Source organism: Phodopus roborovskii, unplaced genomic scaffold (assembly GCF_943737965.1).
Source record: "Phodopus roborovskii unplaced genomic scaffold, PHOROB, whole genome shotgun sequence".
NCBI classification, from domain to species: Eukaryota; Metazoa; Chordata; class Mammalia; order Rodentia; family Cricetidae; genus Phodopus; species Phodopus roborovskii.
The window spans coordinates 1,124,550-1,265,032 of record NW_026126547.1 but is presented as its reverse complement, the minus strand read 5'-3'; the positions used below and the strand labels follow the sequence as shown (position 1 = coordinate 1,265,032).

The 140,483-nt window shown below is 47.9% G+C and overlaps 5 protein-coding genes, 1 long non-coding RNA gene, 3 other non-coding genes and 1 pseudogene across 17 annotated transcripts in view; 9 read left to right on the top strand and 1 right to left on the bottom strand.

The window, feature by feature from the left end:
• The first annotated feature begins 20,026 nt into the window (after positions 1–20,026).
• LOC127233885 (whey acidic protein) lies at positions 20,027–21,813 on the top strand. The gene is made up of 4 exons (XM_051200555.1): positions 20,027–20,114; positions 20,627–20,755; positions 21,068–21,229; positions 21,797–21,813. The coding sequence occupies exons 1-4, from the start codon at positions 20,027–20,029 to the stop codon at positions 21,811–21,813; spliced, it is 396 nt and encodes a 131-aa protein (XP_051056512.1).
• An 8,508-nt stretch (positions 21,814–30,321) lies between these two features.
• Tbrg4 (transforming growth factor beta regulator 4) lies at positions 30,322–39,682 on the top strand. 4 transcript variants are annotated; one of them, XM_051200502.1, is made up of 12 exons: positions 30,322–30,442; positions 31,050–31,110; positions 32,172–32,627; positions 34,853–35,176; positions 35,864–36,035; positions 36,293–36,450; positions 36,849–36,959; positions 37,501–37,645; positions 37,931–38,176; positions 38,361–38,472; positions 38,602–38,716; positions 39,432–39,682. In XM_051200502.1, exons 3-12 carry the CDS (start codon positions 32,223–32,225, stop codon positions 39,531–39,533), a joined length of 1,890 nt encoding a protein of 629 aa, XP_051056459.1. In that variant the 5' UTR covers positions 30,322–30,442; positions 31,050–31,110; positions 32,172–32,222; the 3' UTR covers positions 39,534–39,682. The 4 variants fall into 4 exon arrangements, with proteins under 4 accessions (XP_051056459.1, XP_051056460.1, XP_051056461.1 ...); XM_051200503.1 differs by having other exon boundaries at positions 30,335–30,482; XM_051200504.1 differs by lacking the exon at positions 30,322–30,442 and adding an exon at positions 30,584–30,687.
• LOC127233999 (small nucleolar RNA SNORA5) lies at positions 35,557–35,692 on the top strand. Its single transcript, XR_007835542.1, has one exon. It is a non-coding gene; the product is annotated as a small nucleolar RNA SNORA5 (small nucleolar RNA).
• Positions 36,067–36,197, top strand: LOC127233998 (small nucleolar RNA SNORA5). Its single transcript, XR_007835541.1, has one exon. It is a non-coding gene; the product is annotated as a small nucleolar RNA SNORA5 (small nucleolar RNA).
• A 7,525-nt stretch (positions 39,683–47,207) lies between the features above and the next one.
• Positions 47,208–54,979, top strand: Nacad (NAC alpha domain containing). 3 transcript variants are annotated; one of them, XR_007835532.1, is made up of 7 exons: positions 47,210–47,469; positions 49,982–53,659; positions 53,781–53,890; positions 53,972–54,043; positions 54,298–54,433; positions 54,551–54,688; positions 54,825–54,960. XR_007835532.1 is itself a non-coding variant. In XM_051200575.1 (7 exons), the coding sequence occupies exons 1-7, from the start codon at positions 47,403–47,405 to the stop codon at positions 54,960–54,962; spliced, it is 4,350 nt and encodes a 1,449-aa protein (XP_051056532.1). In that variant the 5' UTR covers positions 47,213–47,402; the 3' UTR covers positions 54,963–54,979. The 3 variants fall into 3 exon arrangements, 1 of the variants encoding a protein (XP_051056532.1); XM_051200575.1 differs by having other exon boundaries at positions 47,213–47,469; positions 54,298–54,444; positions 54,825–54,979; XR_007835533.1 differs by lacking the exons at positions 53,781–53,890; positions 54,551–54,688; positions 54,825–54,960 and having other exon boundaries at positions 47,208–47,469.
• Positions 54,980–56,331: 1,352 nt separating this feature from the next.
• Ccm2 (CCM2 scaffold protein) lies at positions 56,332–109,655 on the bottom strand. Of its 4 annotated transcripts, none has more exons than XM_051200673.1 (10): positions 109,488–109,655; positions 87,233–87,406; positions 70,727–70,810; positions 70,126–70,309; positions 65,861–65,997; positions 64,287–64,422; positions 59,852–59,909; positions 59,150–59,288; positions 58,522–58,660; positions 56,332–57,004 (listed from the first exon to the last, which is right to left on the bottom strand). In XM_051200673.1, the coding sequence occupies exons 1-10, from the start codon at positions 109,515–109,517 to the stop codon at positions 56,724–56,726; spliced, it is 1,362 nt and encodes a 453-aa protein (XP_051056630.1). In that variant the 5' UTR covers positions 109,518–109,655; the 3' UTR covers positions 56,332–56,723. The 4 variants fall into 4 exon arrangements, with proteins under 4 accessions (XP_051056630.1, XP_051056631.1, XP_051056632.1 ...); XM_051200674.1 differs by lacking the exon at positions 109,488–109,655 and adding an exon at positions 93,317–93,423; XM_051200675.1 differs by lacking the exon at positions 87,233–87,406 and having other exon boundaries at positions 109,488–109,643.
• A 596-nt stretch (positions 109,656–110,251) lies between these two features.
• On the top strand, positions 110,252–110,377 carry LOC127233997 (uncharacterized; annotated as a pseudogene).
• A 12,675-nt stretch (positions 110,378–123,052) lies between these two features.
• On the top strand, positions 123,053–125,637 carry LOC127233880 (uncharacterized). The gene is made up of 4 exons (XR_007835529.1): positions 123,053–123,144; positions 123,352–123,423; positions 124,450–124,536; positions 125,275–125,637. It is a non-coding gene; the product is annotated as an uncharacterized LOC127233880 (long non-coding RNA).
• On the top strand, positions 123,856–123,988 carry LOC127234001 (small nucleolar RNA SNORA9). The gene has a single exon (XR_007835543.1). It is a non-coding gene; the product is annotated as a small nucleolar RNA SNORA9 (small nucleolar RNA).
• A 4,081-nt stretch (positions 125,638–129,718) lies between the features above and the next one.
• Positions 129,719–140,483, top strand: part of Myo1g (myosin IG) — a 12,733-nt gene continuing 1,968 nt past the window's right edge. The window contains exons 1-18 of the mRNA XM_051200572.1: positions 129,719–129,917; positions 131,445–131,653; positions 131,793–131,886; positions 132,576–132,741; positions 132,948–133,001; positions 133,367–133,477; positions 133,734–133,850; positions 134,318–134,542; positions 134,628–134,773; positions 135,141–135,255; positions 135,445–135,615; positions 135,830–135,900; positions 136,701–136,775; positions 136,955–137,087; positions 137,572–137,738; positions 138,146–138,353; positions 138,836–139,059; positions 139,535–139,679. Of these exons, the coding sequence (XP_051056529.1) occupies positions 129,823–129,917; positions 131,445–131,653; positions 131,793–131,886; positions 132,576–132,741; positions 132,948–133,001; positions 133,367–133,477; positions 133,734–133,850; positions 134,318–134,542; positions 134,628–134,773; positions 135,141–135,255; positions 135,445–135,615; positions 135,830–135,900; positions 136,701–136,775; positions 136,955–137,087; positions 137,572–137,738; positions 138,146–138,353; positions 138,836–139,059; positions 139,535–139,679 (2,526 nt within the window). The 5' untranslated portion in view covers positions 129,719–129,822. The remainder of the gene's footprint in view (positions 129,918–131,444; positions 131,654–131,792; positions 131,887–132,575; positions 132,742–132,947; positions 133,002–133,366; positions 133,478–133,733; positions 133,851–134,317; positions 134,543–134,627; positions 134,774–135,140; positions 135,256–135,444; positions 135,616–135,829; positions 135,901–136,700; positions 136,776–136,954; positions 137,088–137,571; positions 137,739–138,145; positions 138,354–138,835; positions 139,060–139,534; positions 139,680–140,483) is intronic.

Here is a 140,483-nt window from a genome sequence, read left to right as displayed (position 1 = left end):
GCAGTTTATCAGTCACTTTTCTCTGTGTCCTGCATACTGTCTCGCAGACTCTTCCATGAAGCAGGAACTCTGTAGCAATGTCCATCGTGAATCAGCAGTCACTTTTCTGTGGGCCCTGCATGTCCAGTTTATATAGCACAAAGTCAAACAGTCCAGACAAGAGCAGTATTTTGTCCAAATGGCTAGTCTTGCCATATTGGAAGTAAACTCCATAACGTGTTTCTTTAATGTCCATCTTCCTTTTTGAGCAGGTGGTGTTACCAGGAGCAATTATGTCTCATTGTCAAGTAAAACCCTAAACCATTTTAAATGCCATATTCTGTAGGTCTTTGAAAGGTTTGAAGAATTCCTATCTATCTTAAATACATCTCTGTGTATCTTGAAAACCCTAACTAAACTCTAAGCTTTGACTATCATAGGTAATTATCTATAATCTGTACTATATTATACATTACATTTCTAAATGAGCTATACAAACAAGAGGAGAAATATACATATGACAAAATTGACCTTAAATTGTATCAATAAATGAAAATCCATTCCAAAACAAAGTAATCATATCAATACCATAATTCCCTTTTTACCTTTAAAAATAATTGCTGCGATCATTACCCATTTATAACCAAGTCCATTTAAATGAAACCAAACATTTATAAACAATATTTGGGAATTTGGGCGTCGTTCTTTCCAACTACTTCCTGCTGATAGGGGGCGCTGTCATGGGGATCCTAAGAAGATGCAGAAATCCTGGCTGTAGTCTGCAAGTCTGCCTTGTTCAAGCTGTTTTGAATGTTGGATCATCAGGAACTCTGTTTCAGGCGGTCTGGCTTGCTCAAACCACATTAGTCTGGAAGGAATCCACAGCTTTTTATTTTCTGTGGAAACAAAAATAGAAATCCTTTTCCCCAGTAACTTGTCCTTGAACTTAAATGTTGGAGTCAAAGCATTTTTAAAATATATAAATTGAATTAATCCAGCAACATTTCCTTTATCAGTTGTTATTTTCTCAGCAGTCAAACAATGCAGAGACAACACAATAGCATACAGTAACCAGATTCTCTCTGAGCTTTTCATCTTTACGTGGCTTTATTATTATTCTATTTTACTTTTATTTTTTTATTTTTTGACATAGGGTTTCACTGTGTAACTCTTATCTGTCCTGGAATTTACTCTGCATACTAGGTTTACTTTGCAAATCACAGAGATCTGCTTGCCTCTGTCTCCTGAGTGCTGGGATTAAAGGCGTGTGCTACAACACCCAGTTCCTCTTTGTCTCTTTAAAACCATTTTTTTTAATGTCTACGTATATTTTAAAACACAGTGTAAACCTTTAGAGGTTTTTCTTAATATGAATCTGTCTTTACTGTAAATCTTTATCTTTGTCTAGCCACAAGTCTTTTATCTGGTAAACAAAAACATTGCTAAAATGAAAGTCATAGCTGTGTCAGCCGCGGTTTACCAAAGATGGTGGCGGGTACTTTTACCGCCAGCACGGAAAGCTGTGCTCACCGCCTTGGTCTGCGCTGCTACCAAGAAACCTTGCTTGTCTGTGTTGTTTTGTTTCTAACACCGCGTTTTTAAGCTTTTTTTTTTTTTTTTTTAACTTAAGTGTAAATTCTTATTAGCCACGTTGGGCGCCATTGTTTTTCCGCCTGCCGCCGCTGGTCTTGTCCTGCTGCCGCGCCAGCCCCAAATAACACTCAGAGACTCTGTATTTGATACAATGCTGTTGGCCCGGTTACTTGTTTCTTATCGGCTAGCTCTGCCTTAATTATTAACCCATTTCTGCTGATCTATGTATTTTCACATGGCCTTCTCTTACCGGGGAGCCAGCGGCATACTGCTTTCTCCAGACTCTCCATCTTGACTCCTCCTTCCTACTTCCTATTTCCTCCTTGTCTCCTAGTCCCTCCTATCTTCCTTTCCTATTGGCCAACAGTGCTTTATTATTAACCAGTATGAGAAACATATACAGAATGACATCTCCCATCAGGTGTGGCTGAACAAAGTGTCCAACAGGGACAACACCTATCTAGAGAAAGCAGGGTGAAGAACTGAGGCTCAGGATTTGGCCTTGACCTAGGAAGGATGAAAGAAAGCCCAGCTCTACCTTTGCTGAGGCTGGAGATTAGAGCTGAAAGAGGGACCTGAAGCTGTTACTGATAAAGCAGCGGCAGTAACTCATATGGGCCAGTAGAGGGAGCGGTTGGCCGTGTATGAAATTTCACTCCCCCCTCTCCCCCCTTTCTTTCTTTTTTTAAATTTTGTTTGTTTTTCTAAACTGCTCAGCGGCTTTTCCTGAGGTCCATGCACAAAAGAGGAACGAAGGCATGGCTTTGAGATGTCAGGGCCACTAGTCTTTCTCAGCCAAGGAAATGCCTGGCTGGCAAGGACTACTCAGAGTTGGTACCACTAGCAATAAGTTGGCCATGTGGGTGGTGTGAGCTCATGTGTCTTCCTTCCCTGCTCTACCTGGCCTGCCCAACAAGGAGGCAGGAAGCAGCAGCTCTCCTCCAGGGAGGCGAGGTGAAGATGCCCACAGAACATCTCCGTTCAGGTTCCTCTCTCCCTAATCTGGCCATTGATTTGGCTTCTAGACTGGTTCCCAAAGAGGAGACTGATCCTAATTGACTGTCTTCTGAGTTTCTAGAACCCAGGGAGAGCCTGAACATCATACAGGCCATGTCGTGCCTAAGAAGGGGACTCTGACCCAGGCCATCCCAGGCTCTGTAAGCCAGACTTACAGGAAGCCAGACCATCATATCACAATGATCACTAAGCTGAACAACCCTGTGAACATTGGGCCCAAATAACTAGAACTTGACTAGCAACTGACAGCCTTCTGATTCTCTAGTCCTGCTTCCAACCTGGGCCCAATCAGAGGAAACCATCTCCCCAGGCAGCTTCCCCTGGGCCCCTCCTTCCTTCTGGAACTGCCATTTCCCCTGGCTGCCTGGGACTCTGCGGCCTAAGGAGGGGTGGCTGGCCCTTTGTGGTAGCCCCTCTCTCAACCAACAGCCTTTCTTCATTTGGAAAGTCTTTGTTGATTCTCATAAAAGAAAGCTAGAGTTTAAAGGTGTTTTTATTTTAAAGTGTGTGCGTGTGTGTGTGTGTGTGTGTGTGTGTGTGTGTGTGTGTACGTGAGTGCAGCACCCATGGAGGCCAGAAGAGGGTGTCAGTGAGCTGGAGTTGCACGTGTTTCTGAGCTGTGCGATGAGAGTGCCAGGAAGGGAACTCAGTTCTTCTGGAGGAACCGGAAGCTCTCTTAACCAGCCTAGGAAGCTGGGGTTTAATGAGTTGTCTCCCAGTTCTTTTAGTATCAGCAAAGAAAAGTAAGTTTTTTTTTTTTAAACTTGCTTGTTGATCACTAAATTATGCAAAGAAAATATATGCAATCAGACTCTCACGTTACTAGGCAGCAGCATAACTGGTCTTGTAGAAATAAAGATATTCTAAAGAATAATTGTGTCTCTCAGCCTGAGTAGCAGACTACTGGAATAGGAATCTCATGCTGAGAGGAGGAAGTGAAGAAATTACACACAATTCTTTATTTTTTTTAACTTTTTTATACTTTTCTTTATTTAATTTAGAAACAATCTTATTTTACATATCAATCTCAGTTCCCTCTCCCATCCTCCCATGCCTCCCACCAAACCCCCCCCCATCCACTGCCCAGGGAGGGTGAGGACTTCCATGAGGGGTCATCAAAGTCTGTCATGTCATTTGGGGGAGGACCTAGGCCCTCCTCCATGTATCTGGGCTGAGACAATATCTCTCCATAGGGAATAGACTCCCAAAGGGATAAATACTGATCCACTACCAGAGGCCTCATACGCTGCCCAGACCTCCTAACTGAGACTACATTCAGAGGGCTTGGTTCAGTCCAGTGCTGGTTCCCCAACCTTACCATTGGGGTCTCTGTGCTCTCACTTGTTCAGGTCAGCTGTTTTCGTGGGTTTCTCCAGCACAGTCTTGACCCCTTTGCTCATCACTTCTTCCCTCTCTACAATTGGATTCCAGAAGTTTGGCTCAGTGCTTAACCGTGGGTGTCTGCTTCTGCTTCCATCAGCTGCTAGATGAGGGCTCTAGGATGGCATATAAGGAAGGCATCAATCTCATTATCAGGAAGGGCATTTAAGGCAGCCTCTCCACTATTGCTTAGATTCTTAGTTGGGGTCATCCCTGTAGGTCTCTGGACATTTCCCTAGTGCCAGGTTTCTCTTTGAACCTATAATAGCTCCTCCCTATCTCCTTTCTTGTTCTCTATTCTTCCCCCAACTCAATCTTCCTGGTCCCTCATGCTCTCCTCCCCTCTCCTCTCCTCCCTTCTCTTTCTCCTCCCTCCCACCCCACCCTCACCCTCACCCCTGTGCTCCCAATTTGCTCCGCCCCTTTCCCCTTCTCCTCCAGGGGACCATGTGTGTCTCTCTTAGGGCCCTCCTTGTCTCCTAGCTTCTCTGGGGGCGGAAATCCCACACAGTTCTTACACCTGGGACTGTGGAAAACCCACCTCTTTGTCACCTGCTATTCTCCACAGACCCTGATCTGAGTCACAAAGACCCCTGGTGGAGGGGGCAGATTTCTGAAGGAGGGAGTAGCAGTTTGGACTCCTCCCACCAGAGGACAGCCCGGCACCCTCCTTCTCACCAAAAAGGGCTCCCTCCCCCATACCTTCTCGGCAGCCCTGCCGTCTCACTTAAACATGGTGAGCCTGCGTGCTGTGTCTGCAGCTCTCCCTCCCTGGCCTCTGCACCCCCATACCCCTCCTGTCCTGGGGCAGTTAGCTGGCTTAGTCATTTTAATTTTTATCTCTGTATTTATTTGCATGTATGCACGCTCAGGTGCCGTAGTGGGAGGGGGTCCGAGGAGAGCCATGCTCCCGCCATGTTGGGTCATGAAGATCAAACTCAGGTCCCCAGGCAAGTGCCTATACCTGCTTGTTCAGAGGCCTGGGGGCCTCGTGGGAGGAGGAAGTACAGTGGGAGCACTCTGGAGGCCGCACCCAACACACTTGTGTTCCCAACACAGACAAGTGCCAGCTAATGAGCCCCAAAGGAACAAGCTGATGCCACAGAGTCCAGCACAGCAGCCCTGCGCTGCCATCTCCTTGCCATTGCCCAGGGCAGCCAGTGCTAGCTGGGGTTTCTAACACACTCACCCTTGGTGCTGCTGAGCAGGGGACAGGACAAGGAGCCTCGGAGAAGGAGAGACACCACCTTATGTGTGGATACGAAGGGTGTGTGGGGGTGGGAAGAGAGCCTCAGAAAGGGCAGGTGAGTGCTATGACTAGGATCTGCACACAGGCGCAGTGACCCCAGAAACAAGGATGGCCCCCAACATACAGTCAGGACTCCATTGATAAGGGAGAGACCTTCACTTTAGAGCACCTTGACCGGGGATGATGGCAGGATGTACACCCAGGAGCCATAACAATCACTACAAGAGAGGAGCAAGCTTGTGGACCAGCCCTGCCTCCTCTACCCTGGCTCATGCTCAAAGTTTCAGAGGAAAATACAGCCCAACTGACCCCAAAGGACAAAGAGAGCAGAGCATGTACTACCAACAACCTGGAGTCGTTTTCCCGTCCTGGGCATGCAGAGCCCATGAGGCATGAAAGAGCCTACACATGGTCTTAATGTTGGCAAGCCAAGAGCCAGTGAACACCCCAGGGCACAAGAACGCCATGTCCCTTGCCGCTGGGCCTGGTGAATTCAGAGTAATGTCCTCATTCCTAGAACCTTCTGGCTTCCCTACCTTGCTTGCCTTAAGGCTCTGAAGGTATTTGTACACCTCCTGAGCTCCTTGTCCAGCCAGCACCTCTCTGTCCTTACAATCCCCAACCATACAGAAACACATGTCCTCTCTTGACCAGTGTCACCCAGGATCCCAAGACCAGTTTCTTTCGAGTAGTTAAAGCAGACTTCTGCCTTCCCCTCTGTCCACATCCAGAGAGGAGAGGTTCTGGTCAATATCCCATAGTAGTACCCTAAAACTGATGTGATATGTGTGTTTAGGATACAGCCTGTCTTAAAGAGAGCCAAGAAAAAATAAACAGGTAAAAGAAACTATTCAAAAACTGAAACTCAAAATAGAAGCAACAAAGAAAATACAAATTGAGGAAATTCTGGAAATGTAAAATATAGGTAAGCAAACAGGAACTATAGATGCAAACATCACCAACAGAAAGCAAGAGATGGAAAAGAAAATCTCAGGCACTGAAGATATGACAGAAGATATAGATTCATCAGTCAAAGAAAATGTTAGATCTAAAACACTCATAACACAAAACATCCAGGAAATCTGGGACACTAAGAAAAGGCTAAACCTAAGAATAATAGGAATAACCCTGGCAGTGGTGGCACACACCTTTAATTCCAGCACTCAGAAGGCAGAGGCAGGTGGATCTCTGTGAGTTCATAGCCATCCCGATCTACAGAGCAAGTTCCAGAACAGCCAACACTATGCAGAAAAAACTTGTCTCAAAACAAACGAAGAATAATAGGAATAGAAGGAGAAAAAAATCCCAGCTCACAAACCCAGAGAACATATTTAACAAAATTATAGATGAAAATTTCCTAACCTAAAGAAGGTCGTGCCTATAAATATACAAAAAGCTTACAGAACACCAAATAGACTGGATTAAAAAAGAAAGCCTCTTTGCCACATAATAATCAAAACACTAAACATACTGAACAAAGAAAAAATTTTAAAAGCTGCAAGGGGGAAAAGTCAAGTAACATAAAGGCAGACCTATTAGAATTATACTCAATTTCTCAATGGAGATTCTAAAATCCAAAAGAGCTGGACAGATGTCTTACAGACTCTAAGAGACCACAGATGCCAGCCCAGACTACTATACCCAGCAAAACTTCCAGTCACCATAAAAAACAAGCTATTTCATGACAAAGTCAAATTTAAAGAATATCTATCCACTAATCCATTCCTACAGAAAGTACTAGAAGGAAAACTCCAACCCAAGGAAGTTAACTACACCATGAAAACACAGGCAGTAGATAATCTCACACCAGCAAAAACCCAAAGAAGGGACACACACTCACACACACCACCACCACCACCACCACCAACAACAACAACAACAAAATAATGGGGATTAACAATCATTGTTCATTAATATCAATGGACTCAATTGCCCAATTAAAAGACACAGGCTAACAGAATGGATAAAAAACAGAATCCATCCTCTACTGCACACAAGAAACACACCTCAACATCAGAGACAGACATTACCTCAGAGTAAAGGGTTGGAAGAGATTTTCCAATCAAATGAACCTAAGAAGCAATCTGGTGTAGTTATCCTAATATCTAACAAAATAGTCTTCAAACCAAAATTAGTCAAAAGAGGTAGGAAAAGACATTTCATACTCATCAAAGGAAAAATCCAACAAGATGATATTTCAATTCTTAACCTATTCCCCAAATGCAAGGGCACCCACATTTGTAAAAGGAACATCACTAAGGCTTAAATCACATATCAAACCCCACATATTAATAGTGGGAGATTTCAACAGCCCACTCTCACCAAAGGACAGGTCATCTAGACAGAGAAATACTGGCACTAACAGACATTATGAATCAAATTGACCTAACAGATATCAACAGAACATTTCACCCAAACACAAAAGAATATACATTCTTCTCAGCACCTCATGGAATATTCTCCAAAATTGACCACACACTTGATCACAAAGCAAATATCAACAGAACATGGAAACTAAACTAACACCCTGCATCCTATCAGACTAGCACAAATTAAAGCTGGATATCAGCAACAACAAAAACAGCAGAAAACCTACAAATTCATGGAAACTGAGTAACTCTCTATTTAATTACTGCTGGGTCAAGACACAAATAAAAAGAGAAATTAAAGATTTCTTAAAATTCAACGAAAATGAATGCACAACATACCCAAACTTATGCTACACAATGAAAGTGATGCTAAGTGGAAAGCTCATAGCCCTAGGTGCTGTTCTGAAGTATTATTTCAAGTGTGTAAAGATGTGTTACATTTGTCTCACCTTGCCTGCCTAAGGCACCTGACTGATCTAATAAAGAGCTGAATGGCCAACAGCTAGGCAGAGACAGGATGGGTGGGACGGGAACGGTGGGCAGAGAATAAACAGGAGTAGAAATCTGGTCTTGAGAGCAGGGATAAGGGAAGGGGGAGGAGCCAGCAGACATAAGACGCAGCGAAAGCAAGATACACAGAAGGAAATAAAAGTAAAAGTCCTGAGGCAAAACGTAGATAAAGAGAAATAGGTTCATTTTAGTTTAAAAAGCTGGAAATGAGCCTAAGTAAGGCCAAGCATTCAAAACTAATTCAAAGTCTGTCATGATCTGGGAGCTGGTTGGTAACCACCCCCCCCCCAAAGAAAAGAAAAGAAAACCTGGTACAAAATGCCTTCATAAAGAAATTGCAGTGATCGTACGCATACTAGCAACTTAACAGCACACCTGAAAGGTCTATAAGAAAAAGAAGCAAGAGGAACAGACAACAGGAAATGATCAAACTGAGGGCTAAAATCAATAAAATACAAACAATGAGAACAATACAAAGAATCAAAGAAACAAAGAGTTGATTCTTTGAGAAAATCAACAAAATAGACAAACCCTTATCCAAACTAACTAAAAGGCAGAGAGAGAATGTGCAAATTAACAAAAATCAGAAATGAAAAATCCAAGGAATCATTAGGTCATACTTCAAAAACCTATAGTCCACAAAATTGGAAAATCTAAAACAAATGGACACCTTTCTTGATAGATACTACTTACCAAAGTATATATCAGTTAAACAATTTACATAGACCCCCTAAGGAAATAAGGAAATAGAAGCAGTTATTGAAAGTCTCCAAAAAAAAAAAAAAAAAAAAAAAAAAAAAAAAGTCCAGGGCTAGACAGTTTAGTGCAGAATTCTATCAGACATTCAAAAAGAACTAATATCAATAATCCTCAAATTATTCCACAAAATAGAAACAGAAGGAACATTACCAAATTCATCTTATGAGGCCACAATCACCCTGGTACCTAAACCATACAGAGATTCAACAAAGAAAGAATTACAGACCAATTTCCCTCGGGAACATTGAAGCAAAAATACTCAACAAAATACTAGCAAACCAGATCCAAGAACACATCAGAAAAGTCATCAAGGATGGTTCAACATACAAAAATCTGTCAATGTAATCTACCATATAAAAACCTGAAAGGAAAAAAAAAAAAAAACACATGATCATCTCATCAGATGTTTAAAAAGCCTTTGAAAAACTCCAACACCCCTTCATGATAAAGGTCTTGGGGAGATCAAGAATACAAGGGACATACCTAAACGTAATAAAGGCAATTTACAGCACACCAAAAACCAACATCAAGCTGGGCAGTAGTGGCACACGCCTTTAATCCCAGAACTCAGGAGGCAGAGGCAGATCTCAGTGAGTGAGGCCAGCCTGGTCTACAAAGTGAATTCCAAGACAGCCAAGACTTTTTCACAGAGAAACCCTGTCTCAAAAAAAACAAACAACAACAAAAAAAAAAAACACAACAACATCAAGTTAAATGTAGAGAAACTCAAAATAATTTTACTAAAATCAGGAACTAGACAAGGCCACTCTCTCCATATCTATTCATGTAGTACTTGAAATTCTAGTTCGAGCAATAAGACAACTAAAGGCAATCAAGGGGCTACAGATTGGAAGGGAAGATGTTGTAGCTGATATGATAGAATACATATGTAACTGTAACACAAAAAATAAAAACTGGAATTTGAGGTTTTTGGGGCTTTTTAGATAGTACTTCTAAACTTCTAGCTTCCTGGGGTCATTGCAGAGTTAGGCTATATTTTCCATCCTTTTATTGCCCATCTCTTGCCAATAGTTCTAATCTTAGAACTAGGGAAATTAAGAGGCAGCCTCCTCTTGGCTCGGGAGGCTCCTGTACTGTTGTCTAAGTACCATAATCTGGACCACAGTTACTTGTTTTTTAACAGTAAGCAACAAGAGAGGACTACAAATGACTGCTGGAGCAGTTGTAAGAGCTCTTCCTGGGTCCTATAACCTGGAGTGGCATGAGGGTGGTTCCAGGGGAAGAGGAGGACATATTCTGGACCGGCCTCAAAGTGTGCCTTTCTATGAGTCTCAAGGTTTCCTGTGTGGTGACGTCTAATGTAGACCAAGTTCCCCACTTGGAAGTGATGTGGGACTTGCAAGTGTTCTTCCACCAGAGTAGGCTCCCTGGGTGGCTTCCATGCTCGCTGTCTCACCCACTTGAGCATCTTGAGCCTAGCAAACAGAGGCTGGGAGAGCAATGCATGAGCACTATGTACAGAAGCAATTTCCATCAGTGAAGGAGCCCCCGCCCCCAGAGCAATTCATAGGGGTCAGCCCAGATGGTTCAGGGGGTGTTTCTAACCCTGAAAAGCACAAAGGGTAGGAGGGCTATCTAATCATTAATGACAGTCTCTGCAGTCAATTTAGTGAGGGTCTCTTTAATGGTTCTATTCATCCTTTTTACCTGACCTGAGCTTTGGGGTCTGTTTACACCATATAATTTCCAATCAATCCCCAACATCTTGTCCAGTCCCTAACTTCCTAGGCAACAAAAGCTGGACAATTGCCTGATCCTAGTACCTTAGGTATTCCAAATCTTAGGAAAAATTTTTTCCAGTATCTTCTTAGCCACCACAGTTGAGGTCTCCTTCTTGGTAGAGTAAGCCTCTAACCATCCATCCTGAAAAAAATGTCTACAAGAACTAATAAGTACTTGTTATCATACTTGGCTGGCTTTACCTCCATGAAGTCCAAGGCAATGTAAAATGGCCAGTCTTTTTGGCAAATGTAAGGCATCCAGCAAGCTTAGAATTTTTTTCTTTGTTTTTGACTTCCTTCCCTGAAGTCAGCAGCCACCTTTGTTTATAGATAGCCCCGTGCCATGCACATGTGCAGTTGCAAAAGCATACCTGCTGTCCATGTAGATGTTTATGGATAGGCTTCCAGGGAGACTGAACAGGAACCAGGATGCCTTGCTGGATCAATCTCTACTCATGGGGTAATGTTTGGTTGCTATTGGTGTAGCACTAGCTTTCAGCTGAATAACCTGTTTCACCAGACCCATTCCGGATACTTCAGCCCAAGCTGAGGGAGTTTGGGCCAACCACCAGTCCATATTTGAAGCTCCAGTCTCATCTGAACAGTCTGGGTCAAGCCGGGGCTCCTCGTGGAGTTTGTACTCATCTTCTAGTCTAAGAGTGAGGACTTGCAATTGAGTTCCCTGTTTATCAGTTATTGGTGGCTGTTCAGAGTCAGAATGAATCTGGGCTCCTGCTTTTGACAGAATGTCTCTTCCTAACAGAGGGTAAGGGCATTCTGGGATAACCAGGATCGAGTGGGATACCCAGTCCATGCCAAGGTCCACTGCTCTTCAGGTAGTCCATGAATACTGCCGTTGCCCTGTGGCACCCATTACCCAAGATTTTTTGTCTTTTAATTTTCCTAATGGCTGTATCAGCACAGAATGCTCTGCTCTGTATCCACCAAAAGTTCGACTGGTTACCCCCCCCCCCACTTTCAAAGTTACTCTGGGCTCGGGAAGGGGGTCCGAACCCTGTCTCCCCTAATCTTCATCTTTCCCCAGGGCTAGGACCTTTGATCCCTTGTTTCTCTTCTTGGGGCAGCCTTTGCCTGGTGTCCTTTCTCTTTACAATGTGTACACTGGTCCTTGTCGAGTGGGGTCCTGTTGCCCAGGTTTCCTGGCTGTCTAGGGCCTGTTCTAAATTTCCTAACTTCTTTCTCTCTCTCTCTATTTTTCCCTTTAACCACTGCAGCCACGATTTTAGTCAAATTCTTTTCCTGTCTTCTGTCACGCTCTGCTCTCTCTCTCTCTCTCTCTCTCTCTCTCTCTCTCTCTCTCTCTCTCTCTCTCTGTCTCTCTGTCTCTCTTCTCTCTTTTCTCCCTGTTCCTTCTCTTTCTTCTTTGTCTCTCTCTCTCCTCTTTTCTCTGTCTTTTCTCTCCTTCTCGTCTCTGTCCCTTCAATACACTTTCTCTTTCTCTTTCTCTAAATCACATAACTCAACTTTCTGTAACCCTTCTAGTCTCTGGAGTTTCTTTCTAATATCCGGGGACCCAATTGCCCTAGGAAAGCCAGAGCCACTGAAGCTCTCTGGGCTTCTGAAGTAGGGTCAAAAGGAGTGCTCTCTTTACCTTAGCCAAATTGGTGGGCCCTCTCGCGGCACCTCGGAGACCCACCACCAGAGCCTGGCAATAGACTTCAAGCTCTCCCTACCTTCAGTGGTGTTGAAGTCCCAACTGGGGCAAGTCAAGGGGAATCCCAAGTCAATAGTATTCTCTCCTCGGTTGTGAAGAGCATCTGCAGCAGCTGTTGACAATCATCTCAAATAGGCTGGTGAGAGAACATAAGAGACTCTACCAACCCCATAAAGCATTGGAGATCCTCTGAGAAAGGGGGTGGTTAGTTTTCCAATTATAAAGATCTGAGGAAGAGAAGAGCCAGTTCTGGAGAGGATGCAATCTGGCCACCCACTAGGGAGCCAACTCCGGCGTGGCTCTTTCCGGCCGCAGGAGCCTGAGCTTCAGGGGGGCCAGAAGGTCCCCCTGGAGCACCCTGGTCTCTATCTCATCTATCAGGTGAAGGATCAGAACTGTATCAAAAATGGCTTTGAGGAAGGATAGCTGTAGCCTCTGGCCGATCACTTCATGGGGGCCAAGGCGGGGAAGGAGCCCGGAGTTCGCCTGCCATCCCACCCTTGGCCTCTCAGCTGCAGCTTGGCCCTGGCAGCCCCCCAGCGGCATGCTACTGGGGGTGGGGGTGGGGTCTGTGCGCTCACAGCCTCCCTGGATCTCCGGGCCCCAAAGATGGACCCGCACAAGTGCTCTCTGGCATCGGGTCGGGATGGGAGCCAGGTTCTGAAAAACAGTTGCCTTAACAACTTGGATAATCTCAGAATTAAACGCCATCCAACACCGAATGTCTGCCGCTCAGGCACAAAAAGCCTGCCAGAATCTCCCTAACCTCCACTGACAAATTATGGGCCCGAGACTTAACTTCAGTACAGTGGTCAAAAGTCAAACTAAGGGGAGTCGTCAGTCATCACCATCTGTCCTATGATAAAACTACAGACAAAGACACACGGAATGAAAATGCACAAAACAGAGACTAACACATCCAGACCCACATGACCCACCCACGTCTACCACAAGCATACAAAAGAATCGGATGGCTGTAGGGGAGGAAGCTTCCACTTCAACAACAGAGCTCGGTGACCAACAGAAGGAAACTACCCGGTGTCCCCGGGCCTCCTCACCCCCCCTGGGGCATCCCCCAGGGCAGCAGCCTGTGATCCCCCTAGCACATCTGCTGATCACAGTCCCCTGGTCCTTACAGCCCAAGAGGACAGCTGCAAACCAAAACCGAGAACGAATTCCAGAAAACAGATAATCGGAACAGAGAAGCCGGCCGACACACACACATACACACACATCAGAGGGACCCCCTTACCTCCAAGTGTGAGGGGTGGCTGAAGTTTCCCAGCCAATGCACCAAATGAAAGACCCACAGAGCGTGGACCTTCACGCTCTACGGGTTTTTCAAGTTCAGCTCCCTTAGGTCTCTACCACTGTTGGTCTAGAGTTCATGAGTTTCCACAAGCTTAGTTCAGCTGTCTCTGAAGACCTTGCTCATATATGCCCTTCTCCCTTTCTTCAGCTGGATTCCTGGGGCTAGGCCTGGTTTTTGGTTGTGCATCTCTGCATATGGTTCCATCAATTACTGGATGAGGGCTCTATAATGAAGTCGGGGTACTCACCAATCCGACTACAGGGGAAGGTCAGTTTGAGCATCCTCTCCACTACTGCTAGGAGTCTTAGCTGGGGTCATCCTTGTGGATTCTTGGGAATTATCCTAGCACCAAGTTTCTCCCTAACCCTATAATGGCTCTCTCTGTTAAGATATCTCTTTCATTGATCTTCTACTGCATCTCTGCCCCCTCGACCATCCCATTCCCTCATGTGGAATCTAAGGTCTTAAGAGAACCAACCTTAATATATCCAGTAACCTTACAAGAAATGTCAAATGATAGAGGTTCTCTAAAAGCTACTTGGAAGCCCGGGACAATGATACATTTAGAGAAATTCAAGGAAGCAATAGTCTCATATGGCATGCATTCACCATTTATGAAGCAGATGTTGAACATGTGGTCAGTTTGTAATAGAGTTATCCCTATAAACTGGATAGACTTGGTTAAAACTCTGTTAGAGCCTGGTACACAATTACAATGGGCTTCCCAGTTCAGAGAAGAGACTAAGAATATTGAACAACAGGCTAAAGCTAGAGGTATAGATATTTCCCAAGATCACATTCTTAGAGAAGGAAGGAGATATGCTGCTTTAGAAAGGAAACATCTATATGGTGATCACCTCTTGGGTTTATGTCATGCAGCAGCTTTGAATGCTTGGGACAGAATTGGAGAAGCAGGAAAGAAAATTGAATCATTTATAAAAGTTATACAGGGCCCAAAGGAAGCCTTCATAGATTTCTTACAAAGACTGATGTCAGCAGTAAATAGAATGATATCAGACACAGAAGCTAGAAAAATAATAGTTGAAACTATGACTTTTGAAAATGCTATTTCTCAATGCAAAAAGATAATTAGGCCTTTAAAAGCAAGCTCAGCACCCAAGAAACAATTAATACTGAACCTCATGACCATGATGATGCATGGATGGGAGAGGGGATTTCAAGAGGTTTAAAGAAAAATTGAAATGTCAAATGTTTTAATTGTGGCAAACAGTGTCACTTGAAAAGGGATGGTAAACATGGAGTTCCTAGAAACAATACTTTTTCTAAGCATAATCCAAACAGAATGCCCCTCCCTGCAGGAAGCATGACAAAGGCTGACACTGGACTAAAGATTGTAGGTCAACAAAAGACATTTTAGGTCATCTTTGCCTTCAGGAAATGCCTTAAGTGTCCTCTAGAAAGCCAAATTCAATTCAGTCATTTCCTGTCACCATGGAAACTCCTTCTCAGAGCAATTTTTAAAACCTGATACCTATTGTAAGAAAACATAGTGCTCTGGATGATAGAAGAGCTTTAGAAGCTAAAACAAAAATTTCAGGAGAAACCATAAATCAAAAATGATAAAGATTAGATTAGGGTTGGGGAAGGGTTTTGTTTTTGTCTTTGTAGGAAAATAAAAACAAACATCTTGAGGAATTTAAAGACTTTTGGACAAATAAACATCCAAAGAAGAAGAAAGAACTACCTGGAAAAAATTACCAAGAAAGGGAGTGGGGAGGAGAACATGAGGGATCAGGAAGGTCGAGTTGGGGGAAGAACAGAGAAGGAGAGCAAGAAAAGAGATACTTTAATAGAGGGAGTCATTATGGCCTTAATGAGAAATCTGGCAGTAGGAAAATCTCCAGGAATCCACAAGGATGACCCCAACTAAGAATCTTAGCAATAATGGAGAGGCTATCTTAAATGCCCTTCCCCTATAATGAAATTGATAATGCCATCATAGAGCCTTCATCCAGTAGCTGATGGAAGCAGAAGCAGAGATTCACACCTAAGCACTGAGTCAAACTCCTAGAAACCAGTTATAGAGAGGGAGGAGTGATGAGCAAAGGGGTCAAGACCATGCTGGGGAAACCTACAGAAACAGCTGACCTGAGCAAGTAGGAGCTCACATCAGCTGGGGAACTAGCATTAAGACTGAACCAGGCTCCCTAAATATGGGTGTCGGTTGGGGGGCTTGGGCAGTCTGTGGGGCCTCAGGCAGTGGAACCAGTATTTATCCTTTGTGCATGAATGGGCTTTGGGAGCCCATTACCTATGGAGGGATACTCTCTCAGTCTATATACACGGAAGAGGGACTAGGGCCTGCCCTAAATGATGTGACAGACTTTGATGATCCCCCATGGGAGGCCTCACCCTCCCTGAGGAGTGAATGGGGGGGACGGGGGAGGGTTGGTGGTGGGAATGGGAGGACAGGAGGGAGAGGGAACTGGGATTGGTATTTTAAAAAAAAAGGAAAGAAAATGTGGTACATTTACACAATGGAGTATTACTCAACTGTTAAAAACAAAGATATCAGGAAATTTACAGGCAAATGGATGGGACTTGAAAAAATCATCCAGAGTGAGGTAATCCAGACCCAAAAGGACAAACATGGTATGTACTCACTTATAAGTGGATACTAGCTGTAAAACAAAGAATAACCATGCTATATCCGCAGACCTAGAGAGGCTAAATAACAAGGAGGGCTCAAGGGGGCATGTTTGGATCTCCCTGGGAAGGGGAAATAGAAGAGATTTCATGGGGGGGGGTGATTGGGGGGGCAGGTTGGGTTGGGAACAAAAGGGGTTAAGTTGAATAGGGGAGTAAATACTGGGGGGAAACTGACTAGAATTGGAGGGGGTGCATTTCAGGGGTGAGGTGGAAACCTGGTTCGAAGGGAACTCCATGGAATCTACGAGAGGAACCCTAGCAAAGACTCCTAGTAATAGAGCACATAGAGCCTCTTCTGTAACCAGACAAGGCCTCAAGTGGAGGGATTAAGACACCAATCCAGACACAAAACATTTGGCCTACAGCTTGTTTTGCCTGCAGAGCCTAGCAGAATCCTCAGCCAAGAGACCAGACAAGACTTCATCTAGCACTTGGTGGGATCAGATGCAGCGTCCCACAGCCAAACATTAGGTAGACTTGGGGCAGATTAGGGGGAGGAAGGATCAGAGGAACCAGAGGAGTCAGGGACACCGTGAGAACATGGCCCACAGAATCCATTAACTGGGACTCATTGGGGCTCACAGAGATCAAGGAGCCTGTAGAGGGGCTGACCTAGATCCTCTGCATACATGTTCTGGTAGCTTGAGATTCTTGTGGGATCCCTAACAGTGGTAGTGGAGGTGGTTGCTGACTCTTTTGCCTAAGGATGGGACCCTTTTCCTCCTACTGGGTTGCCTCATCCAACCTTGATTTGATATTATGTGTGCCTGGCCTTTTTTTGTTTTGTTTTGTTTTTGTTTTTCAAGATAGGATTTCTCTGCATAGCCCTAGCTGTCTTGGAACTAGCTCTGTAGACCAGGCTGGCCTCCAACTAACAGAGATCTGCCTGCCTCTGCCTCTCGAGTGCTGGGATTAAAGGTTTGTACCGCCACTGCCGGCAGTATGTGTCTGGTCTTAAAGTAGCATGGTATGCTTGGTTGATGTCCCTAGAAAGCTTGTTCTTTTTTGAGGGGAGACAGAGGGAGGGTGATCTGGGGGAAAGGTAAGATAAGGGGAAGAGACTAGAGGGAGGGGAGGGAGGAGAAACTTTAGTTTGGATGTAATATATGAGAGAAGACTTAAAAAAAAATGCTGAGCCATGCATCCATGATTGAACACGTTTTGATTACCTCTAAAAAGGTAAGGAACAAACCTCCAGGAATGAGGGTTGGAATCCGAGGCCAGAGGCAGGACCACTTCCCTTCCATGTAGCCCAAATTTCCTCCTGACGTGTCTGTGGCTCTGAAGGAGGATAAGAGGAACTGGAGAGACCTGAACTTACACATACACACCATACCCACACTCACACACACAGGCCCACTCACCCACACGTACTTGTATACACTCGCTCACACACAACATTCATCAACTGAAGCAGGATCGTGGGGCTGAGGAACCTCTGGCCTTCTCTAGGTCACAGGGCAGGCTCACCATGGCTGCTGGCTCACTGTCCTCTCTGAAACTGGACTTCCTTTGCTGCTGTGACTAGGTCGGAGAAGCCAGTAGGTGCAGATCACGAAGATCCCCTGAGTGAAAGGGGGGTCACACAACAGAGACTCCAGTCACAGCCACTCATTACACACAGGAAACACCCAAAGATGTTCAAAGGCAGGTGAGGAATGAGAAGAAAGGGCTCAAACAAGGGCCTAGAGTTCCTAGAGGCTGAGGACCCAGGCACGAACCAGAAGGGTTCGAAGTACTTGGAGAAGCAGGGGGTATCAGTGGGACCTCGGCATCAGTGGGACCTCGGCATCAGTGGGACCTCGGCATCAGTGGGACCTCGGCATCAGTGGGACCTCGGCATCAGTGGGACCTCGGCATCAGTGGGAATCTCAGCATCAGACTTGAGCCTGAGAAGGAGGGCAGGAACAGAGAGGCAGTGAGGTCCACAGAACAATCAATAAAGAGCTGAGGGGGGATCTGGGGCCTGTTGGTTTCATGCCAGCAAGCCCTATAGTCACCTGAGCTTACAATTGCAATCATTACCTTGAAATTCTCAATGGCAGGGCTGGAGAGATGGCTCGGAAGAGCACTGGCTCCTCTTCCAGAGGTCCTGAGTTCAATTCCCAGCAACCACATGGTGGCTCACAACCATCTATAATGGGATCTGATGCCCTCTTCTGGTGTTCAGGCAAACATGCAGACATGTACACATAATAAGTAAAATAAATCTTTTAAAAAAAAAAAATTCTCAGTGGTTTCCCCTTTGAGCCTGTGTCTGTAAGTCCAGCAGGACAGTGGTACATAGGCAAGAATAACAGCCAGCATGCCTAGGTACATAGGCAAGAATAACAGCCAGCATGCCTAGGACACAGAGTGCATGTGTACAGAGCCCCAAGGGGATACAGATAGAACAGAGCTCTGGCTCCTAAGACACGAGGCCTTCTGGGAAACTCAAGAAGCCAAGAAACCCTAGCCAGCCCTTTCCTGGTGGCCCTCATTCTGTGCCAGCAAAGGCGGAAATTGGAATGGGAATAGAAACAGAGACCTGGCACAGCATAAGTGTGACTCAGACCTGAACAACACAAACATGGCAGTGGCCTGACAGTGGCCTAAATGTGAGAATGACTGTGGACAGATTCAACGGCAAAGTGTTTGTGTACCTGCCGTGGAACGCTGGCCCGCACCCAGGCCTGAAGCACTGGCAACTGCCACAAGGCAGATGAGCCTCAAAAGCAGGCTCAGTAATCAAAGTCGCATTCACCAGGCTGCATACTGTCACATCCCATTTACATGACATGGCCAGAACAGACAAATGCAGAAACAGAAAGCAGAGTGATGGTTGACAAGGTCTGAGGACTCAGGGGACTAGCGAGAGGCCATGTGTAGGCACAGGCTTTCCTTTGGGGCTGGTAGAAATGGCCTAGAATGAGAGCTTGAGGTTACAGCCTTAGAGAGCTTCCCCTGAGACCTTGCATTCAAAGCTGAGAGGCCACGGGCCACCAGTGATGAACTCCACAGGGGTATGACCTGCACCACGGGCTGGCAATGACAGACAGTAAGTACACAGTCACTCTGGGTCATTACACTTCCCTGCAGGAAAATCAAGGAAATGTCCCCAGAGCAATGGGGGCGCCATGCCCAGCAGGACATCCCATCCTGGCCCATGACACACTTGGCACAGTATGGGCCCTTCTGGGAAGTGGCCTTCCAATGTGCCTTGCACAGGCAGCGCCTTCTTGATGCCATGCCTTACAGTCTCTGCAAGGAGCAAGTGTCTTGTTCTTATAGGAAATTTTAGAAAACGCTAGGAAAGCACCAGGAGAAAAACAAGTCACCCTCTGAGGTAGCCCCAACCTTGCTAGACCCTGCCTGTACTGTTTCCTACGTGATTCTGTACAAGTTTGGAACTCAGAATTTCCTTTGTCTGTGAAGAGTTCCAACCCAACCATTCAAGGTGACTCTTTCACATTTGTTATGGACCCTATTTCTTCCTTCTCTGCTCCTTAAGTTTTCTTCATTTTCACAATAAACATGTATCACTTTTCAATTGGAGAAAGAATTGTCTCTCTTACAAAGGACATTTTAAAAACTGTGGCCTCCATTGTGGCACTTGCTCCTGGCAGCCTGGGCCTGCTCTGTTCGTGTGTCCAAGAAGGAAGTGTTTTAGTCCATCTAGGCCTATGCCAGCCTCCCCTCCACCCCTGCCCCCTGAAGTCTTCCTCCTGTGGGTTCTTTAAATGCATCCCAGGCACTCAGGCTGCCATCAGTCATCTGCCTGCCATCGTCACCATGCGCTGCTTTATCAGCCTCGCTCTTGGCCTGCTGGCCCTGGAGATGGCCCTTGCTCAGAATCCACTGGAACAAGTCATCAACTCAGGTAGGCCCCAGCTATTCACCTGACTGCTGGAAGTGACTTGGAGAGTCCCCCAGATTCATCCCAGCTCCCTGTGCCCAGGGTGATGAAGGGGCAAGGAAGAAAAGGGTTCTGCTTGGGGGAGAATCCAAGAATGGCAGAAAACCAGGGCCCTGTCCCACACGGCCCTGGGTGGAAAATGTCCAGGTTGAGAGATGGGTTGATGGGAGCTGCCCTCAGGCCCTGGTGGCTTCTAATCAGGTCCTTAATACTCTGCCTATGACTGTGAGCCTCTGACATGCTTCTTAATTCTCATAATTTTCACATCTGCCTTCTCATGCTCCGATCACCCAGGTCCTGAGCCTGTGGCATGCTCCTATCACCCTGGCCATAATTCTAGCAGATTTTCCACTGTTAAGCCTGCTCAGAGGCCAGGCTTCTTATAGTTTCCATCCACATCTCCAGGCTATCTGCCAAGAAGCTATAGAAGTAAGGGTGACAGCTAGACTCCTATTTACCTCCCCATTTTTGTGCAGTTTTGTGTGCTGAAGCCAGCTCCAGTGAGAAGACAGAGTGCAGCAACTGTCTCACCAATGCGGAGTGTGCCCAGAACACCTTGTGTTGTCCCAGCTCCTGTGGTGCTATCTGCAAAACTCCTGTCAACAGTAAGGCCCTTCCCTGCCCTGCTGGTGGGAGGAGCGAACAGGGTCTAGAGTCTGCCTGAAGAGGACCTTTGCACCCACACACCAGCTCTGTGAGACCCGCTTACCTGCCAGACTCCCTGCAGCCTCCTTGCCAATCTGGTCCCTGATGTCTCTGGGCCACCAAGGGTGCTGCCTGACACCAGGAGGAGGACCTCAGCAAATGTCCCATCCACAAAATGAAGTCTTTTCAGTCAGGGGTTCAGTAAGGTGGACTCGGCAAAGCTGGGGCCTGACAGGGCTTTGGGTGGTAAGAGAGTGACCATCTCTCCCCAGTTGATGCTCCAAAGGCTGGCCACTGCCCCTGGAATCCAGTCCACATGATCCCTGCTGGGCCATGTCGAGAGCAGAGCTCATGTTCCAGGGACAGTGAGTGTACTGGCAACATGAAATGCTGCAGGGAAGGCTGTGCCATGAAGTGCAAGAACCCACAAGCAGGTAAGCAGCCTTGAGACCCTGAAGCCCCATTTCTCCCTAGGCCTCCTGGGCCATCACCTTGTCCTTCATCAGGCCCGAGAACAGATACAATGTGAGAACAGCCCCAGGACTAGGTCCCAGAGTAGGAGGAGAATGTCTCGGCCAAGTCACATACACCACCTACAGGCTTTGGGTACTTGGTATGGCCGATCACAGTAGGAATGAGTGTCAATGAGCAGGGCCTGGGAAAACAGACCATTCTGCCACTCAAAGTTGGTCCTGGTGAGTTTATGGGCCAGACTGTACCTTTCGAACTTAACCTGAGGGGGCAGGGAAGTGTTCAAAATTAAGAACATGAGCAAGACACAGGCTCAACTCCAACTGCCCATGTCCACCTGTAACCTGGTGATGGTATCTCGCTCACCTGCCTATTGGTGATTAGGAGGGGGTCAGTGTAAAGAATTGTACATGCTCATCTGCAAAGCCCATAAAGGTGCCTGCCCTTCAGGTTCCTAGAATGATGGGTATGACTAGCTTAGAAGCAGAGGTAACCCCCTCTGTTTTCATCTCCACCCATATCCCCTACAGAGAAATTCTTCCAGTGAGCAGCCTGCCTTGAGATCCCTGCCTGCCAGGAGTAACCAGCCCAAGCTTGTTCAGCGAGAATCTTCACTCTTGGATCCAGAGAGAATATAATACCTTCTATCTGCTGCTAATAAAAAATCCATTTGGCTCTATGTCTCTCCGTGTCTGTCTGTCTGTCCTGAGCTCTTGAAGGAATGACAAAGCAAGCACAGGCCTGCCCTAGGATCTCCAGGGTGGTGAGGCATTCCCGAATGGTGATGAGCATTCATGGGAGGGTGGGATGCTGAGGGGCCTCACCCAGCCACAGCCAAACTCCGTCAAGACTGTGGTGCCATAGTGGCTCTCAGGACCAGGAAAGGCTTCCTCTCCTGGAGCCAGGGGTGTGAGAGAGGTCTTCTCATCTGAACTCTTCCAAGGTGTGACCAACCCCAGCCTCAGGACAGGGCAGAAGCTGAGCTTAGCTGGATGGCAGCATGGGGTAAGCAAGGAATAGTATTTGAGTGTGCAGGGTAAAGCTGACACAGCTCCAAGCCAGCACAGTGTGGACTCTAAGCAAAGTATGTGTATGCCCTACTCAGACACAAACAGCACAACTCACAGCTCGCACCATTCCTGACACACCAGACACCACCAGTTAGGGCTTCGGTTCCGACTTCAGATACCAGCTCCAAGTGTAGAGCCTCCCACACTCCTGATTCAGTCACTTTCACTGTCCCTTTGCAAGCATTTTGGCAGAAGCAGAGATGGTCAAAAGATATACTCGTGCCCGTCCCTTTGGCTGTCAGGCTACTGAGACAATGGATGCCAAGGACTGGAATTACTTAAGGAGTCTCACTCTGGAAATAGCTGAAGCTCTGATCAAGTCACAGGAGGAACCCGCCTCTTGCCCTCTGTAGTTGTTGTTTTGTTATTGTCTTGTTTTATTTTGTTTGAGGTCCCTAGAAAGAGGGACCTCATGTGAGATTCCCTCAGGTTGGCCTGCAGTAATTGATGTGGGAGGACCAAACTCACTATGGGTGGTACCATCCCTGGGGTGAATAAAAAAAAAACAGATGTGAGGTCATTCCTCCAAGGTCTCTGCTTCAGCCCCCGCCTTGACTTCCTGCCCTGACTTCCCTTCGAAATGGACTACAACTGTGAACTGAATAAGCCCTCCCGACCCCAAGTAGCTTTTGACTATGATCTTTATCACAGCAACACAACCTCACAAGAGGTGATTTCACATAGTGCAGACCATTTACCAGACCACCTTGCCTTGGGGTACATTTCAACAAAGACAAGGATGGGTCAGTGAGAGACAGCCCATGTCTTGATGGAGACTGCTCACCTGTGCATACCTCGTGCCCCCTATGTAAGCCCAAACCCCATTTCAGAACCTCAAAGATGGGCCTACGGAGTCAATGATCTTTATTTGTTCCTCTTCCCAGTGTGGCCACAATGAATAAATCTCCCTTCTCTATTTTTCACTACTAAATGGCTCTTTCATTGATGTTCAGGGGGCTAAGCCTAGCTCATTAGGGCTGCCAGAGCCCGGGCTTTGACACTAACTACTCCAGAAATAGCTTCAAGTTAAACAAGTCATTAGAATGACTCACAAAAACCACTACAAGCACCTAGGTTACAAATATGCATTTGTCATGAAGGACACAGTTCAGGAATAGCCAGATTGTCTTGGTCAATGTTCTATTGCTATGAATAGACACGACGACCATGACAACACTTATAAAGGAAAATATTTAACTGGGGTTGGCTTACAGTTTTAGAGGCTTAGTCCATTATCATGGTACAAAGCATAGTGGTACTCAGGCAGACATGGTGCTGGAGAGGTAGCTGGAAGCTCTAGATCCAGATCCACAGTCAGCAAGAAGAGAGAGTGACACTGGGCCTGGCTTGGGCTTTTGAAACCCCAAAGACCACCCCTAGTGACATACTTCCTCCAACAAGGCCATACCTCTAATTCCTGTTAAGTAGTGCCACTTCCTAATGACCAAGCATTCAAATCTATGAGCCTCTTGGGGGGGGAGGCATTCTTATTCAAACACCACATAGGGACATGGGATGGAGCCAAGAAGTGGAAGATATAGGAATGTCTGTCTCTATGGGACAGACACCCAACAAGCCCACCAAAAGTTCTCCTAGGCTTTCAGGAAGGTTTCATTGCATAATCATGATTGATTAAACCATTGATTATTGATGACTGAATTCAATCCTGAATTCAGCGCCAACCCCTTTCTCTTACCTGAAGATCATGAGAAGGTCTGGGAGGCTGAGCTCACTAATCCTATGCCTGGGCTTTGAGGTAACTAGCCCCATCTGAACCTACAGAAGCCCTATATGACTAGCTATGGAAACCACCATTTGAAGGCCCTACATTTCCAAAATAATCATCTTGATGCCACACAAAGGAATACATAAGAGAAGCAAAAGTAATTCAGCAAAGCAATTTCTTTTTGCAAAAAGAACTGTGTGTCACCACCCATGTGTGTCACCACCCAAATCAGGCTAAAGAGAACTCTTGGCCAAAATGGCCTCTATCTTTTATCTATGATGTAAGTGGTGATTGTGTTTTATCCCATTGGTGGGAGCTGGACATCACAATTGACTGGATTGCCATTCTGATGCAATTGGCTAGTGACTATAAAGAGGAAGGAGGGGACTCAAGAAATATGAGTCTTTGTAGGGCTAACTACCTCAGTGGGAAAACACACACACACACACACACACAAATGTTTCTCACATCCATCTGTACTGGCTGGTTTTGTGTGTCAACTTGACTCAAGCTAGAGTCATCAGAGAAGAAGCCTCAGTTGAAGAAATGCCTCCACAAGATCCAGCTGTAAGGCATTTTCTCATTTAGTGATTGTCTTAGGGTTTCTATTGCTCTATGTGTGTGTGTGGGGGGGGGGAGCCAGTTAATAGAAAGACTGGAAACCTCTTCCCACCAGAGCAGCTTATAACAAAGCCACAGGCTTGAGACAAAGCTGGGGAGATCTCTTGGTTGCTTTTATTCTTAGCACTGAGAAGGCAGAAGCAGGAGGATCTCTGAGTTAGAGGCCAGCCTGGTCTACAGAGCTAGTTCCAGGACAGGCTCCAAAGCAATACAGAGAAACCCTGTCTCAAAAAAAAAAAAAAAAAAAAAAAAAAAAAAAAAAAAAAAAAAAAAAAAAGAAAGAAAGAAAGAATCCAGCCCATGGGGTGCTCCAGGGCCAGCAGGGCAGCAACAAGGGCCTGAACCCCAAAGGACCTGGAATGAGAGATAGGAGACATGAGAAATGGGCAGCAAGACAGGCTTTCTGGTCAAGTTGCAAAATTTTATTTTTCTCAAGCATGTTATATAGTGGTTAAGTCGGGAAGCTAGGCAAGGTGGGGATTCAGAAGGGGGAGGTCATTGCCTGGTAACCGGACCACAGGACCATAGGTCATAGGTCACTGAAGGTGAGCAGGATATGGGCTAAGAGGAAATGCAGGTAGAGATAAGCAGGTTGTTAGCCGAAGAAGAGGTTGCAGGAGTTGCTAAATACCCTAACTGCATAAGGAGGGGCTACCAAGTAACCTACCTGCATTCCTGTAAGCCCTCAATTCTACTTGTCAGGAAGTTGGGGAGGGGGAGAAGGTTGATTGGGACTGCAGGTAGCAATCTTCTAACTCAATGGGCTATTCTAAAAGAAGGCTGGCAACCTCTAAGGCTGATGCCAAGATCGCTCCCGGCAATGGGGAACTCAGCTTTTGCATATTAGGCCTGTCCCAGCTCCTTAGCTCACTTCCAGTCTTAGAAGTATTACTCCTTTTTCAAAGATTTATTTATTATTTGTTATGTTTGTTTACATAAATTTACATGCACCGGGAGGTTAGTTCCCTTGGAACTGGACTTATGGGCAGTTGTGAGCTGCCACATGGATGCTTGGGAACTAAATTACTGTCCTCGACAAGGACATTAAGTGTCCTGGGGTTAAAGGAATGTGCCACCACTGCCCGGTTTGACACTGATCAAAGTCTATCTTAAACCCCCTATCTAATGTTTTGGGCTTCCTCGTCCTTTTCTTAAAGCTCTACTCCCCATCACAAGGTTGTCCATCATGGTGGCTGACCCACACACCCCTGTCTCAAGCTGTGTCTCTTACTCCCCACCACATGGATGCCTGCCACCAGGTGGCTGAGCTGCGCACTGCCCATCTCAAGTTGCAGGGCTCTTGTCCCTTTTCTTCTCCGTTCCCCTTCTCTCTTCCAGGCAACTTCACAATTTATGACTCACTTGTTTCTTTTTTTTTGAACTGTCCTCGGCTTCCATTTGTGTGTGTCCCTAAATTCTTTTATTAATGAGTAAGAATCCTAAGAAGAAACCCTGACCCCCACCAGGTGCCATGTGATGTCTTGGCTGGGACTCCCCAAGATTCTTACTAACACATCCTTCCTGTCTTTTTTCTTTCCTGCCTTTGAATTATTGAGTTGGCAGTGGAAAACGGGCCCACTCCTGCACCCCTAGCTGGCATCAGTTCTGCTGACCACCTGAGGCTACAAGGCTCAGGCACCTGGCCTGTCCCTGTGGCTCCAGGGAACTATGACTAGGTATGGGCACGAGATAAGGGTGGTACAGCAGCTTCAAGGAGCCTTGAGTGGAGGTGCTCTGTCTTTAGAGGCTCCAACCCCTTCACTGAACACATGGGACTCCGCTGTCAGCCCTCTCTCAAGGAGATGCCATGCTTATGAGCCTGTGCCTTCACGGATCAGAAGCCTGTCTGGCTTACCTGCTGTGGTGGTTTGAATAAGACTGGCCCCCATAGGCTCATAGATGTGAATACTTGGTGTGCAGCTGGATAAAGTGTTTGAGAAAAATTAGGACATGTGGCCTTACTGGAGGAGGGGCTTTGGGATTTTAAACATTCCACCATTCCCGGTTATCCTCTGGCTCTCTGCCTCTTGCTTGTGGAACAGATATGAGCTCTCAGCTATTGCTCCTGCCTGCCTGCCACCCGGCTCTCATGATGGGCAGGGGCTCAGCCTCTGAAACTGTGAGCAAACCTTCAACTAAATGCCCCCAAATAAATACTGTCTTTTATAAGTTTCCATGGTCATGGTGTTTTGACTAACAATAGAAAAGTAGCTAAGGCACCAAAGATAACTCCCAACACTGGACTGGCTAGGATGGTTGAACCCCAAGATATGGTTCACCTCCTTCTATCCTGCTCTGGGAAGGCCCTTCTCAGAACTTGCAAGGAAGGAAAACAGTGTAACTCATGGCGAGCCACACTTAAGGGACTCCACAGCCACCAAGCACCTACTTTCACAAGAAACCTGTAACCATAGGAAGTTTCCTAAGAAACCACCGTCTAACCAACAATAATAAAAACTTGTTTTCCCTTAAGAGCTTTATACCTTTATATCTCTGATCTATATGAGTTAAATTTTGTAATCAGCATGAGACTCTGAAGTAAAAACAACCCAGGTAAGCTAGTGTGGCTATAGAGCTACTGGAAAGACTAAAGCAAGAGAATCTTCCCTGGGTAATTCAGCAATCTTTTATGAAACAAGAACCAGATTTACACTTGATTTTAGCTGAGAGAGAGAGAGAGGCAATACACTTACAATACAGGAAGAAAAACTCATAAAGTACATTGTAGTAGTTTGAATGTAATTGACCTCCATAATCTCATAAGAATCGGCACTATTAGGAGGTGTTGGCTTCATTAGAATGGGTCAGACTTTGAGGTTTCTTATGCTCAGGATACTGCCTAGTGTCTCAGTTAACTTCCTGTTGCCTGCAAGATGTAGGATACTCGCTATTTCTCTAGCACCATGTCAGACTGCATGTTGCCACGTTCCTGGCCATCACAGCAACTCTTATAAAAGACAACATTTAATTGGGGGTGGATCACTTACAGTTTCAGAGGTTCAGTGTTGCTGTGATGGCCAGGTGGTCGTGGCACACACTTTCATTTCCAGCACTTGGGAGGAAAAGACAAGCAGACTTCAGTGAGTGTGAGGCCAGACAGCCTGGTATACAAAGCAAGTTCCAGGACAGCCAGGATTGTTACAAAAACCCTGTCTCAAAAGAACAACAACAACAAAGTATCTTAAGAGTTCCTGTGGTCATATTGTCTCTTCACAGCCATACAAACCCAAATTAAGATGGAAATTGGTACCAGGGCCTGGGGTAAGGCTGGGATAGGCCTGACCATGTTCTCAGTTGGAAAGTTGGGTTAGGAAAGCAGTGGGATGCTTTAAGCACTGCATCATGGGCCATGCTAGTAGGAGCATGGAAGCCAGTGGTGCTGACTATGCTTTGATGAACTGCGGGGAGCAAAAGGCTGCAGAAGAGAATGTTAGTATGTTGCCTAGGGATCATTCTTGTGATATTTTGGTGAAGAAAGTGGCTGCCTTTTGCCCTTCTCTGAAGAGTCTGCCTGAGGCTAAAGTGAAGAGTTTTGAATTAATTCTGTTGGCGTATTAAGATGTATAATAGAAAGGAGCAGGCTGAACACGGTAAGTTACAAAGTGTAAATTTTGAGGAGAAAAGGCGCACCAGACGTGGAATAGAGCTAAATTCCATATTCAAGGAGATAAACCGACTAAGAAATGGAATAAAAGGAGTGGTGAACTCAGGACAAGAGCCCACTCAGCTAAGTTTCCAAATGTGAAAAGGAATTAAAGAAACGCTTAGCGCCAGCACTGGGAAGACAGAGGCTGGCAGATCTGAGTTTGAGGCCAGCCTGGTCTACAGAGCAAGTTTCAGGAGACTCAAGCTTAGGCAGTGAAAAACAGAAGGCCGGTGAAGATGTAATTCAACAAGGGGGCCATGTTCCAGCCCCAGTAGGCAGAAGAACTTGGCAGCTTTGGCCATGTGGTTCTGACTTTAGAGTAAAGAACAGAAGAAACAGGTTGTGGAACCTTCCTCTACAACTAAAGAAAGTCGCTGAGGCCAGGCATGTGTCAGGGGTGTCCCTGAATGGAGACCTAATAGAGAGGCCATTTCATTAAGTGGTGAAGTGGAAAGCCTGGATTGCCTTGGAGACTGCAAGTATTAGAGATGCCAGAGCTGTAGGATACCTGCTGAGGAGAGCTGCTAACAGAATGGAACCAGTCCAAGAGAAAGAAGTGTGTTGCAGTCAACAAAGCTGTACAGACTAGAAGAGCTGAAGAGTCTTTAGACATCAGGCACAGAGATGCAGAGTTTGGAGTTTGGTTTTCGATCTTGCTTTGGTCCAGTATTTCCTAACTGTGTTCCCTTCCCTGCATTTTGAATCTGTAATGTATATCCTGTACTATTCTATGTTAGAAGTATGTGTTCTGCTTTTTTTGTTTTGATTCTTACAGGTGGTTATTGTCAAGACATTGCTATGCATCTCAGAAGAGACTTTGAATTTTGAACTTTAACACACTGTTGAGATTGTGACAGCCTATGGAGACTTCGGAAGTTGTACTAAAGGCATTTTGCATTATGATACTGTTACAAGCTTTTGGGAGCCAGAGAGTGGAATATGGACATCCAGACTTCAGCTGTGTACACATGAAAACTGAGGCCAATATCAGGTATCAATATCAGAAGCCATCTACCTTGTCTTTTAGACAATGTCTTTAGCCTGAGCTCCTGTAGGCTAGACTGGCTACCCAGCAAGTCCCAGAAATAGTCTCTGCTTCTCCCCAGCACTGGGATTACAAGGAAAGAAAGCTCACCACACCACCATCCTATGCAACTTTTTGTAGTTTTCTTTTGTTCTTAACATTCTGGGTGGTCAACTTAGGGCCTCATGCTTGCATAGCAAGTATTTTATGGGCAGGGCTATCTCCCCAGTGTCGCTGGGTTTGTTTTTGGTTTTGTTTGTGTTGGGCAGGGGAAGGGTGCTGAGACAGGGTCTATCTTTGTGGTCCTGTCTGTCATGGAACTACCTCTGTAGACCAGGCTGGCCTCAAACTCAGAGATCCTTCTCTGCCTCCTGAGTGCTGACATTAAAGGCGTGTACCCCGCCCCGCGCCGGGCTGTTCTGCTTCCGAATCAGCCTCAACAGTAGCACAGGCTAGCCTCAGACCCGTTTCTGCTTCTAGTACTGAAATTACAGGAACTTATACGTGTGCCATCGTATGTGGTCTGTATGTTCACTAGTTAATCTAGACAAACTGCTCACATTTCCAAAAGACCTTCAGCTGGAGCTACAACTGGCTTCTCTGTAACTAATCGTCGGATGGCAGCACCTTTCGGCCCCATACTACAAAGTCACCTCCACGGTCCGCTGCCTAACTCACGTCTCCTTCCTACAGGGCTTGTGAAAGGTCCAAGGGAATGGGGCGGCACGGACTGACATTAGAGTCGCCACCCGAAAGTCGCACACGTAGTAAGCTCCGACCAGACGAACCCTGCCTTCCAGAATTCCCTTCCTCCCCTTCCGTCTGAGTTTCCCATCATCCGCCTCCCAACACGCTTCCCAAGACCGACCCGAAGCCTGTACTCAATAAAGAGGGAGCTTGCGGGGGATGGGGAGGAAGGACAGGCGGAGGGCGTGGCTTCCGGCCCACAGTGCACTGCTGCATCGCTTCCGGCGGCGCGCAGGTGACGTAGTGAGCGCGCCGGGCCGCGTGGAGGCGGCTCGGCGGATGGAGGTCAGCGAGGGTGATCGCTGCACCAGTCTCGCGTCATGGAGAGACTGGGTTACTGACGTGGGTACCCGGGCCGGAAGAGTGGCTGGGAAGGGCAACGGTCAGTAGGGGCCAGCGCGGCTATTGTGTGTGCGGAGGAGCGGGGCTGTAAAGGGGCTTTTGACTCCGTGACCCAAGGGCGCTGGCTGGCCGATTGCAAATTCGGTTCCTGGCTGTCATTGCGCACGCGCTCATTGCCGGTGCTGGCCACGAGGCCTAGTCGGAAGCGCTCCGCTACCCTCAGTGACCCTTGGCGTCCCCTGACAGTAGGTTTTCGTGGTTCGGCATTTTAGGTTTTAGGGTTGATATTTACTTAAACGTAGATTTGATGTAGATTGCTCTTAGAGATGTCTTAAAAATTAATAAGGTTTGCCAGCGCTTCCTCACTGTCTGGGTTCAGCAAGTGGTGGATATTGGGCCTGGGCAAATTTCCGCTTTCCGGGCCATATTTTATTTCCTCGTAAGTATAAGTTAAGCCAATCGTTTTACAGCAGCAGCAATCTGCTCATGGGATCAAGTAAGCTGGTCATATACCCGATTCTCGGAAACAAAAAAAATTAAAGTGTTTTCTGCTTTGGTTGAAGCATAATTCAGTAATTTGTCTCACCTGGTTTCTGCCTCGCTGTAGGAAACAAGACTGGGCAGAATTGTTGAAAGAAACATGGATGTGTAGCATGTTCTCAATAAAGGTAAGGTTTTGCGGGACTTTGAAGAAGGGTAGTGGGTTTTGCCAAGGCCTCTGATTATCGAGGAAGGCAGTAGCATGTCTTGCATGTGAGATGAAAGTGCAGAGTGGAGCCTATACTGCCGGGATTAGATAAAAACTGGAAAGATGACTCTGGGAGATGTTAGGGGCTTTTGCTTTTAAGAGTTTTGGGGTGTGACTCAGTTGGAAGTGCTTGCCTAGTTAGTGCTCATAAAACCAGGAGTGGTAGGATGCCTGTAATCCTAACACTTGGGAGGTAGGACGAATAGAAGTTCAAGGTCATCTTCAGCTATGTAAAATAACTGTAGCCAGCCTGGGGTGTATAAGATTTTCTTTATTTGCATGTCTCTTGTGTGGTCGTGGACACACATGCAGTTGCCCACTGAGGCCCAGAGCGAGTTAGATTCCTGCAGCTGAAGTTACAGGCAGATGTGAGTCACTTAATGGGGGTGCTAGGCACTGAAATTTTGGTTATCTGCCAAGCCATCTCTCCAGTGACACCTCCCCCCACCCCAACACCTCCCAAAAAAGAGCCAAAAGTTAAGTGATGGTGGTGGCTTTTTTTCCAGGTTGATTAATGAGCCAGCCTGTCCATATTTAACACCTGTAACAGTGGTGTTTACAGACTTTCCTAGAAGTTTCAGGAACATGAGTTATATATCCTTGGTTTCCCAGAACCATTCTGACTTAGAATGTCCTGTCATGTTTCTTTAAGCCAATAATTTTTGATCCTGGATACTTCTGAAATTAAAAACAAAATAACCTATCTCTGTTTTGCCCAGATTTGTATCTAGAAACATTGAGTGGTACCTGGGGATTTGGGAGAGTTTTGCAGTGCAGCTGGGACTGCCGCTTCCCAGGCTGGAGTGCGGAGCTGTGGTGTCTCACAGAAATTTGGGACTTGTGCTTCAGAAAGTGCTGCTTCTTGTGTAATGGGTGTTCAGAACAGGGAAATATTGAAGCCAGCTGTATAGGATAACTGTATCTTCGTGTCATTGTCACAGTTTTCTTCTAAGTTTATGTAATGCTTCCCTCTCTTTTCAGGACTTTGGAATCACTTGTTAGGAGTCTTAGCTCCCTCCCTCTCCCACCATCATGGCGGTTCGCCTGATGAAGCGGTGTACATGCCTGTTGAGAGAAGCTACCCGCCTAGTCCCTACCATTGCCCCAGTTGACCGAGTGAGACTTGCTAGGGTGGCCTGTAAGACTTTGACCTCCTCAGTCAGTTCCCCCTCCTCGGGTTCCTTGACGGAGCTGTTGGGAAAAGAACAAGTGTTTACTCCCTACCCAGAGCGCCAAGAGGTGGACTGCCTCATTGAGAAAGCCACCAGGCCAGAGGAGCTGCTGGAACTACTGGGTGGCGATTATAGCCTGCACCACAATCATGCAGCCCTCATACTCATCCGGCTCTCTTATCTACTGTCTGAGAAGCCAAAGGAAAAGGCCTTGATTGTAGAGGATGCTCGCTTTCAGCAACTTGTGAGACGGGTTGACAGTCAGGTGAGCAATAACATGTTGTCTGGGGATTGTCAGTGAGGAGGAAATATATACTCTGTCCTTTCTCTTCAGGTCTCTGGATTCCTTGCAAGGAGACTTAGCTCCCTCCCTCCCCTCTGGTACCAGCTGTAGATAACGCTCCTGGTTTTCTTATTCTAGATTTCAAAGACCTGTGCTGTGCTTTTTTGTTGATCCTCCTAGGAGCCTGATAGGTAGATATTTGAGTACAAGACGGGCAACCCAACACATAGTACCAGAAGAGATGAGCGTGGTTCTTTTCAGTTTTTTGCTGCTTTCTCCTGAACAGCAGCCATGGCTTACATTCCTGCCCCCACCCCTCACTGTCTGGTTGCCCTCTTGACATCACCCTTGAAGTCAGGAGATGCAGTGGTGTGACTAACAGGTCCCTGAACCTGGGGCTATTTTCTAGCCACATTCAGATCCTCAGAGGATGAACATGAGGAAAAGAAAGGCCTGTTTGCATGGTTCTGTAGCAGCACTCAGTTACAGCCAAATTGTGCCCCTAATAAGGAAAGACTCCTACACACAGAGCTTACCTGGATTCCATCAACAAAAAGGAAGTACAAACCTGCCCTGGCTAAACTGGCCTTTACTCCTAGTTCAGTGATAAAGAAGGGTTGGGCTAAGTGCTTTAAAAGCTTCGGGTTTTTAAACCACTATTATAAAATTGTGCCTTTTGTTTTGTTTTTTCAAGATAGGGTTTCTCTGTGGAACCCTGGCTGTCCTGGAACTCGATCTGTAGATCTCAAACTTAGGTAGTATAGGAAGAACAACTACTCTTATAGTTACGCATGATGCTTAGCTTCACTGTGTGTATTCACGTCAGATTCAAGTGTTTCTTCCTGAATAGTGCATAAATAAGCTTAATAAGCCTCTTAGTCTGTGTAATTTTAATTCTAGTTGTAGGGGTTTTTTTGTTTGTTTGTTTGTTTGTTTGTTTGCTTTTTAAGTCTTAAGATACAAGGCTCAGTGTTGGAACAGAATAGTAAGGCAATAACAAGAGAAACAAAGAGGTTTATGTGGTCTTAAATGGTTATTTTGTTTGTGTCTATATGACGTGCATGTGGGATTCAGAACATACCTTACAGGGTTCAGTTCTCCATCAGGCTTGGCTTCAAGCACTTTATCCTTCAAATGACCTTCCCAACCCTGAAACTAAGTCTTCATAATGTAAATGACAGTGGGGTTTACTGCTTTCAAGGATTGAATGCTGCACCTCTAAACCCTGCCTGGGAAGACCCCACTTTGTGTCCACAGTATCTGAGTGGGCATCCTTGGTACATGGCATCTCCATGCTCCCCAAAGCACCAGCATCCTTTGAGGTTCTGTCACTGTCCCCCTGTGTATGTACAAAGGTGAGTTTTTCAGGAGGGTAAGGAGATGATGCAAGTATCCAGACCTTTCAGACAACAGCTTCTCCATTCCCAGCTCAGCTCCTTCCATTGTGCTTTCCATTCCCTTCCAGAGGCAGTGGCAGGTACAGAGAGAGACTGGGCACAAGTAATGACAGTCCTTGTCATTGCACTGTTTGCTGTCTTCCCTCTTGGTGGGCCCTCAGCCCAGTTGGCCTTTCCCATAGCTTCTAAGACCTGAATCACTATATGTACAGAAGAGTTGACTTCTTCAGAAAAGAGATGGTGGTGGCAGTAGGAGCTGGACTCGACTGTTACTGAGATTTGAGGACAACTCCATGTCACCAGATTAAAAGGTGGAAGGGTTGGAGCTTCTCAGATTCAAAACAATAATTATTTTCAAAAGAAAAGCCATGTGTGTTGTTGTTTTAGTACCTAAAAGCTCATCATTGTGAAAAAGAAAATAAGTTATAGCAAAACTGGCCAAAGAAAGCTGGTGCTGATAGAGACAGAGCCCATGGGCCTGTGTTCTCTGACCTACATTTGTGTGTTGTGCTTGCAGCTCTAATACGCACAGCACCTGGCTATGCCAGGACTGAATACTAGGAACTATGGTCTGTGTTCAGTCAGCCATATCAGCTTGAATCTGTCTGTGTTAAGAATCTTACCACTTAAAGCTGTTCCTCACAATTGCAAGCTACCTAGGCCAGGTCTAGTAGAAGCACTAGGTTCTTTGAAGGCTATAGGAGCAGGTGCAAGAAACAAGTCTGATGAGGCTGGGTGAGAGTAGCTGCTTGGTATGTTATATTACCCTCTGAAACTGACCTCATACTGTCTTTGTCCTTTTCTGTGCAGGTGACTTCAATCTGGCATGGGACCCTCGTGAAGCTGCTGAGGAGCATGTATGTACTAGGGCTTCCTCAGACCTCCAAAGAGCTGCAGTCCGTGGAACAGGAAGTGCGCTGGCGTCTACGGAGGTTCAAGTACAAGCACTTGGTCTTCCTGTTTGAGTCCTGTACCTCCTTCATGCGGGAGCAGCACTCCCAGGAGCTGCTGGCTGAGCTGCTGATGCACCTGGAGAGGCGCTGGACAGAGATCAATGACAGCCGGACAGTGGTGACCATGATGATGAAGGCAGGGCACCTCTCAGAGTCACTGATGAACCACCTGGAAGACAAGGTATTAGGCTGAGAGCAGACCTTTTGGGACTTTGGGCCTATCCCATGGGTGACAGTCTTCCACAGGAAGGGAGTGAGGTTGGAGCCCTGGAAGCCTCTCTGTAATCTCAGGCATAAATCTAACACCTAACCAGATGCTCTTAGGGTGTGAGGCACTGGGGAGGCAGAGAGAGGCAGGCAGATCTCTTGAGTTCGAGGCCAGCCTGTCTAGGACAGGCTCCAAAGCAATACAGAGAAACCAAAAAGTGGGTGTGGCAGGCAACTTACTCCTGGCATTAACGCCTGTTCTTATTAGACCTGAGCTAGCCCATGAACAGTTCAGCTTCTAGATAAGACTCCTAGAGGTGGCTCTGTCCTCTGCCCTTTCCACGTTGCTATCTCTGCAGTCAAGTCAAATTCAGCTCCTGTCTTGTCATGATGGGAGCTGGCCCAGATGGCTGCTATAGCAAGCTCTGCTGCTCATGGGCCCTGTGTCCCATGCCCTGGGACCTAGGGATAAATTTGGCTGCAGACATTATACTCCAGGCTCGGGCTCCTGGGGTGGGGAAAGGCTGATGCTGTGCAGCCAGGCCTGTGTTGAGTCAGCTCAGGCCCAGTTGCTATCTCACAGGGGCTGCACTGGATGGGACCCCTACCCCCAGCTCATCCCAACCACCTCAGCTGATCCCTGCGCGGCTGTGGTTGACAGTGCCTGGAGCTGGTGGAGCAGTTTGGCCCTGATGAGCTGCGGAAGGTGTTAGTGACGCTGGCAGCACAGAGCCGGCGGTCGGTGCCCCTGCTGCGGGCCATCTCCTACCACCTGGTACAGAAGCCCTTCCCACTGACGAAAGGCATGCTCCTGGACCTGGCCTATGCCTACGGTGAGAAGAGAGAGCCCTGGCCATGAACATCTGCAGCTATGTCAAATTCAGTGCCTGTCCCAATGATGACAAGCACTGGCCCAGAAGGCTGCCATAGAAACTGTGACTCCTGAGCCCTGTTCCCCATCCTTGGTTCTGGGATAAATTTAGTCACAAACACCAAGCCCCTAGGTGTTGGTCTGAGATGGGGTGGGGCAGTGGGTGTCGGGCACTGACCTTCCCCACAACTAATCTCTGGTGTCTGCTCCATTCCAAAGGTAAACTGAATTTCCACCAGACCCAGGTGTCCCAGCGCCTGGCTGCTGACCTCTTGCCCTTCATTCCCAGCATGACACTTGGCGAGGTGGCCCGCTGTGCCAAGTCCTTTGCCTTCCTCAAATGGCTGAACCTGCCCTTGTTTGAAGCCTTTACTCAGGTGAGTTAGGACCAGTTCTAGGACTCTGTGTAGAGGCTCTGCTGGCCTCAGTTGGGAATTGCTGCTTTAATTATGGAAGGAAGGCCAAGCTGAATACTCCTTTGTGGGACTTTCTTATTTGATGTGGAAGGCAATGTGTAATAGTGGGGGAAAAAATACTTGAGCAGTTGCTTGTTTCCTCCTGAGTGTCCCGTTTCCATTCACCTTGGGGCAGCTCTATGGGGGTGGAGGCATCTCTGTACTCCTGGCTACTGACCACTCTGAGTGGAATTGTATGAAAACATGGTGACTTTGTGCACTTGTCCCTAGAGCTGTCAGAGTGCCTAGAGCAGCTGTCAGGGAGTTAGACTCTGGGAAGCTGCTGTCGGGGCACTCACTCTGTCACTCTGATGGCCTAGCATCTCCTGAGCAGAGTCCAGGATGTCTCCCTGTCCCACCTGTGCAGCATTCTTCTCGCTTTCGCCCGTCTGAACTTTCGTCCTCAACAAGAAGATGAGTTCTTCAACTTGGTATGCACACTGAGCTAACTACTGCTTTGTGACCGCTAACTTGTGGCTCAAGCTCTGTCTAGGAGTGACAGGGGTGAGGGGCTGGGCACAATATTTGACATGGGAGCATGGGGAGCATTCTAGAGACCCTTGGAGAACAGGCAGACTGTTGGGACACTGCCTGGTATGGTTCTGAGAGCAGTCAGCCACGGGCAACAGCTATATCACCACCTAGGTGCCCTGGCCAAAAATTTTCCTTCATCACAGTGCCCACTGGGGAGCATCAAGGGATTTGAGGCCTTGGCTCCCTGCTGGTGGGTAGGATATGGGAAACCTAGCTAAATAGCACCAGGATACTGGACTCCAGGCACAGGGAAGGTCCCTTGCACATGAGCCTGGGGCTGGTGCAGGCCTTACAAAGTCAGGATGTTGGTCTTGCTCTCTAGTAGCTGCCTCTGGCTCCAGTATGATGGGTCAAGACCAGGGGTTGGCTGCAGGCTTTCCTGGGATGTTGCAGTCCCTGGGCTGAACCTGCTTTCTCCGCTGTTCTCTTCTTGCCTAGGTGCATGAGAAGCTGGACTCCATGCTAGGAAGCCTGGAGCCAACCCTGCAGGTGGACCTGGTGTGGGCACTGTGTGTGCTGCAGCAGGTTCGAGAAGCAGAGCTGCAAACAGTTCTCCATCCTGGACTTCACACACAATTTCTAGGTGAGTATTCTGCCCTGCACACAACATAAAGCATGCACATGGAAGCTTTCTGGTCTACTGTCCAGGGAACAAACTGGAGCAGAGACAGGAGAAGGCCAGAGCACACAAAGCACACCCCTATGACTTTTTCCAACAACTCCCTGCAGTTGACGCGCTGATCTTAACTCTGGAGCCCCAGCCTGAGACTGGGCAGGAGCCACTGCCTTTCCATGCAGTGTCCCCGTGATCCCCATTTCTGTTTCTGCTGCTGTACGTCAGCCTACATATATTTTTTCACTCCCCCAGGGAGCAAGTCTCCAAAGGACCAGAGTACTTTCCAGAAGTTGGTCCACATCAACACCACCGCCCTGCTGGAACACCCTGAATATAAAGGCCCCTTCCTGCCGGCCTCAGCTGTAACCCTCAGTCCCTCGTCCTCTAGCAAGCAGATGACACCTCTACAGAAGGAGCTGCGGGAGGCCCTGAAAGCAGTTATGGGGAGCACTGACCAGGGCGGCCTGGAGGTGGTCACCCAGTATGGCTGGGTGCTGGGTAAGGGCTCCCTTCTGCCAGGAAAGGCTGTAAACCCAACAGGCTCTTTGTAACCCCTGCATGGCTCAGCAAGGACCCAGAGAGCTGCAGGCATCTCCCCCACCCCATGCCTGTGGGGTGTACACTGTGGGTCTTTAAGGTAGCACCTGTAGGCTCTCATCCCATCCCTTCTCCCCACCCCCAGATGCAGAGGTGCTCCTGGATGCAGATGGCCACTTTCTGCCCCTGAGAGATTTTGTTGCTCCTCACCTTGCCCAGCCAGTAGGGAACCGGCCACTGCCCCCAGGAGCTAAAAGGTAGGTAGCCTGGAGTCCCTGGTCATGGTCCTGATAAGAGTACAATGGTACTGCTATTCTTGATTGTCTTTTAACTCCTCTGTCCTTAATTTGAGAGCATTCCTTGTAAACACCCTTGCCTCCTGCTAGGATCGCTTTCCTGCGCTGGGAGTTCCCTAACTTCAACAGCCGAAGCAAGGACTTGTTGGGCCGTTTTGTCCTGGCCCGTCGACATGTGCTGGCTGCAGGCTTCCTGGTAGTAGATGTAAGTGCCTGTTGGGCAAGGGACCACCACAGATGGAAGAGCCCGTACCTATTTAAAGAGTTAGGTTATAGGCTGGAAAGGTGGCTCAGAGGTTAAGAGCACTGGCTGCTCTTCCAGAGGTCCTGAGTTCAATTCTCAGCAACCACATGGTGGCTCACAACCATCTGTAATGAGATCTGGTACCCTCTTCTGGCAGGCATACATGCAGGCAGAACACTATGTACATAGTAAATAAATTTTAAAAGAAAAAAAAAGCTAGGCTATAGACGGGTGCCCAGCTCTAGGCCCTACACCAGGCGCTTCTCCCCACACTCCCGCCAGAGGCTTAGCTTGCCTCCTGTGGTGCCACTGAGTGCAGCACAGCCATGGGAGCCATTGCTGCCTTTGGAGCTGGGGCTCAGGCCTGACTGCTGCTCAGGGTCTCGTGCTCCCGTCACATGTGAAGTGCTGAGTTTCCTGCAGAGAAGGCTTGGAGCTTTCAGGGCTACATAGGGTTTCCGTCACATTTTCCGTCTGGTTTGCAGTCTCTTTGCCCCTGCCAGAGCCAGGAGCTCTGTCCATGTGCTTAGGCTCACGCCCTGTGCTCTTCCTGAGGACGAGGGCTGGTCATTTAAATCTGTCAAGCGCCAATACTAACAGTGGGAGGGGCTACTAGCCAAGTCAAGGCAGGAAAAGCCTCCACAGCCCATGTGACCATCTCCACTCCCTTCTTCAGGTCCCATATTATGAATGGCTGGATCTCAAGTCTGAATGGCAGAAAGGAGCCTACCTCAAGGACAAGATGCGAAAAGCAGTGGCTGAGGAGCTAGCCAAGTGACCTTTCCCATCAGTTCAGACTGCTTCCCGGAGACCTGACTGCTCAGTGAGCCAGCAGTGAGTGCTGGACACGCCAGAGTTGTAACCCTTAAGAGGGTGGACCATCCCTATAGAACCTTGGTCAGAGTAGTGAATGGCCAGCAGCTCTAAGGCACAGGTGGTCCTAATAAATTTGGTTTTGATGGATGCCAAGTATCCTCTTAGGTGCTGTGTTTATCTCCTATCCCCTGCCCCCCTCAATTTTGGACACACAGCCCCTATCTCCTTCCCTAGCTCTCCAGGATTCTACCCAGTGTACTCTCCTCCCCCGACTCCCCATTAGTGCCTGAGTGATGCATCACAGCAGAGGAGGCTGACCTGAGAGAGAGAAAACCTGGGGCCTGAATGGGTAGGATCATATATAGAGACACTTGGATTCTAGAAGTGAGGAGCTTGCCGGGAAACTGAGTAGATGTGGAGGGTACAGCAGAGCTCTAATTATGGTTGAGAGGTTCCCTCCCCTGCCCCTGTGACTAGAGAATATCTGAACGGTAACAGGTGGTGTGGGAGCATCGGGAAAAGAGGAGAGTCCACTTGGCTAATACCACAAGATCCATAGCCAGACTGTCACTCTCATGACTACCTTAACCATCGCCAACTCAGGAGCCGCCAGTTCAAGATGGAGGCCTGAGCCCTTGCTGCTGTGGAGAGAGAAACAGAGTGTCTGCAGGAGACTTCCATAGACAGGGCTTGCCCAAAGAGGATTTTTAAGACAAAGGTTCTTATGCTACTCTGAACATTGCTACCAAAACTGAGTTCTCTGTGGCTTGACAGTTCTGTTCTGCCCACGCCTGCTGGCTGTCAGAGGTGAAGGGGCGTGGAGCAGAAAAGTGGCTGGAACTGGCTTGAGGGAAGGAACAGCTGGCCACAGCTTGTCTGAGTTGAGGTGGGTCAGGCATAGAATGCTGACAAGCCAGCGGGGGTGGCTTGTTGGCATGTGAGGAAATAAAGGGTTGTGCTGCTTACCACATGGGACACTGGCTTTTCTTTGAGCTAATGTGGTCATCAGTTAATGCTCAGATGGCTTCCTCAATGGCAAAAGTCAGCTGGAGGATGTTCTTGTCACCACAGGATCCATTAGACACCTGCAGCCATCAGAATTCCATTGTTACTGTCTTCAGTCTTAAAATGTTACGTGGAGGAGTCAGGATGTAGACTTTGGGAACTGGATTTAGGGAAATGAATTTTCTAGGTTATCTCATTTTGTGACAACCTAACATCTTACTGGTGGTATTGCCGTTTCTGTTCTTAAGGTTTAAGTTTTGTGTGGGTATACACATGAGTGAAGGTTCCTGTGGAGACCAGAGGCATCAGATCCCCTGGAGTTGGTGTGGATGCTGAGAACTACAGTCAGGTCCTCTGGCAGAGCAGCTGCTCTGCTGAGCTCAGTAGCCTCTGCTGTCTTAGTTCTTGCAGCACCTTGTGATAAGGATTAGGGAGTCATGCCCCTGGTTACTGGTGATCTTTCTGAACACCTGAGCGTTTCCACTTGTCTGAGGTGGTCTTTATGGTAGAGTGTATTTGGCTGTTCACAGTGCTAGGGATCAAGCCCAGTGTCTGTGTGCTCAATAACTGCCCTGCTGCTGAGCTACACTTGAACCTCGTTTGTTTTATTGATCCTAGGTCTTAGTCCTTCATTGGCTACGCAATTTGCAAATATTTTCTCCCAATCAATAGTTTCTGGTTTTTTTAGTCCCTTTAACTGGGCTCTTTACAGAACATAAAAACTTTCCATTAGATTCAGCTAATAGATTCACTTTTATGTGTCAAGTGTTATAATTGTACCTAGGGAGCTAGAGAGAGCTTTTAAAAGCGCGCTCTTCCAGTGGAACTGGGTTCAATTCCCAGCACCCACATGACAGTTCACAACTGTCTATAACTCTAGGATCTGGTAACTTCACACAGATACATACATACTATTTAAAAAAACAATTAGTAATAAAAATAGCTGGGTGGTGGTGGCAATATACCTTTAAACCCAGCACTCAAGATGCAGAGACAGGTGGATTTCTGTGAGTTCAAGGCCAGCCTGGAACTCACAGAGATCCATCTCCTCTAGTGCTAGAATTAAAGTATACTGCTACACCAGGCCTACTTTTTTAAAGTTTCAGTTATGTACCAGGTGGTGGTGGAGTTCAGTGTTAGTGACAGGTGGCAGCAGCAGTGACAAGGTGCACGTGCAGACAAACTGCATCGCTTTCCCTTTGGCTAATGTGGGTACATCTGCTCCTTCCATGGTTTCTGCCTGGTCTTTGGCCTCTGGTAGCTGGTGAGTCATGGTGCACAACACCCATCTTAATGAATGGGGCTAGGAACTTCTCACCCTTGTCGGATATCCTCAGGTGTTTTAGGTATGGTTAATGATGAAGGCACAGTGATTGATTTGTGAATGATTCAGATCCTGAAGAGCTTGGATGCCAGGCTACCTATCACTTTAGTTGGGCACAGTTGGGGCATCGGTCTTTACCCACTCTGGAGGGGGTGTGCGGTCTTTCCCATCCCCAGAAATGTTTCACAGCCTTTCTAGGGTGTCTGTTGGTCTCAGATTCAACCAAGTTGACAACCAAGATTAATCATCCAAAGTAAACGTGTGTGTGTGTGTGTGTTTACAAACTAGACACACATCACTCAGATTCCTTGTTTCTGTGACTTACCACATGGCATTAGGTGGTATCTGTAAGTGCCTTCCTCGACTGCCCATTTTGTATTCACCCTCTGCAAGTACCTCAGCAAGTCTTGGTCCTTTCCTCCCTGAGAGCTTTAGACCCTTTGTCATCCTGCTTGGATTGGGTTGGAACTTAGTCATGGCACACCGAAGTCCCCCTGAAAGGACCGCCTGTACTCCAGACACCCTTACTTCCATTTTGGAGAAGCAGTCCAATTCCCCCTTGGTGGTCAGCATCAATCATACCTCCTAACACAAGAACTGCTTGCTTACCTTTATTTGGGATTGGGTTGGAGAAGGGGTGCTATTTTTGAGACCAGTCTTTTCTTACTGGATATCCTGGGACTATAAAGGCCAGACTAAACTCAAACTCAACAGAGATCCACTTGTCTCTACCTTTCGGGTGCATCCAGCTATAACTGCTTTTTTAACCTGGCCCAAAATGGCCAGGGAGAAGCCTTAGTTTACATCTCAGTGCAGTGCTTGTTGTGCCTCTGGGCAGAAGCACACCCTGTTCTGGTACAAAAATGTCTTGGCCTGCAGAGCACAATGTTTCAGGGTATGAAGCAATTTTTTTTGGAGTGGGTCAGTAGGAGTGACAATGGGTGGTACCACTTCTACCCTTGGGTTACTGGCCCCAGGAATCCTGGTAATAATGAGGAACAGTACCATATGTTGGATGGAGTTAAAGCACATACAGGCTTCTGGAGGGTCCTGTCTCAGCCCTTGAATTTTGGTTGCATTTACGTCCTATTTATTCTCTGGTATACATAAATAAGCATTGCCAACAAGCCCAGAGTAGCTGCTACCTTCAGCTCACTTGATCTAATCAGTGTGATGGGATGGATCAAAAACAGTTATGAGCTCTCCCCTGTGGGGCAGAGAACACACTGGGGATCTTGGAAGGCTTTTGAAGTCTCAAATCCTGTTCCAGGAAAGATTCAGATTGATTTTATCTGAAACAGTCCCCCCTTGAGAAATCCTGGTAAAAGATGTGAGAGCATAGCAGTCAGGGTATGAACCACTATAGAGACTGCTAGGTGGCTGGGAGGAGAGGAGGAAGTGGCTCAGGAGAAGGGTGTTTCAGAGAACCATTCCTCACATAGGCAGTGGATTTGACAAGACTTCAGGCTCCCACCAGACTCACACCAAACGAGGCAATGTGTTTGCTTTTTTGTTTTGGTTTGGGGTTTTGTTTGTCTTGGTTTATCAAGACAGGCTTTCTCTGTGTGGCTTTGGATCCTATCCTGGAACTTGCTCTATAGACCAGGTTGGTTACTTTTTTTTCCAAAAATTTATTTTTAGTGTATTTGTTGGGTTTGATGCCAAGTTGTTATCTGCCTTGTAAAACAAATTACAAAATATCTGTTTTTTTTCTGGGAGGAATTTAAACTTGTTAATATCACTTCAGAATTTTGGTAGAACTTTCCAATTTAGGTTTTTTGTTTTGGGTTTTGTTTTTGTTTTTTGTTTTTGTTTTTGGGGGGGGGGGTTTCGAGGCAGGGTTTCTCTGTGGTTTTGGAAGCTGTCCTGGAACTAGCTCTGTAGACCTGGCTGGACTCACAGAGATCCACCTGCCTCTACCTCCCGAGTGCTAGGCTTAAAGGCACCCACCACCACCGCCCTGCTAGTTTTTTTGTGGGTTTTGTTTTGTGTGTTCGGAGACAGGGTATCACTAGATAGCTCTGACTGCCCTGGCACTGGCTGTGTAGACTAGTATGGCCTCACACTTGGTATAACCGCTTGTGCAGGGTAAGCAGTCAATGTTTAACATCTAGAACTCACTGGTCTGAGCTCCTACAAGCCCAGCAGTCTGACATGAGCTCTGCGCTATATCAGTTTGTCTCCTAGACTCAGGCTCCACCCACTGCTGGGGTTTTTGTCTGGTTCTGGGGGGTTTTCTTGTTTGCTTGCTTTTGGGGTTTTCAAGACAGCCTTGGCTGTCCTACAACTAGCCCTGTCGACCAGGCTGGCCTTGAATTTACAGAAATCTGCCTGCCTCTGCCTCTTGTGCTGGAATCAAAGGTGTGTGCCACCACGCCCAGCCCAGCCCAGCCCCAATACTGTTCTTACTGGTCCCACAGACCTGGTGTATCTCCAATAAATACACTGTGTTCTCAGCTGCTCTCCATAGACCCTTCATGTCTTCAGTACCAGTAGAAAAATGTCAAAGCCAGGTGAGATGTTTTAACACATTCCTAAGCCTAGTTGCCAGACTGAAATTAAGCCTTGGCCCTGCTGGACTGTAGCTTCTGTATGCTGACTCTGAGAAAATACTGATATTTGCAAGATTTTGCCTCAGTGATGCTGGTCTCTTAATCACAGCTCATTTTCTTCCATCCCCAGCTAACCATTCACAATTGCCCCAGTAAAGCAAGTTTCACTTCAGTGTTGTCAGTCTCTTGTTAAAATCATGGCTGACTCCAGTCCCAGCTGACCAGAAATAACCCCAGTATTGGAACTTCCCAAGCCAGGCCGCCATCTTCTGTACCTCTCTCAACATTCCTGTCTCCCAAGCTCCTGTGTCAGCTCATTAAGTTTTGAGCATCCAATGGCCTTTTCTAGCCCAAAGGTCCAGATACTTCCACAATCCTCCCACAAAACAGGATGGTGAGTCCATCACAGCAGCAAACCCATTTTCTGGGGCCAGTTTTTTGATTAGTTTGCTTTCTGTTGCTGTGATAAACACCATAACCAAAAGTAACTTGGCTGGGCAGTGATGGCACACACCTTTAATTCCCAGCACTCAGGAAGCAGAGGCAAGTGGATGTCTAAATGTGAGGCCAGTCTGGTCTACAGGACAAGTTCCAGGACAGGGCTCTACAGAGAAACTCTGTCTAAAAAAGGAAGGAAGGAAGGAAGGAAGGAAGGAAGGAAGGAGGAAAGAAGGAAAAAGGCAGGCAACTTGGGGAAGAAAAGTGCTTGTTTAGCCTCCATGTCCTGATCACAGTTGATCAGGGCAAGAACCCAAGTATGAGCAGAGACAGAAATGGTGGGAAAAGCTACATCATACTGGCTTGCTTTCTTTTACCACCCAAGACGCCTGCCAAGGATGGCACTGCCCACAATGAGCTTGCCCTCCCACATCAATCACTGACCATGAAAACCCCCACAGGCTTGCCCATAAGTAATCTGATAGAGGTGGACTTTGAAGATTCACTCCTTCCAGATGACTAGCTTAGGTCAAGCTGACTTAAAAAGGAAACGAACAACTCAGCACAATCACTTTGCATGCCTGGCTTTTTGGCTTTCTTGCTTTTTGTTTTGTTTTTGAGGGGGCAGAATGAGACATAAGGTCCACACTGGTCTCAGATTCACTATGTAGCTGAGGCTAACCCTGAACTGCGATCCTTCATCCACTATGTCCTGAGTGTCTGGCTGTCTTTCCTGAGTGGCATTTTCTTTTGTTGCTAGTGTCCCATCCTCAGGACCTCTATAGAGCTGGGAATGGGGTGAATATGCTGTCCAGAAGGTCCTCTTGTCTTCCCAGCCTCTGTTGGTGTAGGTGGTCCTTGATTCTATATGGGGTGAAGAAGCCTAATATGGCCTTCCTGTTGGTAGGCTGGGGTAAACACCAGACCTGGCCTCCACCCTTTGGATGAGGCACTGCAGGATGCCTTCTTGCTATGGCATTCACCTGGTTCCTCACTTCCTCATGACTGCCTTCTCATCTTTGAGAGTTCTACTTTGGTTTTCTTCAGTTTATAGTTGACCTTAGGAAAAAAGAAAATCAACCAAACAAACAAAAAGTAAAGACAAGACCATACCATCTTTTCTGGGCTGGAAGCCTATAGACATCAGGTTTTACAGAAAAAAACTGGTTTCTGAAAAGTCTGTGGTGTTGACCACATGGTAAAGGAACAGTCAGAACAATGGCAATTGGGACAGAATTCAGCTTTAAAAACAAAAAAGGTCCACAGGAGGAAACAACTTAGATCCTTGGGAGAGGAAATAAGGGTCCTTAAGTGGAGTATAAAGGAAAGGGGGAAATCAAGTGGAAAGATGGATGGGTTGCCAACACCAGAGAGGGTTGGGGCAGTTCTGCAGGAGATGCTCAGCTATGTTTGGACATGGTGGGTAGGGTACCAGAGGTACATTGGTGTGCAATGTTGCACCTTGAGTCAGGTACAGGGGACTGGGGAACAGCAAATGGCCATCTTCCTGAGCTGATCTTAGACCCAGAAAATCCTATACACCGGGCACTTCCTCCCTGCTTGCCTTGATAACTGCTAATTTCCCCAACTCCAGTTCAAAGATGACAATATGTCATTCTTTCATCCCCTGGTGCCTGGTACTGGGGAGGGGGGGCGGGGAGGAGACAAACTGGGCAGTGCAACAGCCGGTGTGGAAGCAGTATAGCATTTCAGGATGGGAAATGGTAAACATCACGTCTGGCGGTGTTGCACAGGCCCTGCCGGGAATGGAGTAAGGTGCCTTTCTTCCCTGGTCTAGAGATCTGAAGCGGGAAGGAAAGGAAGCCAATTGCCAAGCTGGAACTCAAAAGATCAATCTCAGCCCAGGAGTTTGTCTGGAGCCGCTTTCCCTGGCACACTTAGCTCTATCTTCCGTTGCCACAGAGACAGGAGGTGGTTGCTATGGAGACTGACTGCTGCGACCAGCCAATCGCGAGCTGCTATTTCAGCTCATCCTAGGGCCTGGAGGTAATAACTCCTTCCCTTGACTCCATGCGTCCTCTGTCCAGACACTGAGCAATAGGTTGGGCCATCACTCATTAAAGTGGCCATGCCCACTCTGCAAAATACATAGCTATCTCCCCAGATTAACCCGCACTCCTGGTTCTGCCGACACTTTTGCCTTTTTGCAGGCAAGAGGCGATGTCACCTTGGGAGGAGCCCGGATTCCAAGTGACCCTTCGGGTACTACCGGAAAGGCGGGGCAGGGTGCAGCCTTCCGGCCCCAGACTCAACAGTGGGAGAAAGACGATGGAATGAACGTGAGGAACGAGCGAGCGCCCTCCCTCTTGCACTCTGCGGTGCCTGGCGCGCAGCGCACGCTCACTTGACTTCATAGGCGGGCGGGGCAGCGCTGACGTCATCCACGCCCTCCCCCCCCAGCAGAGGGGCGGTGGCCGAGCTGGCTACTCCAAGCGCATTGACGGACAGAGGGACAGAGAGACAGGGGGATCAGCAGGCACACGTCCAGGCCATGCCCGGGGAGGCTGTGCGCGCTGAGTTGCCGCTGCCTGAGGCAGGAGGGCCAGGATCCCGCACAGGTGAGACCGGGGTGGCTCCGCTTTCTGGCCCAATACCTTTCTCTGGCTTTCTCTCCATCTCTCAGCCTCCTAACAGTCCCCTCCCCTGTCTTTTCAGACCGGTTCTTCCCTCCACATTGCATCCTTCCCCCACCCCCAGCCCCAAACCCCAGGATTTCATGAAAGCCTGGAGGCCGCAGACAGCATCCTCCAAAACCTGGAACTATGAAAGGGCAGTGTTTTGGCCTTTCACTTTGGGCTGGGGAAGGGGGGGGGGGAGTTGTGCTCTTTGGACCAAGTCCCATTTGCTTAGGCCTCTGTACCACATCGCGTTTCTTTGTCCACAGAGAGCTGCAGGGCCCCAGGACCGACGGTGGGGTGACAGGTTTGGAAGCCAGAGGCCCAGAGGGTCCCTGCAGGCTCATCCTGTGACCACCAGAGGGTCTTTAGAGGTACTTTAGGCGCCCAGGGTAGCAAGCGGCTAGACTTAGAAAGGAGGCGTAGGATTGATGGGACTTGGGAACCCAGCCAGAGGACACTGGCAGAGCTGGGTCTGGGAGGTGCGGCCCTGGGGGTGTTGTGACCAGCAGTGGTCTTAATATTCAGACCTTGGAGAAGCAGCGGCATTAAATGTTGGTGGAAACCAGTCCACTTACAGACCTGAGAGTACTGGACAAAGCCAAGGGCACCTTGCTGTGTGCAAAAAGTCATCTGGGGACAGTATGGGCAAGAATAGGGATGGTGTCAATGCTGGGCCAGAAACCTGACTGAGAACCAACACGGATGCCACCCTACTCTTGTTGAAAACAGGCAGTCCATGCCGAGACTCCCCAGACCCAGAGTGATAAGCTGATTCCTTCCTGGCTTGCATGGTGACCTTGAGTCACAAAACAAACAAACAAACAAAAAGCCCCACAACTTGAGCCTTTTAGTTCCATTTTAACCTTGGCCCAATTCTGCGCTTCTGCCCTGAGGCCACACTAAGAAGTAGAGATGGCAAGAGCCTGACTTGGGGACACCCAGTGATGGCTACTAGCCACACCCACTTCCAGTGCCAGGTGTCCCTCAGGGGACCTGCAGGACCCCTGGTTGCCCTAGTAGTCAGTGTCAAAGAGCCCAGTGCCCTGGCCCTGCTGAGAGCAGATGTCAGGGGAGGTGGCTGTCCCCTCTCCAGCCTCCCTGTCATCCTGGGTGAGATCTGCTCAGTAGCTGAGAAAGACAAAGGCAAGGAGCAGGTCATGTTGCCCTGTCACTAGTGAATATGGTAGAGCCAGCAACATTGGCTGTGTGCCTGCCAGAGCGGCAGGCCCCTAGGCATTGCCCCTCCCCCTCTTGTGCAGGATTTGGCCTGGACTCTGGGGACAGTAGGAAGGCTTTAAGTGGATACTTCAAAGAGATATGTGTTTGGCTATGGTCCGGGGGGTGGGGGGTGGGGAGGAGCTGTTACAGAGTCATTAAAAATGAGGCTTAAAAAAAATGATGCCCTGAGAACTTGAATACACTTAAATGGTTGAGTTAAAAGCCATGGGACTCGAGCGAATATGCAGAGTGACCTTAGTGGGGACATGCAGGTCAGCGAGAGGCAGGACAGCATTAGCCAGAAAGATAGGAGGTAGTGTGGGAACTGCCTCCTGGAGAGGTTTGCTCCATACTTTCCGAAGTCCATAAGTACTTTCTTATCCACGGGGAATCAAGGCCCGGGGATGTGTTTGTGGTGTGGCATGTCAGCGGAGGGTGTGCCAGCCCATGAGCACCTATGCCTGAAGAGACCTAGAGAAGGACCCCAAGGCAGGCCAGCCCCCAGCATGGTGGAGGATCTGTTGCCATGAATGGCTGCCACCATGGAGAGGACATGGCCAGCCTTCCTCAGCTGTCCTATTCCCATGGGCACCTATCACCAAGTCCCATCACTGCCCTTTGAGCAGGGTGTTGCAACCCAGACTCTGTGGCACATGTCTGTCTCTGTCCTCCAGAAACTTAGCTGCATGCAGATAGCTATGGGGAACTTGAGGTTGGTCTCAAGTATAGGCAACAAGGTTAGGAGCAAGTTGGGCTAGAGACAAAACCTCCTGCTTTACAGTAGATCTGGAATGTCCCAGAGCTGTAGTGTACAGGACCACTCACTGCCCTTGTCACAAGAAGGAGCTGGCATTGTCCAGTGGATTCTCGTAGCCCTGTTCCTGCCAAGCCCTGTTGGACCAAGCTAAAGTAGCAAGCCCAATTCAGAACAGAGACAGTTGCTAGTTGTACCTTTGCTGAAGTGTCTCCAAAAAAGGCCTGGATTTCTAATACGCAACATTTCTCATGTTGCCCTTTCCCATAAAGCAGCCTGTCAGCAGCTGCCTGCTCTGCTGAAATGCCTGGAAACGCTTCAAGTCCAGTTAGCCTACACGTCATTCTCTCCTCCACTACATTCCCTGACCAGCCCTCCTCTGCAATTTTATCTGTGGAACCCTGCCCCTTCCCAATGTTCAACTCTTCACCTGCCCTGGCTCTCAGATCTGTCCAGATCTGTCTTTTTCTGTCTCCATAGATCTCTCATGTGATGCAGCCATTGCCACCACCATTCTGAAAGGGGACCAACGGGAGCCCCCTGCCCCAACCCCAGGGCCTAGCCCTCTGGCACTCACATTCCTGTCCAGCAAGCCAGGTGCACGGCCCCAGCCTGAGGGAGCCAGCTGGGATGCAGGGCCCCGTGGGGCTGCCTCAACCTGGGTTGACCCAGCAGAGGGCAGCCCGAGTCCAGGGGTCCTTCCTGAGGGCCTGCCTCTCCAGCCTTTGCCTACTGAAGTCCCTCTCCCCACCACCCTGGAGCCCCGCATCGTGATGGGTGAGGAGACATGCCAGGTCGTCCCTTCACCCAGGACAGCCTGGCCAGTGCTCAGGGACCGGGAGGGTGGGCACACCACCCTGCATCCACCTCCGGAGCTGTGTTCTCAGGGTGATCCTCCTGTGCCTTCCCCTCCCCCTGACCTCGATTCCTACTTCACACCACCCTCTACTCCTACCAAAACCACCTGTGCCCTGCTTCCTGACCATGGGCCACACAGTGATGCCTGGGACCTGGAGGCCGAGCTGCTGGATGAGTTACTGGATTCAACGCCAGCTTCACCCTCAGGCTCCTATATTACAGCAGATGGGGACAGCTGGGCCTCATCACCTTCCTGTTCCCTCAGCCTGCTGGCCCCAGCTGAAGGGCTGGACTTTCCCTCTGACTGGGGCCTCTCCCCGTCAGGATCTGTGGTAGACGAACTAGAGCCACACTCCACAGAACCTCCAGAGCCCCCATCCTCTGAGTCTAGCCTCTCAACCGACAGCAGCTCTTCCTGGAGCCAAGAGGGCCATTTCTTTGACCCGACCTTCTTGGCCAACGACCCGATGATCCCTGCCGCCCTACTACCCTTCCGGGGTAGCCTCATCTTCCAGGTGGAAGTTGTGGAGGTGACACCATTGCCCCAGGAGGAGGAAGAGGAGGAGGAGGAAGAGGAGGTAGCTGCTGGTGCTGCCACCCCGGATGGAGACCTGGCTGGAGAGGGTGAGGACGACAGCGCATCTGCCTCGTTCCTGCAGTCACTGTCTGATCTGTCCATCATCGAGGGCATGGATGAGGCCTTCGCCTTCCGGGATGATACTTCTGCAGCCTCCTCTGACTCAGACTCAGCTTCCTATGCAGGGGCAGATGACGACAGGCTGTACAGTGGGGAGCCCCATGCCCAGCCCAGTGCCCAGAATACAGAGCAGGAGCACAGAAGCAGGGTCACATTTCAGGGCACAGAGTTCATGCTTCAGATTTTGGAGCAAGAAGCCTGTCTTACCAATAGCCAGGAATCAACTGCAGAAATAGCAGAAGAGGCCCCAACTTTAGGCATAGAATCCGAAGCTACTATGACCCTTCCTGATCTGCAAGCAGCTCCAGGCCCCCAGGTGGAGGGAGTTACCACAGTCACCCCTAGGGAAGGGAACAAAGAAGTTGACTCAGTTGCTCAACTAGCACCCAGGGCACTGCCTGAGGCCTGCCACAAGGGGCTGAGCACTGCTCTAGGTTGTAATCCTGTCACCGTGGAATCCATTCTAGATCTGCAGGAAGAAGCAAGCCCCACCTTGTGTCCAAACCTTCCTGCTAACCTGAAGGAAGGAGGCCAGGACCTTCCCTCCACACTGGAGTCTGTGGCTGTGGCTTCAGTGAGGCCCCAGAAGGCTGAGAGAGGTGACATAATACCCCAGGACCTCCCTATGACACTACCCTCATTCTTGCAATGTGTACATCCCACCTCAGGCCCAGAGTCTGTGGCTGCAGTCACTCTGAGGCTGCAGCAGGACGAGGGATGTGTCATAGCCCTCCAGGAGGCCCCTGTGCCATCACCTCCACCCCTACAAAGTACAGATCCCATCTCAGGCCCAGAGTCTAGGGCTGCGGCTACATGTGGGTCCCAGCAGGCTAAGGAAGGTATCACAGCACAGCAGGACTCCCCCATGGCATCATCCCCACCCCCGAAAGGCTCAGATCCCACCTCAGACCCAGAACCTGAGGCTGTGGTCACACTGGGGTCCCAGCAGGCTAAGGAAGGTGTCATAGTACCCCAAGATTCCCCCATGGCATCATCCCCACCCCTGAAAGGCTCGGATCCCACCTCAGACCCAGAACCTGAGGCTGTGGTCACACTGGGGTCCCAGCAGGATGAAGGGATTGCCACAGCACTCAAGGACTCCCCTATGGCATGTCTATCCTGGCATGGCTCAGATCCAACTCCAGACCTAGAAGCTGAGTTTGCTGCCACCCTGGGACCACAGCAGGCCAAGGGGGGTGTCACCATACCCCAGTTCACCCCAGTAGCATCACCTCCACCCCTGCAAAGCTTAGATTCAATCTCAGACCTACATCCTGTGGCTAGAGCCGTACCAAGGTCCCAGCAGGCTAAAGACAGTGCCGCTGCACCCCAGGACACCCTTGTGATGGCACCTCGGTTCCTCCAAAGCATAGATTCCACCTCGGAGCCAGAGCTGATAGTCCAAGACACCTCTCTGGCACTGCAGAGAGGAACAGGCTACACCACAGAGACTAAGCCTTCAGCCTCTGAGACCCATCAGGAGTTAGGTGTGGCCTTAGGACCAAAGCCAGTGCCTGGTGAGCAGGATTCAAAACCCCCTCTAGACTCAGCATTCGTCAATTCAAACCAAGTCCAACAGAACGGCTCCGAGCCAGCCGTAAAAACTGACAAGTCTGGGGCTCCAGAAGAGGTATGTCCCACCTTGAGCACAAAGATCTCTGAGCCCACATCTTGTATGGGAGAGAAAGTAGCTGAGAGCATGCCTGCCCTCAGGCAAGGAGCATGCCTTGAAACCCACAATGCGGTCAAGACCCGCTCACCTCAAACAGAGGCCCCAGGGGCTAAGAACAAGCGGGGTAGAGGCCCCAAATCACCAGGGCAGGGAAATGGGTCCAAGTCAGCATCCCAAGGTGCAGGGGAGACTTCCAAGGCACAGTCAGCAGCATGCTCTGAGGTCAGCCAGACACAGTTGATGAGCTCAGCTGGAGAAGGGAGGGGCCTGAGCAGCAAGGACACCTTGGGCCCCAAGCTTCCTGTGGCTCTATCTGTACAAGCCAGGCTAAGTTCCTGCCCAGGCTCCCCAGCAAGGGCCGCATGCACACTGAGCAGAGTCCACTCTGAAGAGATTGCCAGCTCTGCACCATCCTTTGAACAGCAGGAGCCTGTGCTAGGCCTGGGTAGTAGAGAAGAGCCTCAGACGACCCCAGGTGCCCTTTACCCTTTCCCAGCAAACTCTGCCAGTGACCTGCCCACCACAACCCAGGGTAGGTCCCTGGATCCTGACCCTCCTGCTCCCAGTGCCCTGGACAGGGCATCCCAAACATCCCCAGGGCCCCCAGCCCCTTGCCTGGGCCCCAGTCCCCAGAAAGCCTCTGTGGAAGAGAAGATCCCAGCCTCTCGTGGTCTGATGCCTCGGCCAGGAGCCCAGGGAACTGCTGCCATTACCACCTCAGGATCCACAATGCCTCTGGGGGCCCGGCAGCGTGTCAGCCTCTCACCTCACTCCACCCTCAACCCCAAGGTGACCCCCACAGACACCAAAGACCTGGCTTGCATCATCTCAAGCCCCTGCCAAGTGCCTCCTGCCTCTGGGACCCAGAGCCCATCTGGCTCTCGAGGGTTCCCAGCCCCTGAACAAGAGGATGAGGACAGCCTAGAGGAAGGTAAGAGTATGTGGAGCTCAGGGTCTGGGCAGGCTAGACTCCTCTCAGGGAGGCACTAGAGGATGGAGCTGGAGGAACCTCAGCAGTGGCAAGAGGCCCTCACACCTCACCCCTTCCCCAGACTCACAGAGGGCCCCAGGCTCCGGCCAGCATTCGGATAGCCACGGGGAGTCGTCAGCTGAGCTGGATGAGCAAGATATCCCACCTGAGAAAGCGCAGTGCCCGGCACAGGTGCTGGCCCCAGAAGGTGGCGGGTCTCTGGGCATTAGCCCAGACCCCCCCACACAGATGCTTAACTTTACCTTCCTACAGGGCCCAGCGGGCAGCAATGAGGAGACCATTGCCAAAGCCAAGCAAAGCCGAAGCGAGAAGAAGGCTCGAAAGGTCAGCTGAGGGTTCCTCTGGAGGACCCTGGGAGAGGACATGTATACAGGGAGGCAATCTTACCAACACCCCTCATAGCCTATGGCCAGTGAAACCCTACCCACAAAAAGGGCTTTGAGTCAAATCTGGTGACCCCTACCCCTAAACACTGCAATGTCCTGAGGAAGCCCTTACAGAGGTCAGCCTGACATGGGAGGGACAAGCATCCCTCACAGACAGGGAAGGCGGCCTGAGCATCTCATCCTCCCCATCAGGCAATGTCCAAACTGGGCTTACGGCAGATTCAGGGAGTCACCAGGATCACCATCCAGAAGTCCAAGAACATCTTGTTTGTCATTGCCAAGCCAGATGTCTTCAAGAGCCCCGCCTCAGACACCTATGTGGTCTTTGGTGAGGCCAAGGTCTGTCATATTGTCTGTCAAGGCCAAGGCTATGGCAATGCTGTGGTTTGGGGGAAGGCCCACGGGGGTCGGTGAGCTCTGCTCACATAGATGTCCTATACTGCAGATCGAGGACCTGTCCCAGCAGGTACACAAGGCTGCGGCAGAGAAGTTCAAGGTGCCCTCAGAGCCCTCAGCCCTGGTCCCTGAGTTGGCACCTGGGCCCCGGGTGAGGCCAGAGTGCGAGGAGGAGGAAGATGAGGAGGTGATGTAAAGAGGCTCTGAACGCTTGACTGGGTGCGGGGTGAGGGTAGGATGGGATTCTATCCTACCTGAGCAGCACCCTGCTCAAGGGGCCTCAGGCAGCTTAAGTCACCCACCCCCTTATTCCCCTCCACCAGGTAGAGGAGGCTGGCCTAGAACTTCGTGACATCGAGCTGGTGATGGCCCAGGCCAATGTGTCCAGGGCAAAGGCCGTGCGGGCACTGAGGGACAACCACAGTGACATTGTCAATGCCATCATGGTGAGCAAGTATTAGCCCCTTCTGCAGCCCAGATGTCCCTAGGGAGGTCCTGCAGAAGACGCCCCTCCTAACCTGACTCTTCCTCTGCAGGAACTAACAATGTAGCTACTGTCGGGAAGCTCGGGACAGATGTTCTGCCTCCCCCAGCTCTGCTGCCCAATAAATCGGTGTCATATCATCACCCTCTGGAGTCCCCTCAGTTGTGTGGTAGACTCTCATCACCCTTGGGTGTCTCATCAGGGCCCTGGTGTCCTTCCCTACCCTCTAGTGTCCCCTCAGAACCTGGTGCTCATCCTTCACTGCCTTCTGTCACCTCACTGCTTCGATGCCATCGCCACGCCCCCGCCACCCTTTAGTGTTCCATCAATCTCTGCTGTTACCTAGTGGCCCTCTGGTGTCTCCCCAATGCCTGACACCCCCTCATCACCCTCCTTTGGTTCTGCCATCCCCAAAAGTTCCTTCACCCCTCTCTGGCTTTCTCTCAGATCCAGCTACAGCCGCACGGCCATGCACTCCTTGTCCCTTCCTCCTACAGTTTTGGTCACAGAAATGTGGCTGTCGTGGTCCTTTACTTGCACATACACCCTGCTGGTGTGCACTAGGGCATAACTGGGCACAGGGCAGACTGCGGTCTATCTTCAGTCTCCCACACTTCTAGGAGAGAACGAGCTGCGCGCGCATCAAGAGACCACCCCAACAGTCTCTCTTGGCTTGGGCTAGGCTCCCATGCCCAGTCCCAGGACAGCAGACGACAAGAAGATTCTGTCAAATACTGTCCTGAGGTCATGATACTGCTGAGGAAAGTATCCATGAGACCCCAGGGACACTCAAGCTTGCCCTGGAGACAACTGAGGTGTCTACAGAGCCCGAGGGGCTCAATCACAACTGTCCCAGTTCAGAGACAGCTGGGGTCTTCACACAGCCCTTCTGCTCAGGACACAGCTCTTCCTCCCTGAGTGTGGCACTGACAAGTACCCCAGCCCAGGAGTGTTATAGGGATGCCTGGCCCCAGGTCACTTTCCTTCTCTCTGTGGCTAGGAGAGTTTCAAGGGGTCTAGAGGGTCCAGAATGAAGTCACCAGGCTTAGGGGAAGGGGACAGAATGAGGGCCATGAGGCCCATGTCAACTTTTCAGAAGCCCCGATCCTCAATTCTGTAGGCTACACTCTTCCTGTATACTGCACTCCGGCTTACACAAAGGGCTACAACATGCTACTGCCCCCTGACATGGAAGAGAGGTTCCCCCAAATGCCTGCTCCTGTCATGTCCAGAGCCAAAGCAGAAGTACCAATCCTCTCTCCCACCTCTCCCTGGGTACTGTGGACAGTCATGATCCATCCACCCTGTGACATCACGGAACAGAAAAAATGCTTGACAACTGGAGATTAAATTATTCACATTGTAGTAAACAACTTTTTAAGGTCTCTGAGAGTTAGAAGAGGAAAATCATGTGCAAAATACCAGCTGTCCAGGGCCAGGCCGACAGGACTGGCTCTTCCTGCCAGCTGCAACTGGCCCTCCCGAGTGGGGACAGGCTACAGGCATTGCTGAGCCCCTGAGGAAGAGGCACAGAGCCTTTCGCCCTGTGCTGGGGCACATGTCCTGTGGCAGCTCTCCACTCCTTCACAGTAGAGGACCTGGCCACCAGAGCCACCTGTGTCTGCAGGCCCTCCCTAGCTCCTAGCCAGGAAGGGCTGACAGTCAGTCAGGTGCAGGCATCAACTCCCGGGAAGGCCTGGAGTGGCTGTGTGAGACAAGTGTACATTGTCACAACCCATCACGCCGAGTCCTGGTCCATGCTGCAGCCTAGCGCTTCAATATCACTACTGATGTCCAAGATCATGCGGTCCCACTCATCTCCCTCCGAAGGCGCTGACCGGTCATCAGGGCTGCCTGTGGTCCTGTTCCCGTTGGTGGCAGATGTGGAGGTGGTACTCAGGGCACGGCGATGCCTGCCAAAGCTGTCAGTGATAATGCCACGGCCGTCTTTCACGCCAATGGTCTCCAGAAAGTTTTCAAAGTGCTGACTGTCCTTCTCAGGGATGAAGGGCCTCAAACCTGCCAACATATGATCCCAGAATGAAACCTCAGCGGGGCTCAGGATACTCAGACCATGCAAGCTGTGCCCTGCAGCCAGGTTTAATTAGCTCTGGCTCTGACAAGGACCCCAGCTATGGATAGCTTGCTGTTTTGTCAATCTAACTCTTCAGCTTTGAGGCGTGGCCCGAGTCAGGGGCCTATGATCTTCAAAGCCCCTATCCTATAAGGACAGAAAGCCAAGGCCTCATGCCAAAGCCAGTAACCAAATCCAGGGTAACAGTCCCAACCAGGAAGCTGTCCCCTTCGAGAAGACAAGTGACAGAGTCCAGGAGCCAGAACCCTGATGTGGCTGGGCCCATCCTGATGGGATAAGGAGTTCATGTACACAACAGGTGAGTTTACAGACAACATTTGCCTGATGCGGGGCCTTCAGGTGAACCCCTGACATACCACTCACACCGTAATTGCAGAACACAGGAAGTTAAGAGATAAGGAGTTCAAAGTCATCCTCCCCTGCACAGGGAGTTTGAGGCCAGCCTGAGCTACATGAGACTGTATCATAAAGCCCAAATTAAATCAAACAAAACATATGGAAAAACACCCCAGACAACCTGCTTAGGTGGGGGCCGGGAGGTAGCAGAGAGGCCTAAAGGCTAGTACAGTTAACTGCCTGCCTGATGCAGGATTTTAAGCAGCAGATGCCCAGAGCATCAACTCCTTTCCAACCGGCTTTTTCTGAATTTGAACTTGCTATCTGGCTCAGTTTCCGGAGTCCTCAGTTTATGGCTGTGCCTTCACGCCTGGCTCTATACCACTGTGGCAAAGAGTCAGCTGAGACCAAAATGGGAAGGAGCTGGCTTAAGGCTTCTGAAGGCACATTCTGGGCTGAGTGCCAGGGACCTGAAACCTGAGCCTGCTGGGCACCTGATCCAGAAAACCTGCAGGGAGTGAGAACTCAGACTAGACTCTCTGGGTCTACTCCCGTCCTTCACCTCCCAGGCAGGCAGCCGATGCTCACTAGGCCTCCCTTGGTTTACTGAGAGTACAGGTTAGACCCTCAAGCTACTGCCAGCTCACTGTGTTCTGAGTGTTGGCAGAAAGGGAAACCACAGAGGTGCTACTGTCCCTTCCAGGTGTGGGGCTGATGTGGCAGGCCTGACCCCTAGACTGGTGGGGACACATGTGCTGGGCTCTTCAGGCGTCTTGGACAAAGGCTTGCAAATTCCTACACGCTCCCCAAAAGACACTGACAAAGTATCCCCTTAAAGAGTCCCTTGCCTCTTTCTAGCAGCATCCTGCAGACTTGATGGGTGTTGTTTAGACTCAAGTCTCAGGACCTTTCATGCTTCCTGGCAGAGCCCATCCAGTTCAGCTCAAGGCTCTAAGCAGAGTGAGAACACAGTAAGGGCCCTTCCTGTAACTACGTCAGTCTTACAGCTTAGCCCAGCTTTGACACAGATGCCTGACCGAGCTCCTCCCCTCTGAACCCTACACATTCCCAGAGGGGACCAGTGGGCCTCCCAAGGCCCACTCACCAAGCAGCAGGAACTTGCGGCTGTCCCCGTAGAGCTGTCGCAGGCTGATACAGAACTCATGGATGGAGGCTCCATTGCGGTATTCATGTAGCAGGGCTGCAAACTGCTGGATCTCCTGCGATGACAGCTTAGTACGTAACTGTGAAGGAAGAGAAGTGCAGAGTAGTGAGGGCTGGCACAGGCAGGTGTGTGAGTGTGTGTGGCACTATGGCAGCTGGACCCCACCCTTACCACAACCCCAGTGGCCAAGGCTCAATACTTGGGAGTCAGAATGCCCACCCTGCGTCTCTGTCATCAAGCCCAGCATAAAAAACACCCAGAGAACCAGGCAGTACACAGATCTGCTCTCTCAATATAAAAGGGTCCTCAGGAGGGCTGAAGGGAAGGAAGCAAGCTCTGCATGGAGCAACAGGGATCCATGACCTGGGGGCAAACAGGTCTAACAGGTTAACTTTTCAAATCTAAGACACAAGGAGGCATCATGCCCAGGCACTGATGGAGCTGCAGTTCCTAATTAGCACCAGCATGGTCCAGGCGAAACAACCCAGCACCAACTCGGGCCCACAGACTCCCACTCCCACAGGGCGACAGTAGCGAAACCAGGCCGGTGAGGTGGTCGGCTGCCTACCGTGAGCATGTAGTCCTGCAGCAGTTCCGTGGCGCTGCTGCTCAGCTCGCTCTCACTGACAGTCTTGCTGTGGGGCGATGCCTGCATGCAGAAGGACAAGGGCGGCAGCCCTCCCACATCCCCAGGGTCTGAGAAGCAGCTGCAAAGGCACAAGGTGGTTAGGCCCTGACTACTCAGCCCTTCGCTACACAAGCTCATGCGCCTGATTAGGGCTGGGGCCTGGCAGCCTGCTCACAAATACAATCACATAAGCAGACAACAGTGACTAAGAACTGGCTGGGTATGGCCACATGTGGTGGTGACCAAGAAGAACCCAGGAGTCAGCTCAACCTTACAATGGAGCTCAGACACAGACACAGACACACACACACACACACAGAGGAAGGCTTGGCTTGCTCAGGGAGTGTCCGGGCTGGGAGACAGTGAGGAGGAGCAGAAAGGCTGGGAGATTGCACAGGCTGAGCTAACAGGCTTCAGGAGGATGCAGGCCACCACCATGCAGTGTGCCTTTTCCAAGGGCACTTCTGGAGGCCACAGAAGATAAGGACAAGAGAGGACTGGCAAGGCTCTAGAGGTGGAAATCTGGGGCACCGGACTCTGGAACCGAAGAGAACTTGAGGGACCACCAAGACGGAGACTAGACACAGAAGACCATGCATGTGATGATCCTAAGCCCAGAGCTCAGTGCATGTATGTACTCACAAGGTGCTGGCTTCAGCATCATAAGTGTCCTTCATGTCCACTTTTGTGGAAGAGTCATCTGTGCAAAAGATAAAGACAACACGAGGACTTTCAAGTGCTGGGTAGGTGTTCCAGGCCCAGGGACCCCGCTGGTCCTAAAGTGAGCATTCACTACAGGTAACCCCAATGCCACATCTACAGGCAACCGCAGCTGCTGTTGGGAACTTCATCATGGAGCTTCCTATCCTGGCAAGTAGTGCCCAAGGCGAGGTTCACACACAGGGCTCACTGATGGCCAAGGTAATAATAGCTGCTTCTGGAGATGTCAATTATGTGCACAACTAAACTAGAGGGGTAATGCCACTTGTCCCAGATTGCTCGGCAGTAGCCAGAGCTAGGCAGTTGAACCTCAGAGTCTGGACATAGCTAAAGCTTAGAATTCCCGAGTTCCTCAGGGAGTCTGAGGATGAAGAGGATGAAGCCCACTGCAGCTGCCCACATAATGTCCAACAGATACCACTCTGTGTAGTTAAGACTGCACTTTGCTTCTCCAGCCCTGAGAAAAGCCACTCTACCACCAGGACGAGCAGTGAGTGGAGGCGCTCAGGGAGGCAGCGTCTTGAGAAAGACTAGCAGGGAGCAGGAGACTGCTGATGCAAGAGGGGCCAGGAATGTGCAATGGCATCTGAAGATGTCACAACTGCTCCTGGGACTGGGATGCAACAGTGCAAGAGTAATGACAGTTACTAATTAGTAGACCGTGAGGTGGGGAGATGACTCTGAGCTGTGTGGGGGGACTTAATGTGGTTACAAGCATTTTGCTGTGGTGTGGATATAGAGGTGTCCACCCAAAAGGCTTACGTACTAAAGGCCTTGTCCTAGCTGATGTCACTATTTTGCAAGTTCTGGCAACCTGAAGATGTGGGCCTAGCTGTGCGAGTGGGTTACTGGGGCTGTGTCCACTGGACCTATATCTTGTTCAAAACCCGTCTCTCTGCTTCCTGGCCACTAGGAAGTGACAGCTCTGTTCCTCCTGACCTCCCACCATGATGCTGTCTTACCATGGCCCTGGAACAGGGTCAGTCATGGACTGAAACCTCTGAAGCTATGAACAAGCAAAGTCTTCCCCCTTTTAAACTGTTCTTCTCAGTGTCTGTCACTGTGACAAAGCCTGACACGCTTTCATGTGTGTCAGCAGATGTGGCTATTGAGAAAGGCAGAGGCATACATGACTTGCATATGAAGATCAAGGTAGCCTTGACAACAGTGGCCCTCACCCTGTGGGTCATGACCCACACGTCTTATTTATATACACATTACAATTCGTAACAGTAGCAAAATTACAGTCGTGAATAGCAGCAAAAATAATTTTTTGGCTGGCAGGGGGTGGGGTGGGATGGGTGTGGTAGCAAATGCCTGTAATTCTAGCACACAGGGTTTTTTGTTTTTTTTTTTTGAAACTTGGCACCTAACCATATAATTTTATTTATTTATGTAGTTTTACAATTTTAGTCTTTATTTTTAACTAAAAATAGTACAATTTGGAAATATATAGTAGATACATTTTTCATTAAAATGACCAGTGTAATATTTCATATAAGTTATACTGTGAAAATAAACAAGATAAGTAACAAGATGGATAGGGTTTCTTTTGTAGAGAGGGAACTGGAATCGACATGTAAAATAAAATAAAAAAATAATAAAGTTAAAAAAAAACACACAGGATTTTTAAGACTCCTCTCAAAAAGGGGTGTGATGGTGGTGCATATCTTTAAGCTTCAATCCCAGCATTCAGGAGGCAGAGGCAGGTGGATCTCGGTGAGTTCAAGGCCAGCCTGTTCTACATAGCCAAGCTCCAGATCAGGCAAGACTACATAGTGAGACCCTATCTCAAAAGAAGGGAGGGAAGGAGGGAAAGAAAACAAAACTAAAAGAACACAAAACAAACAAACAAACAAAACAAAAAGAAAAAAGAAGACTCTGATAGGATTTTCAGTGAACAAAGGATCAAAACATCACAGGGACGCAGAGCAGCTCCAAGCTGTGTGTACCCTAGACCTCCAAGCCTCAACTTCCCCACCTGTGAGTCAGAGATAAAGGTGTGTTATAGCTTCACTGGGGTGTGGAAGACTCAATGGCCCCATATCTACCCAAGGATTCCTTTCAGCTCTGTAATTACACCTTACCAGTGAATTATCAGGAATAGGGTTAGAGGACAGGATAGTTCCTCCATAGAAACAAGCAGACAGAAAGCTGCTCCCAGCATCATGCCTCTGATTTACACAGGCCATTAATCCTCAATAAAAGGCAGTTAGCCTTGCTGTGTTTAGACTTATCTTCAGTGAGTGTGGCAGTTTGAAAAAAAATGGTCCCCAAAGGGAGGGTCACTGTTGGGAGGTTTGGCCTTGTTGAAGGAAGTGTGTCACTATGGAGCAGGCTTTGAGGTTTCATCAATGCTCAAGCTTCGCTGAGTATGATACTCAGTCCACTTCCTGTTGCCTCCTGAAGAAGATATAGCCAACACTATGTCTGCCTGCATGCCGTCACACTCTCTGCCATGTTGACAACAGACTAAACCTTTGAACTGTAAGTGAGCCACCACAATTAAATAATTTCTTTGTAAAAATTTCTGTGGTCGAGGACTGGAGAGATGGCTCAGGGGTTAAGAGCACTGATTGCTCTTCCAGAGGACCTGGGTTCAACTCCCAGCACTCACATGGTAGCTAACAATTGTTTGTAACTCCAAGATCTACACCTTCACACATACATTCTGGCAAAACCCCAAATGCAAATAAAACAAAAATAAATTTTTTAAAAAAGTTGCCATGGTCATGATGTCTCTTCACAGCAATAGAAACCCTTGGACAATGAGCTTGCCCACAATGACTGTGATGGTTAACTTCAGGAGCTAACTTGACTGGATCTGAGATCCATGTCTGTGAGAGTACTTCCTAGAAGGATCAACTGAGGGGAGGAAGATCCTTCCCAGAAGTGGTCATGGCCCAAACACAAACAAGTCTGAGGTAAGGCAGCTCCTCACCTGCCGTCTTTGCTCCTCTTTGTGAGTCTGACTACTCTGTTGCTGACACAGAGCCCAGCTTCCCTGGCTCTCCAGCATTACGCTGGGACTACTGAAGCATCCAGCCTCCAGGACCAAGCAGTACTGGGTTCAGCCTTTGCAGTGTGCAGACAATGACTGCTGGACTTACTGAGCCTGTACTGTGTAGGCCAATCCAATAAATCCCCTTTGTAATATGTATTCATTCTATGAGTTCTGTTCCCTAGAGAACACTAAGAGAATACAGTATCAAGAATGGGCCTTTGCAGAAATAAACCTGACCATGCGGTTCTTAGGCCTTTGAAACTGGTTTGTAGGAGGACTGTGGAAGAGTAGTCTAGAACTTAGGACTTAATGGGCCACTCTGGTAGGATTTGGAAAGCCAGAATGGTGAAAAAAAATGCACGTGGTGAAAATTATGCTCATGAAGTTTCAGACATGAAATAGGCTCTATTATGAACTAGAACAGGGGTTGGAAAGATGACTCAGCAGCTAAGAGCATTGGCTGCTCTTCCAGAGGTCCTGAGTTCAATTCCCAGCAACCACAATTATCTATAATGAGATCTGGTGCCCTCTTCTGTCATGCAGGTAAAACACACACACACACACAAAAAAAGAACTATGGATGTAAGCAGCCTTCAGAGTTTTGTGCTTGCCACCACACCCTCCCCTCCAGCTACTATGCTTTTTCCACCACAAAGGGAAGATAATGAACCTTTCCTCCCTTGTTAGGTATTTGATTACAGCAATGAGAAAAATAGCTCATATAAGAAGTGTGATTTTTTTTTTGGGGGAGGGGGGTTCAAGACAGAGTTTCTCTGTATTGCTTTGGAGGCTGTCCTGGAACCAGCTCTGTAGACCAGGGTGGCCTCGAACTCACAGAAATCCCCCTGCCTCTGCCTCCACAGTGCTGGGACTAAAGGCGTGTGTCCCCAACACCCGGTGAAGTGTGCTATTTTGAAACAGGTTCTGGTTATGTAGCCCACACTGGCCTCAAACTTGGAGGGATCCTGTTGTTATCTCCTGGATTCTTGGACTACAGGTTTATGTCACCACACTCAGCTAGAAGAGTCTGTGGACTAACAAGATGTCTGCACAGCACTATAGCCAGCTTTCACAGGTGGTGTAGATGCCTGGCCCTCCAGCTGCCTCTGGTCCTGCTGCTGCTGGTTCTTCCTGCCCCTCCCTAATTTCCTGGTCTCCGTCCCTCACAAAGCCAGAGCAACCTCAGGCAATCTGGCTGTGATTTTGTAAGGGGCTACACATTGAGAGTAGCCCAGGTATACCAAAAGGGAGGCTCCCCAAATCATGTTCAACCTCCCCAGTTCTACAGCATCCCTTCCTGGGAACCTGTTTCCAGATGAAGTGCTCATGACACCCGGCTCTCACTCAACTTACCGCTGTGCAGCGACAGGTGGTGGGTGGGTGTGGAGGCCCCATCAAATATTGCCCGGTCCAGAAAGTCGATGGTAGACTCTGTGTAAACAATCTGGAAGACCTGACTGAGCAGGGAACACAGCTCTTCTGCGGCGACCTACAGTGATTGGAGAGCGGCAGCTGTCCTCAGTGGCTAAAGCTGCACACAGAACCTTCCCAGTCTCTAGGATGCTGTCTGTCTCAGAGGCTCCACAAACACAAATGGGGAACAGACATAAACAAAGGGCCCCATGCCTTTCACAGTCCAGAGCACTATCAAAAGACAGAACCAATGCTTGAGAACAGATTGAGGCCCAAGTGTGGCCTCCCGGGTGTCTGGAGACACCATGCTAGACATGGGTATTGACATAATTTTTCCTCCTCTTCCTCTAACTGGACATCAACATGTTCTCAATTCTTTCTACGATCAAGTAAGAGAGAAAAGACACCACTGGTCTCACTTCCCATCTTAGAGGCATTTCCAGAAGCAGTGAAGTCACTTTGTAAAGGTGTGCTATTTAAAACAGCTTCTCCACTGGGCTGACTTTGTCCCAAACCCTAGATGTAACAATACCTGGAGACATGTTTGATCATTACAAGGAAAAGCCAGGGATGCTTGTTGCTCATCACTCTAGAGTACATGAGTTAGCTGCCCACAACAAATTAAGTATATTAAATTTTTTTTTTATTTTATTTTACATGCATTGGTGTTTTGCCTGTTTGTATGTCTGTGTGAAGATGTCAGATCCCTTGCAAGTGGAGCTCCAGATACCTCTGAACCACCCTGTGGATGCTGGGAATTGAACCAGGTCCTCTGGAAGAGCAGCCAGTGCTCTAAACTGCTGAGCCATCTCTCCAGCCCCCAAAAGTATTAAATTGAAAGGTCACTAGCAACGAGGCTAAGAGTAAGGTGAACTAGAGGGTGTTTAGGAAGGCAGTCACCATCAGTCACTGGAAGTAGGGACAGCAACCAAGTGGAAGGTGTCAAGTGATGCCCGAGGCTTCACAGCCTCCCTTTGTGCCTCTGTGACTGCCCAGGTGCTGAGGAGAATGCTGTGTTCCCAGCACCAGGCAGGTGTGGGGTGCAGGTCACCATGCCTGTGGCCATCACTGTCAGTCAGTGTGGGGTGGAGAGGAGACAGGTGAGCAAAAGCGCTGCCGGCCATCTCAGGGATGGTGCTAGAGAAATGACAAGGGACAGTACAAGGGCTCAGCTGGCAGGAGGGTGAGGCAGGTCTAGGGACAAGAGGCACCCTCTGGGACCAGGGAGTGTGGGCTACTATGGCTGTATGTGGGGACATTGACTAGATCATGGTCAGGTCTTGGGAACTGAGGGTAGGTTTGGTCATGGAGTACCAGTGGACAGGGACAATGCCTGAAGTAGTGCCAGACAGAGTCAGAGGAAGGGCTGGCTAGGAGCAGGAGTGTGAGTGGGGCTGTGCAGATTTGTGAGTTGCATCTGGTCTTGGGAAGGTCCTAATCATGGGCAGGACCAGGCTGTGAGCTAAGGACAGGAAGAAGCTGTAGATAGCTCTTCCACAACAGAGAGGTCTCACCTTGCTTTCTGTGGCCATGATGACTAGGCAACATGCCTCTACTGGTCCCACTGCACTCTCTGACAAGGAACCTGCGCTGAGGCCTCTAGAACTTTCTGCACACAGACTTTGGCTTGGAGAGATGCCTGGATCCTGGGCTAGGAAGTAAACACATCAGGTTAGTGCAGTGCATGGAGGGCAGGCATGACCTGCTGGACCACTCACTCCCAGAGGCCTGTGAGATGTCTTGGTGGGAGAGCACTGGCCATGCAAGCGTGACAGTGTGCCCAGAGACCCACAAAATGGTGGGAGGAGAAAACCAACCCTATAAAGTTGTCCTATGACTTCTACATACATACCATAACATACACATGTACCACATCACATGTGTACACCCCACAACATCGAGTGTGTGTGTGTGTGTGTGTGTGTGTGTGTGTGTGTGTGTAACAATATTTAATTTAAAATAAATCATTAAATAAAATCCATCCCACCAGCCCTTCTAAACAAAACTAGCTTGTGAGAGTTCCAGGGTACCACAGCACCATCTTCATACTGCACTGTGTGCCAATGCCAGCTGGTATTCCAATGCTTAGATCTACATGAAAGGCAGGAACTCACACGATTCAAAGCAACAGACAACAGACCACAAATAATCCCAACAGGGGTCCACACCTCCAGCAAGTTTTTGGTCCAAGGCATTCTCTTCCTCCAGATGGATAAACTAAGGCAGGGGGATCTGAAAGCATGTGAATAGTCCAGTCGTGGGTATGGACATAGCCCAAGGCCACACTCTCACACTGTACACACCAGGGAATGCACTGTGGTTCCAGAATGGTCCAGGGATGTGGCCCTGAGAGCAGCACATTGGTCAGAGCAGCGTGGGAAGGGCGTTAGAGCTACAGGCTAAGCTTAGAGGTGGCCCTGCTGTGACTCTCCTCAGGTGTGTTCAGAAGGGAAGCTGGGGAAACACGAGGCTTTGGTGCAGCCCTGGGAACACCGGCAGAGACCGGCTTAAGCCAGACACAGGTGAAAGTGCTATTAGCTAACAGTGAGATTCTGGAACAGCAATGTCCTTACAATAGCCACTGACCACGGAACCACTGAATATAAGTGCCATGACAAGGCTATAATGAGCTGTACACAGGGCAAATCACACCCAGGGCTTGATTTACTTTTAACTAAATAGTAACTAGCTCAATCACTTTCATATTGTTCATATGCTCTCATATCAACATACAGATACAGGAGGCAAAATAAACATACTATTTACATACTATAAAATATACTATGTAATCCCAGTACTTGAGAGACAAGAAGCAGAAGGATCACCATGAGTTCAAGGCCTGACAGGGCTAGACAGTGAGTTTAAGACCATGCAGTGTGGCACACGCCTTTAATCCCAGCACTCAGGAGGCAGAGGCTGGTAGATGGATCTCTGTGAGTTCCAGGCCAGCCTGGTCTACAGAACAAGTTCCAGGATAGCCAGGACTGCACAGAGAAACCCTGTCTCAAAAATCAACAACAACAAAACAAAAACAAAGACCAGCCATGATAAAACACTGTCTTAAAAAATTAAATAATATTAACTGAATATACATTTTAAAAATATAGAAAAGGCTAGGATGCAGCTCAGCTGGTATATATATATGTATACACAACCCCCCCCCCCCGGGCAGAGAAAGAGACTATGAATATATTATTAAAAGTAGTCTCACCTGTTTCTATTTTTGTAACATTCTAAACCGGCTTTCTGACCCTCAGTGGGCAGCTGTGAGGTGTGGGTACCAAGCAGGTGCCATCTGTGAAGATGTCACTTCTACCCTCTGGGCAGTAGGCCAAGACACAGCCACACAGGCTGCTCTGTGCACCAGCTTCAGATCTGCCACCTGTCTCTGCTGCATCATTCAAAGCGCTCTGGAAACACGCAGGTTCTCTGCTTTCTACTTTCCACACTAGATGGCCCCAAACACTAGCAACCTTCTGAACAGAAGAGGCACACAAAGGTGACACACAGAGGTGACACATTTAAGGAGGTGCCTGGCTCTGTGTGGGGAAACTACAAGCCAAATCCTAAACTACACTGTTTGCCTGCCCAGAAGCCTGAATCGGAGGGATGCACACAGGCTCCTGTCAAAATGAGGACTGCCCGTGGACACACGGATGCACTCCCTGCTATTGAAAGGAACAGGGTGTTAGTACTTCCCTCGCTTTTGGAATGTTCCTTATATGGAGGGAATTCTCTATTCTCTTTTCCTTAACAGTTTATTTTAATGACTCAAGCAGAGAAATATTCCTGCAGCATGAGAAATGCAGGGACTACTTCTCCATATCAGCTTAAAACACCCGCAGGAACCTGGTCAGGAACCAGCCTTCTCCCTCCTTGTCTCTTAGGGCCAAGAGCCAGAGGATCACCTTGGTGATGGCTGGGGTCTAAACCTAGAAGGAACCAGTTCAATGAAGACCACCCACCTTCACCCACAAGTGAGACGAGACTCTCGGGTTTATTATAGATGTTAGATGATGTAATTCTTATCAGAGACTTCATAGTTTGAGTCACGCTAAACTGACATTTTTGCAGATTAAAATGGTTAGTGACAATTTCATACTGCCCAACCTAATTCCATGCCTAGCACGAAACAGACAATGCTCCCTCAACTCTAAGAAGACAAACAAAGCACTAGAATTTGGATGCTAAAGGTACGGTAAAAGCTTGGTCCTAGGGTGGCGCTAAGGGAAGTGGCAAAGTTTTAGGGGGTCCTTTGGTCACCAGGGCATGCCCTCAAAGGAAACCATGGGGCCCAATCCTCTTCTGCCTCATTTTTTGGGCTTTCTCGCCATGAAGCAAGCAGCTTTGTTCTGCCATGCAATTCCTATTGTTGCCATCTGGCACTTGCTCTGTAAACCTAGAAGTGATGGGTCTATTCAGTCACAGACTGGAACTTCAGAGGCCATGAGCCAAATAAACCTTTCCCCTTGTAGCTGAGAATGGTGGCTCACTTATGTAATCCCATTACTCAGAAAGCTGGGGTATGACTGCTGTGAGTTCAAGGCTATCCTGGACCTCAGAGTGAATTCCAGGTCAGAGAGACCAAATAAGATCTTAACTAAAAATAAACCTTTGCACTTCATAAATTCTCAAGGGGATGGGTTCATATGTCCTTGGTAACAGTACTGGTGCCTGTGTAACCACAAGTATGTACAAACATGTGTATGGATGTGACTGGGTTGGACAGGCAAGTGCATTTGAGTCTATGGCTGTGTGATATGCAACTCTATATGTGTAGTATGTGTGGTGTGAGATATGTGAGTTGTGTGAAGGAAAATGTGGTATGTAAATGTGCTGGGCAAGGAATGAGCAATTCTACACAGACAAGGCAGAGCAGCTAAAACTCCTTCACAGCCCTCCAGCTGCCTGGAGTTGGCCACAGTACCTGGATTAGCATCATGAGCCGCACACACTCCTCCTACACAACGAAAACAGGTTAGACCAATTCTGGCCCCTTGTGCCTTATCACCAGCACTCAGGAGCTGGCTTCAGGGTTATCCCAACCACTCACAGTGACCTAGCGGGCCTAGGCCAGTGTGCCTGTGGCAACACAGGTAAGGCAGTCTCTCTCTCATTTCTCACTGGGTTAGATGTTGGGGCGGAGGCCCAGAAGCTGGGAGAAGCTTGTGTACTTGCATCAAGGAAGGTGTCAGCAGAGGAGCACAGCGCCTGGGAAGGGGAGGGGACACCCTGCCATCTGTGAACACGAAGGCAGCACCACAGCCCGGGGAAACTCTTCTCTCCCAGCTTTGGCTGGAGGCTGGACAAGGTGGTGCACACCTTTAATTCCAGTATTCAGGAGGCAGAGGCAGGCAGGTGTCTGTGACGTCTAAGCAGCCAGGGCTATGCAGAAAGACCCTCTCAAAAAAAATCATCACAAATATGGGCTGGGCTCAGAAGTAAGTCCCCGATACAGCTTTTGGTCACTGCCCTGCTCTCTGGAGCTCTGCTGGGCCTGAGCAGAGAAGGTGATATCAATTACGGGACAGAGACCGAGAACTCAGTAGGAGAAAGGCTTTTCTTTGAGACCACGTCTCACTATGTAGCCCTGGCTGTCCTGGAACTCACTTTATAGACCAGACTGGCCTCGAACTCATGGCAAAAAAAAAAGCCAATTTATAGCCACAACAGGTGACAGCACTCAGGCTGGAGCTGCAGAAGCCATCTCCAGAATGTCCTGGAAGCCAGGGATCCTTCTTAGGTTGTGAACCTCCACAATACTACCCCAAATCCATACCCGTCTTCAGGACCACCAGGTGTGCGGCGTCATCACGGACATAGGAGACGGCAGCGATGTCGTGGATGGGCACCCTAAGGATAATGTCCTCCCCGTCCCTCCAGGCCAGCTTGACATTGTAGGCAGACAGACTGAGCACAGCATCATGCTCCTGGGTCAGGTGTCCAGGAAGCTGGTGGGACCGCTGCAAAGAACCACAGGCATCAGAAATGCTGGGCCGCAGGGAGCGCTGTGCTGGCTGACGCCCACACATGACTGGTTCTAGCCAAGGACAGGTGAAGAAAAGTGCTGCTCCCCTCAGTACAGTGAAACTCACTCCGAGGACGGCAGTAAATTCGGGTCAAGTGGGAGATTCTTCTGAAACTGCCTTTTAGATTCAGATTTACAGTATGTGTCAATCTAGAATATCTTCACATGTGAGCAGCCCAAACCACATCTAGCGATTAAAGATTCAGACTAAGAAACAGCCTTTGCCGTCGAGAGCCAAGGACACCCACACAGTGGTAGAGATGGGTCATCCCTCCCAGTCTGACGTCAAGAGTGAGGGGAACAAGGGCTGATGCAGGCTAAGCAGCAGAGCACATGCGGGAGGGGCTGTTACCTTTGCCTTGTCTATGAAATGCAGGATCTCAGTCCTACTGGAGGGGTTCAGGTAGCCGGGTATGGATGTTAACTGACCTAAATACTGCAAGAGAGGGAAGAAAGGGTGTCGTGAGAAACAGAGCCAGATTACTGCTGCTACCGCAGAGCACAGATCTGTGTCCCCAGGCCACCAGGCCCACATGTCATCCATGCTCTAGGAAGTCTTTTTTTCCCTGTGGTTTTTTGAGACAGGGTTTCTCTATGTAACCCTGGCTGTCCTGGGATTCACCCTGTAGACAGATAATTTATGTTACTTTACGTACATTATGTTTTGCTTATATGTATGTCTGTGTGAGGGTACTGGATCCCCTGGAACTGGAGTACAGGCAGTTGTAAGCTGCCATGTGGATGCTGGGGATTGAATCCGGGTCCTCTGGAAGAGCAGCCAGTGCTCTTAACCACTGAACCATCTCTCCAGCCTGGAGTCCTACATTTTCACCAAAGTCTCAGGAGCTGTAGACAATCTTACCTTACCACACTTCCTACTGCTTCGTGTTCACAACTGGCATCGAAAGTCTTTCAAAGACATCTCAGGACTAGTTTTGGTAAAATAGGGACCTGGTCACTGTTGGTACACTGTGCAGAGCCCCACTAAAAATTTTTTAAAAAGGAAAAGACCAGCCCAGCTGACAAATATACACAAATAGAAAAACTAAAGTGCCTTAGCTTGAAAGTGCTCCCCAAGATCCATGTTTGAAACTTAGCACTTAAACAGCAGTCTTGAAAAGTGGGGCTGTGGAAGGTAATTAGTTCACTCCGAGAGAGCAGCCATTGCTCTTAACCACTGAGCCACATCCATAGCCATCTGCAGGGTTTCCCTCTCTCCCTTCGTATGCCTAATACCCATGGGGAGCAAAGACAGCACTGAACTCCTTGGGACCGGAGTTACAGATGACTGTGAGTCTCCATGTAACTACTGAGCCATCTCCCCCAACCCCCTCCACTCTTTCTTGACAGAACCTTGCTACTGGAACTCACTATATAATCCAGGCTGGTCTAACCCCCTCCCCCAACCCCACCCCTACCTGTTATTTTATTTTACTTTATTTGGAGACAGAGTTTCATATAATCCTGCCAGGCCTCAAAATCCCTACATTGCCAAGGATGACCTTAAACTTCTGATCCTTCTGCCTCTACCTCTTGAGTGCTGGCATCACAGACACAGGCCACCACCCCTGGTTTTTGCAATGCGCTTTGCAAATGCTAGCCACATCCCCAGCCGTCAGCAGCCCTCCTGCTTCAGCTCCCAGTCTTGGGGTTACAGGCTCGGGTCAGCACATCTGGATGGGAGCGCCCTGGAGGAAGGACAGGCCCCGCTCCCTTTTTGCTGTTGTCCCCCAATCCTTCCACTTCCCACCATAGATGACACAACTACAGGAACTTCATCACAGCTACCTCGCTCCAGAACTCTGTATGAGCTGTTAAAGCAGCACGTACAAAACAAAAGCAAACAAGTCACAAGGCCCTTGGCTCAACGAATCTCCAGAACAAATGGCCACGGGTACTGAAGGGTGTGATGGCAGTTCTGTCTGCAGCCTTCATGCCTAGGTTTTTTCTTATAAAACATAAATGTGTATTTTTAAAAATTGTACTTACAACTGTTTTACCCTGTACTTGCCTGGCGCCCACAAAGGTCAGAAGAAAGCATCGGATCCCCTGCAAGTGGAGTTGTAGATGGTGTGAGCCGGATCATGGGTGCTGGGAAGTGAGTCCAGGTCCCACAGCTATATTTTTTAACTTTTCAATCTATGATTACTGTATGTGTATGGTGTGTGTGTGTGGGGGGGGGTGCATGTAAGATGTCTGCACACACACTATGGTACCTGTGTGCAGATCAGAGGATAACTTTTGGGAGATGGTTCTCTCTCACACTTCCACTGCAGGTTCTGGGGATCAAACTCAGACCATCAGTCTGGCAAAGCAAGTGCTTTTTGGCTGAGCCATCTCACTGGTTTCATCCTCACCCTCGGGCAGAACCTGACCACTACAGCTGAGGGTCCAAACCTGGCACTGGCGCTTATCTGGTCGACTGCTCTGGTGTGAGTTTTCTAGAGCTCCATGTTCAGGGGCCCAGAAGTTTGAGGGTTCAGTCCATTGTGATACAGAAGGCAGCAGACCCCGGAGGCACCTGGTCACAGTACATGTCTGCAGCTCCCAGCAGTAATCCCAGTCACAGCAAACTTCCATGACTCCAGGTAACCCTCCATGTATAGTTCCTACGAACTAACAGCCTACCAATATACTCCTCTCAAGAAGACAATTTCTGGACTCAACATTTCTCAGTCATTTTATTAATTTATATATTTAAGGTTCTTTATTTAAAGGGGAGTAAAAATGAACTTCCAGTTTCTGGCCCAGCATGTAAAGAGTCTTCGAATGTCACTCTCATCATCACAACAAGAAAGTGCCAGAGGCCGGGCGTTGATGGCACACGCCTCCAATCCCAGCACTCGGAGGCAGACGCAGGTGGGAGTTTAAGGCCAGCCTGGTCTACAGAGTGAGTTCCAAGATAGCCAGGGCTACACAGAGCAACCCTGTCTTGAGAAACCCAAACAAACAAATTTTTAAAATGAGTAAAATATGAAAGTATGAACAAAGTATTCTGTTATTGCTAATTTAGGCATTTTCCTCAAAGAAAACACTTTCCCAGGGCCTAACCACCTACCTACAAGAGGAAAATGTGACTCCTACACCCTCTAGCCTCTGGTTCATCCTAAAACCAAAAACATCCTTGAGGTTCCCAGCCCAGGGGCCTAATGCCAGGACTATCAACACAGCTCTTGCCCATCAACAGAGGGTCTTGTTTCAACTAGAAAGAACTGCAGAGACTAAGTCAAGTGGGTTCTTAGGAAAGAGAAAAACCCAGACACCAAAGGAAATTTTAGCTTCTGGCTAAAATTTATACTTAACAACAATCAGAAGAGCCTAACTACCTGGCAGACTACCATAAACCCTCACACTTAATCCCTCGGCCCTGTGCCTAAGTTTCTTGTACCTAGGGCATCTTGCCTAGAGTTTAATGACTTACAAGGCATACAAAAAGGCAGGACCACAGTTGGGAGTCACCACAAATGGTAGCATTTCAGACATGGCAAAGGCACAGTAATTGTCAGACTGGGACTTTAAAACATCTGTCATTAGCATACTAAAGGATCAAATAAAAAAGTGTACATACAACACAGAGGAGGAGACAAGCAAAGGGAGCAGGAAGATGGACAGTCTAAGAAGGAATCAGCAGGAAATTCCAGCAGTCAACAACACTGTAGCAGCAATGAAGAACACCTCTGGCGAACTCACTGGCCAACTGGATGGACTACGCTGCCCCAGGAAGGAAACCAATAGGTCTGGACTTGGGGTTATCAACAGAGAGTTCCAAAACTGAAACGCTACGGGAGCCATGAAATGGGGGCACACCTGTGACTCAGAGCCCTGGAGGAGGAGCAGGGTCTGAGGGCACCCTCGGTTACATAGTAACCCTCGGTTACATAGTAACCCTAAGGCCAGACCATTTGACGAGAGAGGGGAGGAGGAAGGAGGAGAGAGAGAACAGAACATCCAGAACCATAGGACAACTCTAAGTGTAATGCGATAGACAAGAAAGCTAAAAGGGGCTGGAGTAAGGAGACGACCCAGGGGCTAAGAGCACTGGCTTTTCTGGCTGTGACTGGGTTCAGTTCCCGGCACCCATTACAGGTGACCTTCATGCACATACACTCACACAGATGCACATGTATGCACATTAACTAAATGGAAACTTTTAAGAAAAAAAGCAAAAGAAATATTTAAAGTACTCATGTCTAAGAATTTCTAAGGTGAACATAGCAACCCAGAACCAGGAGGAACAGAACATTAAGTAGGAAAGAAAGCAAAAAGTCTACACATAAACATAACTGTTTTCAGAAAAACAAAGGTTAAACTGCAAAGGAAGCCACAGAGAACTAAACACTCTGTAAAAAGGCCACAGTTTAAAAATGACACCGAGCATCTCTTTAGAATACAAGACAAGAATGAAGAGTGTAAAGATTTCAGAGGAAAACCTACCAGCCTATAACTGTGAACCCAGTAACAATGCTCTTCAAAATGAAAAGAAAAAAAAAGTAAAGCTGCAGCCAGGTATAATCACAACACTCAAGAGGCTGAGCAGGAGGATCAGCACAGGCCTCTGAGCTGTGAGTGAGGCTCTGTCCTCCAGGTGTGGTGGCATAAACCAGTAATCCCATCATTCCAGAGGCAAGACAAAGGCAGGCAGATCTCTAGGCCACCCAAGGCTACTTAGTGAGACCCTGCTTCAAAAAAAGGGGCAGGGGTGGGGTGGGGTGGAGGGGGTACACACCTTTAATGCCAGCACTCAGGAGGCAGAGGCAGGAAGATCTCTCTGAGGACCAGGCCAGCCTTGTCTACAGGACAGGCTCCAAAGCCTGGAGGTGCGGGGAGCGGGTAAATTATTTTTTATCAACCAAAACTGAAGGTCTCAGGTACTTGGTAAGAAATGTTAGGGAGCTGGAGAAATGGCTCAGTGGTTCAGGGCACTGACTACTGCTCTTACAGAGGACCTGGGTTCAAATCCCAGCACCCACAAGGCAGCTCACAACTGTCTATAACTCCAAGATCTGCCACTCTCACACAGACATACCTGCAGCTAAAACACTAACACACATAAAAGTAAATCAATTTCAAAAAAGAAAAATGTTAGAAGAACTTGAGAGACTCAGCAGTTAAGAGCACTGGCCGCCCTTGCAGAAGACCCAGGTTCAGTTCCCAGCACCATCACTACCATCTATAGCTCCATTTCCAGGGAATCCAATCCTCTGGCTTCTCCAGACACCACACACACACATATATATGCAGGCACATACATACATAAGATAATAAAATCTCCAAAAACCTTCAAAGAGAAGGAACATTACTTGGTCTGAATCTGTGATCTACAAGAGGAAAGAATATGTAAATAAAAGTAAAACCAAATTTTCTATTTTCTTATTTTAATTGCTCTAATAGCAGCTGGTTGAAAATAATAGCAACAGTGTACTAGGGGAGGGGAGCTTAAGGGTAAGTGAAACAAACAGCAAAAAATAAACAAATAAATAAAATAAAAAATGTTACTGGGAGGCGGGGTGGACTGACTGAGTTCAGGATAAGCACCCTAATCTACAATTAACACTGTGTATCGACACGATGCTCAGAACTATGGAGTGTCTGGATTTTCAGGGATGTTCAACCCACAAAACATTATGCAAAGATTCCAACAACAGAAAAACTCCAAAATATGAATCACTTTTGGTTCGTTCTCGATGAGGGTTATTCAAGCTGTAATAAAATGACCACAGTAACACATGAGACAGGATGGTGCTGTCAATGCTCTCTGCAAATCCCAAGGCATTAAATTAAGTTAAAACAATGTCTGAATTAAATGAACATATAAGAATATACATGATATGGTCAGAGAGGAGATAAAATCTGTAGAAAAAGCTCAAATAAAACCAGAGAAAACAGAAAGAGGAGGAAAAAAGGGGAGGGAAAAGGTTAAATATAGTTAAGTATTAATCTAGCTATATCACTATTTACTTTTGGGTATCAGGAATATACCGTGTGAAGCCCTAGGTTTAATGCCCAGTAAGCACAGACACACACAGACGTACAGAGACCACAGAGACCCCCCCCACACACACACACGAAAAGATAAAAAAAGACAAATACTGTCAGACTGGATTTTACTTGTTTATTTATTGTGTTGTTATGATTTGTTCATTTTGAGACAGGCGCTCTCTGTTACCCTGGCTCCCCAGTGCTAAGATTAAAGGCAAGTACCACCATGCCTGGCTCAGATTTGAGAGTGAGGGCACATGTGGGTGCTTGTGGAATCCAAAGCCATTCCTTTTCTTGCAGTACTGCAATGCCAGAGACTCTAGAAGGAAGACAAAGAAAAAGCCAAGGGAGACGACAAGCTCTCCATAGAGACACTCCACACAGCTGGAAGCAGCATCATGAGAAGAGTTTCTCTTACTTCCTATACTATTCTGCATCATGGATTTCTGATTAAGAGAGAGCCAGCCAATAAGAAGCCTGAGCCATTGGCCAGTTTATGATTAATATAGCTTCAGTGTGTTCATTTGGGGCTGAAGGGCAGTAGGACTAGGTGAACAGAAACTCTGTCTGTACAGATTGGATTTTAAAGTAAACCAAGATCTAGCTATGTTCAAGAGAACCACTTTGATTATGAAGATACACGTATAGAAAAAGTCATTTTGAGCCAGTGCTCAATGAAAGAAAACCAACATAGTTTGCTTTCAGGTAAGACCTCAGTTAAGAACAGTAGGACTGGAGGGTGTGGCTCAGAGGTAGAGCACTACTTGGTGCTCACCAGGCCATGGGGTCAGTCCCCAGCATCATAGGAGGGAAAACAGAGGTAAGTGAGGAAGGGAAGCTGCTGATAAAGGAGTCAATTCTTTTTGTTTGGTTTTATTTTTTGTTTTGAAGACAGTGTTTTCACTATGTGGTCCTGGCTATCCTGGAACTCACTACATAGACCAGGACAGACCTGAACTCACAGAGATCAGCCTGCTTCTGACTTCTGAGTGCTGGGATTAAAGGCATGTTCTACAATGTGGGCCGGGAGCAGCAACCCACATGTGCTATGTGTCTAACCATAGCATACCAAAATATGTGCAAGCTAAAAGTACTGGAACTACAATGAAAAGCAGACAACTCTATTGCGGTTGAGACTTCAACAACCTCAATTAGAAATGGACAGATGCAGCGGCAAAAGATCAGAAGGGAGCTGGAGAAATGGCTCAGTAGTTAAGTGCTTACTGTGCAAGCTTGAGGACCTGAGTTCTATCCCTAGTACCGCCATGAGGAAGAACACTCCAGTAATCCAGCTGAGGAGGCAAAGACAGAAGGGTCCCGGAGGCTTGCTGGCCAGCAAGTCTAGCCAAATCAGCTCCAGGTTTCAGCGAGAGATGCTGTTTCAGATAAATAACAAGGACAATAACGGAGGAAGACATCACACACATTCATGTGTCCTGACCCTTGGGCCCCCAGCCAATCAGAGGGACAGAGTGGACTCAGCACCATCACTCACTGGTTGTGCATGACAGCTTCAGTCAACAGCACCCAGCAACAACAGACTGCGCATTCTTCGGCTCCATCCAGGACCACTATCTAGATCACAAACACTCCTTACCTTTAAAAGAGGCCAGCATACAATGTCTGCTTACAGAAACAATCTACCAAAGGAGAAGGAGCTCACAGTAGAACAGACAAGACAGTCTGAACATCCCAATGATCTATTAAAGAAGTAGAGTCAGTAACTAAGCCTTCCTAAGCGGAGGGCCAGATTTCTGCAGCCAATTTGACTCCGAGTGTTTACACACAGCTTTGATCTGCCTTTTGTGATTGCTGTCTCTGGTACCTTCTGTTTGAAGTCTTATCTGAGAGTTTCCTAGGGGTTCAAAGCCTATGCAACTTGGCACATACAGAGGTATCCCTTAATCAAGTATTTGCATTTGGTATTGTCCCTTTGAGAAGCTTAGTTGAATGTTTTGGGATATGGGAATCAACTTGCTAAAGGTGTAAATCATAATAATAATAAAAAAAAAAAAAAATCCTGGGCTAAGGGAAAACATCTAAGTAGAGAGAGGCTGAGAATCCTCCTGTAGGTGGAAAGGCTAGATTCATCCTTAAAGTTCCCTATTCTTCCACAGACCCATGTGAACTCACACCTGTTCTACAACAATTCAGGCTCAATAGTGAATTCCACTGAATGTCAGAGAAAGGAATGGGGAACAGAGGGTGTTTCAAGCTGGGCATGGTGGAGCACACCAGTAATCCCAGCATTCAGGAGGTGGAAGCAGGTTCAGGAGGTCAGTCCAGACTAAGGGACTGGGAAGATGGTTCAGTGGGCAAAAACATTTGCCATGCAAACATGACCCTGAATTTAAAATTTCCAGAAGCTACATCAAATAGGGCGTAATAACTTCAGGGATTCTACAGCAAGATGGGAGGTGAGAACGGAGAATTCCACAAGCTCACAGCCAGCGAGCCTGGGGTACACAGAAGCAAACAATAAGAGAGACCAACATCTGAGGTTGCTGTCTGACCTCCACACATGCTCCCACACTCACAGGAACACATACATATACATGAGCACACACATAAAATTAATTCCAATACTGTATTTAGAGCCAGGCATGGTGGCACATATCTTTTTTTTTTTTTTTTTTTTGTTAATGTTGAGTTTTATGGTTTATTTATGTATCTTCAAGTAACAACTGGTCAAACCACAAATGATAGGTAAGTTATTGGATTATGTGCTATGTCAAAAGGCAAAGTAATGATTATAATAGGTAATTGGAGGAGCCCATGGGGTGGCACATATCTTTAATCTCATCACTTGGGAGGCAGAAGCAGGAAGATTTCTGTCAGTTCCAGGCCAGCTAAGACGACATAGAGGGCCACTGCCTCAAAACAAGAACAAAACAAACAAAAATACCATATCAACATTTATGTTTTAAGGTTGTATTAAAGGGAGTCATATGCTGCCACGGCACATAGAGATCAGAGGACACTTAGAGGAATTGGTTCTTTCAGCCCCTAGGTTCCAAGAATTAAATTGTTGATGATGGGAGTGGGGGAAAAAATGTACGAGCCAGCGGGCAGTGAAGTGCCACCCTTGAACTCTATGTAAGCCCTGTAATCACAAACTCACGGCAACTCTAGTTATTGGCACTGGGCCTGCACAAGATGGGCTCTGTCAACTGTCAGTCATGGATGAAGGAGGGGCTCCTGGGACCCACTCCTTACCCCTGAACTATGGGCTACTGACAGATCCCAGGAGTCGAACAGTTTGTCTTCAGCTGTGTACCCACTGCTGAACCCACCAGTTTCCAACAGACAACGCCAGACCCATGGTCAGGCAGATGGCCCTGGTTAAACTAAGCGGGTCACAAAACAAACGATCAGACAAGAATATGGGCAGAAGATGTTCAATGGGAAGTGGGCGGCGCATGCCTCCAATCCTAGCATTCGGGAGGCGGCAGCAGGTGGATCTCTATGAGGCTAGGCTGGTCTACAGATCAAGTTCCAGGGCAGCCAGAACTACAGAACTACAGAGAAACCCTGCCCCCCCCCCCAAAAAAAAGTGTAATGAAGACAGGACTGTAGATAAGGTAGCCAGACGGGAACAGAAAAAGATGGGAGTGATCAGGATACATTATGTACATGTATGAAATCGCCAAACGGCAAATTTAATTAACAAAAACATCCTGGAATAAAACAGCAAAAATAATTATTTTGCTTGTTTTTCCAAGACAGGGTTTTTCTGTGTAGCCCTGGCTATCCTGGAACTCACTCTGTAGAACAAGCTGGCCTTGAACTCAGAAGTCTGCCTGCCTCTGCCTCCTGGGTGCTGGGATTAAAAGTGTGCCCCACCATGCCCTGCTGGCAAAAATAATTCTCAAAAAGGTGAGGTACTAGCTAGTTTTATGTTAACGATATAAGACACAGTCATCTGAAAAGAAAACTTCAATTGAGAAAATGCCTCCATAAGATCCAGCTGTAGAGAACTTTCTTAATTACGGGGAAGGGCCCTACACATTGTGGGTGGTACCACCCCTGGGCAGGTGATCCTGGGTTCTGTAAGAAAGAAGGGCAAGCAAGCTACAGCACTCCTCCCTAGTCCCTATATCAGTTCCTACCTGCAGCTTCCTTGGGTTCCTCCCTGACTTCTCATGATGTAAAACGAAGGACAAAACAAATCCTTTTTTCACGGAGTGGGTTTAGGTCTTGTTTATCACAGAAACAAACAGGAACTACACAGGCAGGTACTAAGTGGATGATACAATTCTCACAGAAGACCACAGATCACAATGTTCAGCAGTGGGCATGCTGGGAAGGAACCACAAACCCACCAGGAAATGCACCAATCCCTCAGCAGGCCTGAACAGTGCTCTAACCACCAAGGCCCTGGGGACATTTGGGAAGAGGCTCTCTGGGATGGCCAGCATCTGTATGGGAAACTGACTGTGAGGTGTGGTCACTCAGAACTGAGCCCCCAGGACAAAGAGGCTGCAGGCCAGGAACTGAACAAGCCAGGCAGGAGCAATTCACCAAGGGCAGGGCAGGTTGGGCTGGTAACAGGCAGCAAGGTCGATGTGACAGTGGGGACATCTGGCTCACTGAATGGTGCAGTCCCTTGGAACAAGAGAGATGGAGCCAACAGTCCACTACATAATTTGCAAACCATACAGAAATGGACAAGCAGAGGGCCAAGGTAAGCTTCTCCAACCAAGTACCAACCTGACTCAATTTCTAGTTCTGAAGCAGTTCTCAAACCCTATGGTGATGGAGAGGCAGAGCCTGGAAGGGAAGGACTCCAGCTTTCTGAAGGGACTCTATTGACCCAGGTCCATATAACTGAGAAAATAATGATCTGCAAAGGTTTTTGGAATGAAAGTTGTAGGTGATGTTGACACTTAGGGACAGACACTGCCAACAAGCCCTGGGTGTGGTATGCACATATGGAAGTCAGGGAATCATTGCAAGAATGGGTCTACCTCCTAGTGTCCTCTGGGGATAAAAGATCTGGTGACCAGCTACCCACCACTTAGCGAACACAGGACAAAGTTCTCACACTGGCCCTCTGACAGAGGAGGCCACCTGGAACCCCTAAAACCAATCTTAGCCCCACACTGCAAAGTGGTGAACCAAATTCAGTATCACTGCTCTGTGGGAAAAGCAAAGTATGGAAGCCACACAGTAGGCCTGGTATCCACACAGTTGGCCTGGGATCCTCACAGTAGGCCTGGTATCCACACAGTAGGCCTGGGATCCACACAATAGACCTGGGATCCTCACAGTAGGCCTGGGATCCTCACAGTAGGCCTGGTATCCACACAGTAGGCCTGGTATCCTCACAGTTGGCCTGGTATCCACACAGATGTCCAGTGCCATGAACTAGCATCACACCAAACACACTGAGCCAGAGTTCAGCATGTGATGAGAAACGTTTCCCTTCAGGACGTTTTGTGAGGATCACATAAGAAAGTGTGTTCAAATGTTAAACACTGCTGCTATGTGCACTCAGCACTCACTAAGGTCACTGGCTTTATCAACATTCATTCAAAACCTAAAATATTTTCTTACTTAAAGAACCACACTGGAGTAGGGAGAAGTATTTCCTTGCCACTGGCAGATTTTGTGCTGATTTTATTTTTTCAGAGTAACAAATGTGAATGATTAAAAAGATCAATTGTGTATAGACTAATGAAAAAAACCACCGACCCAGTCAACCAGAACAATCTTATAAGCCCCTCTAGCCTTGCTAGAGCTTACCTTCTGGCACATGGCCTTTATTTTTTTTTTTTTATTTAATTGTTTGTTTGTTTTGGGGGTCTGTCCTGGCTCTTGTAAACCAGGCTGGTCTCAAACTCACAGAGATCCACCTGTCTCTGCCTCTCGAGTACTGGGGTTAAAGTCGTGTGCCACCAATGCCCAGCTTTTTTTTTTTTTAAGTTGAGTTTATACTGCTATTTTTTTCTTTTCTTTTCTTTCTTTCTTTCTTCTTCTTGAGTTTTCCATTTATGTGCATTGGTGTTTTGGCATGGGTGTTAGGTTCCCTATAACTGGAGTTACAGACAGTTATTAGCTGCTATGTGGGTGCTGGGAATTGAACCCAGGTCCTCTGGGAGAGCAGTAAGTGCTCTTAACCCCTGAGCCATCTCTCCAGCCCTATATTGATATTTTTTCATTTATCATTTTAAGACATTATCTTCCAATTGCATCATGACACCCCCAACACACTCTTTTGAGACAGGATCTCACCATGTACCCCTGGCTGGTCCACATCTCACTATGCAGACCATGATGGTCTCACACTCATAATAACTGCCTACCTCTGACTCCCAAGAGCTGGGGTTGGAGGTCTGAGCCACCATGCCCAGTTCCTACTTCCCCTTTTAATCTACTAACTTTATTTGACCATTTCCCAGTGTTCTGTCATCTATCATCTTGCTGCACTGCTCAGGAATTAGCCTTGCTCATGCCTTTTTCTTCTTTTTACTTGCCTGTGTTATTTAGCACTTAAGTCATTTAGTTTTCTGAGACAGGGGTTCTCTGTGAGTCCTGGCTGCCCTGGAACTCACTCTCGACCTGCTCCGGACTCCTAAGTGCTGGGATTAAAGGTGTGCACCAGCACAACCAGCTGGTTATTTGCAACTTTAAATTAATGTTATCACCAATAATCCATCTCTTCCTGCCTCTGCCCAGGATGGCCTTGAACTCTCCCGCTCAAGTGATGCTCTCCCTCATTCTCTTGAGTAGCTGGAATCACAGGAGTATATCACCTTATCCAATACATAATTCTTTCTACCTTTCTGTTTTGTTTGTATTGGGGACAAGGTCACTATGTACCTTTAGGTAGCCTGGAACTTAGGCTGGCTTTGATTCATGGAGATCAACCTGCTTCTCTCTCTCTCTCTCTCTCTCTCTCTCTCTCTCTCTCTCTCTCTCTCTCTCTCTCTCACACACACACACACACACACACACTCAAGCATACACAGACGCTCATTAAAAACTAATTTGAATATGCAGATGCCATTTTTCACACAGATAAAATTGTGCAGCTCAATGGGATGAAAAGCTTACAACTGCAAGTGTTGAGCAGCTAATAACCGACACTGGGATTTTAAGAACGTGCCAGACTCCTTCCGGGATCGGGACGTGAGCTCTACATCATTACCAGCACCAGGTGCTGCCAGTGCTTTATTTTCGGCACTCCCTTAGCAGTGTGTGCATCTGCATCCCTGACGGCGAGACTGCTAGACATCCTCTCATCCTTAAATACCGCCTCACTTCTGCCCTTCACTGCAGTGTCTCTGTACTGCCCATGTTCCAACTGGGTTGCTTTCACTTGAATCCGGAAAGGTTTTCCTGTGTTCTATATACTAGTCTTGGTCAGATATGTGGCTCCCAAATATTTCCTTTCCAGTCTAGCCTATCTTTTCCTTTGTGGTATGAGGACAGACCCCAGTGTCCTGTGCAAGATAAGAAGACATTCTACTGCTATTTTATCCTCACACACTGAAATTTTTGCATTTGAAAGTCTGGGTGATCAGTTTTCCTGTTATGGATCATTTCTGGTGTCATCTAAGAATTCTGCCTAGCCTGACACATGAATTATTTTCTGTTGCCTCCAATGCCCTTACAAGTTTTACAAGGGAACACTTAAGCACACAGTCCACTCTAAGTTGGTTTCTATGAAGGTGTAGTGTTGCACAAGGTCCCTTTTTATCTACATTGTCAACGGCTCCTGTATAGTTGCTGACATGCTCCTTCTCCCTCCACAGATTGGCTCTTATACCCTCTAAGAACCAGAGGGTGGATCTGTGTGGGTCTTCTAGGCTCTCCAGCCCATGACAGCCCTCTGCAATCTTGGGAGCGGAACACTCCAACATGACCTGGCATGGAGCAGGTGACTCCTTGTCTTACTCTCTTCTTTCCTCAAAAAGAATTGTTTTAGTCACTCTTTTCTAGCCTTTGCAGACTAATTTCTGACTAATCTTACTTCTGTCTACAAAAACAGCTTGCTGGAATTTGTGACAAAAATACTGTCATCAAGCTATTTAAATTATTTATTTCATACTGGGTGCCCTGTGTAGTTTACACTTTTAAAGATGCTGGTCCACTCATATGAACTTGAGGAGAACTGACTTGAATTACACTGAGCCTGCCAACATACAAGACAATATTTCTCTTTTACGTCTCTCCATTTACTCGGCTGTTGTGGGTTTCGTATGTATAGATATGCACTCATGTGCGTGTGCACATGTGGAGGACAGAGCTGAGTGTTTCTCAGGAGTTTCCCACCTTGTTTGTTGAGACAGGGTCTCTCACTGGGTCCTGAAAGACTGGCTTTTCTTTCAGAGGCCCCACATTCCCAGTATCCACATCAGGTGGCACACAGCCATCTCTAACTCCAGCTCCAGGGAGATCCAATGCCTCTAACCTTTGCAGGCACTGCACTGACCATCATATACCTACCACACACACCCCCCCAACACAGACACAGGTACTGCACTCACCATCACATACCACACACACATACCACACACACACACACTAAAAAAAAAAATAATAAAAATAAATTTAAAAAGGCAAAAGTAGAACCCTTGTCATTGCATTATTAACACTATGTCCTCTTGTCTTCCTGAGACTATTATACACAGCCATGCATTGCCTAATGATGACTTGGCCATGGCAGCTAATACAACAACAGTTCCCTAAATAAGGAATTACATTTTCCAAGCGCTGACGAACTTTGTGGCTATATTAACATCACAGTGCAACACATGACTCAATTCACAGTGACACTCATATGAACAAGCCAGAATATATTAATAGCTATCCAGCACATATATAGTATTTGACAATGATAAGAAATGACTGTGATGTTAATACTGTCAACTTGACAGGACCTACAATTACTTAGGAGACAGACTTGAGGAGATGTCAGTGAGGGAGTCTCTGGGAGTCTCTAGACTAGGTAAACAGAAGTGTGAAGACCCTAACTGCGGACTCTAGACTGGGTAAACAGAAGTGTGAAGACCCTAACTGCGGACTCTAGACTGGGTAAACAGAAGTGTGAACACCCTAACTGCGGACTGTACAGCACCATCCTGTTGCCTGGGATCCCAAACTGAATGAAGAGGAAACAGAGAGCTGAATACCAACATTAGCCTCCCTCTGCTTCCTGACTGTGGGTGCCATGTGACCAGCTGCCCCGCGCTCCTGATGCCATGACTCCCCTGTCATGATGCTGTACTCTCAAACTATAAGCCAAAATAAAGCCTACTTTAAGTTGTTTTTAATCAATTATTTTTTCATAGCAAGGAGAAAAGTAACTAATATAACTATGCCACTGTATTTACTACGCTATACTTTTTAGAATTTTTGAGTGTACTCCTATCTAAAGTAGTTTACAATCAAATGTAGACAGAGGCACACCTGTAATCCCATCACTTGGGAGGCTGAGGAAGGAGGACCTTCAATTAAGGGAAGCCTCAGATACATAGTGAGGCACTGTCTGGAAACAAGCAATGCAGGGCTGGAGAGATGGCTCAGGTTAAGAGCACTGGTTCCATTCTCCAGTTCCACAGGATCCCAACCCTCTTCTGGCCTCTAAGGGTACTGCATGCACGTGGTGCATAGACATGTAAATAAGACACCCATGCATAGAAAGTTAATTGATCCAATAAAAAAAAATTTAAGCAAACTAAAACCCCAGTTTGTTATTAGCTAAAAGTGGTTCACCTGCAGCCAACAGCAGCCTCATCCCTCTCTGTTTACCCCAGTCTGTCATAAAATCAACAACACAATGAGTGACTAATGCACCCATGTACAGGTAGGTTCCAACCCTGATTTTAGTAACAATGAAGCTATCCAACAATGCTATTCCCACTGTCAAGCGAAGCACAATGCCCACAGGCGCTCTTACTTCCAGAGCCACAGCTGCCTTATCCGTGTCTATTCTCTTACGCTCAATCTTTAGGTTAAAAGTTTGTCTCCAGTGTGTACTTATCCTCTGCTGCCTGTGCTTAAAAGGAGACCCTGAAAAGCTGACTGAAGATGGAAAGCCTAGACTTCGCATTGGCTGGGCAATTCCCAGGGTAGTGTGGAGCTCCTCAGCTTCCCCATTAAGAAGAAGCTACACTTGACTGTACACTGTTTGTGGAGAGGCCCTGCTCACAGACATTCTCAAAGCCTGAACATAAAAGGGGTTGTGAATTCGCACCATCCCTAACAGGACTAACTTAACTTCCCCATCTTTTTCAGCCTGTGCCACGTATATCAACGCCCCACCTCCCAGTGTGGAGGCTGCTGACTAATCCATCCCTGGATATTCAGTCAACCTAGGCATCTCCTGTGCCCCTGGACTCTGTCCTCTTCGGGTACCCAATCCAGCTGGGTCCATTAACCAGACCACCTCACCTCCACTGGCTTCCTTGTTTCCATTTATCTTCTCCCACAGCCTGTCGCCTTTCCTATGCTCTCTGAACTTACGGCTTTATATAGTTTTATTAATTTATTTTCATTTTAGGGGATATCACACAGCTTGACCGATCTCTTTGAGACATAAGATGTCAAGCATTCAGTCTAAGGATCTGGACCCTGAACATGCAATGGCTCCAGGGCCCGGAACAAGCTCGTGTTATCATCTGCAAACCGGGGGAGACATGATTTCCATGTTCTACAAGCCTTCACTGGTGGCAGAACACAACATCCATGGCCTTCAGGAGACAGCGTAACACACTACCACAAAGGATCAGAAACTAGAGTTAAGGACAAGCTGGGTTTGGAGTTTCCCAGTTATTATCCAGACAGAGAGGCAGACAATGTAGGACACAGGCTAACTTACTTATGTGGAGCCGGCAATGAACTGTTTGGCAGGAGTGCCCTGTGGCCCACTTACCTTCACCTCCTTCTCAATATAGTCGCTCAGCAGTCTGTCTGGCTCGACGCGCTCGGGTAATGTCAACACCACAGTGTGCAGAGGGCGCCTCTCTGTCACCTTCTCATGGGCTTTCTTATCTCTACTCTTTTCACCTTTTAGGAATACTCGTTTAAATGGCGACACAATTCCAGGCTGCAGGCAGAAATGGCAATGATTGGAGTTCATTATTCACACATTTGTGTTGTACCTACTAACAAACAGAAGTGGCCAAAATGATTAGCACAGTCGCCATGAAAATGGGGACTGACCATACCAGCCTGTGAGAAAAGACCAAGAACACGCCAGGCTGAGGCATGGCTCTACAGCCAGTTCACATGCTGTGACAGGGTAATGCCCAAGCAGACTCGCATGGAGACAGACAAGCCTTAGTGGCACCTATAACACTCAGATGGCAACTCTCACTGACATGAAGACAGGCAGAGAACAATCCCCCAGAAGACAGTAACATAGCAGAGCCCCAACTCCTCCCAGCTCTGTGAGGCCATGCTATCACAGCTCCTTCCCTCTACTAGGCCTCCAAGCTGCCACCAATACTCCCAGCCTCACATCCTGCTGAGTATGAGGTTAGTGCCCAGGTTTTGAAGACTCAACCTACTTGTAATGGAATTGAACTTGTGAGCTAGGGAGAGAGGAAGCAAACCTGAGCCTCCTACCACAACAGCAAAAGAAGCTATTTCCGGCTGTGTGGAAAGATGGCACTGCCAGCCATTTCATCACACAGGGAAACTAACACAGAAACCAAGACACTTAAATGTGTCCTCTACAGCAACAGTTCACAGAAACCAAAGCTATGAGCAATGCAAGAAAGAAAGGATGTCCTAGCTGTTTTCTGTCTAATGCAGTAAACAGCTCAGAGAGGTATCAACAACACTTCTGAGGTTCGTCCGCTCGCTGGTACCCAGGCAGCAGCTAGAAAACTATAGCAGACTCAGCTCTGACCTCCCCTTATCCCCCAAACTAGTAACAAACAAACAAATCAGGAGTCACATGGCCCAAGGCTCCGAGGAGACCCTACATGTGGGCTGCTCCCTAGCCTCACTCTCAGGCCCAGCTCCCTAGCACCAAGAAACCAACAAGCAAACAAGACTCATCCAGACTCAGAAAATTACCCTGACACCTTTCCCTGTGCCTGTTGCCTCCTGCCATGGACAATAGCATCCTCGTCCCTTGGCTTCGTATCCTTGGCCCTTTGACATCTGGCTTTCATTCCAGGGATCCCCTGAAGTGGAAACAGATCCAGGAAGCCCAATCAACAATCAAAACAGGCTTGGTACCAGAGCTTCCCACTCAATGCCACCATGCCTGATGCTCTCCCAAGCTTCCCTCCAACTTAGGACTCAGGCTTCACCACAGAACTCTCCAGACTCAAGCTCACCTGCTCTGCTATGGTCTGAGGTTCCCTGCTTCCCACTCAAGGCAGTCAGCTGAGCTCTGCTGTCTCTAAAATGAGTCATGATCTTTGCAAGGCACCATGAGCAGTTCATGAGCAAGCTACAGAAAGCTCCGAGCAAGTATCTCATACACTCAGCAAAATGGAGTCAGCAGCTATTTCTCTGTTTCACTTGACAACCCATCTCCTCTTCAAATGTCTTCATAGCCCAGCATCAAGGTTCAGACTGTCTTCTATTCACCATGACCACAGACTGAATAATAAAGTGAGGCCAGCATCCATGCACCCAAGGTAGGACAAGACTGTGGCCCAGAGCCTTGTAAAATATCTCCACTCATGTGAGCTGATTCTATCACCCAGCATCTCCCTCCTAGATCACAAATAGACTGTCATTGACCTGGAAGCCTCTCTTGATCAGTACACACACACACACACACACACACACACACACACAGAGGCAGCTTTTGGCACTGCTTGCTGGTGTGGAGAAGGATGAAATAAGATGCTGGGAACTACAACAGTTGGAGCTGGGTGATGAGCACAGGAGCTTCAGTTACTTCTTTGAGACAGGTCTCATGTAGCTCAGGTTGACTTCAAACTCACTGTACAGCTGAAAAGGACTCTGTATTACACTCCTGTCTCCAGCTCCCAAGTGAGACCTGGTTTTTTTGCAGTGGGAAGAACAGAATCCAGGGCTTTACACATGCTTGGGCAGGTACTATACCATGTGAGCTACATTCCTAGCTCCTCCACTTTTAAGAATGTATATTTGCATAGCAGCACACTCTTGAGAAGGATGAATAGCTGATACCTATCGATGCCCACACCTAAACCATGACAAGATGTGAACACACAAAAAGAAGATAACAAACAGCAGAAGACACTTTTAAGAGAGTTAACTGTCGAGAACCAGTCTGCCAGGTCTCCACTCTGAGATAAGTGAAGATTGGCCGTCTCTGGGAATCTTCCAAGCTCATTCTCAAGTGCCCACAGCTTTCTTTCAGACCCAGGATGGGTCTAGATAAGTGCTGGACAGGGCAGGGCACTTGGACAAGATGATCTCAGTGTCGGCTCATTTGGGAGAATGGTGGCAAATGTCACTTGAGACTTACCAGACAATCTGACAGTGAACTGCAGGCTAGAACTGACCCCCAAATTTAGTGACATATTTGAGCAATGTAAAAATTACAGTTTACCACTCCAGTGAAGACAGCTGTGATTTCTTCACCATGTCTCAGCCTTCAACCTGATGGTGCTCAAATTATGCCACATGTATACACTTGATCAATTCTTTTGCCTCAGTTCTTAAACGCCCATGTGTTCATGGTCTATAAACCTGACCCCACCCCACCCCACACCCCAGAAGTATCATCCCCACAGCTACCACACTCACTCTGGCCAGAAGAGAGAGTGTTATCCCCACCTACTCCCCCTGCAGCCTCGGAGCTCCTTCCCTCAACAACTGTTCCTCGCAGTAGACAGTGACTGAAGGCTGGCTCGGTAGGCTGGCAGCTCAGATCTGTCTGTTAGTCCAATTCATTACTAACATACACATGGAAACAACAGGAAACCAACTGTGAAACCAGAAGTTTGCCAAGATCAACCTCTACCCAAGACGCTCTCACCAAATAAACAGGCCCGCAGCCCACAGGCCACTTACACTGTTACTATAACAGTGATACACAGCTCATAAAATAGAGTCTGTGTTGGCAAGGACCTGGGTGTGTCTTATAATCCTAGCCCAAAAGCTAGACTCTGCAATGAGGTGACATTCTAGGACTCTACAAGGCAAAGAAACCAGGCCAGCCCCTAGTGCCATTCTTTCCAGCCCCACACATGCCCAGCCAAGTGCCCTACCACTGAGCCATATCCCCAGCCCTGCCTTTGGAAGCTTGTATGACCTCTAGCATCCAGTATGTAGCCTGAACAGACTATAATAGGAAATAAACTCCAATGCATGCCCTTTATTTCGTGTGCCTACCAGACCAGGAATCCACGAAGGTTGTAGATGGAATAGTCTCTACCCTCAAGAGGGCTATAGCGAAGCAGAAAAATTAGGACAAGAGCAGAGTAAATGCAACTAAACTCATAGTAAAAAAAACAGCCAGCGTCTGAGCAGACATTGAAAAAGCCACAGCTGGGTGTTGGTGGTGCATGCCTTTAGTCCCAGCACTCAGGAGGCAGAGGCAGGTGGATCTCTGTGAGTTTGAGGCCAGCCTGATCTACAGAACTAGTTCAAGGACAGCCTCCAAAACAATACAGAGAAACCCTGTCTTGAAAAACAAACACAAAAAACAAACTTAAGCCACCCATTTTGGGGTTACCCTAAGCAGCAAGGAACAAGGAGAGCAGAGCAGAAGCAGTGTCACCCTAATGTCACCCTGGCCCACTCACAGACTAGCCAAAGATAGTGCAATCCCTAAATTGCAAGCCTGAGCCATGTGGAGGCTCCAGTGCCTCCTGGAATTGGGCCCTCAAGTCTAACCAAGCACAGACACTGTGGACTGCAGTAAACCCGTGACCCTTGGCCTCGCTTTCCTAGATTGCAGTCACCCACAGTCAACTGGGATCCGTATTAGATAGAGGACTCCAGAAATTAACAGTTCGTAAGTCTGGAATTCGCTTGCTACAGGGCAGTGTTACAACACTATACACTAATGTATAGTGCCCATCTCTTACTACACTAGAACTTTAGCACAGGAGAAAAGTCTATTAGATAACACATGAAGCCCTGCTTTAATCTCTAGTGCCACAGAAAGAAAAAAAGATGTATGTATGTGTGGGGAGGGTGTGGGTAGAAACCTAAAAACCACCACCACCACAAACCATCACAACTATCCAGAGAACTATGGCAATACACCCCATGATGTCGGTACCCTGGGACAATGGCACTTGGAAACAGGGGGATTTCAAGTTTGATGCTGGACCGGGCTACATAAGGAGATCCTATCTCAAAATACATTGATCTCTGTAACTAACTCACTCTGGTCTTTTCATGTCGTGACTCTGCCCCCCCCCCCATTCACCATAGCATGGGCATGGACATGGACACACACACACACACACACACACAAATGAAATGTTGGCGTTTTAAATTTATATACGTACACCTCCATGAAAAGAGTCAATACCTCTACACTATTGGCTGTAGACTCCTGAAGCCAAAGTAAATAATACAGCCACACATACTACCTGGATTTTCCATGCAAAGCCCTAAGTGCAGTACACTATTTTGGAGAAAATGCTAGCAAGCCCAAGACAGAAGAATGGGGCAAACTAAGGTACGAAGGGTGCCAACAGCCTCACATGAGCTTGTGATTTAGTCTTTACCATCAACTAACTACTCGGGAGATTTCATCTCACTCTAACACTACCTCAGCGCTCAAAGCCAAAGGCCCTGCCCATGCTTGCCATGTGCCACACAGAGTGGCTGTAACAATGAAAGTGAAGGCACTGTCCCCTCCCCCTAACCTAACAGGAAGACAGCCAGCAACTGCACCAAGACTGTCAGAGGAGGCCTGGGAGGGATGAGGGACCGGAAGAGGCTCAGAGGTCAATGTGAGGGTCTGAGAAGAGGCCTGTGGACAGGAAGGGAGAGCAGAAGTAGCTAGCCCCTACAGATGCCACCTGTCACTCCTCACACATCACACCCTGCCCAGGCTGCAACTTATACAAACTCTAACATAAAGAATTCCAGCTGGAGCTAGCGTGGTGGCACACGCCTTTAATCCCAGCACTCCGGAGGCAGATATCTCTGTGAATTCCAGGCCAGCCTGGGCTACACAGTGCGACCTTGCCTCAAAAAAAAAAAAACCGCAAAACCAAACAAAACAAGGCAGCTAACCCTGCTGCCTGCCTCATTGATGGCAACCAGCTTCAAAACCCCAATACCTCATAGGACTCAGCTGAGGTGGCACAGGCCTACCATCACAGCACTAAGGAGATGGAGGCAGAAAATCAGAAGTTCAAGGTCATCCTCAACCAATACCAGCCTGGGGTATGTGAGACCTCGAGAAAGGTAAGTTAGAAAAGGGGAGCGGGTGAGAAAGGGAAGAGAGTCCTCCAGCCCCTACAAAGAAACTGACCAAGACAATGGACACCAAATGCCCGGCACACATCCCTACCTCGGGAGGAATGCAATCTAATGGGGCCTCTGCCTACTCTACCTTTTTGCTCCACTGTCAAGTCCACAAGAGTCTTAATGCCCACAGGGGGCTAAGCTGGGGGTAGGACAGGGTCCATGCTGGCAGCCCAGTCCAGTTATGAACCCATGGATAAAGCCTCAGATCTGAGTTCCCTCAATTCCTCAACCTTTCCCCACCACCATTTTTTTAGCTGTGATCATAGTACTCAATGGTCTACAAGTCCTTATGAAAATATTTTCCCTAGAGGACATAAATCCCAAGGCCTCTCGTTCCTTAAGATCAGTGAGTGCCTCAGCTAGACAGAACAGTCCTCACACGCAGGCCCGATCCGTGCCACCACACTCCTCCAGCACTTGCCTTCTAGTCTCAGCCTGGAAAGCTGGTGAACAAGCTCCACCCAGCATCTTAAAGCGAGGCCCAGGGTCCCAGTGTGCAAGCACATCCTGGAAGCAGCATGGATGTCAGTCCCTACAGGGATATTCTTTTTTACAGTGGGTATGAGCCTACCTCGTTCTCCATGGAAGATCTCATGGGGCATTCAGAGAAATTTCTTTGGAGGAATCCCGGTTCCTCCCTTCTGCCAACAGACAGTTGCGGTGTGTCTTCTAGCCCTGCTGAGCTGGTTGAAAAATATGATCAGATGCTAAGCCCTCCCTCTAAAAAAAAAAAAACACAAGTGCACAGGAAGACCAGAAACCACAGCTTCCTTCTGCAAAGCTTACTGAAGTTGTTTACAGTCTTTAGAAAGCTTGAAGATCAACAGCACCCAGAAGCTATTGGCCAATTCCAAGAAGACTGCAGGCAAAAGAGACACAGCAGCTCAGAGCAGAAGCCCACAGGCAGCCTGAGTCCGTGTCCATCCAACCCTGTGCAATCAACTGATGGACGTTACTTTGGAAGTCTGACCATTCTGCAACTTGAAGTGCCAAAGACAAACAAGCAAAGGCAGACACTGCAGGACTACGGCTATCAGAGAGGACACAGGGCCCTCTGGTCCTGGTGACATGAGGACAAGGACAAGCCTGATCCCCCCATGCTGTTTCACCACTTGTCCATAGCATCAAGACCTTCAGGGAAACACGTGCATTTCCAGGTGTGCCCAGGGGAAGGGTGTGCTGAGCTTATAGCTGCCTAGGCCAGCAGACTCTCCAATTTAAGTCACCAACTTGCAACAAAACAATGTTATGTTCATAAGCAAGCTTGTTTTAATTGCCTCACAGTTAAAATTCCTCATCCAGGAAAGGAGAAGTTAAATGTGTAATTGATAAAAGGTTCTTAACAGCCAGGCGGTGGTGGCGCACGAATTTAATCCCAGCAGAGGTGGGCAGATCTTGGAGTTCAAGGCCAGCTTAGTCTACAGAGTGAGTTCCTGGACAACCAGGGCTACACAGAGAAATCCTGTCTCGAAAAACAAAAGTCCTTATAGCTTGTGAATAGAAATGGTTACTTAACTAATTAGTATGACACTGTGTGTGGTGTGTGTGTGTGTATACAGACATACAGACACACACATCCTCAGGCCAATAAATGAATGTAACAAAATGCAGATGTTCCTAACCCTATGGTAAATCAAGCTTCCAATGAATCCATCATAAATTAAGTCAAAATGCACTTAACCCACCCAACCCTCCCTCAGAGTGTTCAGAACACCTAAATCAGCCCCATTAAACACCATGTAACACCTAACCCAAAAGTAGGTATTTTATATAATCTATTGAATTCTACATACTGAAAGTGAAAACTTCTTGGGAACAATTGTGTGGGCAGCTTTTGTGTCATCATAAAGCTGAAAATTCATTAAGTGAAACCATCCTATGAGGATGTGAAGTCATCATTTTATTAAGTCACCATTTTATTAATTCCAGGTTGCACCAAATCAAAAGGCTCTTTGTCCATAAAAAGGGCAATTTCATAAGGTTATTGCTTCATTGACCTACAACAAATAAAATCCTCCCTGGTTCCAAAAACCTGTTACTGCAGACTATGCCGTGTTTCAATCATTCACCTGTGTGTCAAAAATGCAGAAAACTCAGAAAGCACAAAGAGTAGGAGTGTAATCCCACACATTTGTGACTCAGTACCTGCCACCAGCTGGCCTGCTGCGACCTCTTCAAAATCCAGAACAGTCGCTCTCAAGGTGCCCTCTAAGTGCTGCCTTTACAGAAAGGATCACAGAGAGAGAGAGAGAGAGGGAGAGGGAGAGGGAGAGGGGGAGGGGGAGGGGGAGGGGAGGGGGAGAGAGAGAGAGAGAGAGAGAGAGAGAGAGAGAGAGAGAGAGAGAGAGAGAGACCGTCCAAGGAAGAGATCAGGAGGCCACCTTGCTTTTTTATTCCAGGAGGCCCCTCCCAGGGAAAGAGGCATGACTAAGAAGGAAATGAACCTGTTGCTAACACTAACCCACCAATCAACCCTGCACAAACACAGTGAGTGGGTCAGCATGGAAGAGAATGGCTACGGAGCAGACAGCAGAAGGCACCAGGGCAAGCGAGTGGTTTAAGAACTATCACACAAGAGAACGCAGCTACGGAAGCCACAAAAAGTTCATTAGGACAATAAAACACACAGAGCTAAGTCCAGAATGAGTGGACAACTGGGATTGGTCAACATCTGCCTGCTGCTTATATTCCTAAATAAACAAATACCTAAATAAATCAAACGTTTGTTTTTATTTTGCGGTGCTGGGATTGAAGCCCCAGGGCCCTGTACATGTAAATAAGCATTCACCCCTAGTGCCACTATGACGATGGCACACACCTGCAGTCTCAGCACTGAGAGGCAGGCAGGTCAAAGACGTGAGAGCTCAAGGCCAGCTTTGGTTACATAGTGAGTCAAGTCCAGCAAAAATTAGTCACCAAACGAGTCCATTCTCAGCAACAGCATCCTAGCTGAAAACTGTGTTCTGGGCTGTTAAAGGCTAGTCTCACGACCAAAAATACATACTTTCAATTCCAGCAAGGCAGGCAGAGGCTGACAGACTTTTATGAGTTCAAAACCAGATAACCTAGTCTCTGCAGCAAATTCCAGGCCAGCTGAAGATATGTAGCAAGACCCTACCTCAAGATACAAGACCACGGGGCTGGAGAGATGGCTCAGAGGTTAAGGGCACTGGCTCCTCTTCCAGGGGTCCTGAGTTCAATTCCCAGCACTCACATGGTAGCTCACAATCACCTCATAATGGCATCTGGTGCCCTCTTCTGGTCTGCAGGGATACATGCAGGCAGAACACTGTATACATAACAAATAAATAAATCTTAAAAAAAAAAAAAGAAAAAGATACAAGACCTACAAGACCACTACTCACTCCGTGACTATCTTCTCAATATAAATTTTGTAGAGGTTTGTTTGTTTTAATGCTCTAGGGTTTGCCTCTTGGCCTGAAGTCTAATAAAATATTTCTACCTGGTCTTTACAGGAAGGTTATTTTTGTGTATTTTTAAAAAAGATTTTATTATGTGTACAGTGTTCTGTCTACATGTACACCTGTATCCCAGAAGAGGGAATCAGATCTCATTATAGATGGCTGTGAGCCACCAAGTAGTTGCTGGGAATTGAACTCAGGACCTCTGAAAGAGCAGCCAGTGCTCTCAACTTCTGAGCCATTTCTCCAGCCCCTTGTTGATTTTGTTTATGTGTATTCGCGTTTTGCCTGTAAGTATGTGTGTGCACCAAGAACATGTCTGGTGCCTGATGCTAGAAAAGGACATGGAATCCTCTGAAACTGGAGTTACAGACAATTGTGAGCTGCCATGTGGGTGCTGGGAACCAAACTGGGTCCTCTGGAAGGACAGCCAGTGTTCTTAACCACTGAGCCATCTCTCCAGCCCCTATAGAAAGTATGTTGTGGTGAACAGTCTTAAAATCACACCGTTCAAAGGGTGTTTATGGGAACCTTGGAATGCAGTAGTTCTGAGGAACAATGGGCAGAACTGTAGGCTGGCAAGATAAAACCTACATCAAAGGATTAAGACTCCTTACTGAGCTAAGTGGGAGTTAAGACTTGTTTTGAATATAAAGAAGTAATCTTTTCTTTCTTTAAAAGATTTATTTTTTTTAAGTGTGTGCACAGGTGAATACATGCACCCACAAGGCCAGAGGTAGTGGCTCCCTGGAACCAGAGTTATAGGCAGCCGTGAGCTGGCACAGGTGCCACAAACTATACACTCAGGTCTTCTGTAGGAGCCACCTCTCTGGGCCCAAGGTTAGTGATCTCTTTTGTGAGAGTCTCAGAAAAATTACAAGTCTATAATTGGAAAAGGGGTGAGTTAAAATCAAAGGTCATATGCTCTTTGGCCTCAATCACAGGTGTTACTTTAAATCCCTATTTGAAATATCTCTATCAAGCTGGACCTGATGGATCAAGCCTTTATCCTAGTACTCAGGAGGCAAAGGCAGAGGCAGGCAGATTTCTGTGAGTTCTAGACCAGCCTGGTCTAGATAGTTTCAAGCCAGCTAGAGGGACACAGTTTGAGGGAAAAAAGAAAGCGAGGGAGAGACAGTATAGCATGTACGAAACCCTGGGTTCTACCCCCAACACTGGGCAAGCCAGGCATGACACATCTATAATCCCAGCATTCAGGAAGTAAACACAGAGCAATCGGTTCAAGGTCATTCTCCATCCTCAGCAACCTAGAGTGTGAAGCCAGACTGGCTACAGGAGACCCTGTCTCAAAAAAACAAAAACAAGTAAATAAGTAAATAAATAGATAAAGCTCTCATGCCAAGTGGTGTAATTGCAGTGATACCTCAAGCGTCATGGGAGTAGTCGGCCACTGCCTGGTTGGATTTAAGTCCTATACCATTATAGGAAACCCATACCTAGAAACCTTGTTGGGTCAAGAGCCTGTAGCTAGACAGGCCATGGGCCCTAGGGGAGAACTAACGACTATCGGTGTACTAAATGAGCAAAGTATTAAACTGACTTTAATGACTTACTGTTATATCCATAGATTAATGAACCTCAACACTCATTAGAGAAGCTCATGTCTGCAGTAGATGCTGGTTAACAGAAACCCACAACTGACAAAGTGCAAAGAACAAGAGACTATAGAATGCTCAGCCCTAAGCAGAATATCCATACTGGACCCCTCCCCACAAGGCTCAAGGGATGGTTACAGAAGGAGCAGTAAGATTGTGAGGGCCAGCATCAGTGAATGAGTACACGGAAACACTGTCCTCCGACACTACAGGGAGGCTGCACATGCGCAGCTGTGATAACATGGACAGGCTCAAACCAGACCAAATCCCAGCATAGAGAGGGGAGGTGGACACGAGATCTCACTCCTGCCTAGCAAAGGAGTTATTGGCAATTGATAGCTACTGGGAAAGGGAGGAATAGTTTTAAGAATGTTACCCCTTGTAGGCCAACCTTGATCCAGCACCAGGCTACACACCCATGAATATATAGGCAGCACAAACTGAACTTTATGGGGGTGGGGGTTGAAGACAGGGAAGGGGATAGGACATGGGAGGAGTTGGGGGAGGGGTAAATATAATCAAAACTCATTCTACAGACTCTCAAAGAAATTATTTAAAAGAAAAGAATGGTTGTCGCTGGGCATGGTGGTACACACCTTTAATCCCAGCACTCGGGAGGCAGAGGCAGGTGGAGTTCTCTGAGTTTGAGACAAGCCTGATCTACAAGAACTAGTTCGAAGACAGGCTCCAAGGTAATACAGAGAAACCCTGTCTTGAAAAAAAAACAAACAAACAATTTCATTCTTTGACACACGCACAGGCACACACACACACACACGGTTCTTCTGAACTCTTCCTTTAAAACTCCTATTTGTGTGTGTGCTATGATCCACTGAGTTTATGAAATATTTTTAGTTTTGTGTACGTGTGTCTGTATGAGTATATGTATGTTGATTAGAGTGGCTGTAGGTCTAGAACAAGGTGTCTCAGATGGTTGTAAGGCACCCAGTGTAGGTGTTAGGAACTGAACACAGGTGTTCTACAAGGAGTAGTATGTGTTTTTAATTGCTAAGCCGGCTTCCAAACACTCAGAGTTTAATCTGGATTGCTTACCTGAATGTGGATGTGGGGTCATCTCCTGGCGCATGAGACACTTACCAGTAGTTATAGTACTGACCCCTCACATCTACTAACACCCAGGAACTCTTCACTAGGATGGGGCCTGAGTTCCTCCCCAAGGGTGAAATGTTGATGAGGTCACCACAGTTCATGAGCGAGGTGACTGTGGCATGTCTAGAAGACCGCATTTCACAGCGCGCCTCACCTTCCGGCTTTAAATCCTTTACTCCCTCTTCTGGTGGAGGGTGGAGGTGATATAGACGTCTGTGTTTGTTTTTGACACAGGGTTTCTCTGTGTAGCTCTGGCTGCCCTGGAACTCACTCTGTAGACCAGGCTGGCCTTTAAAGTCACAGAGATACAGGAGGTTAATAGTCAATGTTTGCCAACTTTCCTGATTGTTGCGGTGTCAGCGATGCAATGACAGTGTCCCTGTGCTGACAAAGTATTAAAGGCAAAGAGATTGTGGCTGCAGCTTATTCGACTTTGTTGCTTCCTTGGTTTGACATGATGCAGTGTACTTTTGGTTTTTTGAGACAGGGTTTCTCTGTACTGTTTTGGAGGCTGTCCTGGAACTAGCTCTGTAGACAAGGCTGGCCTCGAACTCACAGAGATCCGCCTGCCTCTGCCACCGAGTGTTGGGATCAAAGGCATGCGCCACCACTGCCTGGCTACATACACCTTCTTAACTAGCTCTGAAATGGTTACAACTGAAATGGATAGAAAGCATATGGGTATTATGAAAATGTTACATATATTTAAAAGTCCACCATGAAAGTTGAAAAGTCAACCATTTAAAGAAAAAAAGAAAAACAGCCAGTCACAGTAACACAACTGTAACCCCAGCACTTGGGGGAAGTAGCAGGAGGAGAAGCAGATTTTGGGACCATCCAGCTCTGGCTATATAGTGAGTCACCTGTGACGCTGTCTCAAAAACTAATGGCATAACACTGGAACTGCAACATACGTGGAAATAAAACACTCTTTGGAACTTGCTCAAAGAACAAAAATGAGGTTTAACTGACTGATACCACTAACAGCCTCCTACATTGCACAAGAAAGTAATATAAAAACATTAATTTATGGCAGTGTGTCCCAAATTACAGTTGAATACTGGAATCTCTAAAGACGACATGTACAAAGCCCAACAGATCTAGAACAAAGTACTTAGAAGTACTCAACCCCAAAGAAGACAGAAAACAAAGGTCAACTAAGAAACCAAGGAAGATAAGCAGAAATTCAAAGCCACAAGACTGACTCCATCTCAAAAAAATGAAAGGGAAAAAAAAAATGAAAGAAAGGGAATAGAAGAGAGAGAGGAGCAAATAAAAGGGGAAAAGAAAGGGAGAACTCAGAGGAGGAAATATGAAGAGGAAAAACAGAAAACAGCCTAGCAAGCAAGCCAGATCACCCAATAGACCGGGCCCTTTGGTTTAAACACAGCTACAAGGCAGAGAGTTCCCCCGTTAAGAAAATAAATTGTTGAGTTCCAGCCTGGTCTATAGAGCAAGTTGCAGGACAGCTAGGGTTATGCAGAGAAACCCTGTCTCAAAAAAACAAGAAAATAAAATAACACAGATGCTGACACGTCTAGAGTAAAATGATGCCTGTAAAACCCTTTAAAATGCATCAGAAGAATCAGAACAGTCAATGGCTGGGCAGGGTACTGAACATGGGATTAAAAAAAAAAATGCAGCCAAGGTCAGTGGTAGAATCTAGATAGTGTGTATACATATGCATACAGAAACTGAAGTTCTGTAATTCCAGCACTTGGGAAGAAGTCAGGAGGATCAAGATTTCAAAGTCATTCTCACTTAAATGAGTTTGAAGTCAGCCTCAGCTACATATGACCTTGTCTGTCCACACCCAATACCCCCACACTGCCTTCCCCACCCCCAAAAACCAGGCCAAGTGTGCTGGCACATGTCTTCAATCCCAGCACTTGGAAGGCAAAGGCCAGCCTGATCTACAGTGAGTTCTGGGACAGCTAGGACTACCTAGTGAGACACTGTCTCGAAAACCAAAACCAAAACCAAACTCAAGTGTAGTGGTACACTCCATAAGCCTAGTACTTTGAAGGTAGAGGGAGGAGGCTCTGGGCTCAATGCTAGCCTTAACTACATAGTGAATTTGAGTCCAGCCTGGGCTATGAGAGACTACTCCACAGATTGGTTCAACTCCCAGTACCCACATGGTGGCTCATACCATCTTGAACTACAATTCCAAGGGACCTGATGACCTGTTCTGGCCTTTGCAAGCAACAGGCACACATGTAGAACACAGACAGGAAGAGGTAAAACCACACACATAAAAATAATAACTTTAAAATGAGAACCTGAGATCAAGTCCTCATAAAAATCCAGGTGCACTGGTCAGTGGTGGCCATGCCTTTGATCCAAGCACTCGTGAGGCAGAGGTAGGCGGATCTTTGTGAGATCTAGGCCAGCCTGGTCTACAAGAGCTAGTTCCAGGACAGCCTCCAAAACCACAGAGAAACACTGTCACAAAACAAAAACAAATCAAAAAAATCCAGGTGCAATAATCCCAGAACATCTGAAAATAAAAGAAAAAAAATAATTCATAATAAAATGCTAGAGGGCTGGAGACACAGCTTAGCAGTTTAGAGCACTAGCACTGACTGTTCTTGCATAGTATATGGGTTCAAATCCCAACACCCACAGCACATAACAATCTGTAACTCAAGTTCAGGGAGCCAGTGCCCTCTTCTGGCTTCCATGGGCACTGCATGCACATGGTGCACAGACATTCATGCAGAGAAAATAAAAATAAATAAATGCTAAAAAATAAAATGCTGCCATGGTGGCTGGGTTGAAAAAAGGAAAGCAAATAAGCCACAGTCACCTTGGGGTTTGGGAATAAAGACAGACAATATTTTAAGAGGGGTCTCCAAAAAAGTAGCTAGCTGGGGTCTGACACCAGATACCCACCAGCCAGGAACTAGTGAACAGCAGACACAACACAGACATTATCAGACCCGGGATATAGGCTAACATGTGAGACTGCCACACTAGGTCATCTTCTTTTCCCTTTAGATTCTATTTTACGTATCTGAGCGATTTGCTTGCATGTCTATCTGTGTACCATGTCCATGCTTGATGCCTAAGAAGGCTAGGAAGACAACATCAGACTCCTTGGAACTGGAGTTACAGACAGCATCTGCCACGTAGATCGTAAGGAATCGAACCTCTGGAAGCACAGCAGTGTTCTTTCTTTACTAATGGGCCATTTCCAGCCCCTCCCCTCTTTTGAGTCAGGGTCTTACTAGTAACCCTGGCTGGCCTGGCCTCCAACCCCCAGAGATACACCTATCTCTGCCTTCCAAGTGCTGGGATTAAACTTGTGCGTCACCACGCCCAGCCCATGCCCAGCACCTAGGTCTCCTTAATAGCATATTCATTTACATATTCTATGTAAACCAACAAAGGAGACCAATACTGTCAGTCACAAAGGATGCAGGGCTCACGTCAAAATACACACTAAGTAGAACAAAGACTTTTGGGAAAACTTTCATAGAATTTTAAACTATAAGATAGATACAAACATTTTAATTTTTCTCTTGTGTCCTCAAAGTTACAAGTAATCATGTACATGAGAGGTGCTCTGCACCCAGATGACACCACACATGAAGTCCTGTAGGAGAGAACAGTAAGTAACACACGGGTTTAGGCTGGCCAGTGCACTCACTTTCAGATCCTACCTCCAGGGTTACATGATACACCACCCTAAGCCCCAAACAAAAGCCAAGGGCCAGCTTCCTACTGTGCCCACTGAAGAGGATTACTTTCATTACACACACACAATGCCTGTAGCCAAATGTCTAATTCTTTACACAATCCAAAGAAAAAACTGTTACCAACCAGGTACTTGAGAGGGAAAAAGTGTCACATTTTTGGCACCAGCACAAACCTAAGGGAAAAGAAACCCTTTTTGTACTGGAAAGAGGAAAAGAAAAGGCCTGGGCTGGGGGGCTATGGAGGCACTGGGTTTTTCAACCCTCAGCTCCAGAAAACCAAAACCAAACCTCTACTGCCTCACTGGACAATCCAAACACAAACCCTTTCACCTCTGCATAGTGTGCTATGAATAACTGCTGCTCCAAGAAACAGGCATATTTCTGAGTTCCAGGCCAGCCTGGTCTACAGAGCCAATATCATGCCAGCCAGGGCTATATAGTGAGATCCTGTCTCATCAACAACAAAAAACCCTGCTGTTTCTCTCAGACTAAGGGACAAGTACAGCCGTAGCAAGCAAACGGAAGGGACCCGGCCTTCCCACGACAGTGCAGTTTATGCAGCCCATGGCTAGCCATTCCTGCCAAAGACAAAACCTAATTCCATGAGACTATACCCAAAATACTCCACGTGTTCCCTTGGCCATAAAGAATGAACTGCAGCCATTTATGATGTTTCATGCCTGCAATCCCAGCACTCAGGAGGTTCAAGACAGATCATCACAAGTTCAAGGCCAGCCTGGGCTACATACACAGTGAACTCTAGGGCAGCCAGGGCCAGAGTAAAATGCTGTCTCAAATCTCTCATATAGAGGGAGATGTAACCTATGGTCTTTACAAAATACAATGTGAGCTTGTCCAGGCTACAAACCTCAAGACATCCTGCTAAGAGGTTGAGGAAATGCTTCCGTGGACAAAATGCCTGCTGCACAAGCACAGATCCCATGAGTTCACATCCCTAACATGCATGTAAAAGCCAGGCATGGAGGAGCACATCTGTAACCTAAGAGCTAGAGACTGGAGTCAGGTAGATCCCTGGCCAACCAATCTTAACTGAAACAGAGTTCCAAGTTCATTGAAACCTTATAAATGTGACAAGCAAGAGAACGACAATGTTTAACCTCTGCCTCCACAAGTATAAATACACCTGAATAAATAAATAAACAGGCACACAAACTCTCACCTCTCAACACACACACACACACACACACACACACACACACACACACACATACACACACACACACAGGGAAATAGGGTGGTGATGGCTCTCACCTTTAATCCCAGCACTCAGGAGGTAGAGGCAGAGGCAGGCAGATTTCTGAGTTCAAGGCTAGTCTAGTCTACAGAAAGAGTTCCAGGATAGCCAGGGCTACATATAGAAACCATGTCTCAAATAAACAAATAAATAAATAAAATCTTCCTAGGGCTACCCAGATGTATCATAAACTCATGGTAAAAACCTCAGATATTCATTCAGCGGTATAGAATTTGCCTAGCATACTTAAGGCCCTAGTTCAATACCCAGTACAGCCAAAAATAAAGTTAATTAAAAGCAAATAGTTGGTTTGACCTGACTAAGTTTATTCTCTCCCAGTTCTGGGAACTGGAGACTCACAATCGAGGTGTAGTCAGGGTGCTTTTACTGAGTTTTCCTGTTGCATCTTCTTCCTGGATCTCAGACTGTATCATAAATCTTCTCATAATAACACCAATCAAGTCAGATCACAGTTGGCCTCAAGTGCCCCATTACACTTTTACACTTTTACAGGCGGTGATGGAGGACATCTTTAATCCCAGCACTCAGGAGGCAGAGGCAGGCTGATCTCTGTGAGTTTGAGACCAGCCTGGTCTATAAGAGCTAGTTCCAGTACAGCCTCCCAACACCACAGAGACCCAGAGACCGAGAGAGAGAGAGAGAGAGAGAGAGAGAGAGAGAGAGAGAGAGAGAGAGAGAGAGATGGCTTTTAGTCATCTGACAACCTATCGAATACCAGGATCCATTCCATGTGGTACCAGAGACCTGTCTATTAAATTTTTGACTGGAAATGTTGGCCCTTGCCTTTGATCCCAACAAAAGCAAGTGGATCTGTGAGTTTAAGCCCAGTCCAACTACAGAGTAAGTTCCAGGGCAGTCAGGGCCATGCAGAAGAGACTATTTCAAAACCTAAGAAGATTTTATTTTGCCTAGGAATGGTAGCACATGCCTTTAAACCCAGCACCTGGAAGGCAGAGGAAGATGGATCCCTGTGAATTCAATGATAGCCTGGGCTACATGGCAAGATCTAGGCCAGCCAGGGGCATATGGTCAGATTCTCTCAAGAAAAAAAAAACTATTTACCTATATGCTGTGTGTATTTACATGAGTATATGCCACCTTTGTGTGGGTACGCATGGAGGCCAGCTGAAGGCATCAAATGCCCTGGAACTGGAGCTACAGGCACTTTCAAGATACCCAATGAGGGGACTGAAAATCAAGCTCTCCACTTACAGGTTGTTCTTTGACCTCCATGTGCCAATCAGTGGACACACACAAGCAATTAAGGGGCTGGAGAGTTGGCTCAGCCATTAACAGCATTTGTTCCTCTTGTAGAGAAACCAGGGTTCCATTCCCAGCACCTGCATGGCAGCCCCCAACTGTCCAGAACTCCAGATCCAGGGGATCCAATGCGCTCTTCTGACCTCCTTGAGCACATGCACACATGTGGTGTACATACATACATTAGGCAAAAGACACACAAAATGATAAGTCTAAAAAAGTAAAAACATTCATTTAAAAAGGTAATTACTCGCCAGGTGTTACATGCCTGTCATCCCAATACCTATGAAGTGGGGGACTGTCAGAAATTTGAAGCCAGTAACTTTCAGGATGGCTAAGTCTACACAGCAAGACCCTGCTTCAAGAAGAGGATCAACGAGGAACTAGAGATGTAGCCCAGCATGCACAAAGCCATGGGGTTGGTCCCCAGCACTGCATAAACAGGGTAAGGAGAACCCAAACCCATCTGGAACATGAGTCTCCAAAAACAAAACAAAGACAAAAAAGAAAAGGAATTACAGGGTCAGGGATATAGCTTTTTTTGTTTGTGGGGTTTTTTGTTTGTTTGTTTGTTTAGAGCTTAGCAGAGGATCTGTTTAGCATGCACAAAACCCTGGGTTCAATCCAGCACTCCATAAATCCAGACAAGGTGGTGCACACCCGCAGTCCCAATACTGAGGAGGTAGAGGCAAGAGGATCAGAAGTTGAATGGATCAAAGTCACTCTGAGCTTCAAAATGATTCCAGAACAGCATGGGCTAATACAAGCCTGTTTTAAATAGGTGGGAAAACAGGATGTAGCTTAACTGACAATGATACACTGTTTATCCCACACAAAACTCTGGATTTAATCCCCAAATGAAACATTTATAATCTCAAGCCTCAGAAATGGAAGCAGAAGATCAGAGTTCAATGTCATCCATCAGGCAATGGTGTTACAAGCCTTTAATCCTAGCACTCAGGAAGCAGAGGCAGGCAGATCTGAGTTCAAGGCCAGTCTATCTACAGAGTGAGTTCCAGGATAGCCAAGGCTACATAATAGAGAAACCCTGAAAACAAAACAAAACAAAAAGTGGTAGTGGGTAGTTTGCATAGCATCATGACCACAATATACACATCTGAGACTACTGTGTAAATAAAAGCCTTATTCAGGGCTGAGGAGATGGCTCAGGAGTTAAAAGCACTTACTGTTCTTATGGGACTCCAGTTTAATTCCCGGAATCCTATCTGCTGGCTCCCAACTGCTAAGTCCAGCTCCAGAGGGTAGGTGTACACAAGTGAGCATACCCAGACAAGTCCATACACAAAATTAAAAGGGGCTGGAAAAACCGACCTGGGTTCAAATCCCAGCAAACACGTGGCAGCTCACAACTGTCAGCTCTAGTTCCATGGGGTGTGACACCCTCATACACAAATGTAGGCAAAACCCCAATGTACATAAAATAAAAACCATTAAAAACTTTCTTCAATTAAAAGTAGAAATTAAAAGTCTTATTCACCAAACCCAAAACAGTACTTTCAGAAAAGTACCAGCCACTCTGCAGACTCACAACTTCAGCAGCCAGTTTCTCTGATGCTCTCATCCCTCTATCTGCAGACATCCCTTCACAGGGCCCACAACTTCAGCAGCCAGTTTCTCTGATGCTCTCATCCCTCTGTCTGCAGACATCCCTTCACAGGGCCCACAACTTCAGCAGCCAGTTTCTCTGATGCTCTCATCCCTCTGTCTACAGACATCCCTTCACAGGGCCCACAACTTCAGCAGCCAGTTCCTCTGATTGGTGGGATTGATCTAGCTCTGTATCAGCTAGCTCGGAAAGCTCTCTAGCTTTTCTGGCATCTCCATTACTGTGGGTTCATGGGATACAACAGGGATTCAGCAGATTGTTTGATGAGCTATATCCTGCTAGAGATGTACAGTCACTATACTTCTGTGTGCTATAGTAGCTTGAAGAGTGGCAGGACAACACCTGGGGCCACTTCCATGAAATGTACTTGGCCCTCTGGATCACTAGCAATTCACTGCTTTGTCCATCTGAAGAAAAGGTCAGAGTAAAATGAACCTCAATCACTGTTTAACAAGACATCAAAACAGGTTAAATATATGAGACCTGGGAAAGGCCTGACAGTCCAGTTTTTGTTTTGAGACAGGTTCTTATATATCCTGGGTTGGCCACCATCCACTGTAAACTGCCAAAGATGACCTTGAACTTTTGAGCCTCCTGCCTCCCCCTCCCAAAAACCAGGATTACAATGCACCATTGTACCTCTTTTATGAAGCATGGGGGATCCAAACCAGAGCTGCAGACCTGGCAGGCAAGCACTCTACCAATCAAACTACATCTTCAGCCCCCATTCATTTCTTTCATGGGCTCAAATCTTTTTAAAGGAGCTAACTGCATTTATATGTTCAAACTGTAATATAATTTATTAAGATCAAATCTGTAGCAGGGTGATGGTGGCACATGCCTTTATCCTATCACTTGGCAGATGCAAGTGAATCTCTGAGTTCAAGGCCAACCTGGTCTACAGAAAGGAACCATGGGGGAGAGGGGATGAATTTGTTAAACGGTTAAAACAAGTATCTCTGGTTGACTGGCCATTATGAGACATCACATATTAAAAAGCACATGAGAAAGCCAGGTGTAGTAGCACTCGCCTTTAACTCCAGACAAGATCTCTCTGAGTTTGAGGCCAGCCTGGTCTGGATAGCAAGTTCCAGGACAGCCATTACTACATAATAGAGAAACCCTGTCTGCAAAAATAAAAAGCACATGAGGAAAGTTCTGCCAGCCCCAGATCACACGATACCTGGTAAACTGTGTTAAGTCATGGCCTATATAGGAGTCCATGTCCCAAAGGTTGTCTCTCTTGCTTACAGGGGACAAACTAAAAGCAAGTGGCAGAATGCATACAATTGCTAGTGTGGGTCCTGACACAACTCATTGTCTCACCCTCTACTAGACAATGAAACTAACCACTGCCTTTATCTATACCCATAGTTTTTTTTTTTTTTTTTTTTTTTCATCACCCACAACTCTAACATTTTCTTACTACTGATTCAAAAGCTCAGGAGAAGTCTTAATGCATCTCTCTGCTCATCAGCTTTCTGCCCAAACTGGTACGATAGGAAAAACAAAAAGCAGCCAGCCAATTTGTCCAGACAAAAATGTGGGCCAGATGTCCTATAGGGCGCTAAGCATGTGGTACAAATACAGTAGGTGACTAGTCCCCAGGGTTCCAAGCTACCGGAATGCAAAGACCAACTGGCACAAATTTTAGCACAGTTCAGCATTGTCCACACTTGAGCCAGGTCCTTCCAAAACATCCTAAAGAGCACCCTCTTTTCTAGGTAAATTATTTCACACTGCTCAATTCCCCTTTTCTGTAGAACACTTGGAGGCTGAATAATTTTGTGGACTGTTTTCCAGCTTTAAGCCATCTTCGGAGGTAACAAAAACTGATAGGGCATTTAAACAGCAAGTGCATGTTTCTGTCTTAAAACAGTAAGAAAGTGGGGGCAGCGCACTGGCCTGGACTCCCTCAAGGCCACCTACCTGGCTATACTCCATTCCAACTAAGACTTTCTAATAAATGGGGCACCTCCTAAAAAAAGTGATGAGTAGTTCGACCAATTAAAGACTACAGGAGGTTGGGTGGTAACAGAGCTAGAACACCAAAGTCTGTTTTAAACTTGTCCATAAAGTGCACACATTTACCAAAATGAAAATGACAGGCAGAACATTAAGATTGCAAAGCATTTATTTGAAAGGGATACATTTTATCAAACCCCACTGCCCACTTAATGGTAGTTCATCCCCACATGGTCTTTCCAGGCTCCTTAAAATTCTTTATCAACTACTCAACCCTGTAATTAAAACCACATTTTAAAACTACATAAACGAAGGAGCCTCTTGAACCATGTCCTAAATCTTACTGCCAAACATAACGTCACTAAAATCACTCAATGGTATTAAGTACGAGCGACAATCGACGAGCAAACCGGCGAAGAAGCTAAGTCCGTCTTTGCTTTTACCGGACATCCAACAACAAAGCCAAGTGGGCAGTAGAAGCCTCGCCGGTCACCGCACAGTCCTGGCCACCTCCTGGCCCCTCGCTGGGCCCATTTCCTCTGCAGCCCCAGCCCATCGCGAGAAGGCGGGACCCTGGCAGGCCGTCTGAGCCGGCCGGGGGCGAGCAGCAGAAGGGACCCCCTCCCCCGGAAAGGCGCGGCACTTCCTCCGCCAGCCGCAGGCCCACCTGACCACTGTCCCAGCCCGCTCCGCCGCCCGCCCTCCCGGAGGGACCCCCCACCCCACGGCCCGGCCCCGCGGCAGGACGCGCCGGTGAGCGCTCACCTTCTTGCCCTTCTTGCCCTCCTCCTCCATGTCGCCGCATGCGGCCCCCGCGGCCCGCCCCGGGAGCCCCACCGCCAGCGGCCGCTACATGCTCGCTCTGAGCCCGCCACCCCCGCGCTCACCGCGCCGCCGGCCCGCCCGCAGTCTCCGCCCCGGCCGCGCCCCACCCGCACTTCCGGACCTAGGGAGCCGGCCCACCGCAGAGACCCCGCCCCCTCGCGCCCCGCCCACAGCCTCGGCGCGCCCGCACTTCCGGCCCGAGGGAGCCTCCAGGCCCACGGAGGCCGCCGTCTTGCCGGGCCAAGAGGACGTCCCTGACTGCATCCGTGCAGACCCAGGCCCACACCTGACCCCTCCACACCTCGTCAGAGCCGAGGGCGCACGCCTGCCTTCCCTCCAACCCGTCCCCTCTGAAAGGGCGCCCCCTGCACCCCAGCTCGCCCGAACACTTCAGGGCCGCCAGAGCACGCGCGGGAGCGGCTGTAACTTTTCAATTCTGCCGCCATCTTTAGAGAGGCCGACTTCCCAGCCTGCCTCGCGATCAGGGAGGCGGGCCTCAAGCCCCTGGGAAGGGGCAGGGCCGGTATTCAACCCTGCTTCTGGGCGCGCTGCCAATTGGCTTTTCTTGCTTGTTACTCTGAGCCAGCCACACAAGGAAACCCTTTTCTAGTAACTTTCTGTTCTGGCTGGGTGTGGCTGCCCACTCCTGTGTAATCCTAGCACTTGACTGGGTAGAGACAGGAAGATCAGGAGTTCAAGGTCATGCGTAGCTACAAGAGACTTAGGAAAAAAGAATCCAAAATGTACAAAGGCTGCCAACAGCAGCCTCATTGGTAGTGTATGCAACCTGTTGTCTGTATGGGTTGTTCTAAGGGACGTTGAAGAGAGCATTTTGATGGATATTAATGTTTCCAAGCTTATGTTGTTTCCAATCTAGGCTCGAGACACGTACACATGCAGGGTGCATATGGGAAGCTGGAAGGTATAGTGTGACCAAGTCATCGTTTCCATTTGCAATTGTAAGGAGCATCAAGCCTTAAGCAGCCAACTTCCTTGGCTGCCAGAAGATCTACATATCTAAGAAGGGGTGATTCACTTAAGTTTAGTGAAAATGCATATAAAAACATGGTAGCTGAGAGACAGCTCCTGGGGTATGGCTGTGGATCCCCTAGAAAATTATATCTCGTATCCAAGTCAAGAAAATTTGTTTTTAAATAAGCTTTATTCTATCTTAGGCACCTCAGGAAAATAAGAGTTATAACAGCAAGAGCATTCAGAATGAAGTTGTAGATTCTTTTTTTTTCTTTTAACGTGCATTAATGTTTTAATTAAAAAAAAAAATGTCCAGTTCCCTGGAACTGGAATTATAGGCAGCTGTCATGTGGGTGCTGGGAATTGAACCCAGGTCCTCTGGAAGAGCAGTCAGTGCTACTAACCACTGAGCCATCTCTGCAGCCCATGTTGTAGATTCTAAACAGTCATCATATAAAGTTAATCACATTCAGAGAACAGTCTCAGAGAAGCAGGTGGTTTTCAAAAGCATGCTGCACCCCTAACAGACCTCTGTTTGCTGTTACACCGGCCCAATGTAAGGACTTTTGCCGATGGTAAGTTAATACTAAATGAAGCCAGTATTTATTTTAAAATACCAAGTATCCTGCTCATTGTCATATGTTCTCTCAGGGCCACATGCACTTCCCCTTTATAATAGGGAGTCATACCCTCAAATAAACAGGATTCCTTCCCTTCCAGTCTGTAGTTCCACTGTGAGTCCGGAGAGACTCATGAAGGCTGACTGGTTTGATCTTGTGCAGGCCTTATGCAAGCATCCACAGCTGCTATGAGTTCATGAGTGCAGTACTATCATGTCCCAAAGACACCCTTACACTGTTTTTGCTCCAGCCCTCCTGGAAACCCCTCGTGCTAGGTTTAAAGGTGAGCATTACCACCACTACTACCACCCTGCACCTCTGGCTATAATCTTCCTACTCCCTCTTCAGTGATGGTTCCAAAACCTCAAGGAGGGTGTGATGTAGATGTCCCATTTGTGTTTGAGCACTCCATGGTTACATGTTCTATTCAGTGTTCTCATCTTAACCACTGAGCCATCTCTGGTGCCCCTGTGGCCTGAATTTTATTTCATCTTTTCACAATTGTAGTTGCTAGAGGGGAACCTAAATGAATGTAATTTTTCTCTTTCCAGTTCTGACCAAAGCTATAAACAGAATTCAGGCAAGCAAGCTTAAGAACTAGTTTTATAGACTGGGGCTCGATCTGGTTCAGCACAACACCCTCCCCTAATAATGCAACCTTTACTGCACACAGTATGTATAAACAACTTCTCTGAATAATTACATCTGGCAGCCTTGGACACACATACTCCCCTCTCTGAAAAATAGTACAAATTTCTCTGCCCCTAACAATCAAATTTAGACAGTTTCTACTCAGCTATGTCTCTAATACATCCTTGCGGAGGATAGGGGCACTATCCAACCTAAGCCGTTTTAAGATGTGTCCACGGTTCAGCAAATCTGTGGCCTGAAATAAACCTTCACATAAGGTGGCCTTATGGGAACTGGAGAGATGGCTCAACAGTAAAGAGCACTGATTGCTCTTCCAGAGGACCTGGGTTCAATTCCCAGCAGCAACATCACAACTGTAATTCCAATTCCAGAGATCTGACACCCAGGGAAAAAAACACCAATGAACATAAAGATAAATAAATTTTAAGAAAAAAGGTTCTCTTGTAAGGGGGACCCTGCAGGTGTACACATGGGAATAAACTTGGAAGAGGCAAGAATAAAAATTCAGTTCAAAGTCAATTTGTCAGTCTGATCAAAACTTCTAGCCAGGCAGTGGTGGTGCACATCTTTAATCCCATCCCAGCATTTAGGAGGCAGAGGCAGGCAGATCTCTGTAAGTTCAAGGCCAACCTGATCTACAAAGCAAGTTCCAGGATATCTAGGACTATTACACCCTGTCTCCAAAACGAAAAAATTCTAGTGAGTTTAATGACAGGGAGTTTATTACCAGTATAATTAAACACTGTATACTTTGGGAAAAAAGTGTGCCGTGGTGTAGTACAATCCCTGGTACACAAGAAAGCATAATTACATCAAGACTTAACTCAGGGTACATGTCATTTCTTCCAAGAAGATGAGTTCTGGAGATAGGCTGCATGTACTAGCTTAATAGCCTAAGGAAGGCTCTGGCCTGGCCTTGACCTTATAGATAGCATGGAGGTCATTTGGGCTGTTAACCACTTCTAGTCCTGGCTGTAGGAACCTGGGGGAGTCCATGACTGTACAGATAATGTAAGGGTCATTTAGACTATTAGGTATCTCCAGTCTTGGTTATGGGATCTTAGAGAGCCCCTGGCTGTAAGAGTCATTTAGATTACTAGGTATCTCCAGTCCTACCTATAGGAGCTTGATATGGCTAGGCCCAACAGATAATGAAGATCACGAATCCTCAGCTGTCTAGATGGAAGAACAGGTTTTATGTCCATTCCTTTGAGAAGACAATCCTGTGTGCTCAACGTTTCTGGCTTTCCTGGAGATCTGTGGGCAAAGATCTGGGTGCTGTGATCCCTCCCAACAGCCTTGGTGGCTCATACCTATAACCCCAGAACTCAAGAAGCTGAAGAGGAGGATTGCCATGAGTTTAAGGTCTGAGGCCAGCTGGGGTTATATAAAAGGTCTCTGTCTCAACATAAATGAATAAAAAGATCTAAAACAAAACAAGAACAAAACTGAGAAGAAAGCCCCGATTAAAAACTTAGAATCTGTCCACTGTGGGCACCTCACACATTTAGTTAGGATCTGTCCACTGTGGGCACTTCACACATTTAGTTAGGGGACCATATTTGTCTTCTTGTAGTTGGTCTTAAATTGGAAGACCAATTTAATTTAAGTTAGGGAAGCTGTCAATTGCTATTATTTCAAGACAGGGTTTCTCTGTGTAACAACTCTGGCTGTTCTAGAACTCATTCTGAGGCCGGTATTGAACTCAGATCCACCTGCCTCTGCCTCCTAAGTGCTGGGATTACAGGAGTGTGCCACCACTGCCTGGCTGAGAAGCTGCCAGTTATTAATTAGGTTCTGCATATTTGGAGCTGGCACAGAAGTTATAGATTGATTGGCTTTTCTTGTCACCAGAGAGCCCTTGACTTCCTGTAAGACTGACTTAGAACAAGCTGGCTTCCTGTGCCAATGACTGTAGCTGAGGGTTGGTTTCTTGTGCAACCTACTGCAGGTTGTGGATCAGACTCTCGAGTGTATAAATGGTCTGATTGTTTAAGGGACTGGTGTCATAACACACCAATGGAAACTGCTAGAACCATAGCAGTCTCATTTCTCCCAATGTGCCTCTGCAAAACAGCTCTGTTTTCAGGGATACCCGCTTTTCTTTTTGGAATGAGGGCTAATAAACCTAATACATGGCCAAAGCTAACACTGAATTTTTGATCCTTTCATCCCTCTCTCCCAAATGCTGGGATTATCAGCCTGGCTGACTAGTCTTTTTCTTTTCTTTCTTTCTTACACAGTTAGTGTGTGTGCAGGTGCTTGTGACACAGAGCATGGGTAGAGTCACTTCTCTCCTTCCACCATATGGTTCCCAGGGGTTGAATTTAGGTCTTCAGGATTGCCAGCAGCCCCTTTACCCACCTAGCCACTGAATCCTTCTTTCTTACCAATAAATTCCCTATGTTTTATTGCTTACACCTCTTGCACAAAAGTGGCCGAGCTACCCAATTACCAGACTGCCCTTCATGAGGGCCACCATCTGGAGCTGCTCCTTCTCTTCGTTCCAGAAGCCCAAGCTTTTGAAACCTCTGCCCCACCTCTGCACAGTGAGCGCCAGCCTGTCCTCCTTGAGGTACTCTTCTTGGTGGTAGCAGGTTAGTGACCCCAGCTTTGTTGGACCCCTGGAAAGTGAGGCTGTTTGTAACCCAACTCTACCACCTTTTCCACTAAATCTCTGGATGCGGTTCCTCCATCCTCCAGTTCCTGGAGTATTCATTCCTGGTTCTGTCGTATTGCATTTAACCATGTTGGAGACATTTCTTCATAAGTAGCTCTGAAGGGTCCAATAGCCAAGGCCCCAGGGCGCGCAAGAGCTAAAGACTGCACCCTGGCTTCTCCCCCCCCCCCCCCCCAGTGAAACCACACGTGGAAAGTGACACTTAGAGGAGCTTCTTTGGCCGGGTCTGGTCACATCACCACTATGAAAGCCTCAGAGGTCCTAAATGCCTCACAGTCATCTTGGAAGACTTTGTTCCAGCTGTGGCTACATCAGATACCCCACCATCACCAAGAAAGATTTTGCTTTGGCTGTCACCCTTTGGATACCCTTTTGCTTTTCCAGACGACTCTGCCCCCTATGGCCACTTTAGATGTCCTCAGAGCAGTCTATGAAGGAACACCACCACCCCCATAATGACCTGGACAAGAGGCCAAGTACACTTATACAGACTGGCATAGGCATACAGGTCTGTAATGAGCAGGCAGGAGACTGCTAACCTGGCCTTTGTGTGAATCTGCTCTTTGTGCTTACATAGTAGGTACTTCTACCGGGCCTGCTGGGCTCCCACCTATAATCCCAGGGCTTTAGAGGCTTAGGCAGGATGTTGTGTTATTATTGTTCATTTTTCTCATTTGTTTGTTTGCTTGAGATAGAGTCTATGTAGTCTTGGCTGGGCTGGAACTCTGTAGACCAGGCTGGCCTTGAACTCACAGAGATCTGCATGCCTCTACCTCCCAATGCTGAGATAAAAAGTGTGAGCCATCACACACAGCCTTTAATGTGAGTTTAAGAGCAATGCTTGGTGAGTTTCAGTCTACCAGGACTACAGAGTGATAACTTGTCTCACTGCCATAGAGTCAATCCAGGGATACCAAAGAGTCAATCCACGGACACCCCCGCTTTGTACTCTGAAGCATCAATCATAGTCAAGCCACTCTGGGATCATTTTATTTTGCCTGTTTGTGATTTCTATCTCTGGCAGAGTAGATTGCTGTCATTAACATTAAGGAATTGAGGGGGCTGGAGAGATGGCTCAGAGGTTAAGAGCACTGGCTGTTCTACCAGATGACCTGAGTTCAATTCCCAGCAACCATATGGTGGCTCACAACCATCTATAGTAAAAGAAGGAAGGAAGGAAAGAAGATGATCCCCTCTGCCGGCCTCCAAAGCCAAACTTCCCTGGGATTCTCATAATGCCATTGCTTTAAAAAAAAAAAATTAAGGAATTGATAGCACCCAGGACTGTTATTAGTTCTGAGTAGTTCTCAGCCTGTCTCCAATAGCTGCAGCAGAAGCTCCTAGAAAAGCCTATTAGAAAACTGCAGGAAGAGCCGCTGGCTCCAACTGCTAGAAGACTGCAGATTCAAGCTCTGGCTGCTGGAAGAGCAGCAGAGAGCCACTAAGAGCAGAGAGCTGCTGTCACTGGGAGCCCAGAACTGCTAACACTAAGGAAGCTGCACTTTGCCTACTTTTGATTTCTATCTACACTGAGCAAAAGAGGCCAGGCATGAGAGCACATTCATGTAATCCACTTATGAGCAGAGACAGGAGGATCAGTAATTCAAGGCCATGGCAAGGTCAAGGCTATCCCAGGCTACATAAGACCTAATCTCAAAAAACCAACTGATACAATCTACCTACCTGATGTTTATACCAATGGGTTTTGAATTACTTTTCTGTTACTGTGATAAAACATAATGTGATGATATCTTGCTTGTACAAACTCTCAATCTTGTCTGTTGAGATGCTAAGAAGGTAAGGTGTGGCAGTGACTTGCTCCATTCTTTGAGCAAGGCAACTTATAGAAGGAAGAGTTTATTTGGATGCATGGTTCCAGAGGGATAAAAGTCCATCACTATAATAGCAGGGAGACCGATACAAGGCTGGAGCTGGAAGCTGAGAGCTCACATCTTTAACTGCAAGCACAAAGCAGAGAGGACAAACTGGAAACGGCAGGAGTTTTTAAACCCTCAAAGCCCTCCTCCAGTACATACTTCCCCCAACAAGATTGAACCAAACCTCCTAAACCTCCCAAAACAGCATTACCCACTAGATACAAGTGTCCAAATATGCATGCCTATACAACACATGTTCATCCAAAGTAACAAACTTGAAAAGAGCCTTGATCTATGGTTTTATTTTATCCTGTAACTATAAAAAGTCCATGATCTCTATAATCATATCTAGAGATGGCATATTCTGGTTTCCTACAGATATTTGCCTGACTCCCCTCTCCCCACCGCCACAAAAAAATTAGCAATTTGACTCTGGAATAGCAGTTTTAGCCAAGGTGGTACAATATTTTGTCAATATGAAATAATGACTCTTTAAAGGAAATAAAGTGTGTGTGACTATGATAGAGAAACATGGATCCATGCTACCTTGAACAATATGTTCCACCATGGAAGGGGGGTGTCTTAGCGTTTCTATTGCTGTGAAGAGACACTATGACCAGGGCAACTCTTATAAAGGAAAGCATTAAACTGGGCCTAGCTTACAGTTCAAAGGTGCAGTCCATTATTATGGCAGGTGGTATGTAGGCAGACATGATGCCGGAGGAGCTGAGAATTCTAAATCTTGATCCAGACAACAAGAAGTTAGCTGTGTCACTATGTCACTAGATAGAGCTTGAGCAAAGGAGACTTCAAAGCCCACCCCCAGTAACACACTTCCTCCAATAAGAGCACACCTATTCCAATGGTCACACTTCCTAATAATGCCACTCCCTTTGTGGGCCATTTTCTTTCAAACCACCACAGGGGTCACATGAGCTTTTATAGCCAGAGAAGAGAAACCCTTAAGTTGACAGGTTTACTAGTTATATTGATGTGAACATCAGGTAAGCCTGAAACAGAAAGGCGCATCTGTAGATTTCAGAAACTGTATCATTTTTAAAGGTTTATCATTGTGGAAAAATAAGGATGGGGAAAACAGAAAGGCTGAATAGATGTTTAGTCAGGGAGAAATATTTACAACAGAGACAGATGAACGCCTGCAGGTTCCAGTCACAAGGATGCCTCCAGATGCTCTCAGTCCCGTTCCAGGAAGCAAGAAAGAGCTGCCTGAGGGGGTAGTTCCTCCACCTCATGCCTGCCCCTGTCTCCAACCCTCAATGGGTGTGGTCTGTGCAACAGGTTCGGGTGGGTGGATATCTCACTACAATTTATTTATTATGTATACAGTGTTCTACCTTACATGCAAGTCAGAAGAGAGCACCAGATCTCATTATAGATGGTCATGAGTGACCATGTGATGGCTGGGAGTTGAACTCAGAACTTCTGGAAAAGCAGCCAAGTGCTCTTAACCACTGAGCTATCTCTCCAGCCCCAGTGACATACACCTTTAATCCCAGCACTTGGGAAGGCAGAGACAGGTGGATCTCTGAGTTCAAAGCCAACCTGGTTTACAGAGTGAGTTTCAGCCAGGGCTATACAGAGAAACCCTGTCTCAAAAAAAAAAAAAAAAAAAAAAAAAAAAAAAAAAAAAAAAAAAAACAGATAAAGCAAAAGACTAAAAATAGCCCCAGATCATTTTGCAACTTGAGCGGAACATTCCATTTCTACACAATCATGGTGTTCTAGTCAGCCAAAACAGTGTGCTCAATCCTCATTACAGATGTGGTGTCAGAGTCTTCAGTTCTCAGCTACTTTATCTGGGCTCTATAAAGGGTGGGCATTGTTGTTCTTTTGTTACAGTTATAGGAAAAAGCTGGAGAAAGGGAGAAGGTGTCTCGAGTGGGGTCCCAAGGTAAGGAACCACGTGGGAGAGCATAACGAGTTTCATAGCAGGTGAGGGTGACCGAGGCAGAGGGAGTAACACGCCAGGCAGACAGAGCTTGAGTGAGAAGTTTATTTAGAAAAGGTAGTGAAGGGGAAGGTAAAGGGACATAGAGGCACCAGGAACAGAAGAGGAGAGAGAGAGGGTGGAGGGAGGGAGGGAGGGAGGGGGAGAGAGAGAGAGAGAGAGAGGAGCTGGAAAGAGAGAAAGGAGCAAAAAGCAAAGAAAGTCAAAAGATCTTAAGTGGGCAGGGTCTGTCTTTTAAAGGGGTCCTTTACACCTTCCTGCCGACTAGTACTCATGGGACCCTGGGCTGGCAAAAGTACTGCCTGAGTGCATTCTGCTAGTGACAAGGGTGAACCAGCATGTCTACATCCTTACAGGCATTATGATCTAGAGATTGTTCTTTTATTATTTTTTAGGCCTAGAAACCACAAAATAAAAATTCATTGAGATTTTAACCCTGAAGGGACTGAGTATTAAGTAAATGTGGACTTATCAAGTGTACAATGCATCTCAAAGACGAATTCATATAGTTTTCTATTTATTTTTTGAGACAAGATCTCTTGTATCCCAGACTGTGTAGATGAGGTTAGGCTGAGATTACAGGCATAGATTACTATACCCAGTGTGTGAGGTCCTGAGAACTGAATCTATATATGGCTTTGAGCCTGGTAGGTAAGTACTCTACCCAACTGGCTATATCCCTTCCTGATAAGAAGTAGCTATCAGGGTTGGACTATGGCTCAGTGGTTAAGATGGCTGCTCTTCCTGAGGACCAGAATGTGATTCCCAGCACCTATGCTCACAAGCAGTTGTAACTCCAGCTGTAAAGGGTCCAGTACCCTCTTCTGGCCTTGAGAGGCACACACACACACACAGAGAATACAGATATACATGCAGTCAGAACACCCATACTGTGCCGGCTAGTTAATGTCAACTTGATACATGCCAGAGTTATCTGAAAGGAGGGAACCTCAATTGAGAAAATGTCTCCCTAAGATCTGAATGTAGCACTGGGTAGTGGCAGCACATGCTTTTAATCCCACCACTCGGAAGCAGAAGCCGAAGCAGGTAGATAATTCGAGGTCAGCCTGGTGTAGAGTGAGTTCCAGGACAGCCAGGACTACACAGGGAAACCCTGTCTCAAAAAATCAAAACCAAAACCAAAATAAAACAAGATTGGGCTGTAGGGCATTTTCTTAATTAATGATTGATGGGGAAGGGCCCTGCCCACTGTGGGTGGTGCCACCCCTGGGCTGGTGGTCCTGGGTTCTATAAAAAAGCAGGCTCAGCAAGCCATGATAAGTAGCCAGTCAGCAGCTTCCATGGCCTCTGCATCAGCTCCTGCCTGCAGGTTCCTGCCCTGATTGAGTTCCTGCCCTTGCTGCTTTTGATGATGAACTGTTACATGAAACTGTTAAATGGTTAAATGAAATAACCCTTTCCTCTCCAAGATGCTTTTGGTCATGGTGTCTTAAGACAATTTTAATGACTAACACAAGTAGGAGTTAATTCCCCCTCACTTCCCCCCAACCCCTGCCCCCAGACAGGTTTTCTCTGGGTAGTTTTGGAGCCTGTCCTGGAACTCTATTTATAGAACAGGTTAGTCTCGAACTCAGAAATCTACCTGCCCCTGCCTCCTGAGTGCTGGGATTAAAGGTATGCACCACCACCCTGTTGGAGTTAATTTTTTAAAATTAATTTTATTTAATGTGTATGTTCATGAATGTCACACTGGGTTCGGGAAGTCAGGGAACAACTTGTGGGAGTTGGTCCTCCCCTTCAACCACATGTGTGCCAAGGGTCACACTGATCATCTGGCTTGGTGTCAAGGGCCTTTACCCAATGAGCCATCTTGATGACCCAAAACAAGCAGATTTTGCAATTTGGGGTCAAGGAACAAGCTCTTGTCACCAAGACACTGAAAGATGGAGTTTCTGGTCCCTTGACAACTACATTTCAAATAGATGACTTTCAGCTGGACCTGGAGGCACAGATTTGTAATTCCAGCTACTGGCATGTGTAGAGCCCCTGGAAGTGGAGTTAAAGATAATTGTGAACCATCATGTGGGTGCTGGGGATTGAACCTGGAACCTCTGTAAGGAGCAAGCGCTCTTTTTTTTTTTTTTTTTTTTCCATGACAGAGTTTTTCTGTGTACCACTGGCTGTCCTGGAACTTTCTCTGTAGACCAAGCTGGCCTTGAATTCAGAGATCTGCTCCCATAGTGCTGGGAGTAAAGGTGTGAGCCACCATCACCTGGCTAGCAAGTGTGTGTGTGTGTGTGTGTGTGTGTGTGTGTGTGTAACATGTGTGGGAGCATGCACAGCCCCCAGCTCACAAGTGGAGACTGAAAAGTAGTGGCTCAGGACTTTCAGCACCAAGTTCTCAGCACAAAGAACATTTATTTGCCCCATGGGACAGAGGGCAGGGAGTAAGAGACAAAGACGGGAAATAGAGGGAGAAGGGAACAAGGGATGTTTGTCCCAGAGGGGCAAAGGACAGAGGAGACAGACATGGCACATGGGGAAACGGCACTTTATAAAGGTACGAGGAAAACCCTGTGTTGCTTGGTGTTTAATTGGACTGTTAATTGGGTGAGCCAAAGGGGACTTTTGATTGCTAGACTTCCTTTGGTAGCTTGGTAGTCAGCCTCACAAGGAGGAAGTGGCCAAATAAGGGGGAAAGCTCCAGGCTAGCTTTGGGATGTAATCTAATGGTTTTAGAAAGTAGAGGGAATGGGAAAGAAAGACAAGGCCTGCCAGAGCAATGCTCACCACGCTCAAGCTGGCCCGAGTCCCTTCAGAGACGGGGACAACTTGCTGGAGTTGGTTTCCCTTCCACCATATGGTTTCTGGGGTTCAAACCCAGGCTCTGTGGCAAGGGGCCAAGAATAAAGTCTTAACTCCTTTCCAGGTGTCAGCTGTGTTTTGTGTCACCCACCACTCCCCCACCCCTAAAAAAGGAAGGAAAAAAAAAAAAAGAAAAAGAAAAGAAATTCAAGGGCTGGAGAGATGACTCAGTGGTTAAGAGCACTGGCTGCTCTTCTAGAGAACCTGGGTTCAATTCCTAGCACCCACATGGCAACTCACACCTGTCTGTAACTCCAGTTCCAGGGTTCCTGATGTTCTCACACAAACATACATGCAGGCAAAACATCAATTAATATAAAATAAAAATAAATTTTAAAAATTTCATCAAAGAGCTGAGGGAATAGCAGCTTTGAGGCAGAGCACTTGTAAGCTAGAGGCCTTGTATTGGGGCTGGGGCTTTCTGGAGACTTCTGACCAGCGTGTGGCCCCAAGCTTTCTTAACCATTCTTGTCCTGCAGCAAAACACTTTTGTTTCAGACTTGAGACAAACAGGAGAGGGGCCTATTTAACATAACGAAGCAGACCAGGCTGCCAGGGTCTCCCTCAGTCCCTACCTGTTACAGGGTATGGATGCAGCATTTTTCACCCTCTATCCTGAATTCTCCAACACAGGGGCTGGGCTGCCCTTCCCCCTGAAAGACCCCCAAGAGACCCCAAGAGTTTGGAGCCTGTCAGGGGGGAAGGCCCTTGCCCCCAAGAGACGAGACCAGACCACTAGATGCGAGTGCAAGAGGTTATTTATTGTTTACACAGGTACCTGTGGACGCTTCAGTCTTTCGGGGGACTGAGCGTGCTGAGGTTAAAACTCAGGCAGTTTATATAGGGTTGGGGTGGCAAGAAGCAGGCTTACAGAAGTGGAAGCATGGTTACAGGGATTTCATTGTTTCATCTAAATGTAGCAGTTGTAGTTAACCAAGGACAGTTGGTTATTCGGGATGGGCACAAAGAATACAAAGAATTCAGTTATGACTCAGCATCCCAGCTACCGTCCTGCTGACCTTGCTTTGGTCCAAGCTGCAGACCACAGATATCTGGTAGGCATTGGATGAGAGCAGCACCTGATTCCCTCCTGTACTTTTCTCATAACTTGACCTTGGCAATTAATGAGAGCAGCTCAAACAGGCAATAAGCATAGTGGGGGTCTTTCACCCCTATATAATCCAGGCATAGTGAGTAGCCTTCCCTTTTTTTGGCTGCGGCTCCTGGTTCCCCTCTCCCCACAAGGCCCTGCTCAGCGTGGTTGTCTCCACTCTGAGATCTTTCAGATGTCCCTGCCCCCTGGCTGTGCTGTCCCATATATCTACAATAACTCTCCTCCACCACATCTAGGAGCAGCCACGTCCTTTCCTTTCCTTTTCATTTTCTTTTTCATTCAACTAAATTCGTGAAACAATCATGTTAGAAGAATTTTTTAAAAAGGCAGGCATAAAATTGAATTAAAAATAAAAGGCAAGCATATATTTTAAAAGGAGAGAAAATGAAAAATTCTGTAAGGGTTTTTTTTCTTGCCGCTCTCATTTGTGTTGGCTGGACCATGCGCATCAGTTTCCCAAGCGCTGGCCCATCCGAGGCCCTGGCATCCACGTATTGCCCAGCCCGGGCTGCCTGGGCTCAGTACCATTCGAGTTTCTAGCCGTGATACCCGGATAGGAAATAGAACATACTGAGGGTGGCCACCGGGTATGAGGACCGCCTGTGACCGGCTGCCACAACTAGGGCGGGCCCAACGCTCAAAGCCCGCGCTCAAGACCACGCCCTGGGCCCGCTGACGTCACCATATTGAAGCTCGCGCACCGCGCTTCGGGGAGGGGCTGCGTGATGACGTTAGCTGCGTGCGTGGCTCTGCGTTCTGCCAGTGATGCTCATGTGCCGCTGTCAGCCATGGTTGTGTTGTACTCGTTCGTGTGTGCTGCATCGCTCACCGTTTCTGCATCCACGGCCATCGGGTATCAGGAGTCATGTCGGGCTATTCTGAAGCCAGGTAGGGGGGCTCGGTGGCGGGAGGCAGGAGGTCAGGGGGCGGTGGAGCAGGGACGGTTTCCCAGGGGGAGACACGTGCCTCAGCGACCCCCGCCCAAGCATAGAGGGTCTCCCCTCGAGAGATTCTGTCACGGGAGAGAGTTTCTTGGGGCTATAATTGAAAGATAGACACAGGCCTGGGTTGTGTGTACCTTTGTCCCCCTTGTAGGTGTAAATTGAGGCCAGGTGGATGAACTCATAACGTGGAAGGTCTGACCGAGCCCCTCTGGAAGGTGACCTGGTAAGTCAATTGTGAAAGCCGGGCTCTGCCTGTCTAGAACTGGGCCCTCATTTCTCTGAACCATAGTTGAGTTAATGTGTGGAGTTTTCCTCCAGCCTCGAAAATACATCTTGAGAAGATTAAGGAAGAAGAGACCATTTTTTGGTTTTTGTTTCTTTAGGTGTGCATATTACGTTGTTTCTGTGGTCATGAGATTTAAGAAACAGTTCTAAAATTAGTGTCACATAGACTAATGAAGCAGCTTATATTGTCTAATCTTTTAAATTAAATGAGATAGCCGCTTCCGGAGAGCCTTCCTTACGCCCTTCGGCAAACTAGAGATAATCTGGGGTCTCTGGAGCTAAACTCGGTGTCTCTAATTCGCCTTCAGGACTAATTCTTTCCTCCCGAGTTCTCGGGGGACTTTGGTTGTGCAGGATTTGAGTGGTGCCCTTGCAAGCCTCCAGCGTGCTTGGGTCTGCAGTGACCCTGTGCATTCCTATAGTGCTTGCCAGAACAGTTTTGAAGTGGTTTGAGGCCTTGCCCTACCCTCTCCAGAGCAAGGTTATAGAAATTTCAGACAATATAGCAGACTCCTGCCACGGTGAATTTCAAGTGAATAGAATTTACAAATGCCCCGCTTGTGTGTGTGTGTGTGTGTGTGTGTGTGTGTGTGTGTAACTGATGAAAAGTTTTGCACAGTTGTGTGGAGGCAAATAAATCATTGAATATTTATTTTCTATGCTCCAGGGTTGGTACAAACTATTAAGTCCTTAAAACAATTACAAAGTACATGGCATGAGAATCAGAGCTTGGGCTCCAGAATTCAAGTGGGTTCCATATGTCCAGGGGTTTCCCAGCAGGAACTGTCAGGTTGAAATTTGATAGCTGGTATCTCCATCCCTATAGCCTGTGCTGCTTTCCAGAGAGTGGGTAGCTTGGGTGGAAGGGTTTGTCCTGCTCTTGGTGTGGGAGCTGTGGGGTAAATGATGCAGACAGTCTCCTGCATACTGTGGAGGCTTCCCAGCTCACTGACTCTTCCTTCAGTCTAGGAAACCCATGGTGCCGGAGCTAGAAGAGACCTGAAGTAACACTTCAGTGGTTATCAGGCTGCCTCATGGAACTTCTGAACAGGTGAGAATGCAGGAAGACAGGTCACTTCTGGATTTTTGTTGCTGCATTGAGGACATGTCTCCTATAAACCTAGACAGGCCTCAAAGTCTATATAGCCAAGGATGGCTTTGAATTCCTAGTCTCACGCTTCCACCTCCAGAGAGTTTGAATTATGGGACTGTCCTGATAAGCCTAGGCTTCCTTTTGTTTGTGTTAGTTGTCCATCAACCACCAGGTACTTAACAAACAAACCAAAGGCAACTAGGCAGTTCACTCCTTTAATCTCAGCACTTGGGAGTGGGAGGCAGGAGGATCTCTGGAAGTTTGAAGACAGCCTGGTCTACAGAGAGTTACAAAACAGCTGTAACACAGAAACAAAAACAATAACAACCAAAGGGGAAAAACCAGTGGCCTTCCCATAAGTCATGTGACTGGATCTCAGAAAGAAAGGTTAGCTGCGCTAAAGTTTTTAAAACTTTCAAAACTTCTAGAATCTGGGCTCCTTGGGCCCTGATACTTGGAGATGACATTTGATTGCCTTTGTGGTTTGAGTTCAGCATGTACATGATATGTCTAGCTGGAATGGGTGTGGGCAGCTGCAAAATGTGAACATAGGCTTTTTGGCTCACTGGGTGCAGTCGGGACCAGAAACTTGGGTTAGGCTTTGCTATTGCCCCTCATGGCAGTGGGCATTTATGGCAGCCCTTGGTTTTGTGGTGTTTCCTGATTTTCAGCGCATGGTATTTCTAATCTCTGCAGGTGAGGAAAGAGTCTAAAGGAGTGAGACTCCAGCCGTGCTGAAAGACCAGATTTGAAGCTGCTCTCTAAAAGGAATCTGCAGTCTCTGGCTCTTGGCCCAAGTTACTGTGGTTCAGGACCAGTCCTGTGTGTTTGGCAGACACGGTCATCCCAGTCTCCAGTGTTTGAATAAAGACTCTGTGCCTAAGGTAATTCTGGCATCTGAATATAATAAACCACAGAAAATGGAGGTGTCTAGAGGAAAGCAGACCTGCTGTCCAAGCTCTCAGGAGGTGAAGACAAGAAGATCATGGATTCAAGGCCAGCCTGGGCTACAAAGAGACCCAGTCTCCAAAAAAGATAAATAAATGCAGTTTTACCTGATGCGTCTTAGCCTGTTTTTTTCCATTTTTGTGAATTAAACTGACTCTAGAAAACTCAAGTGAACCTAGGTCGATGGGCCACTTGTGGTTTTGAGGCAGGGGCTTACTCTATATCCCAGGTATCCCTTTGAGTGGCCACTTGGGACTTGCACTTGGTTGAGTCACTGAGGCTATGTGGGAGGGATGAGAAGCTGAGGAACTACCCTGAGAGCCTAAGGATCTGCTGCTCTTGGTTTGTGGCTCTGCAGTCAAGGGTATATGCTTCCAGTACCCACATCAGGCAGCTCACAGCTGTAACTCCAGTTCTACAGGGTGTGATAACCCTCTTCTGGCACCCCTGTGTCCTACCACCCAACTGAGGGGGCTTGGCTCAGTGGTTAAGAGCTGTAGCTGCTCTTCCAGAGGACTTGGTTGGGTTCAATTGGCTTACAACCATTTAAAATTTGTTCCAGGGGATCCAATACCCTCTTCTGGTACCTCCTTGGGTACAAGTACACATTTGAGGCAAAAACTACATTTTTAAAGTATTTTAAGACCCAGCTCTTTCAGGAGGCAGAGGCAGGTGGATCCCTTGAGTTTGAGTTCAGCCTGGTCTACAGAGTTCCAGGATAGCCAGGGCAACACAGAAACCCTGTCTCAGCCCCATCCCTCCCCAAAAACATACAAGTTACTTCTTTGCCAGTTATCTAAGTGTCAGTATGAATAGGAAGCCAAGAGTGATGGATCCCCTGAGGGTCAATCTGTTAGTGTAGTCTACCCATAGGTGTGCATACAGTAGGACTAGTTCACACAAGCTTTATTGTCAGGAAATGGAGTGGGCAAGGCCTAGCAAAATCAGCCATTGAGGGTACAGTGAGTGAATTAGATTTCATTATTACTGACAGTGAACAGTGACCCTGGCCGACCCTGTTGAGTACAACAAAAACTACCCTAATAGATACTACCATACATGCAGGCAAAAGGAAAAGTCCCACCTACCCACACACATTCAAACTTTAAAAATAGGGTTAAAAAAACTAGTTCAGAGGCTGGAGAGGCGGCTTAGTGGTTTAGAACACTGACTGCTCTTCAGAGGACCCAGGTTCGATTCCCAGCACCTACATGGCAGCTTTCATATCCTGTAAGTCCAGGATCCAACACCCTCACACAGACAAACATACAGGCAAAACAACAAAAAGGAAAGCTGCGATTCAGTTTAGGGGGAAACGGGTACTTAGTTAGGCAAAGACCAGAAGTGTGTGCGCACATACATATAATTGTAGATGGCCACTTTGGCCCTGAGCTAGATGATGGTAAAATACCAGTGTTTCCTCAGTCCCCAGCAGACTTGAGTGGGTGGTGGCCCCACCCTATTATCCTGTCTGCATGTTTGTTGAGTTCTGCTCTCTGACTATAAGGACCGTGTCATGAGGCAACTTCAAGTGACCACAACCTGTCCACAGTGACCAGCCATTTCACATGCTGAAAGGACCCTGGGTTGGCTCCATCCAGGAAGGAATTACATGTGATGCCATCTCCATGGCTCCAATAATGTAAAATGAGAGCAACTCCTGTGTGGGTCATGGGAGTCAATGCAAGCAAGCATGGTTGTGCAAGCCCACAGAGTGGGAGAGGCTGAGTCATGTGTTGATAGGCTGGGGAAACAGCCAGAGTCTAATACTACACCCACACGTCAATCTTTGACCTAAGCATGGTCTTGGGATTTTTAAGTGGTTAAGGAGAAGAAAAACCTAAAGATACACTATATCATGACAGGTGAACATTTTTTGTCGATTATAGAGTTCTGTGTCTCAGATTTTACTGGTACTCAGCCACGTCACTTCTTGATTCAATCAGCACAAGTCATAGGTCTTTTTAAGGCCTGGGGTTTTGGGAAATGAAACTCAACGGTGGGAGTCCCCAGGTTGGGGAAACCCTACCAAAGCACTACCCCAGGAGGCTGGGGATGGAGCGTTTCCGTGCCAGGCTTAAAGGATGGCCCCAGGGTGAAGCCAGGGAGCCCTGCTACTGGGTCTGGAGTACTTCTGGCCAATGGCTCATTTTGCCATTAATGAAATCTGCCTTTACCACATGGTGGGTAAGAACTTAAAATTTTATTAGGTATGTTGCACTATCAAGTAATTTTAAAAATAAAATGAAATGATTGAAATACAATTTATAAGCTGGGTGATAGTGGCACACACCTTTAATCCCAGCACTCAGGAGACAGAGGCAGGCAGATCTCTGTGAGTGTGAGAGTCCAGCTTGGTCTACAGAGAGAGCGCCAGGAGAGTCAGAGATACACAGAGAGACCCTGTCTCAAAAAATGAAAAAAAAAATTAAAAGGAGATAAAGAAGGAGAAGAAAGAAAAGACATACAATAGCTAGGTATCTGTGAATACAAGAACTCTCAAAGTGACCTGAAAGTAAGTCATAGTTGGGAACAAGAGGGCATGCCATCTAGCCTCCTCTCAGAATGAGGGAAGGGAGCAGAGAGGGCTGCCCCCTGGGGCAGACCTTGTAATCTGGAGGACTGCACAGAGAAACCTGAGTAGTCAGCTAGCCATTTCTAAATGCACCATTCATCCGTAAGTTCAACAATGAGTAGCAAGTCTTTCTCTGTACCGTCAGCACCAGATAACAACACGGAACTTATTCATTATGAAAGCTTGGCCTGTAGCTTAGGCTTGTTCTTACTAGCTCTTATAATTTAAATTAACCCATATTTTTATTAACCAACATTCTACCACATGGCTTTTACCTATCTCGTAATGTGTGTCCAACTCATTCAACTTCTGGCTGACTTGCCTATGGCCAATTCCAGTCAACTAATCGCTGGCTCCGCCCCCTGGTTCAAGGTATAACCTTATTGGGCAGTCTCTGGAGTGGCAGAGTGTAATCAAAATATCCCACAACACCCACCATCTCATCTGCAGGGTCAGGCAGGAAGCCTTTATGTTTTAAACGCTATTGTGGCCACTCCTGGCTAATGCCAAGCTGTGGGGTGACAGACATACAGCTGGGTAACCATGACTATGCGAAGAAATATCTTGAGCTGGAGAGATGGATCAGCAGTTAAGAGTCCCGAATGTTCCTCCTGAGGACTGTCCACCTCCCTAAACTTCTGCAGATACCAGGGACGTACACAGTTTTCTTATATACATGCAGACGAAACACTCATACACATAAAATAAATGTTTTATTTTAAATGAAAAGAATCACCCCTCCTGCTGGGCCTAGTACTACCCTGGAGACACTGTGGAGCTGAGGCAGAAGGCCAGCTTGGGCTACAGAGTTAAAGGGAAGAAAGAGAGGGAGAGAGAAAGAGTGGGAATTTCTATGAACGTCTAGAACGTCTATGAACGTTCCAGCTGCCAGGGCTGGAAACCAACCCTCAACAATCTTGTGGTGAGCAGGAGCTTCTGTTGTTTTGAGACAGGGCCTTGCTGTGTTGGGGCCTTCAGCTCATGTTGACTATGTCGGCCTGGATTTTATGGTAACCCTCCAGCCTCAGTCATCCCCTCTTTTTGGTTTTTTGAGACAGGGTTTCTCTGTGTAGCTCTGGCTGTCCTGGAACACGCTCTGTAGACCAGGCTGGCCTCAAACTCAGAGAGCCACTGCCTCTGCCTCCATAGTGCTGGGACTAAAAGCATGCATCATCACACCCTGTTTCCCAGCAACCCCCTCTCGATACAAGGTGTCATACAGCCCAGACTGATCTTAAACTTGCTCTGTAGTAAGATTCTGCTCCCTCTCCAGTTGTTGGGACTGCAGGCATGCACTGTCGTGACCGGTTTTTATAGGGCGCTGAAGGTTGAACCAAGGGCTTGACCAATGTTGGGCACACACTCTACTAACTGAGCCACAGTCCCAGCCTGCCCTTAACCTTTGGAGTGCTTGGGATTGCAAGCATGTACTATTATGCCCAGCTTGAAAACACCTTTGTGAAGAACAAGGATTCCATCTGAACAGAGGACCAGACCGCTAAGCACGGACTTTGTGGGCCAGGGAGCAGGAAACAGTGCTTGAAGCACCCAGACAAGGGAGCAGCAGTGGGCAGGGCCAAGCTCCCCCAGCAAAAACCCACTTCCTACTTAGAGCACCACTACAGGAGTTAGGCAGGGCTGGGCCTCCCCTTTCTGTCTTCCCCTTCACCTCTGTACAGAAAGCTCAAACGCCCTGGCTTGGGGTGCTTCCAGCGGGCAGGATGGAGGACGAGGATGGTCCTGAGTACGGAAAGCCTGACTTTGTGCTTTTGGACCAACTGACAATGGAGGACTTCATGAAGAATCTACAGCTCAGGTAGATGGGGAAAAGGGGGGATTCTGGCTTCCTTTCCCTCCTCCCCTCCCCTTTCATCCATGCAGACCTGAGGGAAGCAAGGAGAAGGTACATTGGCCCCATTATCAGGAAAGGGGACAGGGTTACACATACCTAGGCAATACAAGCTGAAATGATAGTGTCTCCGGGAGATAATGGCCACCCAGAAAGCAACCAGCTGTCAGAGCTGGAGCTGCCCACTAGCTCTCACCACACCCTAGTTGACAAGATGAGAGAGTGATGCCCCTTGAGAAAGACGGGGCAAAGGCATGGGGACCAGGAACTATACTGCCTTTTTTGTTTGTTTGTTTTTTGGGGTTTTTTTTTTTCTTGTTTTTGTTTTTGCTTTCTTTCTTTCTCTCTTTCTGTAACTGCAGATGTATCTTCCAGGGTCTCATGTGGGACCTGGCTCAAGCCTCCTTAGGAACTTCAAAATGAAGTTGGCTCCACCCTAGGGTCTCAATAATCACAGCAAGTGAACATGATGCTTTGGGTTGTTCATGAGAGGGGTCACAGGCTACGACTGGTAGAACCGATACTTCCCACTGAGGAAGGCAAGGAGGGGTCCAGGCATGTCATATGGCCTTGTGTGTGGTTGGACTTCATGCCTGCCTCCTGGGGAAGTCTGCTGTGTGCTAGAAGCTCTTTAGAGAGCACTTGAGGACAAGAAATCACCCTAGGCGCTGAGGTAGAGGCCACAGGCTGACCCGTGCAGAGGGCTATCCAGGAAATGAGTCAACGCTCTGTTAGTCTACCTCATTCTTGTGAAAAGCAAGCTCGCACGCATGCCATCTCTGCTTGCACACTGAGCCACGGAGGGCAGTGGCTGCAGGTCATATAGTTTGTAGTCCCTAGGAGTGCCCATGTCACAAGTGGCAGAGAAAGAGGAACCCTGAAGAGGCCTGCCTGGGGTTGGGCGGGTCCCACACACTGAGGGCCCCAAACAGAGGACAAAATCTAAGAGTACATTCCTGGCCTTCTACTGGTAACTTGGTTTGTGAAAGGAAGGGTGGAGAAGTCTGAAGATGTTCTGGCGAGGGGTGGTGGCCATAACTAGGGGGTGAAAAGACTAGCAAATCACCACCCTATGATTTGGGTGGGGCAGGGCGAGTCCCCTTCCGGCAATTGGTCCCTCCTAGACTCAGACACAGGAAACAACCAAGCCCCCCCCCCCCGAAGAGTCCCCTTTTCTCAGTTTCATCAGCCCAGCTGCCCTGCAGGGGCCACCTGGGGCCAGCTCTGCCTCTTGTGAAGGACCCAGGATTCTTTCCCAAGTCAGTCCCCTTTGTGGAATGGATGGTCCTGATTCCTGGGACCTGAGCATCCTGATAGAGAGCAGTGTGGACCATGCACTGGACTGTGCTCTGGGTGGCTCAGGGAGTCTTAAGTCAACGAGGCCCCCTTTTCTCCTCTCTATGATCTTTTCTGGGAGGGGATGCTGACTGGCTGGGGCCTCCCATGTGGACCTCCCGTGGATGTACTGCTGAGGCCTTGTTCTGTTGTGCCTAGGTTTGAGAAAGGCCGTATCTATACCTATATTGGTGAGGTGCTGGTATCCGTGAACCCCTACCAGGAGCTGCCACTGTATGGGCCAGAGGCCATTGCCAAGTACCAGGGCCGTGAGCTGTATGAGCGACCACCTCATCTTTATGCTGTGGCCAATGCTGCCTACAAAGCAATGAAGCGTAGATCCAGGGACACCTGCATCGTCATCTCAGGTACCTGTGCCTGTGAACGGGATGCCAGAGCCCTGCCTTATTCATAAATGAGGGTGGTGGCGCTTCCACCTCTAAGGATGGGACAGGAACAAGGATGAACCAGGGTTGGTGATGCTATAATGCCCTCTCTTCTTGGCAGGGGAGAGTGGGGCAGGGAAGACAGAGGCCAGCAAGCACATCATGCAGTACATCGCTGCAGTCACCAACCCAAGCCAGAGGGCTGAGGTGGAGAGGTGAGCGCTCAATGGTCCCAGCAGGGACCTAAGGCCACATCAAGGGCCTTTCAGATGAGGGGGTTGAGACCCAGACAGAGTGTGCACACTGCCAACTGGGACGGAGCTGGCATCAACAGGTCTCAAAACAGGAAAGGGAACACCTTGTGGAGCCTACAAAAGCCTAGGGAATTTGACAGCCTGGCATATGAGTTCCAGTTGCCTGATTCAGGAAATGGGTTGGCTGATTGGCCCGCCCAGCCCTCTATTCCCCATCCAGGCCCGGTGGAAGTACCTTCCTGGGTCTTAGCCTGCCTCTTCCAGTAGTGATGTTGTGGTGAGGATTTGCAGGACACCTGCAAGAATGTCAGTCTCCCAGCATGTGACTGTCACTGCTACCTAACTATAGCTAAAAGCCTACTGGGAAACAGATGGGACATGGGGGTGACCATAAGAAACGGCACATGACATTTGCTGAGCACTTGTCCGGGGCTCAGAGATGCACAGACAATGTGTGTGACACAAAGAAGCTGGACAAAAGCATTCCCAGTCTCAGAGGGAAGCTGGCTATTATGCACAGCACAGGGATGCTCTGGACAAGGTGGACCTCTCACTCCTCGCCAGCTCAGTTCCCTGGTCCATCCTGGGATACTGTGATTCTCCTTTAGATGGGGGTCTTTGCATTGAGACCCTAGTCCCTCTATCCACAGGGTGAAGGATGTGCTACTCAAGTCTACCTGTGTGCTGGAAGCCTTTGGCAATGCCCGCACCAATCGCAACCACAACTCCAGTCGCTTCGGCAAGTACATGGACATCAACTTCGACTTCAAGGGGGATCCCGTTGGAGGACACATCCACAGCTATCTGCTGGAGAAGGTGGGCAGGTCGGCTGAGGACACCCTTCCTCAGGGCCCAGGGACTGGGAACACACTGACTTGATGTTGCACATTGGGAAAGCAGAGAGCCTCAGTGTCCCTATGTCACAGCATCCCTACTCCCTGGCTGCTTTCCACCTGGTAATACACAGACGGGGTCCTTGGTGCAGACCCACTCCTGGAATCCAACTACCCCTCTTGCCTCAGTCTAGGGTCCTCAAGCAGCATGTGGGTGAGCGGAACTTCCACGCCTTCTACCAGGTGAGGCTCTGTGAGTGGAGAGGAGATGAGAGCAAACTAGCAAGAAAAAGGAGAGGCAGAGAAGGGCCACCGCCCCCAACTTCTCCTCTCTATCCCACACTAACCTGCCCCCAACCGTGTCTTTAATCCCCTTACCTCTATCCTAAACATCATACATCGCCCCAGATACCAAAGGGTGGGAGATCCTTGAGAATGGAGATGTCTCCAACATCAGAGATCCAGAGAATATAAGTACCCCAGGACACAGGCAGTTTCCCCCCTGTGGGTTCTGTGTCTGAGTCAACCTGTTTCTGTTGGGGGATGGGGTCGGTAGAGGAGGGTCCTTGAAACTCAGTGCCTAACTAAAGGACTTCTGTGCCTTCCAGTTGCTTAGGGGCAGTGACGACCAAGAGCTGCAAGGACTGCATCTGGAGAGAAATCCTGCTGTGTATAATTTCACACGTCAGGGAGCTGGGCTCAACATGGGTGTGCACAATGTGAGGGCAAGGGGTACGGCCTCAGTCAGACTCAGGGAGTAGACAGTGATTGGTGCGAACAGCCCAAGCAAGTGGGAGAGAAAATAGTTGAGGGAGGGGACAGGATATAGGATGAGCATGTGACAGGGATGGAGGGATGTGGATTGATGGAGAAGAGATAGGGTGAGCAGGTGCCTGAGATGGAGGGATTGAGGTCTATTGAGGGCAGGTATCCTGGGGCCATGTTAGCCTAGGCGGTAAACACCTTCTCCCCTAGGCCTTGGATAGTGATGAGAAGAACCACCAAGCTGTGATGGAGGCTATGAGGATCATTGGCTTCAGTCCGGAGGAGGTGGAGTCCATCCATCGAATCCTAGCTGCCATATTGCACCTGGTGAGCCTGGCCTGGAAGACTTGGGGAGACAACCTCCCCTTCTGGCAACCTCCATGGAGAAGGGTTGGACTCACTGAGGGATATTCCAGCAGAGTCTCTGAGCTGCCTTCTTCCCTACTGAGTCTGAGTTGGTGGTAGCTGGGGACTGGTAGAAACCTGGGAGACCAGGCTATGCTCTTCAACCGCTGAGCCTTGCTGATCAAGCCTGTGAGCTGCTCCTCAGGCCCTCTGGGCTTTGGTTCTCTTTGAGAGGGCCTCAGATGAAGGTTTTGGAACTCTGCTGTGTCTGTGGCCCACAGTGATCAATAGACAGCTGTGTGTGTGTGTAGAAACTGTGTTCCCACATCTACATCCTCTGCCTGCCTGCCTTCCTTCCTTCGTTCCTTCCTTCCTTTTCTCTATCCAAAGGCAGCTAGACTCCTTGGGGACTTGGAGCCTAGCCTGTTCACGATCCCTTTTTTCACCAGGGAAACATCGAATTTGTGGAGACAGAGGAAAATGGACCACAGAAAGGAGGCCTGGCAGTGGCTGAGGAGGTCTTGGTGGGCTATGTGGCCAAGCTAACATTCACACCCAGGGACCTTGTTCTTCGAACCCTGCTAGCTCGTACAGTGGCTTCAGGAGGCCGAGAGCTCATAGAGAAGGGCCACACTGTGGCTGAGGCCAGTTATGCCCGGGATGCCTGTGCCAAGGTATTCTCAGAGTAGTTGGAGGGAGAAACCATGGGGCCTTGATAGGGATGGTGGGCTGGTAGCACAAAAACATGATCTGTTCCAGGCGGTGTACCAGAGGCTGTTTGAGTGGGTTGTGGACAGGATCAATGGCATTATGGAACCCCGGGGCCGTGACCCTCGGCGTGATGGCAAGGACACAGTCATTGGTGTGCTGGACATCTACGGCTTTGAAGTGTTTCCCGTCAACAGGTAGGCAACCCAGGCAACTGAAACTGTGTCTTTGATCCTGCAACCCCAGCAGAATCCAAAAACTTTGCTTGCACCAGGAGGAAGGAACGTTTAGATTCCCCTGCTGGTCCTTGAGTGCTCTAAGCTTGCCTTGCCTGTGCCCCAGCCAGTTAGGTTACCTGATGGCAGGCAAAATTTGGAAACTCACTTCTCTTGATAGTGATTCCCAAGTCTATTCTGGGGCATAGGGTGGGAGGGTGGAGAGTTCATAGCTGCTAGGAGAGGGGCATAGCTGCTAGGAGGAAGGCAGCTGTCCATCACAACCTACCCCCCCCCCGGCCCCACGCAAGGAGTGAGAACCCCTCTGAAGATCCCACCCCACCCCCAGCTTTGAGCAGTTCTGCATCAACTACTGCAATGAGAAGCTCCAGCAGCTCTTTATCCAGCTTATCCTGAAGCAAGAGCAGGAGGAATACGAGCGGGAGGGCATCGCCTGGCAGAGTGTGAGCAGCTGGGCTGGGGGGTGGGTGGGAATGGGTGGGTGGGGTGGAGGAGTGGCTATCAGGGAGGAGGATGTATTAGGAGCCTCGTGTGACCTGGATAACAATAAGCAGGCACTGAGCAAGGGGGAGGTGACCGCCCAGTGTCTGGAGTCCTCTCTAGAGCCTCCCTTCTGGTGGTCTCCACTCCAGATTGAGTACTTCAACAACGCCACCATTGTGGAGCTGGTGGAGAGGCCCCACCGAGGCATCCTGGCTGTACTAGATGAGGCCTGCAGCACAGCAGGCCCCATCACTGACCGGATCTTCCTGCAGACCCTGGACACACACCACCGCCACCACCCGCACTATTCCAGCCGTCAGGTGCTCTAGTTGTCCTCATCTATGGCAGCAGAGGGCGTGGGGCACATACAGGGGTGTTACGATGCTCATGCCTCATTGGGTTCTTGGCCAACTGAGCCTGATGCCACTAAGGTCACCGTTACCTCTGTCCAGCAAGGATGGCTGTGGGACTGTCCCCTCACATAGACTACAAACTGCCCCCCTTGTCTGTGTCTTACCTTGGCCTGTCCCATAGCTTTGTCCTACAGACAAAACCATGGAGTTTGGCCGAGACTTCCGGATCAAACACTACGCAGGGGATGTCACGTAAGTCCCAGCTTCTGTTCCAAGAGACACAAAGTTTTGTGTGTGTATGCCCCACCACTGCAGCTGTGTGCATCTAGAAGTTTTGTTTTTTTTTTTTAATCCCCAAGTCAAACTGGTCATGGTGTCACACACCTTTAATCCCAGTACTTCATCAGTGCTACAAGCAGAGCCAATATTTATCAATTAACTTTCTAGTGGTCCGTGAACCAGATCATTATTCTAAGGCCCTTACGTCTCAAGGTTGGAGTTGTTCACCATAACTGTCATTGCTGGTAGAAACACAGTAGACCTGGTTCAAGTTTTTTTTGATTGTTTTGTTTTTAAGATTTTTATTTATTTATTATACATACAGCATTCTGCCTGTATGAATGCCTGTATGACAGAAGAGGGCACCAGATCTCATTACAGATGGCTGTGAGCCACCATGCGGTTTCTGGGAATTGAACTCAGGACCTCTGGAAGAGCGAGCAGCCTTAAGCTCTTAGCCATCTCTCTAGCCCTGGGTATTTAAGTACCCTGAGAAGCAGAGTGATGAGATAGACTTCCCAAAGTCACCCAGTGTGCTCAAGGAAGAGCTAGGATTTGGTGCTGGGATGTTTGGCCTCCGCCACTGATTCTTTTTCTGGGAGGGAAACAAAAGAGAATGCAGACGAGAGGGAGACAAGGAAAAGTAGAGGGCAGCAGGCTGGAAGCTGGAAGAAACTAACCCAGGAAATTAGAGGTGGGTGGCAGGCAGAGGGGCTTCTTGGTAGCCTGGCTGCCGGGCCCTTGATCTACTCACCTGCTCTGGTCTCGGTCAGGTACTCCGTGGAGGGCTTCATTGACAAGAATAGAGACTCCCTCTTCCAGGACTTCAAACGGCTGCTGTACAATAGGTGAGTGTGGCTGGCTGGGCCAGGACTGGGGGCCTTCAGGGACTCTAAGGTCGGATCCCTACTTAACCCACAGACAGTCTGAGGTTCAAACAGAAAACTATGTAGTTATTGGAGCCATACTGGGCCACCTGGATGTTGCCCTGCCAGGATATCAGGGTAAACATAGCTCTCGCCTGCAGTTCGGATCCCACCTTGCGGGCCATGTGGCCAGATGGACAACAGGACATCACAGAAGTAACCAAGCGCCCCCTGACAGCCGGCACACTCTTTAAGAACTCTATGGTTGCCCTAGTGGAGAACTTGGCTTCCAAGGTAATAATTGCCTTTCAAATCCTTTTTCTGTGCCCTGTCTGCCCTACTGATCTATAGCACAGGTTAGATATGGGACTCAGAGCTCAGACTTAAACAACCACTGAACACAGGGCAGGCTTGGAAACCAGTAAGCCCTAGCCCACTGTCTCCTGGGTAAAAGGGTCTGAGAGCCACACTAGCAGGAAATTGGCAATAGCTTTCTTGGGGAGCTTCAGGTCAAAAATCAGAGGAGCAACTGGGGGAAGGGTATGGAAGAGTGTGTTGACAGAACATCCAGAAATAGGAGCCTCTCTGGGAAGAAGGGATCCTTCCTCCTTCCTGGACTGGAGCCTAACCCTAGGTGTGGTTAGGCTCCAGATCTACCTGAGGCTACCTTGGTCTGCTGTGATTTCTCTTGTCCCGGCTCTGCTAATCCAGGCTCTCAGGGGCCAGAGACACACAAAAACCACTAGGTTAGGCCCCTAAGTGTCCTCTGTCCCAACAGGAACCCTTCTATGTCCGCTGCATCAAACCCAATGAAGACAAGGTGGCCGGGCGGCTCGATGAAGCCCACTGTCGCCACCAGGTCGAATACCTGGGGCTCCTGGAGAATGTGAGGGTCCGCAGGGCTGGCTTTGCTTCCCGCCAGCCTTACCCTCGATTCCTGCTCAGGTACAGGCTCCCACACCCGTCACAATGTGGGCCACAGACCCCGTGTGAAATCTGACAGGTAGAAGTAGAGGGACCCTAAATAATGTCTTAAACGACACTGCAAGTTGGAGCTGAGACACCTCTGGCCCCGAGGCACCAAAATGTCTGTAAGAAAACCTGGGGAAGATGTGTGTATGTGAACACATGTGTAAGTGCAAGGCCATATGCAGGGACACATGTAATAGGCATGCGAAAGAAACTGGCGATGAGGGCATGCCCAGTGTCATAGCTGTCCCAGAGGCATACTGTCAAGATGTCAGTCCTGGCGATTCCTAGTACCCTGACATTCTTCCCAGGGCTGGTCAGGAAGGAGATGCCATATATACTGCCTGATGCCAAATATCCATCTTTCCGTTCTGTGTTAACAGATACAAGATGACCTGTGAGTACACATGGCCCAACCACCTGCTGGGCTCTGACAGGGAGGCTGTGAGCGCCCTTCTGGAGCAACATGGGCTGCAAGGGGATGTGGCCTTCGGCCACAGCAAGCTGTTCATCCGGTCCCCGCGGACGCTGGTCACTCTGGAGCAGAGCCGAGCTCGTCTAATCCCCATCATTGTGTTGTTGCTGCAGAAGGTGTGAGGAGGGGTTGCTGGATGGACGGACACCCACCATTGTGGGATGGGTGTCCACATAGATCTGTAGAATTTGCCTCGCCCACTCCATTCCTGGGGGTGTTCCTGATAGTTTGAAGTCATGTATGGGTCCCTGGCTGTCTAGGGTGTTCAGTCTGAGTTCTGATGGCAACATTCTGGGGATGTCCCTGACTCTGGGAACTGTGAAGAAAACTCCTTTCTCTCACACAGGCTTTCTTCCTAGGGAGCCCACAGGTGCCAGCTTACAAGGTCTGGTACAGATGAGCTGCTCTTTTCTGAGAGTCTGTGGGCTCTTGAGCAGGGCTTTGTCTATCCACATGCCTCCAGATAGAATTAGCTCCAAAGCCTTCTTAGAGACAAGCCAGGGGTGCTCAGGAAAAGATGAAGGGCCGTACTTAGAATTAGGAAATTAGTGCCTTGCTTGGGAATGACCCCATGTTCTATCCCATGTGTTCTGTCTAGGCGTGGCGGGGCACCCTGGCTAGGTGGCGCTGTCGGCGACTGAGGGCCATCTACACCATCATGCGCTGGTTCCGGAGGCACAAGGTGCGTGCTCATCTGATTGAACTGCAGCGGCGTTTCCAGGCTGCACGGCAGCCCCCACTCTATGGCCGTGACCTTGTGTGGCCACCACCTCCTGCTGTGTTGCAGCCCTTCCAGGACACTTGCCATGTTCTCTTCAGCAGGTACCATTCTCCACATGCTTTCCCACTCAGCCAGTGTCCTCTGAATCCTTGAACTTGACTGGGAGACACATCCTCACCCCCTTAATAAGCAGGAAGATGGGACTGAGTGATATTAACTGGCCATCAGTGTTCCATGACTGTCCTGACTCTGTACCAGTCCAGGGCCACAGCCTTCACTGGGGAAGCTAGCTAGGCTGGGAAATGGGAACTCCATGTTGGTATGCATCTTGAAGTCTGAGTGGTTCTCCAGAAGGAGGACACAAAGCAAGTGTCAGAACACGAGGTGCTGAATGGTTGTGGGACTGGAGTCTGTCTCCTAGGGACACACATTGAGTACAAAGAGCCAAGGCCAGAGAGGCAGGCGGGGATTGGGACCCAAAGGGCAGTCACCATCAGATTAAGAAATGGCTCTTGGGGGAGGGCTGGAGAAGCTATGCACACAGATAGGTATCTTCTGATGCTTGTCCTCTTCAAGGTGGCGGGCACGGCAGTTGGTGAAGAACATTCCTCCTTCAGACATGGCCCAGATCAAGGCCAAGGTGGCTGCTATGGGGGCCTTGCAAGGATTGCGTCAGGACTGGGGCTGTCAGCGGGCTTGGGTGCAAGACTATCTGTCCTCTGTGAGTATTGGTCAGACCCAGGTCTCAGAGCTGACATTGGCATGGGTCTTACCAGCCTTTCGGTCAATCCTGGTGTTGCCTGTTGAACCCTCTTCTTGGCCCTGTTCTAAAGGTTCATGGTTGAGGATTTTTAAAAATCATTTATTTTGGGTTGGAAAGATGGCTCAGAGGTTAAGAGCACTGGCTGCTCTTCCAGAGGTCCTGAGTTCAATTCCCAGCAACCACATGATGGTTCACAACCATCCATGATGAGATCTGGTGCCTTCAACTGGCCTGTAGGGATACATGCAGACAGAAATACATATAAAATAAATTTTAAAAAATATTTTATGTACATTGGTGTTTTGCCTGCATGAATGTCTTTATGAGGGTATTGGATCCCCTGGAACAGAAATTATGGCCAGTTGTAAGCTGCCATTGAATCCGGGTTCTCTGGAAGAACAGTCAGTACTCTTTACCACTGAGCCATCTCTCCAGGCCCCAGGTTTTAGAGTTTTTAAACCACAGTCAATCCTGGGCTCTGATGAGTAGCCCTGGCCCCTGAGAGTCCTCTGTTCTCAGGTACAGTTACCCTTTCATATTCTCAGTTACAGTTCCATTCAGGCACAAGCATACACGTGTGTACATACACATTCTCACACACATCACACTTACCAATATTTCTGTAGCCAGGGCTCCCTTCACCATCTCTCCTAGCTTGCCTTCTGTTGCTGTGATGAATAGTGTGACCAAAAACAACCTGGGGAGAAACTGGTTCCTTTCAGTTCACAGAGTACTATGAATCATCCAGGGAAGCCAGGGCAG

What these genes read in the sequence shown, in the direction of transcription:
- LOC127233885 (XM_051200555.1), top strand. Translation starts at nt 20,027, where the DNA reads ATGCGCTGCTTTATCAGCCTCGCTCTTGGCCTGCTGGCCCTGGAGATG. An exon ending in GGAACAAGTCATCAACTCAG is followed by an intron (nt 20,115 to 20,626) that starts GTAGGCCCCAGC and finishes ATTTTTGTGCAG; the next exon opens with TTTTGTGTGCTGAAGCCAGC. An exon ending in CTGCAAAACTCCTGTCAACA is followed by an intron (nt 20,756 to 21,067) that starts GTAAGGCCCTTC and finishes ATCTCTCCCCAG; the next exon opens with TTGATGCTCCAAAGGCTGGC.
- Tbrg4 (XM_051200502.1), top strand. Translation starts at nt 32,223, where the DNA reads ATGGCGGTTCGCCTGATGAAGCGGTGTACATGCCTGTTGAGAGAAGCT. An exon ending in ACTTCACACACAATTTCTAG is followed by an intron (nt 37,646 to 37,930) that starts GTGAGTATTCTG and finishes TCACTCCCCCAG; the next exon opens with GGAGCAAGTCTCCAAAGGAC. An exon ending in CAGGCTTCCTGGTAGTAGAT is followed by an intron (nt 38,717 to 39,431) that starts GTAAGTGCCTGT and finishes TCCCTTCTTCAG; the next exon opens with GTCCCATATTATGAATGGCT.
- Nacad (XM_051200575.1), top strand. Translation starts at nt 47,403, where the DNA reads ATGCCCGGGGAGGCTGTGCGCGCTGAGTTGCCGCTGCCTGAGGCAGGA. An exon ending in TGAGGACAGCCTAGAGGAAG is followed by an intron (nt 53,660 to 53,780) that starts GTAAGAGTATGT and finishes CCCCTTCCCCAG; the next exon opens with ACTCACAGAGGGCCCCAGGC. An exon ending in TGGTCTTTGGTGAGGCCAAG is followed by an intron (nt 54,445 to 54,550) that starts GTCTGTCATATT and finishes CCTATACTGCAG; the next exon opens with ATCGAGGACCTGTCCCAGCA.
- Ccm2 (XM_051200673.1), bottom strand. Translation starts at nt 109,517, where the DNA reads ATGGAGGAGGAGGGCAAGAAGGGCAAGAAG. An exon ending in ATATTGAGAAGGAGGTGAAG is followed by an intron (nt 70,811 to 87,232) that starts GTAAGTGGGCCA and finishes CCTCTCTTGCAG; the next exon opens with TATTTAGGTCAGTTAACATC. An exon ending in GATGCTGAAGCCAGCACCTT is followed by an intron (nt 59,289 to 59,851) that starts GTGAGTACATAC and finishes GTGCCTTTGCAG; the next exon opens with CTGCTTCTCAGACCCTGGGG.